Source organism: Taudactylus pleione, unplaced genomic scaffold (genome assembly GCF_031769625.1).
Source record: "Taudactylus pleione unplaced genomic scaffold, aTauple2 ptg000305l, whole genome shotgun sequence".
Classification (NCBI taxonomy): Eukaryota; Metazoa; Chordata; class Amphibia; order Anura; family Myobatrachidae; genus Taudactylus; species Taudactylus pleione.
Window position 1 is genome coordinate 1,527,792 of NW_028284706.1, and position 144,179 is coordinate 1,671,970.

Here is a 144,179-nt window from a genome sequence, read left to right on the forward strand (position 1 = left end):
CAGCATCGAGTGTCTGGTGATCTATCATCCGACACACCCCTCCATCAGGTTTTATATCCCCGGATACCCTCTGCACTATTGCTTCGAGTGATCGTTATTTTCCACGCACATGACCCAGTTAGATCGTCCTCTTTATGATAAAGGTTACCTGCGGTCATTTGATTAACATAATTTCTTTACACTTGGTGTATCTCGTTACATTGCGAACACGTTTGTTTAACTACCATTTATTCTACAATATCATCGATCTGTTTAGCTTATGTAATTACCTCTCCTACTTGACAGGTTTATCTTTAGCGTTCTCTATCACACCAGATGTAACTATCTATGCGGATTTCATCTGATTATTTAGGGACCAATTTATGTACGCTAGTATATTTATATATTTTGCTGGTATTATAAGGATATATTATTCACGTTAATCCAGTTTTATTGTGAATTATTTAATCGTATCCTGCTATAGTAGGGGATCATTGCATTAATAGGCAGTACACGTGTCAGCAGTTACGTGCTGCTCTTACTGAGATACCAATAGGAGTTAATGAAGAGGTCACTTGAGGTTATACTCTGATATTATTTACACTTACGCTGTATTTTATTTTATTCAATTTTCTACTCCTACATTTCACTACAACTATTTATCTCTTTGTGACAATCAAAATATAATTATATACACACAGTTACTTTGCTTTCTGACTAGTTGGCTCCATTACTTTATGATGTATTATATATGGTTATCTGTTACTCACAATGAGATATAAATAGGAAAATGTGGAGGTTATTTGTGGTTATACTCTGATATAACTAACATTGAAATACGCTGTATCCTATTGTAATTATTTACTTAACAATTTTCACACAGTTATTTATTATTTTTTTGTGACAACCAAGATATTTATTAAATGTCACACCTGATGCAATTGTCTGGATATAAACGAGCTGATTCAATGCTAACCATGCAGTGACAATCTGAGTGTGTTTTAGATGTTATTGTATGATATTGCAGTATTATTGACATACTTATGCCTATTTTTTGTCTGTCTTCATTATTGACAATGTTAGTGTTGCATTTCCACTGAGAGTTAATTTCATTTAGGTTAGACATAGAGCCGATTATTATTGTTCTTTTATTATTATCATATTTCACTATAACCCACATTTACTGTCACTTCTCTATTCCTCTATTAACTGACGGCTACCTCAAGTTAGTAGTTCTCTCATTAGGGGTCCAATTCTATACAGTAAGACCCTTAACAGCAGAAATGAATGCTTGAGTAACACTGCGGTTACACTGTTGTTTCCAAGGGCAACCTGCCTTTCCAGTAATCTCTCACTCCTCATAGATAGATCGTGGTCCAAGTGAGGAGAAGTAGAATGAGGTTTGGCAGTTTCTATGCCCGGACTTTTCTAAACCTAAATTAAAGATACTTTCACGCTATATATTAGGGGATTAACTGATACCTGTTTGATTATGCTATTTAAGCAAGGATGCATTTATGACATGCTTCATGGGATAAAAAGATGTCTGCATAATAACGCTATTTAAGCTTGATACTAATTGTCTTTTATTGTCTGTATATTTCGCTCTTTGTGATATATAGGAGGGTGTTTGATATTTATCGATATTGTGTATATTCATATTTTTATATGTTTAAATAATAATACACAGGATTTCTAGGATCTAAGGCCCTCATTCAGAGCCACTCGCTAGCGGCAGTACGCTCGTTCCGAGCGATGTTCGCACATCTGCGCATGCGTACGGTTTTTAGTACGCATGCGCGAACCAGTCAGTGCGGCCGAAAATCATTTGTACGCAATATAGCGAGTGCCTGCTATTTTGAGTGACAGAATGAGGCGTATGTGGGTGGTAACAGGGGAAGGTGCTTGAAAACGGGGAGTGGAGATCCGATCGCAGGCGTGCTTAAAGGTCAAAACGGGCGTTTTATGGGTGTGCATAATTAATATAGCAGCGTCAATGACCACGTCACTTGGTTTTTTTTAACTCAGAACTGCTCGCAAAATAGCGGTTGAAAAAACCAATCACAAGAATAGCGAGCAGTTCATATCCTGTTCGATGTACTCGATTAATCTAATAAATAGCGAACATGACGTATGGTGCGAGCGGCCAGGGGGCGTTTTTAAGAAATAAAAGAGCGTATGTTTTGCTCGCTCGTTCAGACTTAGAGGTGTGAACAGACTGCAATGTGCGAAAGGATCATTTGCATAGCCACCCCTTGTTTTTGAACGAACGAACGCAAATAGCGAACGGCTCTGAATGAGGGCCTAAGTGTATTAGATTTATTACTATTTTCTGACATTTTTTGTGATACTAATCTTGAGTGTTCTATAAAAAGTGAGTCTAATTATATTAATTAATTATTTACATTAAAAGTTATGTTTTACTTTATATAGGATTTACCAATACTTAGAGTGCTCACCAAACAGAGTTCCTTTTTCTTCTTTCCTTATACTTATGTACCTAACTCTAGTGAGCACCACCACTACCTGCAATTTCATATATACTTATTATTGATATAAATTATTCTGGGAATAGTGGCTTACTTATTCATATCTTTATTTAAATTGCCTGTGCGACATTTTTTCCAATTTTCCCTTTCCCTTTGTTTGATACTAACCATGGAACAGCCCCAACCAATCCTGAATCCAGCTTTCTTCGCCTCTACCAAATTATCTTCTATACCCCTGGTTGGGAAGACTTTCGTCGCTCCAGAACTCCGCAAAAGGTTGCTGCATTGGGCTCATGCTTCCCGGTTCTCTGGACACTTGGGTATGGATAAAACCCTTGAATTCATCCAGCAGTCCTACTGGTGGCCTTCGTTGAAAAAGGACATCAGGTCTTATGTATCGTCATGCATCAAATGTGCCCAACACAAAATACCTCGGCGGGTTCCACACGGTCAACTCCAGCCTCTCGCAATTCCATTTAAGCCATGGACTCACCTCTCTATGGATTTCATCTCTGATCTTCCTCCATCTCGAGGCAACAACACCATTTGGGTTATCGTGGATCGCTTTTCTAAAATGGCTCATTTTGTACCCCTTACTGGGCTTCCATCTGCACCTCTACTCGCCCAGAGTTTTATAAAAGAGATCTTCAAGCTCCACGGCCTTCCTCAAGAGATCATCTCCGACAGGGGAGTACAGTTTGTAGCGAAGTTCTGGAGGTCACTCTGCTCAGCCCTTCAAATAAAACTCAAATTTTCTACCGCTCTTCAACCCCAGACCAATGGTCAGACCGAAAGGGTCAATCAAGACCTGGAACAGTTCCTGCGCACTTTTGTCTCCTCCCAAGATGACTGGATTGAACTTCTTCCTTGGGCCGAATTTGCTCACAATAATCATTATCACACGTCCACCAACTCAACTCCTTTTTTTACAGTTTTTGGTTATCATCCTCGAATGCCAGATTTCCCTTTTCTTCCAACATTAGATGTGCCTGCGGCCAAGATGTCTCTTCAACGATTCTCCAACATCTGGGAAAAGGTTCGTTCCTCTCTGACTAAAACCTCAGCCCGGTACAAGAGATTTGCTGACCACCAAAGATGAGCGGTTCCCAATTTCCAACCTGGCTCTCTACCTGAAACCTAAGACTCCGAGTACCCTCAATGAAATTTGCCCCGCGGTACATTGGTCCATTCCCAATCGTCAAATTCTTGAATCCTGTGGCCTACAAGCTAAAACTTCCTCCATTCCTTCGCATTTCAAGCTCTTTCCATATTTCTCTTCTCAAACCACTGGTCTTAAACCGATTTCAGAAAGTCCTTCCCAAAGCTTCTAGTGTTCAAACACAGCAAGGAGAGGAGATCGAAGTTGACAGAATCTTAGATTCCCGTTGTCTATACAATCGTCTTCAATACCTCATTGACTGGAAAAATTATGGTCCGGAAGAACGAATTTGGATAAATGCCTCCGATGTCCATGCGCCTCGTCTGGTCAAAGCGTTCCATATGAAATTTCCTCACAAACCAAGGAAGTGTCCGGTGGCCACTCTTGAAGAAGGGGGTACTGTCACACGCTGCTCTGGAGACCCCAGAACCAGACCCCGCTGCTTACCTTTGCGGGCGCTGACCCGTGCGGTCTTCCTCCTCTCTCAGGGCAGTCTTCTCTGTTCTCCTCTGGAAGGTCCCGCTGCTGTGCTGCTTCCATGCCGGCTCCTGCTGATTGCTGGTCCCCGCTGGTTACTTCCAAGAAGCACTGTTCTCCGGTCTATGGGCGCGGCCAACTTGGATTGCCCATGTGACTCCACTACCACCAATGAGGAATCTTCTCCTTCTCTCTCAGCCTGTCAGCTTTCAGCGTCTACTATAAAAGGATCCCCAATGCTGACACAAGTTGCCAGTGCAACTAGTTTCTTAGTTTTGCTAAGTGAGCCTTTCCACTGTGCTCCAAAGCTGCTCCCTGCTATCCAGATTAGTATTCACCTTTATGGCTACCCAAGCCGCTCCACATACTCCCCCAGCTACCAACGTCTACCCACGGCTATCCAGCCACTCCACGTAGCCACTCAGCTACCAACGTCTACCCCCGGCTATCCAGCTGCTCCTCGTAGTCACCCAGCTACCAACGTCTACCCACGGTTATCCAGCCGCTCCACGTAGCCACTCAGCTACCAACGTCTACCCACGGCTATCCAGCCACTCCACATAGCCACTCAGCTACCAATGTCTACCCACGGCTATCCAGCCACTCCACGTAGCCACTCAGCTACCAACATCTACCCACGGCTATCCAGCTGCTCCACGTAGCCACCCAGCTACTAACGTCTACCCACGGCTATCCAGCTGCTCCACGTAGCTTCCCAGCTCCTAATGTCCACTCAAGGCTATCCAGTCTTTCCAAGTGGCTTCCAAGCTACCACGCTACTTCTACATTACTCAAACTCCCCATCAGTTCACTGCTCCCTCTCATGCGGAGGAACTTTATTAAGCCAAGTCTCCTCCAGTGAGCGTCTGCGCCAAGTAGTACATGTCCAGGGCCCAGTCCGGGAACACAGCCTCTAAATCCCACGATTGTGACACCTCTGTCATATTTGGAGTAAGGTTCATCAAAGCCTTCGGAAAGTATCTCTCCGCTCCAAAAATTCTACTGACAAGCATCAGAGGTCGTGTGGATTTAAGAAGGGCCACCAAAAACATTAAACTCCGCCAACCTACGCAGAAGTTGGGTCCTAGGTTTATTGGTCCGTTTCGTATCATTTCACAGGTGAACCCGGTATCCTTCAAACTTCAATTACCCAACTCTCTCCATATCATCAATATCTTCCACTGTTCCTTGCTCAAGCCGGTCTTCTGTTCAGCCAAGTTGAAACCTAGGTTCTCATCCAGGCCTGCTTCAGTTGTGGTCCACGGTCAACACGAGTTTGTAGTGGAGAAGATCTTGAACTCAGGGGTCATCTGCAGTTCTTGGTCCACTGGAAGGGCTATGGTCCCTGAAACTGCTCTACGTGCTCCCAGAAAATGTTTCTTTCAAGATTTTCCAGGCAAACCAGGTTCTGGGGGTTCTTCAACCCCGCGTCAAGGGGCGTACTGTTACAAGTTGCAGTTATGACTTGTCTCCCTCAAGCAGTTTACCCAGATTCTGGTTTTCCAGCAGTGGCTTCCATGCTGTCTCCAGCTCTCCAGCTTCTCCTACGGCTTCCTAGCCGCATCAATACTATCGTGCTGCCATTGGCTCTCAAAGCCGCAGCACCAACTATCAACTCTCTTCCATTGGCTTTTGCCACACCATAGGCACGCAAGCTGCATCATCTACTACTAACTGTCTACCATCAACTATTGCCGCACCATCGGAACATTTGCTGCATCATCGGCTCTCAAAGTTGCAGCATCCACTACCATCTATCTACCAGTAGCTATAGCTGCACCATCGGCACACAAGCCGCACCATTGGCTCTCAAAGCCACAGCATCTACTACCAACTATCTACCAGTGGCTACAGCTGTAGTATCAGCACATTTGCCTCAGCATCGGCTCTCAAAGCCACAAAACTCATAATCAGCTTTCTACCATTTGTCTCTTGCCGCACCATCAGCACAATAGCTGCACCTCTCTTAAATACACCATTGACTCTTCCTGTTCCAGCTCTTTAACTCATCGCAAGATTCCAACTGACACTCCTGTAAGCTGCTACTACTCCGAGCAGTAAGTCCAAGTGGCCGCCTAAGTACCGGTGAGCTACTACCTCTAAGGGAACAACGGGCGGTTGTTAGTGGTGGAAGACCTCGTAGAGTTCTAGATGGCTTACTAGGAGTGATCACTGGAATTTGAAACACATATGATGAAACTAATTTATTCTTCGATGAAAAACACCACCTACTGATTACAAAATCAGACTCTACAAATATTGAAAATCTTAATGAGAGCCTTCCTATGTTAGATACTGTAATTTAAAGTATTATATTTCAATGTGAAAGTGGCAAATTAATTAATGCTTCCAATTTAGTGAATTTACTGTATAACTGAGGGCAATTAGCAATTAAGTTAGCAATATGTGAGATTATGGGCCTGATTCAGGGCCTGCAAGCAATACCGATGGTTATGCAGTTAAGCATTTTTTTTCTTCAACTGCGAATGTACGAAAATTCCTAAAAACTTTTAAGGTGCATGCATTATATAGTGAACACCCAAAGGCGCTGTTGTGATGGAGAAGCATAGTATCAGAAATGTTGTGGAAGAGTGATGGGCGTTCCTGGGCAGTGGTTAGGAATGCCAGCAAAAATGATCTGCTTAATGGGCGTGTTATGGGAGTGTCGCAGACAGAGAAGGCCATGGTCAAACGGCGAAACTGCACCTGCCATAGGGCTGGTGTAAGTTTTGATGATGCGAGCGATGGTGGCGTATAAGGAAACACTAATCTATATTACTGCGTGTACAGAAGCTGGAACTGGGCATCTCAATCTTACACATTTGGCTGCACGGTTGAACACAAGGGAAGAGTTTGTAGCGGAATTGCATAAAGTTGCAGACAGCCGATCGCCAAAAGATGCCCACTGCGTGCCCTTCTGCGTCCACCTCTGAATCAGACCCTATATTTCCTACATGGTAAACATATCTAAAAAAATAGCTAATACCCTTTTTTTAAGCTGAACATAAAAGGTATTTAAGTAATTACTATTATGGAAGGGCTAATAGACCAAAGTCTGAGTTGAATTTATTACATCACACAGGCCATCTGCCGCAAATTCAGTGAAAACACCTGGTAGTACATGATAGTACACTATTATTATTATTAAATTTTATTTATAGGGCGCCACAAGTGGTCAACAGCACCCTATAAATAAAATGTCCACAGTAAAGGGTACACAGAACATTACATTACAATACAGTAACCAAAATATAAACAGAACACAAGTAACAGTTAGCAACACAATTCTCCATACACAATACAGCTCTGAAGGTGAAGGCTGTCATAGAAGTGCTAAAGAAGAAGGCTGTGAGACAGTGGGGAGGAGGACCCTGCTCCAAGGAGCTTACAACACTATGCTACTACCATCCTGAGATAGCGCTAACAGAACATGTAATGCAACAGGTAATACCTGAACAAACAGCACGCAAGGCTTTTGAAAAATCCTAAACGTTCATGGGCTTCTTAGAGCAGACACATTATATATATATATATATATATATCAGTGGCGTAACTAGGGTATTTGGAGCCCAGGGCAAACTTGAAAAGGGAGCCCCCCCCCCCATGTGCGTGCGCGGCAAAAAATGGGCGTGGTCACTTAAAAATGGGGCGTGTCAACATGACACACCCCTTTATTTTTTATATATATATATATATATATATACACATACGACAGGCTCAGTCCACGGCACTCAACCATCTGGGGTGCCCTTGGTATGTGACCACATCATCTACATAAAAAATATCATACAAACTCGGCACTCACATGCTTTTCAAACTGCAACTCCTTTGAACATAGGGAATGTTGGTTCCAAAATATTGCAATAATTTGTTAAGCTGGTCACCGCTTCACCAGGTGCTTATTAACTGATAGCCCTGGGTGTGGTCCTGTCTCTTTAAGGCAGGATCCAGTTTCATGTTTAGAATGTATGCAAGCTTGAGCCCAAGATGGCAGATCAAGTTCATTTATCTGAGAATCAGTGTAGGGACTGGCTAGATGGGAATGACCGTGAAGCGGTGGCCAGCTTAACAAATTATTGCAATATTTTGGAACCAACATTCCCTATGTTCAAAGGAGTTGCAGTTTGAAAAGCATGTGAGTGCCGAGTTTGTATGATATTTTATATATATATATATATGTGTGTATATATATATATATATATATATATATATATATATATATATATATATACAGTCCGGTCCATAAATATTGGGACATTGACAGAATTTTCATATTTTGTCCTCTATTCACCACCACAATGGCTTTGAAATGAAACAAGATGTGATTTAACTGCAGACTTTCAGATTTAATTTGAGGGTAATTACATCCAAATCAGGTGAACGGTGTAGGAATTACAATGGTTTCTATATGTGCCTCCCACTTTTTAAGGGGCCAAACTAAACAATCCTAAATCTAACTTTCACTTTTTAATACTTTGTTGCAAATCCTTTGCAGGCAATTACAGCCTGAAGTCTGGAACGCATAGACATCACCAGATGCTGGGTTTCATCCCTGGTGATGCTCTGCCAGGCCTCTACTGCGAATGTCTTCAGTTCTTGCTTGTTCTTGGGGCATTTTCCCTTCAGTTTTGTCTTCATCAAGTGAAATGCATGCTCAATCGGATTCAGGTCAGGGGATTGACTTGGCCATTGCATAACATTCCACTTTTTAGCCTTAAAAAACTCTTTGGTTGCTTTTGCAGTATGCTTCGGGTCATTGTCCATCTGCACTGTGAAGTGCTGTCCAATGAGTTCTGAAGCATTTGACTGAATATGAGCATATAATATTCCCCGAAACACTTCAGAATTCATTCTGCTGCTTTTGTCAGCAGTCACATCATTAATAAATACAAGGGAACCAGTTCCATTGGCAGCCATACATGCCCACGCCATGACACTACCACCACCATGCTTCACTGATGAGGTGGTATGTTTTGGATCATGAGCAGTTCCTTTCCTTCTCTTCTCTTCCCATCACTCTGGTACAAGTTGATCTTTGTCTCATCTGTCAATCGGATGTTGTTCCAGAACTGTAATGGCTTTTTTAGATGTTGTTTGGCAAACTCTAATCTGGTCTTCCTGTTTTTGTGGCTCACCAATGGTTTGCATCTTGTGTTGAACCCTCTATATTCACTCTTGTGAAGTCTTCTCTTGATTGTTGACTTTGACACATATACATCTACCTCCTGGAGAGTGTTCTTGATTTGGCCAACTGTTGTGAAGGGGTTTTTCTTCACCAGGGAAATAATTCTTTTGTCATCCACCACAGTTGTTTTCCGTGGTCTTCTGGGTCTTTTGGTGTTGCTGAGCTCTCTGGTGCGTTCTTTCTTTTTAAGAATGTTCCAAACAGTTGATTTGGCCACACCTAATGTTTTTGCTATCTCTCTGATGGGTTTGTTTTGATTTTTCAGCCTAATGATGGCTTGCTTCACTGATAGTGACAGCTCTTTGGATCTCATATTGAGAGTCGACAGCAACTGATTCCAAATGCAAATGTCACACCTAGAATCAACTCCAGACCTTTTACCTGCTTAATTGTTAATGAAATAACGAGGGAATAGCCCACACCTGTCCATGAAATAGCTTTTGAGTTGGTAGTCCCATTACTTTTGGCCCCTTAAAAAGTGGGAGGCACATATAGAAAACCATTGTAATTCCTACACCGTTCACCCGATTTGGATGTAATTACCCTCAAATTAAATCTGAAAGTCTGCAGTTAAAGCACATCTTGTTTGCTTCATTTCAAAACCATTGTGGTGGTGAATAGAGGCCAAAATCGGAAAATTCTGTCACTGTCCCAATATTGGACCTGACTGTATGTATATATATATATATATATGTGTGTGTATATATATATATATATATATATATATATATATACCGTGTTTCCCCGATAATAAGACACTGTCTTATTTTTTGGGGGGTCAAAAAAACACCATAGGGTTTATTTTCGGGGTAGGGCTTATTTTAATTAACATTGACAGCAATTTGTTGAATGCAGCCTGTGCCTCTCCCTCCCCCCCCCCGTTGTTGAATGCAGCCTGTGTCCTTCCAGCCCCCCCCTGTTGTTGAATACAGCCTGTGCCTCTCCAGCCCCCCCCCCCCCCCACGCTGGTGTTGAATGCAGCCTGTCCCTCTCCCTGTTGAATGCAGCCATTTCCCCACTTACCTTTACAATAAGAAGAATCCAGAGTCGATGTTCACCTTTAGAGTCGTGCCTTCCTCCATGATCCGCAGCTACTCCGTTCAGAGTCGCGCTGTGATGTCATGACGTCACGCGCGCTGACTCCAAAACAAGCTTTATTGAAAGCTTGTTTTGGAGTCTGACTAGGGTACTGTAAGCTGGTGGAGGAGCGGCCCGAGCGGGCCAGGCAGCCTCCTCCAGCTCTTTCATTTACGGTAGTATTTCATGCTGGGGCGGAGCTGGGGGCATATTAGTGTAGTGCAGGGACCGGGAAAAATGTTGACTTTATTAGGTCTTGCTTTCGGGGTAGGGCTTATTTTGGGCCATTCATCAAAAGTAAGGATAGGACTTATTTTCGGGGTAGGTCTAATTATCGGGGAAACACGGTATTTGTGTATGTGTATATATGTATATATGTGTATATATATATATATATATATACACATATACACAGGGCCGCCACTAGGGGGGGGCTGGAGGTGCACGTGTGCCGCTGCACCCGGCGCCAGTGTCCTCCATCCCGGCGCCGCAGGGAGGCTCCAAGCCGTACACCCACGGAGATTTTATTACCAGCGGGCGCTCGGCTCCATCCCTGCAGCGCCGCGGTAGCCAGAGGCTGGAGTTCTCTCCCAAACTCCAGCTTCCGGCTCTCCCCCCACGGTCACTATGGGAGAGACGTCATTACTATAAGGGTACTATAGGCGCATTACTATATGGGCACTACAGGGGTATTACTATGGGGACATTATCATATGGGCATTACTATAGGTGCACTGCTGAAGGGGACATTACTATTGGGGCACTGCTGCAGAGGGCATTACTATGGAGGTTGCCAAATTATTGTCTTGCCCCGGGTGACAAAAATCCTAGTTTCGGCCCTGATATATATATTATATATATATATATATATAAACAACAGCAAGTCAGTGCGCTATATACCATACCAATCCTTTTCAGATGTTCTTGTGGAACAACAAGTCCCAGAGTGGATTGCTAAAATGATGATCCAGTCTGCCAAGTTCAATTGAGTAGCACCGCTAGTCCACTTGCACAGAAACCAGATTTAGGTTGGCGTCTTCCCCATCTAAGTTACCCGAATCCAAAATGGGAGGCTGATGACGAAATGCATAGGGGCGTGGCCTGACATTAACTACGATTCCTGTATGAGAAGCTTGGTGTTCTTGCTGGTGGTATTTGTATAAACCTATATACTTGCGGTGGTTTATGACCGCCACCCTTGCTAAGCATGCCATTTCCTTTGTTTATTTTGATTGCTTAATAAATATTCCAACAGTTTATGCAGTATGTGGCGCCCCCTTTTTCTGTTCTGCTTTTAGAACATATTTATTTATCACAAGTATTTATATAGCGCACACATATTCAGCAGCGCTTTACAGAGAACATTTGGCCATTCACATCAGTCCTTGCCCCAGCGGAGCTTACATTCTATATTCCCTATCACATGCGCACACACATACACACTAGGGTTCATTTTTTCGGGGGAGCCAATCAAACCCATGGAGGAAACCCACGCAAGCACAGGGTGAATATACAAACTCCACACAAACATACACACTTGGGTGAAGCTAGACTTTCTGTCTCCTGAGGCAAAGACTCAGCTTGGCACCCCCACCTATTCCATAGTAGTCTCCCTTGGTTTGTTTGAATACAGACGTCCGCATTGTAGTAATCTAAGTTCCTAGCACATAACCAGAACTATTTCTGTTAATAGTGTAGAATATTAGACGACTGTGCTCTAAAAATAAACTAATACATCCCTAAATAGGTAAACTATGAATAGTTTATTAAAGTGTATAGGAGCTTATTTATCAAATAATATTTGCAGAACATTCCCCTGAAAACACCAATTTTTGGGAGCTACCCGCAAATATCCCTTGAATGTATGATGAAGGGACCGCAGCAGGTATCGGATATATCTGCTGCAGTCCTTCCATTTCCGACAGCAGCTGCAGCCCCATATGTTTTTATGGGGCTGTGAAGCTGTCAGATTTACCTTTCACATTTCGAAGCTTGGCCCCGATAGGATAACTGCATCTCCAGATGGCGTTATCCTATAGTAACCTATGGCCAAAAATTACCGGGAGAGGCCTGCTGCTGGCCGTGCATGTGTAGAACGGCCCCGGCTATAGAAGGGAAATTATTGTTTTTGCAATCATTTCCCTTCTTTACACATCACAGGGACAAGCTCCTTTTGGAGCCCCTGTCCCAGCATGTGATTTTTAGTACATTTGGGGGAAAATTCATTTCTTATTGTCGCAAATAGTGGTGATAAGAAATTCTTATTATTGGGTCTGAAACCTGATAATTAGTAAATATGCCCCATAGAAATAATTGTAAATCTTACAGGTAAATAAAAATTAGAAATGTATGTTGTGATGGCCTAATACTGGTATACAAATTACAAACTTACGAAACAATGACATATAACATTCATAATAAAATAGTCAAATAAAAAAAATGCAAAGATATAGTTAAAAAAGGGAAAAGTCCACACACACAGCCACTCAATAGGGTTCGATAGTGTTTAGAAGCTCCAGTAGAATCCTGTTGGTGCATTATACACTTCTCATAGGTCCCAAATACATACCTCCCAACTGTCCCGCTTTCAGCGGGACAGTCCCATTTTTCTGGGACTGTCCCGCTGTCCTGCCCGCGGGCCGCAGTGTCCTGCGGTGGGGGGGAAGTTGGGGAGAGCACACCCGCTGCTCTGCCTAGCAGAGCAGCGGGTGTGCAGAAGGTGAACAAATGCCGTGCGCATCGCACGGCATCTGTTCACTAGCGTAGGGAGAGCCTGGGGGGCTGCCCAGCATCTCTGAGACTGCTGGGCATGCCCCCTATAGTGACGAAAACGGGGGGAAGCCGCAAGGCTCCGCCCCGTTTTCATTTGGCCCCGCCCCCTTCTGGAAGCCTTGCCCCTTTTTCGGACGTGCGCGCCCTGTCCCTCCTTCCCATCTCCAAAAGTTGGGAGGTATGCAAATGTATATGTAAAGTGCTCTGTACAGTGGCCCTGATTCAGAGCCGGAAGCTCTGACAGAGCTATAGCGAGCAGCCAGGAAGATGGTCGCGATGGTCAAGACCATCGTGACCATCGGGCTTGCGACGAGACCCTGGTGGTAGGGTCTCGTTGCCGCAAGCCCTGGAGTGCTTTTGGCTCTAATAGAGCCGAAAGCACTCCCACTGACATCACTTGTGATGTCAGTGGGGCCGGCCCCAGATGGTAGGTGTTCCCATGGGAACGCCTCAGTCTGGGCAGCCACGCCCCTGCCCCGCCCACCAAAGGGGGCGTGCTGTCACTCAACATCGACAGCACGCCCCCTCTGGTACGAGAATCGGAGCGACAGTTTGCCCATCGCTATCCGGGTCTCACGCATACGCACGACTGAGCCGACTCCGGCATGCTCATGCACACTGAGCCTCCATCGATATGCGCTTGCAAGTGGGTCTGAATCAGGCCCTGTATTCTTAACCTATTTGCTCCGCTAATGCCAAATGCCTCCACTAGAGGGGGGACTACCTATTTATCATTATTGCACTGGAAATTAAGATAATGCAACATGGTGTTTACGAATTATGGGGAAACAATAACAGAAAGTTATGAACAGGGTGAAATAGCAGGATCGTACAAGGCTAATTGAAATCAAAATCAGATAACAGAACAGAATGTTATAGCGGAAACTAGAGAATGACGGATGTGACGTCAGACCTGGCATTTGAAGCCTCATTGGGTAACTGACAGTAATGGCGGAAGTGGCTGTGTTGCTGCTGCCCGTGATGGCGGAAGTGGTGGAAGAGAAGATGAAACCGGACCCGGAGAGAAGCCGTTATCCTCATTGCGTCGTATGGACACCAATCCCTGTGTTGACGTAAGGAAGGGTTCTGTATGGCTATAGACAGTATGACAACCTATAGAGGAACAGTTGGTACAGTGCTATCTGTAGCTGCATTTGTGTATGTGGATGTGTTTGTCTGACACACACTGTACATGACATCTTTATAGTAAATTCAAAGTGTATTTTGTTTCTATATAGGGGGATGAAGCTGCCTGCAGAATGTTTAATGAATGGTCAGTAAAGTCTGACGGTTGCAAAAAGTTCAGTGACATCTTTTTTTTTTTTCTTTTTTTTTTTTTACAGTCCGGTTAATTTATGTCACTGGTGTTCTGTGCATGGGAGAATGAGCACTGTCAGATTATTATTGGCAGTTTGCATTCTGTTGATTCCCGTTCTCTACAGTGACTGGATGAGCAGCACTGACAGCTAAGGTTCTGACAGTCAGCTCTGGGGTTTGGTGGGTTCTTCTTAGTACACAATTGAGAGCTCAGCACACTATTCATGGCACCAGATAGGCTCAGCTTTGTATTGCTGGCACCAGATAGGGTTACATTTATTATTATTTGTTCTGGAGAGAACTCTGCTTCATAGAGTTGGCATCAGACGTGGCTTATTACTCTGGCACCAGAGATGGCACAGCTTTATATAATTTGGGACCCGTCATGGCTTAGTATGTTACTCTTGATATAAAACATGTCTCAGTTTTCTGTAGTTGGCACCAACTATGGCTCAGAAGATTATACTTAACACCATCTTGGATCAATACTTGGTTCTGGATGTTGATCAGCATAATATCTTTAACAGCGGCTATGGCTGAGCACATGATACTGCTGTTATTTTTTAATATGGTAACCAGATATGTCTAGGCTTTTTTTTTTTACTGCTCTTAAGATATCAGATGACTGTTTACTATTTGTCAAAATTACTTTTTAATTTCTATTGTGACAACTGTGTATATTTTATACTTATATCTGTGCAGTGCTGCACCTCTGAATACACATAGCCCCTCTAAAATAGAGGAGCGTCCTTGCACCCTAGGGAATGCTTTTGGTCTACAGTGCTAATTGTGAAGTTTAACATTGTACAGCATTCCAACACTGGGCAATATGAAAGATGAGCTGTATCCCTAATCTACTTCCACTATGTTCAAATAAAATGACACATGATAACAAGTACATTTTATGTATGCTGCTCATACTCCTATCGTAGTCTTCCATGTCAGGGTAGTTTTTGTGAAGATTGCAGCCATTAGAACATAATATAAAAATAAATTAGGGCTGAAAAGAACCTACAGGTGCACCTAATAATGGAGGCACACATAATTTGACGTCAGGTATCATACTGGCCATTGATATTTTTTCTATTTTTATTCCTCAAAACTTCATACAAGTTTCTGGATTTAGGATAGACTTGTGTCTACCATAAACATATTTATCTCCTATTGTATCAACTTCTACCACATTTGCTGTAAGGTGAATGAGTTATTCTTCCTAATGTTTCCCCTAAACCTGCTAGAGCCCAGTGTATGTGCATGTTCTTTTATTGTAATACACATAGCCTGCCCTATATTGTTGGCTTATCCCATGGATCTATCACCCTTCCTGGCTTCAATACTAAGAATATGGAGGTAAAAAGACTTGTTAATGGCAATTTGTTCTCCTATCCAAGATGAAATTATGTGAATAAAGCATAAAGTGTAGCGGCCCATACACGGTACGATATGCCTGATTTAGATTAATCGTAATGACCAAGCCTATACATCGTGTGTGGTATTTGTACGATTACGATGACTGTGCGCATACCCGCCATCGTAAATCTTATGGAGAAGATTTCGACCTATCGTGTACGATGTGACACACATCGTATGCAGTTTAGCTTGATCTACGATTCGATGAACGATGTACGAGGTCTAGCAAAATCCCTGGTCACTCCCCCCCCTCCATTTTGTGAGAGACGAAGCATCGGTATCGTATGTACAATCGTACACCATTTGACCAAATCTTATAGAGAATTTCAAGGGAAATCGTACAACACATCTTAACGTTAGGAAATCGCACTATGGGCCTGATTCAGAGCCGCTCGTAAGCGGCCGCTCGTTCGTTCCGAGCGATGTTAGCCCAACTGCGCATGCGTACGTATCGTTATACGCATGCGCTAACCAGTCAGTGCGGCCGAAATTCATGTGCTCGCAAAATAGCGAATGCCTGCTATTTTGAGTGACAGAAAGAGGCGTATGTGGGTGGTAACAGGGGAAGGTGCTTGAAAATGGGGAGTGGAGATCCGATCGCAGGCGTGCTTAAAGGTCAAAACGGGCGTTTTATGGGTGTGCATATTTAAAACAGCAGCGTCATTGACCACGTCACTGGGTTATTTTATAGTCAGAACTGCTCGCAAGATTGCGGTAGCAAACACCAACCCCAAGAATAGCGAGCAGTTCATACCCTTGTCGATGTACTCGATTAATCTAATAAATAGCGGACATGACGTAGGATGCGAGCGGCCAGGGGGCGTATTTTTCCAAAAAACGAACGCAAGTTTTGTTCGCTCGTTCAGACATAGAGGCGTGAACAGACCGCAAACAGCGAACGGTTCATTTGAATAGCCACCCCTTGTTTTAGAACGAACGACCGCAAATAGCGAGTGGCTCTGAATGAGGGCCTATGTATGGCCGGCTTATCATTAATAAATATGACTGAATCTTGTATCTCTTTACTTAGTATGCTTGTTGACTTATTTGGTTACTTTGCTAGTTTGAGAGAATGAGAACTGCTTATAGTGCACACCGCTTATTTTTACATTTTATGTAATAAGCTTGTATAATTATTGCATGACCATAATACATCTTTGGAATTTAATTCTTCAGATGGCTGTTTCCATTCATTGGCCATATGGGAATCTGTACATCATCTGGTGTGATCCGAGATTTTGCCGGACCTTATTATGTGTCTGTGAGTAAACTATGGAATGCTGAAAGCCACTTACAGAGATCTTAAAGCTATCCAGGGTCTCCTATATATTTGTTTTGCAATTTAATGCAAAAGCTAATTGTTTTATGGAGCTAAATTCTTAATTCAAATACACACTTATAATGTAATTGGGAGAAAAAACATCCCCTCCAGGGTTAGTAGATATTTAAACCTCTAAACATGTTTTATTATAGCTCAGTTCAGTGACTGCAATGCCTTCATTCCAAGTATCATTAAGTATCCCGTTATACCATTTTCTTTATATTAACTCGGCCTTCTTGATCCCTTTTTACAGTTTCAATGGCTAAACATGAATCTAGACTGAAACCTGGATATAATACACTTTCATGCTTAAGACGTGTCCCTAAAATGCAGATGCTAATATTGATATCATATTTACAGGCAGCAAAGAAAACAAACTTTTAATTAAAGAACATCTTAATACATGCATACAATATCGTGGGAAATTAAAATGTGTGTCTGCCTCTTATATAAGACAGAATTCTATGGTTGTGTTAGTTTTGATTCTTATTTGATTAGATCATATTTTTTATTACCTTGCCATGCCATATATCTTCATTCTAGCACCATACACCTGTCACAACCCATGCAGTTCCGCTTTCCTGCCTGGGGTGTCACTCTCTGCTCTGTTGCTTCTAGGACACTCAGCTGATTCAACAAACTGCTGATATACAGACCAATGTGTGCTAGAAACACCAGAGCAGAGAGTGATACCCCAGGCAGGAAAGAGGAACTGCACGGGCAGTGACAGGAGCAGGGTGCTAGAATGAAGACTATATAAGCTTTTAATTGTTTATATTTGTAACCTGATAAGCCTCAAGTACCCCTGACAGATCATGATACTTAGAGTTACTATGACCCCCAAAATGCTTTTCTTAATTATGTGTAGTACAAGAGAAAGCATATGCTTACTATAGATTTATGTAACTATATCAATACATCCAATGTGAAATCCTTTTTTTTTTATTTACAGGAGGATTGCATGGCATTTGGGAAGCCAGTCAAGTAAGTGGCTTTCTTACAATTATACATCTTCCTTTTCAACTCCTTATTTCTCAATTACTTCTCTGTTTGTTCTGGTTCCTACTCTTTAGATATTGGCAGCTAGATCCTAACCTTGTTTATGGTAGTGGCACCAATCCTTGGGATACAGCAGTCCATGAAGCCTCTGAAGAATATAAACATCGAATGGTGGGTAGCTCTCTGCTCCCCCCCCCCCCCCCCCCTCCTGCTTATCTCTCTTTCAGAGTAGCTTACACTATACTGTTACTGTATTGTATTATGTAGTATGGTACTGTAATCCTATATCCCTCACTTAGGGGCCGGTGTAGCAAACCTTCTAAAGAGTAGTGAAGTTGCCCATAGAAACCAATCGGCTTCTACCTATCATTTTATAGACTGTACCTGATAGATGCTACCTAGTAGCTGATTGGTTGCTATAGGTAACTTCTCCAGTTGTCCACACTTTAGAAGGGTTAATAAATTTTCCATTTAATTACGTTCCACAGCATGTTTCAATGTCTCTAATTTTTTTCTCCCATATATGTGATGATCTTGATTTGTCACATATTTTCCTCCTATCCTTGTAGCATAACTTGTGCTGTGATAATTGTCATTCCCATGTGGCCATGGCACTGAACCTTATGAAATACAATAACACATCCTGGAATATGGTGAAACTCTGCTTCCTGAGCCTGGTTTACAGCCGATACGTCAGGTGAGTACCTGTCTTTCACTACTTATGTGTTTAAGTGTATGCCTATATCACTGTGTTATTGAACACCTTGTGTACTTCTAGTGTTGGAGCCTTCCTGAAAACCTGGCTTCCCTTCTTCCTGCTGGTAGGGGTAATTCTCACAGTCATTCTCACTTTACACTTGCTGTGACCTTTTCTGTGTGGACTTCCCAATGACTATCAGCCATCCTGACCATACCCCCACCAGAAATACAGGGTGTGATGGAACAGAATTATCTACCCACTTTCTACTTCCTTGAGACTCGCATGGCTCCTATATCTTGTTTCTTTAAACCAACTGGAAATTGCAGGAAATTTTATTTTACATTTTTGTGGTATTATTCGGATAAGCAGGTACTCTTACTAACAATCGTATAGAACTTAGACTCTTATGTAATATAGCCAAACAAATAATTGGTGTCAATCTCACTCATAAGCACAGTAACACGTACACAGTACGGTTGTAAACAAAATGCCATGCTTGTATATCATTGGTGTAGTCAGCTGATGTTGTGTGGGAGTGCATTCGTGTATGTATTCTGTGTTCCTCTACAGCAGTCCACGATTGTAAAGTATGGATTTAGTTGATCAGTGTGCCTAATATTTCAGAGCAGCTGAAAAACAATATTTTAATGTGTATATATAGATTTTTGAAATGCGAGAGGGGTGGATAGGAGGGTGCATTTTTAGAGGTGTTCCTTGAAGTGCGAGAAATGAGCAACCATTTTTATTGGCAAAAAGGACTTAAGTCTTCCATCGGCTCTGAGTTGGTTAATTTGGATCTAATACTATATTGATAATGGGCAAGGGCTGGCTGGCAACTTTTAGCCTGGGGGGCAAATGCATGCAGGTGGCCCTGGCAGAGGAGTAGCGTGTAGCCAGGGTGCCCGAAGCACGTGCGTGCTTAGGCGCCCCCCCCCCTCAAGTGTTCCAGGGAGGAGGCGGCTCCATATGGAATTAATGTAAAGTAAAAATAAAGATATGGGGCAGCCCCCTGTAGTGGTGCCCATATGCAGTGCCCCAGGAGAGGACCCCTTATGCAGGCCAGCAGTAGTGCCCCTAGTAGTGATCCTCCTATGCAGTGCCCCTTATACAGTGCCCCCAGTAGTGGTCCCCCCTGTGCAGTGCCCCTTGTGACCCCAGTAGTAAGCCCCTTATATAGTGCCCCCAGTAGTGGTACCCCTATGCAGTGCCCCCAGTAGTAGTCCCCCTCCTTGTAGCTTGTAGTGCCCCCAGTAGTAGTCCCCTCTTGTAGTGCCCCCAGTAGTAGTCCCCCCCCCTTGTGGTGCCCCCAGTAGTAGTCCCCCCCCCTTGTGGTGCCCCCAGTAGTAATCCCCCCTTGTAGTTCCCCCAGTAGTAGCCCACCTTGTAGTGCCCCTAGTAGTAGTCCCCCCCTCCCTTGTTGTGCCCCCAGTAGTAGTCCTCCCCCTCGTAATGCCCCCAGTAGTAATCGCCCTTGTAGTGCCCCCAGTAGTATCCCCCCCCAGTAGAGAGAAACATAATAAATAAAAAAAAAAAAAACACTTACCTGAAGCTCCTGGTCCCGCCGCTGCTATCAGCTCCTCCGTCCGTCCTCCCGGGCCGCTTTGCATGACGTCATGTCGTCTCTCCCATTGCCCACTGCGGGAGCCGGAAGATGGCTCCCGCAGTGGTGGCAGCAGCAGCCGATGAGAGTCTGACAGACTCTCATCAGATGCTGAAGCAATCACACAGCTGCCGCCGCTGGCGCCTGTGTGTTTGTCACTGTGTAGCGCTCATCGAACAACGTCCGGTCAGCGCTACACGCGTGGAACAGCTGTGACACAGACTGCCCGCGGCCCGCATGGACCTGCGGCCCAGGGGGAGCACATGGCACCCTGCCCCCCGGCCCAGCCCGCCACTGATAATGGGATACACTTTGCCCCTGCCAGTTACACATTGGAGAAGCTACAGGTGCTTGTCCCAGAGGGGTGTCTGTGGTTACACCAGTTGGGCTCCTTGTGTCCCCATGACTTAAATGTTTGCAATAAACTAATGTAGTGCATTTATTATGACATAATGTGTGTATGTGTATATATACAGATGTGTGCTCCTTGCGCGTTAAGCAGCCCTTCTAATCGCACCATGCTGTGGCGTGACTCTGTAGAGCTGATCGTTTTTTGTGCGGCTTTTTATCTTTAAATGTGTCTTATTCACACAGTGATGTGAATAGCTAGCACAGACAGCTTCTGCTGATTAAAATGATATGCAGCATGCCTATGTTCTCTGTGCGTCTGCGGGTGTATCTGCATGTGAAATGCTACATTGTTGCAGCCTCTGACACTAACGTAGCATTTCACATGCAGATACACCCGCATACGCTGCTTATGCTAGCTTAGGCTTCACTGTGTGAATAAGACGCATTTGAAAGTAAAAAGTCGCATGAAAGACGCACGGTGCTACCGAGGCGCATGGAGCTTCCGCGTTATGTGTGGCGTGACTTGAAGCGCATGGATGATAGATGTACATGGACACATCTGTATGTGTGCATATGTATTCCAGACTACTTCCGATTTAGATATACTATTTTATAATTCATGATTTTTCTGTAACAATATCTGTATTTTAATTAGTGTGTTTGTATGCTTTGCATGAGTGAAAAACTATTTGGCACTGCAAATATTCGTAATGTGTCCTTTTTTCCCCCTCTTACATAAAACTGTTTATATTGGGATTTGTAACAAACTTGCAATAAAATATCTGATTTTGATATACTGCTCCATAGGCATTTTGATTTTTCTTTGACTGGAATTGCTTTTCCCAAATGAGGGAGGTCCAAGATGTTCTCTTGCTGTTATTGCATTGGCTTCCAGGACACCTATTTCTGCTCATCCGGGATCAAATATTAAAGGATTTGTACTTACACTGCTACCCTATGTCTAACAATACTTGCTTTTTGGTGCTATCGACACTGAATTATTAGAGCATTCACTGTATTCATTCTTCAGACAGAGGATGCACAGACGGTGTGCTGCTTGAGATTCAGGCTTCTCCACACACCCAGGCACTTTTATAGTTTGTTGCGGAATCGCCCAAGAGCAAAGGGTATAATGTGCCTTGAAATGCATATGGCCGACCAATCAAGTGTAGGGGTGAAAACAAAGACGTTTTGCAGTATGCATTCTGTCTTTTAAATGAGATCTTGAATATATTATTGTTTTCATAAAAGAATAGTGATGCAAGACTCAAGCCAGCTCTATGATTGGCTGCGAGTGGCTAATAAATGTTAAACAACCTTCAAAGAGACCTCCTTCTTTCAGACTTCTATCCAGGGCCGGCCCACCCGTAACGCCGACTATGCATGTACGTAGAGCGCCAGCCAGCACAGGTCGCTTTGATTCACGCACCCTCCCACCGCCACACTCCTTCCCGCAGCAACCCCCGCCGCCACACTCCTTCTCAAAGGCCGCCACAGGGAAGCTCCGCTAGCCGGGCACCCGCTGAGATTTTATCAGCAGGCACCCGGCTCCCCGCAGCGGCAGCTGGAGCTCACTCCTGAGCTCTGGCTTCCGCCTCCCCCCGCGGGCACTATGGGAGAGACGCAATGACGTCTTTCCCATAGTTCCAAGGAGCGGCGGACGCAGGATCGGGGCTTAAGGTAAATATTCTGTTTTTTTTTTGTGTGTGTGCGCGCACGCGTGGCACTCTTACAGGGGGCACTATTACACGGGGCTTATTACTGGGGGCACTTTTCAGGGGGAATTACTACTGGGGGCAAGTTTACAGGGGGAATTACTACTGGGGGCAAGTTTACAGGGGGAATTACTACTGGGGGCAAGTTTACTGGGGGCAAGTTTACTGGGGCCTTACTACTGGGGGCACTATTACAGGGGCCTTACTACTGGGGGCACTATTACAGGGGCCTTACTACTGGGGGCACTTTTACAGGGGCCTTACTACTGGGGGCACTTTTACAGGGGGCATTACTACTTGGAGCAATTTTACAGGGGCACTACTACTGGGGGCATTACTATTGGGGGCATTATTACAGGGGCATTACTAATGGGGGCACAACTACTGGGGACACTATTACAGGGGCCTTACTACTGGGGGCACTATTACAGGGGCCTTACTACTGGGGGCATTTTTACAGTAGGCATTACTACTGGGGGAAATTTTACAGGGGCATTACTATTGGGGGCACTACTACTGGAGGCTAACTACTTGGGGCATTACTACTGGGGGCACTTTTACAGGAGGAATTACTACTGGGGATACTATTACAGGGGCTTACTACTGGGGGCATTTCTACTGGGGGCACTAATACAGGGAGCATTACTTTTGGGGGCACTATTACAGGCACTCTACCACTGGGGGCACTACTACAGGGGGCATTACTACTGGGGGCACTACAGAAGGGGTACCACTGCTGTGGGCATTTTGTGTAAGTGCCACTACTGCTGTAGACATTGTACAAGGGTCACTACTACTGTGGGTATTGTATTAGGGGCACTACTACTGTGGGCATTGTATTGGGGCACTAATTTTGGCATTGTGTAATAGGGGCACTACTGTGTGTTAGAAAATAAATAAGGGACACTACATGGTGAATCAGGGGCACTATGGGCCCGATTCAGACCCGCTCGCAAGCGGGTCGATGTTGCCCAAGTGCGCATGCGCACGACGGAGGCGGCTCCATCGTGCGCATGCGCGAGATCTGAATAACGACGGCCAAGCCGTCGTTATGGGTCTCGCACCAAAGGGGGCGTGCTGTCGATGGTGATTGACAGAACACCCCCTTTGGTGGGCGTGGCTGCCCAGACGGGGGCCTTCCAATGGGAACGCCTACCATCTGGGGCCGGCCCCACTGACATCACTAGTGATGTCAGTGGGAGTGCTTTTGGCTCTGATAGAGCCAAAAAGCACTCCAGGGCTTGCGGCAGCGAGACCCTACCACAAGGGTCTCGTCGCAAACCCGATGGTCGCGATGGTCAAGACTATCGCGACCATCATTTTGGCTGCTCGCTATAGCTGTGGGTGGTCACCCACAGCTATGCGAGCGGCCAGGAGGCCGCTCCAAAAAGGAGGAGGGACGGCTCTGATTCAGAGTGTCCGGCTCTGAATCAGGGCCTATGGCCCTGATTCAAGAGCCGCTCGTAAGCGGCCGCTCGTTCGTTCTGACCGATGTTCGCACATCTGCGCATGCGTACGGATTTTAATACGCATGCGTGAACCAGTCAGTGCGGCCGAAAATCGTTTGCTCGCTATATAGCGAATGCCTGCTATTTTGAGTGACAGAAGGAGGCGTATGTGGGTGGCAACAGGGGAAGGTGCTTGAAAACGGGGGTGTGGAATTAGATCGCAGGCGTGCTTAAAGGTCAAAACGGGCGTTTTAAGGGAGTGCATAATTAATACAGCAGCGTCATTGACCACGTCACTTGGTTTTTTTTTTTACTCCGAACTGCTCGCAAAATAGCGGTTGAAAAAACCAGCCACAAGAATAGCGAGCAGTTCATACGCTGTTCGATGTACTCGATTAATCTAATAAATAGCGGACATGACGTATGGTGCGAGCGGCAAGGGGGCGTATTTTTCAAAATTACAACCGCAAGTTTTGCTCGCTCGTTCAGACTTAGAGGCGTGAACAGACCGCAATTAGCGAACGGTTCATTTGAATAGCCACCCCTTGTTTTGGAACGAACGACCGCAAATAGCGAGCGGCTCTGAATGAGGGCCTATGTGCGGTGTAATATGAATTAGATTGTGCTACTGTGTGGTGTAGTTTGAATTGGGAATACTATTGTGTGACCACACCCATTTCTTTTGAGACCTTTCCTTTAGCATGCCTCCCAACCATCCCTATTTTGGCGACAAAGTGTCCCAGATGGGGGGGAAATGGTGAATCAATGCCATGCGCATGCATGATTGCATTTATTAACTGGAGAAAGGGACAGGGAGCATGCCCAGCAGCTCCAAGAGCACTGGGCATGTACCCAGCATGATTGGAATTATGGGGCGGCGCTCGTGATTATGGCTTTAACCATGAGACCACACACCTTTCCTTTGTCGGATGCACGCACCTTCGGCATGTGCAAATTCCGCCAGGGGGGCGCCAAAATGTATCTTCGCTTACCAAAAATATTACACTCAGGCCGACCCTGCTTCTATGAGAGGATCTTTGTTAAAAGTGCCGAGTGGCAGGCCCGCAGAGAGCGGGCCTTGTTACTGTAGGGGGGCATGGCCACCGCTCTACAAAGAAATACATATATGAAAAATAGTATGAGCACACTGCACAGAAGCAGATCCAGGGGGGAAAAGGTGATCAGTGCGATCGTTTCCTTCCTTCCTGCACATCATATGGACAGAAGAGGCTGCTACTGCTCAGTGGCAAGGGTGGGAATTTACCTACCCTTTAAATAACAATAAAATTGGAGCAATCAATTTATACCTTTATACTTTATCCTTTGTCAGCAAAGAAGGACTGCTTCATGCTCAACTTGCTGATGCCAATAAATGATACTGGAGAGTGAGTGACTCCATCTCCCCAACTCCCAACACCTTTAACCACTTAACTCACGAATTGTTTTTCCAAAAACCTCTCCAAAATTGTAGGTTTTTTTTTTTTTTTTTTTTTTTATGGCTGAATTAGGTCAACAACATTTTATCCAACATGATTTTATAAAAAAAATATTTTTTTTAAACACCGTATACCATAAAAATAGCATTTTTTATGGTAGACTGTAATGAAGGCAATTGACCGCTGTACCATCGATGGCCGAGGGCTTCAACCATCAATAGAAACCATTGATTATTTGAGACCACAGCCACCGATGTTTCCTTAACATCGGTTTGCAAACCATCAATGGTCGGCTATCCCAAGTATACTGTATAGTGGGCCTGATTCAGACCCGTTCGCTTGTAGCGAGCCGATGTTTGCAAAATCTGCGCATGCGTATAAGTCGCAGTGCGTGTGCGAGAACCAGTCCGTGCGATCGCCCCTTGTACACAGACGCCTCGCTAGAATGAGTGACAGGACGAGCCGTTTGTGGGTGGTGACGGGTTGGTCGAGGGAAACGGTGGTGTGGTGGTACGAACGCAGGCTTGTCAGTGCATCTTAATGCCGTTTCAGAGGCGTGCATAATTAAGGCGCAGCATCATAATACACGTCACATGGCTGAAATATTTTGGATGTGACGTCATGACGTGACCTGGTGTCATGACGTCACAGTCCAATAACTGCTGGTGTGGGAGTGGCTTTGCAGCCATTCTCTCACCGGCTGCTTCTCTTCCACAGCGCCGGAGCCCCCTACGGATGCCACTGGACTGTCCCACACCACTGCCGGACTCCCCCGCACTTCACCGCCGACCCCCCTCGCACCTCGTCGCGGATGCCGCTGGAACCCCGCACCCTGCCATGGATGCTGCTGGACCCCTTGCTGACAACGCTGGACCCCCACGCACCCGCGTCAGTTTTGTGTTTTGCCCCATGATGAAGGTGCTAGTCGGCACAATTGTGTTTTGCCCCATGATGAAGGTGCTAGTAGGCACCGAAACGGCCGTCGTGCTGTTCTAAACATGATGATCTGATTGCTGTTACATCTGACTCCAGGCCCATATCTGCTAAGTATCTGTTGCCATGCACACTGCACTTTTTTGATTTGTGACTGAAGAGCCTCATTGGAGTAATTTCTGTGAAAACATGCATCCTTCATAAATATTGTTATTTGGCACTTATCTCTGGAGTGCTGTTTTTTTCTGGTTTTCACTGGATCCACGCTATAATATATCTATATCTGTGTGTGTGTGTGTGTATGTATGTATTTATGTATGTATGTGTGTAATATATATATATATATATATATATATATATATATATGTGTGTATGTATATATATGTGCCCTTCTAATAAGGCTGCATCTAAAAAAACGGATTTAGCTGAGGCGCCATTTTTGAAATGGGCTCCGCTTCCGTACTCGGCAAAATGGCTGGCGGGGACTGGATCCTTTTCGGATCCAGGCCCGCCGTCGACACCCGAACAGGCGCCGGTCCCGCAGCTGTCGGGTGCCGATGACGGTGCGAGCCGTGATTGGCTTGCGGCGGCCATGTTTGATTTTCAAAGATGGCCGCTGCAAGCCAATCACAACTCGCAATGTCATTGGAGGCGGCAGCACCTCAAGAGGACCACAGAAGCCATGGGGAGGTGGCAGCCACCCCCAGGTGAAGACTCCAGAAGCCCTGGCGGGTGGGCGCCCGCCAGGCGGCGCCATAAGTTCTAGTGGGCGGCAGCCATGAAAAAGAGCTGACATAGGCTGTCGCCCACTAGGTGGAGACACCAGAAGCCCTAGGGGCGGCAACCCCGTAAAAGAGCTGCCGCCCACTAGGCCAAGACGCCGAAGCCCTAGTGGGTTGGCGCCCGCCAGGCGAAGACGCTGGAAGACCTAGTGGGAAGGAACAGCCGCAAAAAAGAGCTGACACAGGCTGCCGCCCACTAGGTGAAGACGCCAAAGCCCTGGTGGGTTGATGCCCGCCAGGCGACTACGTCAAAGCCCTGGCATTCGCCAGGCGAAAACGCTGAAGCCCTGGCAGGTTTTCGCCTGCCAGGCGAAGTCGCTTAAGCCCTGGGGGATTGGTGCCTGCCAGGTGAAGATGCTTAAGCCCTGGGGTAGTGGCGGCCACGTAAAAGAGCTTAAAGGCCTCCGTCCCCCAGGTGACCTGTTAAATAAAATATTCCAATATTAAATTTTATTGTGTTATTTTAATTTTTAATTTTTTTTATTACAGGTGGCAGTGGGCCCTATTGCCCAGCATGCTGGTGCTTGTGGTTTTCCAAGTACCAGCATGCAGGGAGGCATCCTGGAACCTATAGTTCACCTGCAAAAGAAAATATTCTTTAAAATGCACCACATCACACAATCAACCCGGCACCCACTGCCCAGGGGTGCTGGGGATAGCCCCAGGCTATCAGCCTAGGCCTGGGGTGCCCTGTGGAGAGGGACCCTTTATTGGGGGGGTCCAGCTCCTCAGGGATCCCCGGCCTGGACTGACTAGCGGTCAGGATTGATTCTGTGGCTGGGGGCCTGGTGAAAGGGCTCCTCTGGCTGTGGCATCAGCCCCCCATTAGAAATAGTCCGGTGCTGGTTCTGGAGAATACAGGGGGACCCTACTAATTTTTTTCCCCTGTATTTCCAGAACCAGGACCGGCTCAGAGCCCTGTGCAGGTTGCGCTAAATACGGGGGACCCCTACGTCATTTGTCCCCCGTATTTTGGCATCCAGGACAGGTTGTGAAAAGCCTGGTGCTGGTTGTGCTCAATACGGGGGACCCCTACGTTGTTTGTCCTCTGTATTTAGCACAACCAGTACTGGAGCTTCAAAGCCCGGTGCTGATTGTTTTCTGGGGAGCAGGGCTATGGTTTTTTTTTTTTTCTTTCTGTTTTACACATTCAATTTTTAACAGATGCGTAGATGGATCTCACTGCTGCATTTGTGCATCTGTGATTTAATTTTCCTAGCTGCATACGCACTATCAGTGAGCCCACTGATGCCCCCTTTGCACTGTACCGCTGCCACTGCTCTGCACCACCGCTGTTGCCGCTACCCACACGCCTACAGCCGTTTCGCACTATGCACCTCCCAAACCAGCCTCCTGTGTGCTGTCCCCTCTTCCACCTGCGTTAGTGTACCATTTTGTTGCCCCTCTCCCCTGCAGGTGGCCCAGTTTGCTAATCCAAACCCTGATAGTTAATACATTTTAAAAAAGCTTTGAAATTCCATAGCCAAAAAAACCCTACGGTTTCACATGTCCCATTAAGGCAGCTTAGACAGGATCTGAAAATTCACAAAACCTATTGATTTTCTGCCACTCAAATTTGAAAAAGCAATGAAATAACGATCATTAGGAATTGGGGAATATATACAGTCAGGTGCATAAATATTGGGACATTGACAGAATTTTCTTATTTTGGCCTCTATTCACCACCACAATGGCTTTGAAATGAAACAAACAAGATGTGCTTTAACTGCAGACTTTCAGATTTAATTTGAGGGTAATTACATCCAAATCAGGTGAACGGTGTAGGAATTACAACGGTTTCTATATGTGCCTCCCACTTTTTAAGGGGCCAAAAGTAATGGGACTATCAACTCAAAAGCTATTTCATGGACAGGTGTGGGCTATTCCCTCGTTATTTCATTATCAATTAAGCAGGTAAAAGGTCTGGAGTTGATTCTAGGTGTGACATTTGCATTTGGAATCTGTTGCTGTCGACTCTCAATATGAGATCCAAAGAGCTGTCACTATCAGTGAAGCAAGCCATCATTAGGCTGAAAAATCAAAACAAACCCATCAGAGAGAGAGCAAAAACATTAGGTGTGGCCAAATCAACTGTTTGAACATTCTTAAAAAGAAAGAACGCATCGGAGAGCACAGCAACACCAAAAGACTCGGAAGACCACGGAAAACAACTGTGGTGGATGACAGAAGAATTATTTCCCTTGATTGTTCACAACAGTTGGCCAAATCAAGTACACTCTCCAGGGGGTAGGTGTATATGTGTCAAAGTCAACAATCAAGAGAAGTCTTCAAAAGAGTGAATATAGAGGGTTCACCACAAGATGTAAACCATTGGTGAGCCTCAAAAACAGGAAGACCAGATTAGAGTTTGCCAAACAACATCTAAAAAAGCCATTACAGTTCTGGAACAGCATCCTATGGACAGATGAGACAAAGATCACATTGTACCAGAGTGATGGGAAGAGAAGAGTATGGAGAAAGAAAGGAACTGCTCATGATCCAAAACATACCACCTCATCAGTGAAGCATTGTGGTGGTAGTGTCATGGCGTGGGCATGTATGGCTGCAAATGGAACTGGTTCCCTTGTATTTATTGATGATGTGACTGCTGACAAAAGCGGCAGAATGAATTCTGAAGTGTTTCGGGCAATATATGCTCATATTCAGTCAAATGCTTCAGAACTCATTGGACAGCGCTTCACAGTGCAGATGGACAATGACCCGAAGCATACTGCAAAAGCAACCAAAGAGTTTTTTAAGGCTAAAAAGTGGAATATTATGCAATGGCCAAGTCAATCCCCTGACCTGAATCCGATTGAGCATGCATTTCACTTGATGAAGACAAAACTGAAGAGAAAATGCCCCAAGAACAAGCAGGAACTGAAGACATTTGCAGCAGAGGCCTGGCAGAGCATCACCAGGGATGAAACCCAGCGTCTGGTGATGTCTATGCATTCCAGACTTCAGGCTGTAATTGCCTGCAAAGGATTTGCAACAAAGTATTAAAAAGTGAAACTTAGATTTAGGATTGTTTAGTTTGTCCCATTACTTTTGGCCCCTTAAAAAGTGGGAGGCACATATAGAAACCGTTGCATTACTGGTGCTTGGCATATACTATACAATTATCTGTCAGATATCTGTCCAATCTGGCTTGTTGGAATGAAAACCTGGTAATGTATGGGAGCAAATGACTGTCTATCATATGGTCTTGAATACTGGAAAACGGACAAAAAACAGTTGTTCAAATTGGTTAAATTCATGTGTTTTAAGTTAACCAATTTGTCTGAATGATCATTTTTGTCTGTTTTCCAGTGTTTGTGAGCAAATGGTCGATTGTCATTTACTCCCATCCATTACCGGATTTTCATTCCAACCAGCCAGATTGGACAGATATCTGTGTAGTGTATGCCCAGCATTATTGTTTTCTTTTAAACAATTGTATCTGCTAATTCCAGGTCTTTCTGAAGCTCTCCACAAGTGGTACTTGGCTCTTGGACAACTCTTCTGATAATTCTTTTCACTCTTCTGTCAGAAATTTTGTGAGGAGCACCTGGTCGTGGCCGGTTTATGGTGAAATTATGTTTTTTCCACTTCTTGATTATGGCCCCAACAGTGCTCACTGGAACATTCAGGAGTTTAGAAATCCTTCTGTAACCAATGCCATCAGTATGTTTTGCAACAATAAGGTTACGAAGCTCTTTGCTTTTACCCATCATAAGATGTTTCTTGTATGACACCTTGGTAGTGAGACACCTTTTTTATAGATCATCAGTTGGGACTGAACCAGCTTCTATTAATTTGCATTGAAAAGGGACTTGGTTGCTTTCTAATTACTGATAGATTTCAGCTCTTGTCTTGGCTTTCCATGCCCTTTCACCTCCCTTTCTTCATGCGTTCAATACTTCTTCCCTGTGTCATTTCACATTATTACACATAACTTAATTTATGGATATCTATGGTTTGATTTCTCTGCATGTGACATTTGGTTAAAATTTCATTACAAATATATTACTGAGAAAAATGTTGATGTGTTCAACATTTATTTTACCCGCTATATACATATACAGTATATATATCATCATGCATCATGCACCCGCTGCACAGTGGCGGTGAAGAAGCCGGAGGAGGGCCAGGGGTAGATACAGCAGCGGCCGCCGGTTCTAGAGGAAGTCCCGGCTCCTAGTGGAGAGTGAGAAGGATGATGCTGGCTGTTGCAGGTACACAGCAGCAGCTGCGACTACCGTGAGCTGGGCTCCTGCTTCTAGGGGGGAGAAGGGTGATGCCGGCTGCCCGGGTACACAGCAGCAGCCACTGCTACCATGAGCCACGGCTGCTGCTTCTACTGAATGGGGAGAACAGTGAGGCCGGCTTCCCGATTACTGCTGGCCACAGTGATCGGGACTATGGATGTCACGGCTGCCATTGTAACCACGCTGGGAGGGGGGTGCCGCCCGGTGCCCGATCACTGTGGCGAGCAGTGATCGGGAAATAAAGGAGGGAGAGCCGAGGGTGCAGAGGGACCAGCAGATCCCTCTAATATAGACTTCTGTGAGAAGATTAGCTTTCCGCAGCCACCTACTGGGCATTTCTGAATAGCCCCATCAGCGCAGTCTGGTGTGGTCGCATCTGATGCGACCATGCCAGGCAAGTGGTTAAGGACTGTGTGTGGAGGAGTGGCTGCTGTAATGTACAGACCAGCATCGGTAAGATGAGGTTTGCTAACTAATAATACTGCTTGATAATGTATTTTTTTAATCTGTTCTTTACCAGTCTTATTTTTCTCTTTCTATGTTTTTCACCTACCTTCCTCCACTGTCTTCTCTACTTTTATCACACCACCTTTTTCTCTGTCATTTACATATAGCTCACTTGTGTCCCTCAGTTACTTGAGAATGTAAGCTCTTCTTCCCTTACTTATACTATCATTTACTCCTAACTCCCACGATTCCACCTATCACATGGTTGCTGACGCCCTGCTGCTGATTGAAGTGCTATGATCGCTAATGCAGCAATGTTTATAAACCATGTCCTTATCCTGCATTGTTTTGTACTCGTTAATACTGGTTTGCTTGTGTGTTCATTTGTTTATTTTGTAAGGTGCTGCAGAACACTTGTGGTGCCACATAAATAAAGGATAATAATAATTTGCATCTACACTTTATAGTGTCTTCCACACAGTTTCTCTGATACAAATACACATATAAAGAATTTAGGGCTTTATTCAGTATGGATCACAACTGCATAATCGCACACAATGCAGCTGTGAAAATATGCTAATACCTGCCACAGCCTCAGCCAGCATGGAGACGCCCACTGCTGCTTTCTCACATCCATAATTCCTAGCACTCCTGCGTATACATCGGTAACATCAAAGCACATCGGCCCGTCACGCACAATTACAGCAGAAATTGCAAGTCTCGTCGCACGCAGTGAGTCCTCAAGCCATGCAATCACAGTGGCTAATTTATGCATGCCCATGCAATGGCGTTCAAACGGACAGACGCGCCTGCTTTTCTCCAACCACTTCCCCATCACCACCCTCAAATGCTCACGGCCTTTCACTCATTCTGCGATGGATTCCTATGTGCAAACATAATCGCAGGGCGATTGCAGTACTGAACAATCGGCCGATCTGCGTACGTAGTTGCAATTGCATACGCTGCTGAGCCAAGCCCTTAATTAAGTATAAAGATAATTGTTTTAAAAATACAGGCTGGGCATTGAATGCTATAACAGAAAAGTATGGCGTGCTAATGATAATAAACTAGGAGCATATATTGCTTAAGCGGAGGTGTTTGGATCTCAAGATGTGTATGGCTTTGCATATGTATGGAAATACTCTTTTGCTTGCACTTTTTAATTTTGAGCCGTTTATGTCAGTTTTGCTACTTACTTTGTATTGACCCCTCTATATCAAAAACAAGACCATTAAATCACAACTTTTCAATAACAGGTTTGCAATATGCTCTTATACCATATTCTTTCAGCTCCTTGCTGTGTTTACGTGACATCATCAGAAGAATTCATAGATACTAGTTATGAAGCGAAAAAATTCTTAATACATTTCTCAGGATTCTGTGTAAACCGAATGGTTTTAAACATTCCATTTATTTTGAAGTACATAGAAAAATAGTGCAATACTGTCTTTGAAATAAGTAATACATTGTTGTAGTTGGTTGAGATCGAATTTTCTTTTAATCTTTAGGGGCATATTTATCACAATCTGGATTTTTAAAGTGGATGTAATAATAATTTTTTGAGTAAATTTGCATAAAGACGAATATCTTCACACAAATATATTAAAACTACTCATGCCAGGAGACGGCCTCCAATAAGTGCCCATCCTGGCAAAGAGCTGGAAGATGTGATAGGGTGCTGCTGTATTTATTATGCTAATGTGGCAGCACAAGAATAGATAAAGTGCAATGCCTAGCCTCATTTATAGTCAGCCTGCAATCAGTCTTCTTCAGTTCCTTATGTTTTTGTTCACACCTAACACAAATAAGGACATTTAGCTTATGTATGTACCTGGACAAGAATGTTATAATTCCTCGTACAAGGTAAAAATTATCATACATTTTTTATGCCATACTGAAATTATATATATCTAGAGAGAGATAAATAAAACAGAAAGTCATTCATAGTGTAATATGTCAATATGTTATTAAGAGAAGACATATATATAATATGGGTTTGTTATGGGATGCCGGCACTCAGGATCCCGATGCTGACATCTCGATTGGATTACCGACTCTGGTCGGTCAGTAAGTACCGTGACCCAGCCCCTAAACTTAACCTAAACCCCCCCCCCCCTCAGACTAACCCTAACAACTGCAGGCATACATTGGGGCAGACAAGTATGTTCTGAAAAATGTAAGGGCATATTCATCTGGGTCCATGGGTACTTAATGGGCTGTGAGACATGGAATCTCTGCTGTGCCTGATCTAGTATCCTTGCACATGTTCACAAAGTTCTGTAGACTTTACACCTTTAAGTATGTAAGTAAGTGATGCACTTTACACCCAGGAGACCTCCCTATTTATATGTCATAAATTGTCAAAAGTGATCATTTTAAATGAACTTGGAATGCCGACAGCTCATGTAGACACTGCAAAATGTGTACTATACTGACTCATCAGTTTGGAAGAAGTAGTGCAGGCCAGATCTGATGACTGCTTTTTAAACAGTATTTGGCCCTGTCTGCTGTGTACACACTCTAAGGGAAATGCTTTAAACATTCTAAAGAGGACAGGAGAAGTTGTCCATCAACTAGATATCATTTTATAGAATGTACTTAATAAATGCTACCTCAAAATGGATTTAGTTGCTATGGGCAACTTCTCCACCTGTACAATAACCAACAGACATGCAAGAATATTGTACTTTACACTAGATACATTGATGATTTGTTTAGTTGTGGTTTGGATCAGATATGGTGTTATCTGACCTTATTGAACTCCATGACAATAAGAATCTTCCAGTAAAGTTCACGTTCGAATAAGACAAATATGAGAGACATTGCGTTTATGTCACTATAGAGGGTCTCCCGCTGGCGGCCTGGGTACAGAGCTGCAGCGGCGGCTACCAGAGCCACTGCTGCTGCTCCTCCATTACACAGTGATCACCTAGTGATCACTGTAGTGCCAGAGCCGCAGCCAGAGGGTCTCCCGCTGGCGGCCTGGGTACAGAGCTGCAGCGGTGGCTACCAGAGCCGCGGCTGCTTGGGCCAGCGGTCCGATCACTGCTGGCCACAGTGATCGGTCACAGCAACAGCTGCGGCTACATGAGCCGTGGCTGCTGCTTCAATGACAGTGCGCCGGGAGGGGGTTGCTGACGGTGCCCGATCACTGTGGCCAGCAGTGATCAGGATACGCTGACAAGGCAAACATGCTTGCAGAGGGACCAGAAGATTAGCTTCCCACAGCCGCCTAGTGGGCATTTCTGACTGGTCGTATCAGATATGACCATGTCAGGGAAAGCCCAGCCTGGTGCGGTCGTATCTGATTCAACCGTGCCAGGCAAGTGGTTAAACATCAAGTATTATGCAATACTAAATTCATAGTATATCTTATAACCTATTCGTACGGGAAACCATACTGTTCCTTTAAAGAACAAATGACTGTTCATCGCTCAACTATCCCTGCTACCCTATCGAGTCACAGTGAACATCCAGTGGCTTGTCCTTTTTTGGAGGCAAGACACAACCTTGTCACTCTGTTATCGTATGATTGAACAGGTATCAGCTATGCCATGTGGTGGAGGCTGATCAAAGAAGCTACTACAATTAGAGTGATCTCCGAGAGCAGATGGATTCACCGGCTGGACTCATTGTCTCCAAGGGATCTTAATCAGTCCTTGGGACTTTCTTGTTTTCATTAAAGTGTTCCCTTGTTTATCATTGGTTTTATGGGAAGATAAAAATGAGCGCTGATGCTAAATAAGGGATCTAAATATGTTAAAATAGAAAGACTGAATAAAAGAAAAAGGGGACAGACAGAAGACCACATAAACATAGACACCACTGAAACCATATATAATGTTTAGGCTCCTTTAAAAGACACGTAAGGCAGGTCCAGGCAACCGTGCAGTGGTATGGTAAATCCAAAGCAAGCAAACCTAACTGTCCCTTCCCGAGTCTTCGGCTTCCAGTGCGGCCAGCATGTCCTTGCTCTGCCTATGCTGCACGGGAAGCCACACGATATGTTTGTGGGGTAGCAGCAGCTATGTGCGGCGGCCAGGAATGACCTCAGGGTCTGTGACGATCGTGACGGCTTGGTCTGCTGGTACTACGCTTTCCTTCCTCCACTCTGTTTGTAAAACCAACACATTTCGTACCTGCCTAGGTATTTTTTCAAGGATCATTCATAGAGTACCTAGGCAGGTACGAAACGCGTTGGTTTTACAAAGCGAGTGGAGGAAGGAAAGCGGAGTACAAGCGGACCAAGCCGTCACGATCGTCACAGACCCACTGACGTCATTCCTGGCCACCGCACATAGCTGCTGCTACCCCACAAATCGTGTGGCTTCCCGTGCAGCATAGGCAGAGTGAGGACATGCTGGCCACACTGGAAGCCGAATACACAAGTAGGGACAGTTAGGTTCACTTGCTTTGGACTTACCATACCACTGCATGTTTGCCTGGACCTGCCTTACATGTCTTTTAAAAGAGCCTAAACATTCTATATGGTTTCAGTGGTGTCTATGTTTGTTGTCTTCTGTCTGTCCCCTTTTTCTTTCTTTTATTCCGTTTTTCTATTTTAACATATTTAGATCCCTTATTTAGCATCAGCGCTCGTTTTTATCTTCCCTTAAACTTGACTACTTATAACTGAGCAGCTTTTTACACTAACAACCGAGTGCAGTTCATTTAAACATATTTTTAATCATTGGTTTTATGTTTCATTATTTTTATGTTTTCAGTAATGGCTTTGTGTTCAGGGTAGTATTATGTCATGATATTCTTCATATTTATTATTTACATTTTTTATAGTTTACTCATTTTGTCTTGGTGTTTTAATAATTTTTATTAGACTGCTCAGCATTACTATTTTTTACTTTTTATTTTCACATTTTTTTATAATTTATTACAGAATACATATTGTTTTATGTACTCAGGATCAGGGCAGAGATGCTTATTCTTTTAGTGTGCCTTCATCATATACTTTCTTTTTAAGGTTATCACAGCACGTTTACTAGCTTACTAGTTTTATGTCCATTTATTGTCTTTTTCTACTACAGGTTGAGTCTCCCATATCCAAAATGCTTGGGACCAGGGGTATTTTGGATATCGGAATATTCCGTATTTTGGAATAATTGCATATTATAATTAAATGTCTTGGATATGGGACCCATATATACACACAGAATGCATTTATGTGTTATATACACCTTATACACACAGCCTGCAGGTCATTTTAGACAATATTTTTTATAATTTTGTGCATCAAAAAAAGTTTGTGTACATACATGAAATTCATTTATGTTTCATTTACACCTTATGCACACAGCCTGAAGGTTATTTTATACAATCTTTTTAATAATTTTTGCCTTAGACAAAGTTTATGTACATTTAAACCATCAAAAATCAAAGGTTTCATTATCTCAGTCATGCTGAAAATATTCCGTATTTCGGAATATTCCGTATTTTGGAATATTTGGATATGGGAGACTCAACCTGTATAGTGTATACTCTCTGTAAATGCTTGGGATTTGTGGTTTTCTGGATAAGATTTTTATAATTTCAAATACCATCCCTAACACACATTAAATTACTGTAGTATTTCCTCACAATGGCGGGCGATTCATTTCAGTGCGATGTTGAATAGCTCTGGGAATGAGTTCCCAGAGCTATTCAATGTACCACGCTGTAAACTACAGACTAGAGGATTTCCACTCCCACCCTCCTGAGGTGCGAGCAGAAATCTGAATAAACTAGGGTTGTGATGCTGCTTTCCAGCTTAGCGTTACAGTATTGCCGTCGGCACTTAAGCCGGAGAATGCCGGTTACAGCGACTTAACACTTGGCTTAAGGTACGGTAACTGGCATCTCCTGGCTAAGTGCAGAGCACAGCGCAGTCAACTGATTAGCTCTTGGAACTCCTTCCCAGCATTATTTGAATCATGCTGAATTAAATCGCCCCCTAATGGCCAAGGTATTTTTCTCTAGGTTAGGCAGCATTGCGCCTCAGTGTCTCTAGAAGGAGGTTGATGGTAATTCCATCTGCATGTACACTAGTCTCACAAATATGTTCTATATTTTATTATTTCTGGTTTACAGAACCTTCTGGATAACAGGTTACAGATAATAGATCTACTGTATTATCTCTACTCTGAGTCACACTTGCTCCTCTTGTCTCAGCTCTGCCCTTTTGCTTCTGAGCTCAAGAGCAGGACCCTCCCTACTCTTTGTTTTCACGTTTGCTTTTATTTTGTCTGCTTGTATATTGCTGTTATAAATAGGCCCTTGTTATCCCACTGACAGTTGCTGCAGAGCACCAGTGTCTTACAAAATTGACATTTAGACAATACCTTTAATAAACTATTTAAATCTTACCAAAGTTAAAATAATTCTCCTCCCAATCTTCCATGTAGTGAAGTGTAGAACTGTCATATCTATTGAAATTTCCATTTCTACCTTAATATATGGTTAATATCACATTTAGTGTCTTGTTAATTTATACACCTTAGAGGAAATAAATAAATACATTTAATGAATGCTACAGTCAATGTAACTGTACGGACCATTTTAAACTCATGCAGGTATAAATAGATAATGGACCCTAGCCAGCTTCTGGAAGTTTGTGCACCCCATATATGTGCCAAGAGTTCCACAATATTAAAAAGTGGAATTTTAATGCTTTAATTTTGAGAAACAATACATTTGATATTAGTACTAAATTGAGACATCAGACATTAGCAATGAAAAATGTGAATAAACACGGAGGATACCAGCACTTGAGAGCTGTAAAGATTGACATACACAGAATGCTTCAGAGCACACGGTTATATGCTTACTGTCTCCGAGTTCAGTATAAGGACACCAGTGCAACAGTGGTAAGATTGCAAGTGAATCCAATAACTAAAAGCCCATTTGCAGTATGATACATTAAATGTTGCTGTTTCATGCTTCTGAACCAACATTGTGGCTACACTTACACTGCATGCGGGATGTACCTGAATCCCTAATGCTTCAAAAGTAGCACAACTGACAGTCACATATTAGCCAATTGCAATTGTAAAATGAAATATTTGATGTGTGGTTAGTGCCATAGTAAGTGTCAGACCATGTCTCTTTAATCCTGTATGGGAAGGTAATGCCTCCATAAACAGTACCTGTCTCACCACAATGCACGGAAATAAATAGACAGGGACGCCGAGATAGAGGGGGGGGGCGGGTACTAATTACCCAGGTCCGGGCTGCTGGAGGTGTCTGGCGCCTCCCCCATCCCTCTTAAATCACAGCAGCCTAGTACACGCTGTGTGCTGGGCTTCAGTGGGAGACTGCTGTGGCTGTTGCTCAGCAGCAGCGAGCAGTTTCCTATGCCTGTGGGGCGGAGCAATCATGCTGATCGTGCCCTCATCCCTGGCTTTGTGCCGGACTGAGGGGCTCACAACGCCCCCCTTTTCAGCGCGCAGCGACACTGCAAAAATTATTTTTTCAAAAATTCTAAGGGGGCGTGGGCATGCCTCCTACAATTAGGCCATGCCTCCATTCCCTGGGCCTGCCCGGGCTCACTACACCCCTGTATATAGATACACAGTGAATGAAGGGACATTTAGAAGTGGTGGTATGGAAAATGGATTTGGAATGTATTACAATTGTGGCAGTAGAATAAGTGGTGGTATTAGCGTGTTTGTAAGCCCACTTTGACCACTGTTTTCTGTTATTTAAATGGTGTGGTCATATGAGCATACTGTCAATATAGAAGAATAGCAGCACTCAAATCCAGTAAATATGATATACTGTAAGCTGCTGTGCAGAGATTGATAAAAATATATATACCTGCTCAAAGAGTCTATATGGAAATCATCTGCTCCAATGCAAAGTGTGATGAAGAAAAAACATATTCTTTATTGAAATAGTTACGTTAGTAATCCATAAAGTAAACACCATTCACCTAAAAAAAAACAAAAAACTATTAATTCTCTTAATCACCTCCTTCATTTAAGCATTTCTCACATCTGTCCATGAGCTTTAGGATCCATTTGTACTCGGCTGCCTCCAGTCCATTGAACTAGCTGCTGACTGTAAGCTTCAACTCATCATCACTTCCAAAACATTTTCCATCCAGGAACTCTTTGAGCTTGGTGAAAAGGTGAAAATTACTTGGAACAATTCCGGACTGTAGGGTCGATAATCAAAAACATCCCACTCAAAACTGTGACAAGTGATGGGCGTCCCAGTCGATCTTCGTCATGCACATTTGTTCATCCATCTTTGAACATTTCACACCTCTTTCTCATGTCACCACCTGCTATATTTTTCTAAGATGGTCCCTGAGGAAAACCTCTGTCAGTGAGATTGAAACGTTGGAATGAAACATGATCTGTTGGTAACGATTTCAAGTTTACAAGTCCTCTGAGTGTTGCTCATTCTTCAATTCATATATATATATATATATATATATATACATACAGCACACCCTGAATGCAAACAGTTATGTACTGTATGTATGCATATATATATATATATATATATATATATATCTCAAGATCTATTTAGCAGGAAAATCCAACTATATATTAAGCACTAGTCAGGCAGCTTATATTGACTAATGAAGTTGCAGTATACATGTCAATCCAGTAGTCGCTGCTTATGTTACTTGAAACCTTTCAGTGTTACTGTAGGTTACTTAGCCTTTATGCAGCTTGATCACGAGTTAGTAGACCCAAGCATCTTTTTGTGTTAACCCCTGCAGGAAAAACTGCAAATATTCTTTACAAAGACATTTTGTGATCAATGTCTACAATATAAATTATGCATCACAATATTAGATGCCACTACTGTCTTTGTAAAATTAGTTCCGCTGAGAAATAACAGACATCCACGCGAAGCTGCGGGCAAATGCTAGTTATTTTATAAATTAACAGAGAGAGCGAGAGTGAAAGAGAGATCAGTTTTTATAACACAATATTGATTTTGTCAAAGGTTTATTTTTCATTTACTTATTATTGTTAAGTTACTTTCAGAACAATTTGAGTCTACAGCTGCTATTTCATTTTACCTGGAGCTGAATAGGTCTGGCTGCTCCTATTCATTATTGTAATAATAATATTTGGTCTCTAGATTGTAAGTGATCCTATTCAAGACTTCTGTCCTTTGTCTCCTGTCTACACCTTATCCATCAAACTCATATGTATTTCTTCTGATTTTTGGCTATGATTTTTTTGTATGATTTATTGCTCTGACTGACCTAAAAAGTAATTGGTGATGAATAAATGCAAATATGTTTTCTGCAAATAACATGCCCATATATTTGTTTCATATGTATAAAAAACTAAAGTAAAACTAGTCCCTAATCTTCCATCAGCACATTTACTAATTGCTACCTGAGAATGTTTTTGGAGTCACAGTAATTCGGTTACACGTCATGTGTTGGAAATGGAGGAAGGGCTTGAGAATACAGGCAGCAGAGTCCATCTGGGAGAACATTTTGCCTTGGGACAAACCCAAATAACACGACAGGGGTGTAGCTTCAAGTGCAGGCAGAAACCTATCCCAGAGCTGTAAATTCTCTCTGAAACATTGTTAGGTGTCTTATTGGTTTATAAAAGTGTTCATTATATACACATATACATGTTATATGTGTCTATATACAATTTGTGGAATGTTAAATGACATGTGAAAGCAGTAGATAAAGTGTGCAAAAGTAAACCGTGGGTGTGGACTCGTCTTTATTTGTCTTTTATTTAACCCCTTAATGAAAACTCACAGTAATATTCATTATCTAACTCCATTTCACTTAACTAAAGTAATTTTTAACTGATTTATGCTCCCTACTATTTTTCACATTGATTTTCCTGTCTAGCTACAACTTTCTTTTTGTAGCATAATTAAATAAATTCTGTGTAATACATTAAAAATAAAAAAAAATATTAAATGTAGCTAAAAATTAACTCCCTGCCATAGTTACTTTACCACAGTGCTAAGTACAGATATCTGATGCCAGGATCCCTAATTAATACTTTCCGCCCAGTTCCCAGGAAGCTGACAGCTGGGCTTCCTAAATGGGGATGTTACTGTCATATTGGGCACACATCAATTTCCATCTGCTCAGCCCAAGGCCCTTTAGACATAAATGTACCAATGTTGGGAAGGGGTTAACAAAGATACATAGCATTCTGAAGCCAAGTTCCATTGCTAATGTCCTGCACATCTGCCAAGTAACATGGTATCATCACTCATCATGCGCACTATTGGCAAAGGGATATAAAAGTCTCTGATAATATAGTTGGGGAAGAGACAGGACAGAGTTGGGAATTCCACGGTGGGTGATAGCATGTGTCCTTATGTGGATAACTAGCAGCTATTAGTACTGTAGTTGTAGTAAATAAATTACTGTGAAACAGGTAGGCTTTTTTATTTTTGAAAGCCTTTGGGATGCTAAAATAGAGTTTGTGATCCCTAGAATAAACAGCAGCGTCCTTATAGGACGGGCTGTCTCAGTGGGATCTGCATAAGGGCTGGTACAATTTGAAATTTCCCAGTGTAGGTGCAAGTGGATACCCAATTGAGAGGTGGAGGTAAAGATATTGGTGAGTATACCCATGAAAAAGATGGGTGCCAAGTATACAGAGAGAGCCTCATAGTAATGCCAGTATACACACAGCAACATAATAACACAAAAGAGAAAAACATTTGCACACATCACTCATATAAAGATAACCCCCTATCTCTAAATTCACTGGGGGGTGCTGCCGAATGACACAATATACATTGAATTGCAAAGAAAAAAGAAGAAAAAGATGTGCATGTCGTACGGTGCACAATAATATTTAAAAATATAATTCTTTATTGGGTATACATTAAAATATCCCATTAGGGATTTAATTCAGCGAAATAGAGGGGATAAAAACTATTAAGTAGATAATGTGATCCGAAAAAGTAAGAAATTGTGAATAAAATAAAACAGTATCCTCACTGTGTGACCCTCTTTTTTTATTAAAATAAATTTATTTTGTGAAAATCTCAGTCATTTTGTCTTTGTCATAACTTTTTATTCACATTGTGGCATATGGTTGTGTATAATAATCTTTTATTACATAAGATCCCCACTTGTGAAATATATATTATTGATCACAGGGTTTTAGCAGTAATTTGCTTGATACTAATTAACATCATTATATATCCCTCTTGTGATCTGCAGTAATCACATTAATATTCACAGCGGGATCCCTATTATATAATCCTAATATTCAGGGATATCTGTCATCCTCATTATACAATCCCAGTTTATATGCGATTGATTTGCATGCTCAAAGTGTTATAACATTAAATCCATATACAGGTTGAGTCTCCCATATCCAAAATGCTTGGGACCAGGGGCATTTTGGATAACGGAATATTCCGTATTTTGGAATAATTGCATATCATAATGAAATATCTTGGGAATGGGACCCCAATATACACACAAATTGCATATATGTGTTATATGCACCTTATACACATAGCCTGCAGCTCATTTTATACAATATTTTCAATAATTTTGTGGCTCAAGCAAAGTTTGTGTACATACATGAAATAAATTTATGTTTCATTTACACCCTATACACACAGCCTGAAGGTAATTTTATACCATATTTTTAATAATTTGTGCCTTAGACAAAGTTTGTGTACATTGAACCATCAAAAATCAAAGGTTTTATTATTTCAGTCATGCCAAAATTATTCCGTAATTCGGAATATTTCGTATTTCGGAATATTTGGATATGGGAGACTCAACCTGTATTAAATATCAGGGTACTTATTACCATTGAGTGTAATTCCTGCTTATAAGGGTACTTATTTAACAGTCACATCAATGTTGTTCCCTGATACTAATGGGTATCATTATATTCACACAGGATTCCTGTCAGTGGGATCTGCATAAGGGCTGGTACAATTTGAAATTTCCCAGTGTAGGTGCAAGTGGATACCCAATTGAGAGGTGGAGGTAAAAATATACCCATGAAAAAGGTGGGTGCCAAGTATACAGAGAGAGCCTCATAGTAATGCCAGTATACACAGAGCAACACCCAGTTGTGGATAGTAGTTTAGCATATAAACGAAGAACCATTGCTGGGGCAGGTATCCAAATAGAGGCCAAAATCTAAATTCTAGAGGCTATTTTATGTTAACGTGTACTTTAAAAGCAACAATATAGTATACTTAGGGCCGTATTCAATTTGGAGCAAAAAGCCGTTTTCTCGTGTTTTTGGCGGAAACTTTTCGCCGATGACGTCATTTTCGCCTGTTTTGAGTTTCCTCCTTATTCAATTGGAAGACTTTTCGCCTAGGCGGAAAGTCAATGCAATGTAATAGGCGGAAAAGTTTTGCCTATGAATAGCAGGCGGAACAGTTATTTTCAACAAAAACACCTCCTGAATACTATTGAGCTCGTTTAAAAACACCAAATACCTTCAGCAAGCCAAATCAGGGGTAACCACAGTTAACCCCCATGTTGAAGCATCTTTTGGGGGGTGTCAGGCTAATTTCCCCAAATCTGACAGTAGTTTCCGCTTGTTTAAGTTTCGCCAGGTCCCTTTTTTTGCCTACTTTCAAATTGAATACGGCGATACTCGGGCACGCGCGCGATACTTTTCCGCCTGCAAAACAGGTGAAGTAGACGGAAAGTCCGGGGAGGCGAAAAAGTATCGCGGGTCCACTCTAATAGAATACGGGTCTTAGTCTATATATTGAATACTAAGGGCCTCATTTATCAACAGGTTTTATCATACACAACGAGTGATAAAACTCAGCTCCCAACTGTCATCTGTTTGAAAAATGACAGTTGGGAGCTGATTGGCCAGAGCACCATTATCGTACACAATGAGTTTTATCACTCGTTGTGAATGATAAAACTCATTGATAAATGAGGCCATAATTGTCACATCTTTGGAATAATTATCATGGATACTACTTTTGACTAATGGTTGCATCTGGGAATTTTACTCTGCACATTTGAAAAATAGAGAGGACCATAAACATAAACAACATTACATGATAACTGGACATGTTCACACAGTGGTGTTGTAAATCCTTAGTAAACCATAACAATGTATACTGTAGTATGCATAGAAAGAACAAATAAAAATATTCAGTAGATCGGAATTACAATTTGGAAACATGGTCAAGAAGTAAAACTTCAGAGAATTACAAATAAAAGTATTGTCTGTGCCTGGAAATGAGCACCTGGAAACTCTGCCGTACATTTAAAGTTAATAGCATTTTGTATTTGTAAGATGTGTGTCTGCCTGGTGGGTGGAGCGTTCTGCAGTGACTCAGTGCTATGCCTACTGTATGCACACACACATACCTGAGCCAATACACAAATTGCCTGTACACCTGGACAGGATCTGTGCAGTCGCACACAGGTAAGCGACATTAATGGTAATTCAGCAGCAAAGTTAGGGATAAATGCAGAACAGGCTGGATTTATAAAGGAGAACTTGTTATCAGATGTTGATTTCTGAAACCTATATTTTGGTAATGGAGACTATGATGGCCTGTTTGTCTTCACAATCATTAACATTACATCTGACATGTAAAGAGCACCAATTATATTATTAAAATCATGTTTGGCTTCTGTGGAACACAGACAGGGACATTCTTGATTGCTTATGGCTTTAGGGACCCTCTTCTGTGTATCTGACTGAGGCAATACCTTGTGTGTGTGTGAGTGTGTGATACTGGTAGCATGAGGGATCCCTTTTCCTGTTTATGTGACACGCTAACAGGTGGAAGGCATTTATCAGGGAGGGGGGGATATTGTGTCCTGCATATTTGTAACACATATATACTTTAATTAGTTGTTTTTGATGTAATCAGCTGAGACCCAGGTCTTCAGTGTGCACAACTTAAATTTGCCTAGTCTATCCCTAACCTGTTGTCAGACTTCTCTATCAAAATCATTGAATATATGCTTACTTGTGTGTGATCCTGCTGCTAATGTGTTTGCGTGTGTTCAGGACACAGATGGCAGGCAGAGAGCCTTCATCGAGTCAGTAGCCTAGCGTGAAATAATTTACATCCGCAATCAGTGGTTAGGTCTCTGTTTGTATTATTAATGTTTGCAAGTGATATATTGTACTAGATAAGGTCAATGTTGTCACATGGAGTAATACATCCAAAAGTTAAGGCAGCTGCAAATTCATCTAGTTGTATGTTTTGACTTCACTGTTGCTAGAGGCTCATACCATCCCCAGCTAATATCTCTTGTGTGAACTTAGGCTTCCTGCTTGCTACCGATCACCCAAGCTCAAGTTCATTTTTGAGAGCAGGTTCACACAAGGTTCAACTGATATGTCACTCAGAACTGTGTCTATCCTTGCTGTCACTTGTTTGCATCCTAATCATCTTTTATTTATGAGGAGCTATAAAAGTCCACAGCACTGGACAGTCAATAAAACAAATCACATATAAAAATAGAAGAACATACTAGTTTGACTAAGGAAATGCAATTGTGGGACAAAGGGCATGAAGGGCCCTTTCTTGAAAGTTTATAGTAACTGAGACAGTGATACTTTTGGATACATTTTCAAAATATAATACACACAAATAAGCCTGATTTTCCATGTATTACTATTGCCCTTTTAAAGCTAGCCCTCAAAGCAGTGGCTTTGAAAAAACGATCTTTAACAACTATGGGGTCTATTTACTAAGCAGTGTTAGGAGACAGAGTGAAAAGTGATAAGAAAGTGATAAGGTGCCAGCCAATCAGCTCCCAACTGTCATTTTTCAAACACAGCCTGCGAGATGACAGTTGGGAGCTGATTGGCTGGCACCGTATCACTTTCTTATCACTTTTCACTCTGTCTCCTAACACTGCTTAGTAAATAGACCCCTAAAACCTTTAAACTGTGCACACACTATACAATGTATTGTACAATATATAGTTCCGATGCTATTCGGAATAATATATCGCAGTGTCGTCACAAGGGAGGTGCGGGCCGCACCCGGCTGTCACCCGTCGAGGGGTTACACCAAGGTGCAGGCTCCTTCAGTGACAGGAGCCGGGTGCTGCACTGTAGCATTAAATGCAGCACTCGGCTCCTGTCACAGTGAGGGAGCCGGCACTGCCCTTACCCACACCTCCTGCAACCCCCCCACCCACCCCATTAATAAGTTTAACCACGAGCTGGGTTTGGCTCGCAAGGCCATGCCCCTTTCCCGAGGCCACACCCCATTTTGGCGGCGCGTGACAGCTCCGCGCGCATGGCAACCCTTCCCGCACCGGGTGTCACCGTGGGGAGGGATGCCACTGATATATCGTACACATCCTATAGTGTGTATGCCTGATCCATCATTCACCATATCGTCCTATCTGCTGTTCTGTTCAGCAGATGGGACGATGCAGTGAACAGTGCCATGCAGTTACATGCAGCATGTAATGATACATCGCACCGTTGTACACTGGATCGTGCAGTGTGTACAGCATGAGTGATATATCGTTACATCGCATCGCACTGTTGCTGGGTCGCACCATCATATGGTGTGTGCCCAGCTTTAGCGTGAAGCTTGGGGATGTAGTTATGAGACCGGCGGCTGCGATGCAGCCAGTCTCAATACCGACAGGGGAATCCTGACAAGGGATTTAAGATGGGCGCCAAAAATCCTGACGCCGAAACGCTGAAGGACGCCAGCCCGAACAAGGTAAGTCCGAGGCGCCCTTAGCATTAATCACGGGGGGAGGGTTAGGTTTAGGGAGCATGAGACGCCTATGAGACAGCCTTTTTTGCGTTCACTTCAGGCCACCTGGTTTACCTCACCAATTCTGATACCAGCGGTCCCGTATGCAACAGCACATTTGTACGTACAGTCAGGATAACACATGCATCATTTGGTTTTTATATATATATATATATATATATATATAATGCAACAGCATGGGAGAAAAGTTTTGGTTATGTCCACAATGAGAAAGAGTCTATTCTGGCTGATTTTAAAGGAGCTGCTGACATGGAAGCACAAGGGACTGGAGTGTGGAGGACAGGGCAGAGTGTGAAGAGGTAATATAAATGAGATCCTTTTGCACTGATTGAGGTTAGAGTTTGGACATCCAGGTGGAGATAACAGAGAAGCAGTTGAACACAGGTAATAAAAGAGATTGAGAGATCAGGGGAGAGAGGTAAATTTGGATGTCAGTTCTTTAACTATAGGTCAGGTCCTGTACATGTGAAAATGAATGACGCATTAACGGATCTATCCACATAATACTGACAGACATTGGGTTTTCAGAAATAAATGTCCAAGGCTTTCATTACACCCTATTCAAGGTGAGTATACTACATCATTTTGTAGGACCCAGTATTTGGTACACTGATCTGCACCATGGAGGCTTGTTATATTCCCCCACTGAATATGTGATGATCTGGAGTGAATTAACGACGGCGTTGGCGAGATGTACGTTGCACTCTGCAACCACCATAGGACCCCAGTGAAAATTGTGTCCAATGTTTACTACTCCCTTCTGAAGGTTGAGTGCACATCCGTTTCTTATGAGAAATAAGACATTTTTACGTTGTTACACGATGGGCTAAATGTAATAGAGTGCAGCGGCGCCGGCTCGCACTCTGTTACATTTAGCCCAATATTATTGTTTTTTTTTCACATATCTATGAATAAACGAGAATATTATGAGAAAGTTTTGATTGATTACGAATAAAATTTCTCTCGAGGGACCCTATTAAAAGGGTTCTGCTGTTCCTGGCTGCACACCTAAGGCTATCACTAGATCTTATAGGGAACTTGGCGCCCGTCACACGTACCTATATTCTACAGTAAGAGTGTGTTTGCACAAAAAGCATCCCATGCTAGCCACAAGATAGACTGTTATATTGTTGTTTTAAGTCAGATAACTTGCAGGTGTTCGGCCCCTAGTGCAAAGTATGAACTGATGATGGATTGGTGAATGCTGCTGATTAGCTGAATGGATCTGAATCCCTCCCACTTATGCTAATACTATTGTAATGTTGTTGTGATCTATTCACATTATTATTGTATAGAAGGAATAAATTGTATTCCTATTTCATCATTTAAAGTGTAAGTCGACGGATGTGTTTATTAGATTGAATTTTTTTTTAAACTTTAATTTTATCTTAGTGTAACTTCCTTTGACATGGTTAAGGTGACACTGTTCGGACAATTACTATATTGTACATGAGTTTTGTACTGTATATACCGTATAGCATTTACTACTACCACTGTGAAGCCTCGCCCTCTGGCATTAACCCATACTTACCTACTTTATTTCTCTCTTTTCCGGGAGAAGCAGATGATCACTGTGGATGGGGGAGCAGACTCTTCACATCATTATGCCCCCTAAATGTCCTGGCAACTTCAATAGAAAGTAGGATGTGGGAGGTTTACCCACTCTCTCGGGGGTGACGGAGGACTACCCAAAACTTTGGGAGTCTCTCGTACATTCTGGGAGAGTAGGCAAGTCTAACCAGGTGCATAGACTACTGTTCTCAGGAGTATAGGAAGCACATAGCCACCCATGCCAAATTGAGCACATTGTGCTTATAGGGATGCAATCATAACGTCAACACCACAATGTAAACAGTTATGATGTCAACATTGTAGAAATGTTGACAGACAACATGTCAACATCCTCAGAATGTTGACATGTTCGTAATGTCGAAATGTGAAATGTCGATATTTGGGTTAGGCACTAGGGGGTGGGGAAGAATACTCACCAGAACTGCTGCTCTGTTAGATGTCTGCATCTGAACTGCTGCATATGTGACCGCCATGACCCGAAAGGCACCGCTGCTGCCCGGGAGCAGGTAAGTCACCGCTAGACCACCAGGGACATTCTATCATGATGACATTACAGCCGTGTCTACATGAAGAATGTCGGCCTTATAGACCACACCCTGCATATATGACCAGTTCTGAAAGTTTGTCAGGTTAATGTCACTGGGATGTTATATTAGCAGCACTTCTTTCCTCTAAACCACAGATTCTCAAACTCGGTCCTCAGGACCCCACACAGTGCATGTTTTCCAGGTCTCTTCACAGAATCAAAAGTGAAATAATTGTAACCATCTGCGAATCTTTTAAAATATGTCTCAGTAATGAATACACTTGGCCCAAGGAGTCACGGTGCTGGTATATACAGAAGGCTAAGGCCCAAGGAGTCACAGTGTTTGTATACACAGAGGGCTAAGGCCCAAGGAGTCATGGTGCTTTGAATGTATGCCCAAGGAGTCACGGTGCTGGTATACACAGAGGCATTGGCGGATCCAGGGGGCGATAAGGGCGATCGCCCCCCATACAGAAAGCCCGAGGCCCTGTCCGCTTATACTGTCAGTGTCTGCTGCAAGCTTGCAGCACTAGTGATAACTCACACATTGCTGCTGCCGGCGTTCTGCTGGGCTGCCGGCTCAGCGTAGTCATGTCCCACGGGCCCCCCTCCCAACTCCTACTCAGTGGCGTCACTAGGGGGTGCGGCCCACAACGGGTGTCACAAATCCACGACGTCAGCTGCCTGCACACCCCCTTAACCCCCAGCACTATCGCCGACCCCTACACGCCGCCGCCGGGGCTTAGTCCATTCTCTCACCGCGGCCGGGGTCCAGAGACACACAGGCACAGAGCATCTCTCTGTGCCTGTGTGTGGCTCTGCCTGGATGCCGGCCATGGTGATGTCATCATGCACGCAGCACGCCGACTCCGCTAGTGGTTCTGGGAGGGAGCAGAAGAAGGAGGTGCGCGCCAGCCTGGACATAGTAAAGAGAGGTAAGTAGTACTGCACTGGGGAGGGGGCACAACATAAGGGGCATTACTGGGGGAGTTCTGGGGCCACTGCATAGGGGCACAGCATAAGGGGCACTACCGTCTGGGGCAGTGGTGTAACTAAGGGGGGGTCGAGCAGGGCGTGTTCCCTGGGTGCCGTAGGGCCAGCGGCATGGGGCACCGCCCTAGTTAGGCAGTGTAGCGCCGACCGCAGTGTGTGCGGTCAGCACTACACATTTACACAGGACCGGCGCTAGGCTTCCCTGCGCCGGTCCTGTCCTGCACAGCCGAACCCCTTCCCTCCCCCTGAGTGCTTACCCAATAGCGCCAGGAGGAGGGTGGGAGGCGGGTCAGGCTGTGCTAACACACACATCGCCGCCAGCGCGGCAGCGATGTGTGTGTTTACCAGCAGCCAATGAGAGTCAGACAGACTCTCTTTGGCTGCTGCTGCTGCACACGCATCACCACCGAGCGGCAGCAATGTGTGTGTGAATCAGCAGCCAATGAGAGTCAGACAGACCTCTCATTGACTGCTGCAGCACCCACTGCAAGAGCCGGGCTGGAGCTCACTCATGAGCTCCGTCTTGCGGCTCATGCAGTGGGTAATGGGAGAGACGTCATGACATCTCTCCCATAATGCTGAGCGCACCAGCCCGGGAGGACTGACGTGTGGCGGCGGTGGCGGGAAGAGCGGTATCCGGAGCCGGAGCGTGGATTCAGGTAAGTGTATTTTTTTTTAACGTGTCTGCACTACTGGGGGCACAACGGGGGAGGTGGTGACTACTACTGGTGGCACCATTACTGGGGGGGACCTCTACTGGGGGTGGGGCACTATTGGTGTCTACTACTGGGGGAGGCTACTACTGGGTGCACTTCATCGGGAGGGGGAACCTTTACTGGGGACTACTACTGGGGGGTGGACTACTACTGAAGGCAATAATAGGAAGGACCACTACAGAGGGCACTGTATAAGGGGCACTGGATAGGGGGGATCACTTCTGGGGGTCTGCATAAGGGGGACCACTACAGAGGGCACTGGTTAGGGGGGGACCACTATTGGGGGTACTAAATAGGGAGGACCACTACAGGGGGCACTGGATAGGGGGGGACTACTGCTGGGGGTACTGCATGGGGGGGACTTCTGCTGGGGGCACCACTATATAAGGGGCTTACTGCTAGGGCCACTGCACTGGGGGGACCACTACAGGGGGCACTGGATAAGGGGGATCAACTGCATAAGAGGGGTACCACTACTGAGGGCACTGCATTGTGGGGACTGCTACTGGGGGCACTTCATAGGGGGGACCACTACATGGGGCACTGCATTGGGGGGTACCACTACTGGGGGCACTGAATAAGGGGAACTAATGGGGGGCTGTACAAGGGGGACCACTACTGGGGGTACTGTATAAGGGACACTACTGTGGGCCTGCATAATAGGGACCACAACTGGGGACATTGCATACTGGGGGTACTGTATAAGGGGCACTACTGGGGTTAAGGTGCATATGGATAGGAATGTTCGGAGTGACGATAAAGAGGTGTGTGTCATGTTGACACGCCCCATTTTTAAGTGATTACGCCCATTTTTCACCACGCACGCACAAGGGGGGGCTCCATTTTCAAATTTGCCCTGGGCTCCAAATACCTAGTTATGCCACTGGTCTTGGGGCACTGCATAAGGGGAGCTCCTGGGGGTACTGTGTAAGGGGCACTACTGGGTGTACTGTATAAGGGGCACTGTATAAGGGCATTACTGGGAGCACTTCATTAGGGTGCTACTGGAGGTACTGTATAAGGGACACTACTGGGGGCACAGAATAAGGGGCTATAATACAGGGGGCATTGCATAATGGGCTGTAATACAATGGTCATTGCATAAAGGGGCATCGCACTACTAAAGGGGGAACTGCGTAATGGGCAGTACTACAGGGGGCATTGAATAAGGGGCACTACTACTGTGGGCATTGTATTCTTAAACCGCCCCCCTAAAAGTAAAGTCTGGATCCGCCACTGCACAGAGGGCTAAGGCCCAAGGAGTCACAGTGCTTTTAATTTATACACAGAGGGCTAAGGCCCAAGGAGTCACAGTGCTTTTAATTTATACACAGAGGGCTACAGCCCAAGGAGTCACATGCTTTTAATTTCTACACAGAGGGCTACTGCCCAAGGAGTCATGGTGCTTGTATACACAGAGGGCTAAGGCACAAGGAGTCATGGCAGGGGCATCTTTAGAGAGGAGGGGGCCCGTGTGCATCCCTCATCATGGGCCCCCTCCTCTCGTTCCGGTGGACAGCAGCCGACTGATGCGGCTGGCCGGCCACTGCACAATCAATAGACTCTGGGCAAAGAAATTTTTTTAAACTTTTTTAACTTTTTTTTGTACACACAGCCACTTGTGAGTCTCGACAGACCACTTTAATCCACAGAGTATAGCGCAGCATACATCAGCGTGCAGTGTGCCCCCTATACACAGTCACTTTGCCAGCACAGCCACTTGTAATTCTGGACACAGTCACTTTAATCAGCAGAGTATAGCGCAGCATACATCAGTATGCAGTGTGCCCCCATGCAGTTAACGATACTGGATCAGAACCTCTATACACTCCTTCCTATACCTTCTGATAACCTGCCTATACCTTCTGAGGATGACGCTAATTTGCATACGCAGTTATACAGTAAATAAAGACTTAGACCTGGAATCTGTGGTTCCAAAGCACAAGTATTATTCAAGTAATAGTGCAGACAGTTACACGAAATTGATCCAGACACAATTTAGGTGCAAAAGGAAATATACAGACCCGAGTACAGTATACATATGCAGCGCTTCCGGACCCGAAGATAGGCATCAGCAAGAGACCCCTCGTCATTCAGCATTCAGCACGAAGACTAAAATCCCAGCATTTGAGCACACATATTTATACCCCCCCAGAATAGACAGGACAATAGAGAAGTTTGTTGCTGATGTCATTGGTTCCCAGGGGAGAAGCATCTGTTACAGAGCATTTAACAGGCTGGTTCAAATAGACTCTCCCTGCCTCTAACAGCTGGGGGTCTTTCCCTTCCCACTGCCTGTAACATCCTAACAGTTAATACATTTTGTTGCTTGAAGTCATAACTCGAGAATGCATGATGCGATCTCCCCATCCGATAACACCGGAATACTGTGGAAAGAGTATGCATCAGTACGAAACCAAACACGGCTTGTTTAGCATGTATAAAACCTTAGTTATCATTAGTTTATTTCTCAGCATTTAAACTAACTGAACCAACTTAAATCATATACTTTAAAGCTTATTAAATATTATGTGTGAGTATTCGGGGTTTGATATAAGGACGCTAGTTAACTGGGGACAGATGCGTGCACATTTAGCTACTAAACAGTATTTTCATTCGGGGTCTTAAGCATAATGTGTGTATGTGAAATGGTGAAAGATGCAATCGCATGATGCTACTAATTGTGCATTCGCTACTGGGTGTCATGTTAGCAGCTCAATTGTGCGTAATGTGCATTGTTTATGCATGAGATTCCACACACACATATCATTCCTCACTCACAGTTTCAGACCGCAATGCAAATGTGACCTCCAGCTGTGAAGCTAGGCCATTCTGTCTGGGTGTGAAACTAAAACCTGTTTAGGATTCAGACAAATCCAATTGTGTAGATCAATGCCTGGATTATATAACAATTGCCAACAGGGATTCGCAATTTGTATGTAAAACTCTCACAGTTTCTGGTGCATTGTCTTTTCTATTTACTTTTGCGCATGAGGCTGTTCTCCTAGTTGCCCTTGGTAGATTATCAAAAACATTGCCATCTGTTCTTAGCTCGTGAGTTGCAACTTAAAGTGACGCTGATCGCAAAATGGCGTCTTGCAGATTCTTGTTTCTAAAATGGAGTCTAGCTGCCATTCGCAAGATGGCGTCGCGCACGCTTCAATTTTAAGCTGATCTTGTCTCAGCCAATTATCCAGCTTTGACACAGTCATTTTAGCAGCACAGCCACTTGTGAGTCTCTGCACACAGCCACTTAATCAGCAGAGCAGTGCGGAGCGTGGTAGTGAAATGGCGGCGTGTCCCGGTCTCTGCACCTTATGTAGAGGCGAACTATCGCGAAAATCCGACATCAGGAGGATGACGTTCGGCCTCACAGTGGGATCCGAATCAGATGGGAATACCCGAGCTGCGGATCCCCGCTGTTCGGAGTGGTTTGGATTCCACAGAATCCGAACTGCTAATCCCGAATTGTTATAGGTACAATAAAATTACCAGCCCCAAAACTTAACTTGATCCCGGTCTGTAACATCTTCAGGCTTCCGAGACTTATATTGTTTGTTACATTGCTATTACCTCCATAAATATCTAAAGATTGTTCGGCACTTCAGTGTGGTTGAATCAATGTAAATATGTACCAGTGATCTTTGTTACCTGCCTTGTCTTTGTGCCCTGCAAGTGGAAGGGAGCTGTAGGAGTAACCTGCCCAGAAAACATTCTGCATTTGTGTATAGCCTACTCTTGCTTTTATTAGTAGTATTAAGTACCTGTTTTATTACTGTGTTTGTTGCCAAGTGCAAAAGGCCTGGGAGTATGCTGGAATAATAATATTATTATTATTATTAATAATATAATAATAATATAATTAATGTGCAATGAGATTTATATTTCTTTTATAGGAAGCATCAGGGAACACTGTTTTAGATGACACAAGACTGGTACTGTTTAGGGAAGTCATAGAGTTAATACTTTATTACATATTTACACATCTATGTATTTGCTGGAAGTAGATGTTATAGGGCTATATCCACTTGTGGTCAGATTTTTAAAAAACTCCATGGAGCAGAGTTTCTGCTGCATCATAAGGATTTTCCTATCCAATTGCCGGGGGGAGAAAATTAGCCCCGTTAATTTCAATAGAATTACAACAGTTTTTTTGTTGCAGCCCCCAGGGCCGGTGCAAAAATGGGAAAAACCTTCCTCTGGCTATACCCAGCTGCTCCAAATGCCTCCCTGCCAGCCCCTCCTCTCTGGATATCCATGCTCTTCCCCTCCCCTGTCCTGAGCTCCACCCCAGCAGGTCAGAGCTGTATCTTTTCCGGGCTACAGGAAGGTAGCAGATGATGAGACGTCCAGTGCTGAGCAGGTGGAGGCAGCCACCTGCATCATCCTCATCAATCAGCTGCAATCCTACAAATTCAGGGGCAACCGGGTGAGGTTAGTGAGACAGCGCAGACAGGTTGCACACTGTGCTGGCAGGCAGAGGAGCTGTGAGTGACCCACAACTGATGCTACTAGTCCCACTTGTCCTTCAGTAGTCTGCACCATAAGCATAAGGGCTGTAACTAGGGTGGTGCGGCCGGTGCTGCTACACAGAGCGCAACAGCCATGAGGGCAGAGCCGCTGCTATATATATTAATAACGGTGCGGTGCGCGATGCTCGGCTCTTACACTAAAGTGCACCCTCTCTACCCAGTCCAGCAGCTTCGAGTCCTGACCCTAGGAACTGTGAGAGGAGAGACGCATGACGCATACATATACAGTATACCATGAGGGTGACTATGTAAATTAGGATATAAAGATGCCCTGGGAAGACATATAATTAATACTGACTGTGGGCATGATTCAGCAAGCAACGCACGCTAGCAGACGCACGCACCCGTCCGCTGCGAGAATATGCTAATCAAAGCATACGCACAGAGACCGCAACTCAAGATGCAGACGCCCAGCCCCATATTAAGCTGCCCATCTCCCTTTACTCCCAGCCAGATAGCGTAAACATCAGTAACATCGAGAACTATTTGGACAATAGTGGTTGACCTGACCTGCAGCAGGATTTTGTCCGCTTCCTGTGTACAGCTTATGGTATGGCTGCCTATGCTGCATCACTACCTTAATTATGCACGCCCCTATAATGGTGTCCCAGCGCACAGGCACGCCTGCGATCGCCCGACCACACCCCATCACCACCCACAAATGGCACTTCCTGTCAATCACTTTTCCCTGGGTCTGCGTATTCACTACGCTCGCTTTTGCAGACGCAGTGAGCGGTTTGCGCACTGCGACCCAGAGGCATGCACAGACTGCGACCATCGGCCGATTGCGGTTGTCTGCATCCATGCGTTCCAGAAGTTAACAATGTTAATATGACATGTGACATGGGTGAATGCACCAAAATTTAAATTCATGATAAGTAACCCTCTATCGTGACCCCCAGGGAGGTTTGCACTTCTTTAGTGTAAATTCCAGAAGTCGTAAGGCCCTATATCTATACACCTTAATCTACATACTAACAGAAAGAAATAAAGATTATATTGGGAAGTATTTGTTGTTTGGGCTCCATGGGGTGATCAACATATGCTATGTATGGGTTATCTACACAGGTCTCATAGGCTGTTGGCCACATATAGGTGTTGATTAAATACTATAATTTTCGCCTTAGTATTTGTTGTTTGGGCTCCATGGGGGGGATCAACATAGGCTATCCTCTATAGATTCATTTTCATGTGTATAATATTAGATGGATATCTAGGGGTAAATTTACTAAGATTCGAGATGCCAATCTCGGGTGAGTTTAGGACTGATTTTCAACTCGCAAATTTACTAAAGGCAAAGTCGGGTGAGTTAGAGAGAGATTTGTCTCTTCTCACTAGTAAAACTCGGGTGAGATAGCAATCTTGAATCAAATCACCATTGGGCCAACTCGGAAGTACTTTTCACCTAAAATATACATCTCTCAAATTGGTGAGATGACAGCAAACTCTCTGTCAAAATCACTTTTCCATCTCTCAACCTCCTGAGCTGTGATTTTGGCAGAAACATACACAAATCATTGTGATTTTGTATGTTTCTTGCTGTAAATAGCTAAAATTGGGTTAATTAAAAAAAAAAAAAGGACATAGAGTCCCCCCCAAAAGTATAACCAGCCCCGGACTTGTCAGCCTGTCACGGTACCTAAAATTATGGGGAACAAAACAAGTAGGGCTCCACTGTAATTTAGGAACCAGCACCAGGCTGCAGGGCCAGTCCTGGTTTTAAATATAGGGGGGGGAAAATTACGTAGGGGTCCCCCTATATTTAAAACCAGCACCGGACCCAAAACGACCGGCGTGTAATGCCACAGCCAGAAGACCCTATTACCAGGTCTCCAGGGCCAAAGCATTCTCACCCCAAGTCAGTCAGGCCAAGCCGGGGATCTCAGGGGAGATGGGGCCTCCCGAAAAAAGGGGTCCCCCCTCTCCCGAAACCCCAGGCTTGGTCTGAAGCCCGGGGCTCTTCCCCGCACCCCTGGGCTGTGGGTAATAAAGTGTTAAATTGAAGTAAACTATTATATTTTACAGTGGAACTACGGGTGCCAGCATGCCTGCCCTTTGGCACTTGTGGAACTACAAGTGCCAGCAGGCTGCGGACACCCATACCTCCACTGTAAAATAAATAGTTAAATAAAGACATAACACACACACCTTAGATAGTACAAGTTTAATACACACATACCTCAATCACACATACTTACCTGTACCAGCCGGTCGGTCCACTTGTCCCAAGTAGAAATCCGTGTGCATGGCCCTGCAAAAAAGATCCTATACTCACCTGCATCCTGGCGCTGCTCTCCGTAGCATCCACGATCTTGTTAAAACAAAAAAATGACTAACCTGAACCAAGCTGATCAGATGTAAGTATATGCTGGTACATATACTTACACCTCGCGATAGGTTCTCCTGGTTGTGGCATTACTCCCAAGGCTGGTTGAGCTTTTGGGGAGAGACCCTACGTAATTTTTTCTTAAATAATTTAACCTGTTTTTAGAGGTAAAAGATGCAAGCAGCTTACACATATCTCACTGATATGTGCAGGCTGCCTGCTTGGGAGAGTTAGACAGAGAGAAAACTCTGCAATCTCGGGTGAGTAACCAGCTTCACCATCAGCCAACTCAATTTGCCTCAAATTGCCTGTTGGTATATTTGTGAGAAGCATGGTGGTGGCAGCAATTTTCTTGGGGGGGGGCACCGATGCTGTTTCTCGCACAGGGCAACAAAATGTCTAGTTACAGCTCTGATAAGCGTCACTACTAACTTTGTGCAGCAGACTCCTGTCAGCATAGTTATACAAAGTTTTCTTGCAGTACAGGGTGTTAGATTTTTATTTCCTAAATTATCCATGGCTTTTTGCTGTAAAAATTACAACAACCATTATTTTTAAAATTGGATAGCGTGAGTATTGGGAGCGCACATGCCCGCGTTAATGAAAAAATGGTCGCTATAGCTGTGGTAATTTTTACTACAAGAATCGCGCACCTAATTGGATATGCCTCAAAGTTATTATAGGAGCTGAACAGTTTGTATGTCAGTGATGCAGAATGGACTTTTAAAAAAATATAGCAGCATTCAATGAGAGGCTTAAGTAGGATGTTCTGATTTGACATTGTAATGGCGAGGCAGTACCACTATCTCCATTGTTCTGCATTATCTCTAGATTCCTTTGGAGTAATTCATCAGATTGAATTCTGATACTATAAGAATATAGGTGGGAGAAAGGGATTATAAAATCATTATTTGCAGATGAAGTATTGCTCTAACGTCTTTTTAACCTTACTCTACTTCTAAATGTATTTCACAGCTTTTATTTCATATGTGCAATTATCAGGCTATAACATTAACTATACTAAAACAGACGTTCTACCCATCCCTATATTGAATTGTGATAAACAACATGTAGCCCAAAACTGTAAATTTAATTGGAAATACAAATATATATTATACAGTGACAAGAACACTGTAATAGTGTTTGAGGGGATGTATGTTTGTCCCAGGCTTCTGACCTGCAAGTTTTAAAAACCCTAGGAAAATGTTTATTGTTGTTTAAAAAGCTTGCTGAGCGCTTTTAGGGCTTTGGAAAAGCTGGTTAAGGGTTCCTGGGGTTATTGATGGAGAGTGAATGTGGGCACTGTCCATTAGGCCCATTTTGGGTCTTTAGGGCCTCTAGCCTAAAGCTGGCCACACACTAGACCAACTTACATCCAACCAGCCAACTTGTTGATTGTTTGGAATGAAAATCTGGTAACGTATGGGAGTAAATAATGATCAGCAATTTGCTCCTAAATGCCAGAAAACAGATGAAAATGGTAATTCAAACAAGTTTGTTAAATGTTTGATCTAAACTATTTGTTCAAACAACAGTTTTGGTCCATTTTCCACTGTTTGGGAGCAAATTGCTGATTGTATTCCTTACCAGATTTTAATTCCAACCAATCAACTAGTTGGCTGGTTGGACAGATAATCTTTAGATGTGTGGCCAGCTTTAGAGTAGGCGGATTACTACTTGCACCTGTATTTAGTATGTGGAAAAGCTGTCAGGCTGGACATCCACTCTCTCACTGCCTGGGGAAAGGGACTGCAGAGTCTCTGTGAGAGAAAACTTGCTATTTGGTACAAGTGAGCTTTACTTGCTGAAACTCCCAATGCTTTTTCAGTTGATAGTCGGGAAAAGATTTATGTTTAGTTAGTACCGGACAGGCAAGGTGTTTATTTTGAAGTTTGGTTTTATTTTTCAGCTTAATAAAACTGCCTGAGGTCAGTTGTACCTGAAACCTTGTACTTGTGTGTTCTCTTGGCTGCTGTTCACTACCATCTAACCCCTAATCCGGTTACAACATGGCGGCGAATGCAAGCATTTGATCTGTGCATATTGAGAGGAGCAGCAGCAGCAGCCTTCAGAAACATGCAGGAAGCAGATCTGTGTGTACTTGGAGAGAGGCCAGACTACAAATACAGCCCAAAGTATATTAGCAGGAGTGATACTCTGCAGATACTTTTTACAGCATAATACAGGTTGGGAGCTGCAGTGCCACACATACAAAGGCAAGTCCAAGTGGTTTTCAGTCTGCATTGTAGTGGTAACTGCTACAGTTAAAAGAGCCAGACTCGGTCTCTCCTTTTTTTTTTTTTAAACAATGTTGATACATGTCCTGAGTTACAGCGGCTACAAAGTTGCCAGTAAAACCTGGAGGAACTGATTGATCTTGGAGAGAGATAAACTGGTTGGAGATAAAGTAGCAACAAATCAGCTCCTAACTGCCAGTTTACAGGCTGTGTTTGAGAAATGACAGTTAGTAGCTGAATGGTTGGTACTTTATCTCTCTGCAAAAGTTAGGCCCTGATTCAGACCTGCTCGCTAGATGCGGCCGCTCGCTCCCTGTGTATGTAAATTCATCTAAGTGACGTCAAGGCAGCTGCTTGCACGTAAAGGCATAAGCACGCCCACCATGTCTTGGCGAGCGAGCACTTTGTGCTTACAGATGCCCACCAGCCTGTGTTTAGCCGCCCACTAGCGTACGTCATCTCAGGAATTATATACAACCATCAGTACATCGGGTTCCTTCGGATCTGTCCGCAGCGCTTTCGGTTGACTGTACCCTACCGCAAGCACTGCGAGCAGTTCAGTGTAAAATTCAACCAGGTGACATGTGCTATGACGCTGCCTGTAAATTATGCACACCTCTGAAACTGCGTTGAAACACTCTGGCACGCCTGCGTCCGCAACTCCACTCCCCCGTTACTACTGTCCTGCCCCTGTTCCCACCCACAAACGGCCTCTCCCGTCACTCATTCCACTGAGCTATCTTTGCAGGGCGTGCAAGCACATTCCGATCGTTCATACTAGTTTGCTCACACGCACTGCGAACTACCCGCATGCCCACATTAGCGAACATCGTCAGCAACGAGCGGCGGCTTGCTAGCGAGCAGGTCTGAATCAGGTCCTTAGTATATAGGCCCCTAAGGGGTCTATTTGCTAAGCAGTGTTAGGAAACAGAGTGAAAAGTGATAAGGTACCAGCCAATCAGCTCCCAACTGTCATTTTTCAAACACAGCCTTTGAGATGACAGTTGGGAGCGGATTGGCTGGTACCTTATCACTTTTCACTTTGTTTCCTAGCACTGCTTAGTAAATAGACCCATAAATCTCATGAAAACTTTCAGGAACAGCGTGGAACCTTGACTGAGTTTGTACAGCAGCTGGCAGCAGTGGCTAAAAATGTGTTCTCCAGCATAGCGACCAGCTACAGGTCATACGAGCTAGTCACTTTCTTAAAAAACTGGCTATGGGTGATGACGTGGAGGCATATCTGACCACCATTGAATGAACTGCAGAGTGTTAGAGTTGGCCTAAAGAACAGTGGGCCGGCCTGTTGGCACCTTTTCTTACCGTCCAACCTCAAAAAGCTTACTTCATTTTAAGCCCTGCAAATGCTTAGGACCAGTGGGAGCTCCAGAGGTGGGGCTGCAGCGCAGTCCAAACTTCAAATAGGGGAGCCAAACCAACTGCCAGTGAGTCCCGCCCAGGATATTTGGAAGGGCAGTTGGTGTGTCTCCCCTATCTGAATTTTGGACTGCGCTGCAGCCCCAGCTCTGGAGCCCCCACTGCTTATGACTATGGAAACCTAAAAACTGTATTCCTGAGTCGCCTGGTACTTACACTGTCGGTTTGAGGTCAATGAGTGCACCGCTGTATTTACTTCATAAACAAGCCTCCCCGCTCACAAATGCATGACCTTGTCCACCTGACTAAGAAATGGTCACAGCCCTAAAGTTTAATCAGTCCACAGATGGTTGAAAGAGTTGTCATGGACCATTATTTGAGGTTTCTGCTCATGATTTTGTGCAAATAGTGAGTCATGGGGACTGCAATTACAGTTAAAATCACATACTTTATTGGTTTGTAATTCAATTAATTCTTTATATCTTTATAAAAAAAAATTGGGAAATTACTGTGACTTCGGCCAGGCTTGTTGGAGGGCCCTGGCGGGGGCCAGCTCTTCCCTCCTCCCCCCTCCCTCTCTCTTACCTGTCAGCAGCCCAGCACATGCTGCTGTGTGCTGGGCTACGGTGGACGCACCCCCTGCAGCACTGCCAATTGATTTTTTTTTCTTTTCCTCTTAGGGGGTGTGACTACACCACCCGCCATTAGGCAACACACTGTTAAATAGTACTGGGCCCAGGCTTGCTCACTACGTCCCTGATTACAGTAGTTAGCAGCTGGTTGTTACTAGGGGTGTGCACCGGCCACTTTTCGTGTTTTGTGTTTTGGTTTTGGATCTGGATCTTTCTTCGTGTTTTGGATCTGGATTGGTTTTGCCAAAACCACCCTTCCTTGTTTTGGGTTCGGGGTTTTGTGTTTTGGATCTGTATTTTTTTTTAAAAAAGCATAAAAACAGCTAAAATCACAGAATGTGTGGGTTTTTCTGCTCCTATGCTATTATTAACCTCAATAACCTTAATTTCCACTCATTTCCAGTCTATTCTGAACACCTCACACCTCACAATAGTGTTTTTATGTCCAAAAGGTTGCACCGAGGTAGCTGGATGACTATGCTAAGAGATACGAGTGGGCGGCACAAACACGTGGCCCATCTAGGAGTGACACTGCAGTGGCAGACAGGATGGCAGTTTGAAAAACTAGGCCCCAAACAGTACATACTGCAAAGAAAAAAAAGAGGTGCAAGATGGAATTGTCCTTGGGCCCTCCCACCCACCCTTATGTTGTATAAATAGGACATGCACACTTTAACAAACCAATCATTTCAGCGCCAGGGTCTGCCACATGACTGTGGCTGAAATGATTGGTTCGTTTGGGCCCCCACAAAACAAGCTGGCAATTAATCTGTCCCTGCACAAACTGGCTCTACGGAGGCAAGATGTCGTCCTCATCCTCCTCATCCACCGATTCCTCACCCTCTTCAGTGTTGTGTACATCCTCATCCTCACAGAGTATTCATTCGTCCCCGCTGGAATCCACAACCACAGGTCCCTCTGTACGTTCAGGAGGCTGGTCTCCCTGGAAGAGTTGATAATTCATTTTATGAACATCATCTTCTCCACATTTTGTGGAAGCAACCTCCTACGCCTTTCGCTGACAAGGTTCCCGGCTGCACTAAACACTCTTTCGGAGTACACACTGGAGGGGGGGCAACTCAGGTAAAATAGAGCCAGTTTGTACAGGGACCTCCAAATTGCTTCTTTTTCCTGCCAGTACAGGTACGGACTGTCTGACATGCCTACTTGGATGTTGTCACCGATGTAATCCTTTAACAGACAGGCGCACGCTTGTTGCTGCTGCTTTAAGGATGCAGGTGCGGCTACAGCCCACACAATTCACAAAGACAGAAAAAAAATAAGAATATTTTTATTGTTTGTGGAGCGCACTTTGAGGGTTACACCACCCTTTAACAGACAGACGCACGCTTGTTGCTGCTGCTTTGAGGATTCAAGTGCGGCTACAGCCCACACAATTCACAAAGACAGAAAAAAAATAAGAAGTTTTTTATTGTTTGTGGAGCGCACTTTGAGGGTTACACCACCCTTTAACAGATAGACGCATGCTTGTCGCTGCTGCTTTAAGGATGCAGGTGTGGCTACAGCCCATGCATTTCACAAAGACAGAAAAAAAAATAAGAATTTTTTATTGTTTGTGGAGCGCACTTTGAGGGTTACACCACCCTTTAACAGACAGACGCACGCTTGTCGCTGCTGCTTTGAGAATGCAGGTGGAATCTAGACGGGATTTGGAACCGGGGACACACTACCTCCATCAATTGTCTAAATCCCACTGCACTAATGGCGGACCCACGTCTAACACCAACATAGCAGTCAAGGCCTCAGTTATACGTTTTGCTTCAGGATGACTGCTGTCGTACTTCATCCTCATCGCTAGGGACTGTTGGAGGGTCAATTGTTTAGTAAAAGTAGTGGTGTTCCTACTTCCTCTCTGGGATGATGAACGACTCCCAGCAGCAGCAACAGCACTAGGAGGAAGTGGTTCTTGATCTTTCCCTATTTTATTTTTATCAGAGAAAGTTTGGTCCTCCATTTATGTTATATTGATATATACGTGCAGCTAAAGCGCACACAAACACAGAAAATATTTTTTTATTTTTGCTGGAGAGTAGTGCACTTTGTGGGTTACACCACCCTTTAAGAAATGAGCCAGCCAGCTCTTTACTTATGGGACACAGGCGCACGCTTGGCGCTGCTCCTTTGTTGATGCACGTGCAGCCACAGTGCACACAATTCACAAACACAGAAAATATTTTTTTATTTGGTGTGGAGTGTACTTTGGGGGTTACAGCAGCCTTTAACGGTCAAGCCAGCCGGCTCTTTACTTATGACACAGGCGCACGCTTGGCACTACTTTGTTGATGCACGTGCGGCTACTGCGCACACAATTCACAAACACAGAAAATATTTTTTTATTTGGTTTGGACTGGAGTGTACTTTGGGGGTTACAGCACCCTTTAACGGTCAAGCCAGCCGGCCCATTACTTATGACACAGGCGCACGCTTGGCACTACTTTGTTGATGCACGTGCGGCTACTGCGCACACAATTCACAAACACAGAAAATATTTTGTTATTTGGTTTGGAGTGTACTTTGGGGGTTACAGCACCCTTTAACGGTCAAGCCAGCCGGCCCTTTACTTATAACAGACAGGCGCACGCTTGTTGCTGCTGCTTTAAGGATGCAGGTGCGGCTACAGCCCACACAATTCACAAAGACAGAAAAAAAATAAGAATATTTTTATTGTTTGTGGAGCGCACTTTGAGGGTTACACCACCCTTTAACAGACAGACGCACGCTTGTTGCTGCTGCTTTGAGGATTCAAGTGCGGCTACAGCCCACACAATTCACAAAGACAGAAAAAAAATAAGAAGTTTTTTATTGTTTGTGGAGCGCACTTTGAGGGTTACACCACCCTTTAACAGATAGACGCACGCTTGTCGCTGCTGCTTTAAGGATGCAGGTGTGGCTACAGCCCATGCATTTCACAAAGACAGAAAAAAAAATAAGAATTTTTTATTGTTTGTGGAGCGCACTTTGAGGGTTACACCACCCTTTAACAGACAGACGCACGCTTGTCGCTGCTGCTTTGAGAATGCAGGTGGAATCTAGACGGGATTTGGAACCGGGGACACACTACCTCCATCAATTGTCTAAATCCCACTGCACTAATGGCGGACCCACGTCTAACACCAACATAGCAGTCAAGGCCTCAGTTATACGTTTTGCTTCAGGATGACTGCTGTCGTACTTCATCCTCATCGCTAGGGACTGTTGGAGGGTCAATTGTTTAGTAAAAGTAGTGGTGTTCCTACTTCCTCTCTGGGATGATGAACGACTCCCAGCAGCAGCAACAGCACTAGGAGGAAGTGGTTCTTGATCTTTCCCTATTTTATTTTTATCAGAGAAAGTTTGGTCCTCCATTTATGTTATATTGATATATACGTGCAGCTAAAGCGCACACAAACACAGAAAATATTTTTTTATTTTTGCTGGAGAGTAGTGCACTTTGTGGGTTACACCACCCTTTAAGAAATGAGCCAGCCAGCTCTTTACTTATGGGACACAGGCGCACGCTTGGCGCTGCTCCTTTGTTGATGCACGTGCAGCCACAGTGCACACAATTCACAAACACAGAAAATATTTTTTTATTTGGTTTGGAGTGTACTTTGGGGGTTACAGCAGCCTTTAACGGTCAAGCCAGCCGGCTCTTTACTTATGACACAGGCGCACGCTTGGCACTACTTTGTTGATGCACGTGCGGCTACTGCGCACACAATTCACAAACACAGAAAATATTTTTTTATTTGGTTTGGACTGGAGTGTACTTTGGGGGTTACAGCACCCTTTAACGGTCAAGCCAGCCGGCCCATTACTTATGACACAGGCGCACGCTTGGCACTACTTTGTTGATGCACGTGCGGCTACTGCGCACACAATTCACAAACACAGAAAATATTTTGTTATTTGGTTTGGAGTGTACTTTGGGGGTTACAGCACCCTTTAACGGTCAAGCCAGCCGGCCCTTTACTTATGACACAGGCGCACGCTTGGCACTACTTTGTTGATGCACGTGCGGCTACTGCGCACATAATTCACAAACACAGAAAATAATTTTTTTTTTGGTTTGGACTGGAGTGTACTTTGGGGGTTACAGCACCCTTTAACGGTCAAGCCAGCCGGCCCTTTACTTATGACACAGGCGCACGCTTGGCACTACTTTGTTGATGCACGTGCGGCTACTGCGCACACAATTCACAAGCACACAAAAAATATTATTTTTTTAGCACTTGGGGGGAGCACCCCTGATGGACAGAGCATCCCCTGGACAACACTACAGCACCCCTTTAGGACTGGGACTCTGCACAGGACTTTGGAGTGGACACAGCCCCTATGGAGAACTGACTGCACAACACAGTCCAGCCAGCCCCTATGGACTTTGAAGTAGTGGACACAGCCCCTATTAAAAACAGCAGCACAGCACAACACAGCCAGCCCCTATGGACTTTGAAGTAGTGGACACAGCCCCTATGGACAACAGCAGCACAGCACAGCACAGCACAGCACAACACTACTCTGCACTACACTACACTACACTACACAGCCCAGCCAGCCCTAACTCCCACCCTCCCTCTTCACTGTCCACAGCCGAGTGAGAAAATGGCGCCAACGCGGGTACCTTATATAGGATCCAAAACCCACGAGACCCGGAAGGCGGAATGATGACGTTTTGCCTCGATTTCAGATCCGAGTCAGGCGGGAAAAGTCGAGCCTGACTCGGATCTGCCTCGGATCGGGGGGGCTCGGGGGGGTTCGGATTTCAGAAATCCGAACCCGCTCACCCCTAGTTGTTACTATGCAGCAGTACTGCTTACTGTTAGAATGAATGCTAAATCCTCACTCCCTGAATTGTTATTTAGTTGCACTTTAAATGAATTATGTTAGCAACATTGGAACTTTCCCACATACATATCTGATTTCAAACTCTTTTCTAATGTGAATACTTCAATTAATAGCTCCACTCAGTAAATCACTGTTTAATCAGCAGTTAGTTACAACAATATGTATATGTAAATTGGCTTTTTTTTTTGGTTGGGTCACTGTATCTGTTCAGCACTCTCACAACAAAGTGGTTTGTTGTTATTGACCAGTGGTTTTGAGGTCTCTGTCCATGGTTTTGCACATATGGGCAAATTGGTACAGATGGTGGAGTGGCAGCAGCAGAACTACTGACTGCTCTGCAGAACCCCCTAGATCTTACATGTCTTAGGTGTGGTATGTCAGGGCAGGTTGTTGCCAATTGTCCAGTTTCTCAAGAACCCTTGCAATGTGATGCTGCCTCTGAATGTAGAACATCTTTCTTTGCCAGGTTAGCCTGTACTGTTTTACCTCTGGCAGAGCCAGAAAATAAATGTGTATTATAATTGTTATGGAAGGCAACTGGATAGAGGCATTGTTAGACTGAGGAAGTTTAATTACTGTGGGAAAGCTGGGTTAGTAAACTCAAAATTTTAGCGAACAACTGTTGGTGAAACCTGCAGAAATGGTGACAACGACATTATCTCACTGCTGAAGTGAATATTGAGGCCTCTAGTGGTTCAGCTATTGTTAAGGTAGAATTGGTCCATTCCTTGGTGCATGAGGCTATGATAGGGAGAGATTTTCCCCATGTTTGGAATTGATGGGAATCCCGTATGGTCACAGGTGTGAACGGAATGCAGTTGTTTGACAGTGCTGATGGTCTGCTGGCTGTGGGTATGTTCTCTGAACTCCCAGAGCCGTTTCCTTTTGCTATTATGGCTGGGGAAGTAGCGAATGATGAGGTGTAGCCAGAACTTTGTGGGCCCGATTGCAACATTTTGAAGGTGCCCCTGTCCCAATGCTCCTACAGAAACACCCATCCGCAGCTGTTTTTTTGCCCCATAATAATTCCCTAGTTCATATTCTGAACAATAGTAGTGCCCTAGTTAATTTTATGCCTCATAGTAGTGGCCTAGTTTATTTCCTGAACCATAATAGTGCCCTAGTTTACATTAAATCTCATTGTAGGGTTGCCAGTACACATTATGCCACACAGTACCTCCCAATTCACATTATGACATACAGTTTCAACAGTTCATATTATGCCACATTTCAGTGTTCCCAGTTCATATTCTGCCACACTATAGTGCCCCCAGTTCATATTACGCCAAATTAGTGTCCTCCATTGCAAATTATTCCATATTAATATTGTGTCATATTGTGCCCCAGTATATATTATGTGACATTACAGTGCCCTCCAGTTCATATTTTACTACATTACAATGAGCAGGTCAGATTATGCCACATTACAGTGCCCCTTTACTATTATAACATTCACTACACACAACTCTCACTGAAAATGGAATGTCTCCCCATTCAGACTGGGCATGGGCCAGACCGAATTGCTTAGCAGGCAAATCCAGGATGCAACTACAGTATATACCCGGGGTCTGGTGCCCCCTAAGCCTCTGGGCTTAATATCAGTGGTACCCCCTCCCCCAATATAGCTACGCCTAAACTTTCTGTATTATAGAGTGTTATTGTTGGGAGACCAGTTACTACTAAGGTGGCATATTATTTGGAAAAGGGAACTCCCCTAAGTGTGTAAGTGCCAGGATGGTCGAGATCTGTGCTCGAAATGGGAATGTAGAAATGGGGGTATGGAAAATTGAATAGAACAGCCAGGGGCTGCCTCAGGCCCGCAGTGGCTTTCTGGATTTTGATTATATGAGATCAATCTCCGGGTGCCCAGCAAGTACAGGTCAGTCGGGTAAGAGTCTTGGTACCATTTGTAATAGCAATGTTTCTTTAGAATTGGTGCCTTAGGGAAGATTACTGCCCCCAAGTCTTTTCCTTGTAATCTTATCAGTAATCTTATCATTTGTGGATAATCTCCAGCCACTTCCCCCAGTTCTATTCAGCCTCATCCCCCATTGTCTCTTCAGCTTCATTACCCCATTGTCTCTCCAGCTGCAGCCCCCTTTTTTCTCTCCAGCTCCAGCCAGTCCCCTTCTGTCACTCCAGCTCCCTTCTGTCTCTTCAGCTCCAGCCCCAGCATCCCTCCAGTTCCAGCCTACAGACACTTACCGTCTTCTTCTGTGTCTTTTGGATGCTCCTTTGCACTGCAGTTCCTCTGCCTTCGGTGGTATGGCATGACGTCATGACATCAAGTGTGGTAAGCCGCAATAAACAAAAAATAACTTTAATGCACCGTTGCAGGAAAATTCATTGACTGCGGCTGCCATCTTCCCGGATCACGTACATGCCTGCATCCTACTAATCCCTGCCTGGAAGTTGCGGTATGTCATACCACCGTATACTGCCCTACTTCAAGCACTGGTCGAGATAATGCACATTAAGTGCCCTTCACTATCCACTGGCTCTACTTTTATTTTTGCAATGCAGGTTGCAGTTGTCTGGTGATCATTCCAGTAGTACCCATTAAGGGGTCACATAATGTGAAAAAAGGGAACATTCACTTTCAAGTAAGAGTGTTCTTGATCTTATTGAAGTCAATATGGTGGAAATATTCCCGCATCTATAGACATAATGATTTCTGTACTGCAGGGGTGGCCAGACTTTTGGACTTGGTGATCTATTTATAAAGCTAAATACCTTTCATGATCTACTGAGCCCAAACAGGGGACATGGCATGCAAAAAGGGGATGTGACCTCACAGCAAGGGGCATGGGGTCTGTCCTGCCGAAATCTCACATAGTATCCCCAATTCAAATGACACCACACAGTAGCACAATCTTATTCACATTACACTGCATTAGTGCCCCTGATTCACATTACACCACATAGTTGTGTCCCTTTTTCACGTTATGACACAGAGTAGTACCCCTTATACACAATACCCACAGTAGTGCCCTTTATACACACAATGCCCACACTAGTTCCCCTTATACAATGTCTACTGTAGTAGTGCCCCTTATGTAATGCCCACTGTAGTAGTGCCCTTATGCAGTGCCCACTGCAGTAGTGCCCCTTATGCAGTGCCCCAGAAGTAGTGTCCCTTATGCAGTGTCCCTAGCAGTAGTGCCCCTTATCCAGTGTCCCCAGTAGTAGTGCCCCTTATGCAGTGCCTACCAGAGATTAACTGTTCAGGGGTCACATCTTTGAAAGTGGTGACCCTTCTTTTAAATGAGTCTGTGGGTGCCAGGATGGGTCAGCACTTTTAATGTACTTACCCCCTAGTTCCTGGCTTGTGAAAATGTATGCAGTGTTTTGACTGGACGGGACCGAGCTTAATGACATCATTGCATTCCCAGTGCAATAACGTATTCAAGCTCCACTCACTTCTGGATGTATGTTTGCTCCTGCATTTCAGCCCCTGTTGTACTTAGAATGAGTCACATTCATCTTTAGCACTGCAGGAGTTCTTTTTTATATTTTGATGATGTTTTCTAATATATTGCTACCATAATTTGCTATAGATCAACTATGGCTGATGTCCTAGTAGCTGAAAGAAAGCATGTGATTGGTCAGCAGAACAAGTTGCTTCATACTAGATGCTACTAACAGCAGCTATGGACTGATCAGTATAGGTAGGTTCAGTAAGTCAGAAGCTCTGGACCTGAATCGAAGGTGGATGCCACCCCGACTGCGAGTTTTTGCAGAGTCGTAACGGTGATAATATGCAAATGCTAATTTCAGCCTTCCCCTTGTATATTAGTGTGTGCCGGAATGTGCAAGTCCTGAGATGCCCACTTGCAATGCCCGTGAACAGTGCAACTCCGCTGTTGGTTCCAAACACTCCACCATCGGCGCACCATAGCATTCTACCAGCTTATGGCAGGTGCAGCGTTTCCTTCTGAAATTCCACTAAACATGGCCTCTGTGGCTGCAGCTGTGCATCTGGGAATGCAGCCACGTGTATTGATACACCCAGAACACTCCAACAACACATTCACCTTATGGCACCTCCCAGTCACCACCAAAGAACACCCAGCCCAGGGCTGTAACTAGGGTAGTGCGGCCAATGCCACCGCACAGAGTGCAACTCCCTGAGGGCAGAACACCGGCTGCCCACCTCATTCCTCTCTCTCTGACAGCGATGGATGCCCGCTGCTTACAGTGTGATGCATTGCACCCAGCTCTGTAAAGCACAGCCACAGAGAGCAGCTGCAGCCTCCCCCATTCAGGTGACTCACTATGTGGAATGGGGGGCAGGGAAAGCACTATATGGAATGGGGCAGAGAAACCACTATGTGGTATGGGGGACAGGGAAAGTACTATGTGGAATGGGGGGCAGTGAAAGCAGTATGTGGAATGGGGGCAGTGAAAGCACTATGTGGAATGGGATAAGCACTTTGTGGAATGGGGGCTGGGAAAAGCACTATGTGGAATGGGGGGGAAGGGAAAGCACTATGTGGAATGGGATAAGCACTATGTGGAATGGGGGACAGGGAAAGCAATATGTGGAATGGGGGCAGGGAAAGCACTATGTGGAATGTGGGGCAGGGAAAGCACTATGTGGAATGGGGGCAGGGAAAGCACTATGTGGAATGGGATAAGCACTTTGTGGAATGGGGGACAGGGAAAGCATTATGTGGGTTGGAGGCAGGGAAAGCACTATGTTGAATGGGGGCAGGGAAAGCACTATGTGGAATGGGATAAGCACTATGTGGAATGGTGGCGGGGAAAGCACTATGTGAAATTGGGGGCAGGGAAAACACTATGTGGAATGGGAATAGTAAAGCAGTATGTGGAATGGAGGCAGGGAAAGCACTTTGTGGAATGGGGGGCAGGGAAAGCACTATGTGGAATGGGGGGCAGGGAAAGCACTATGTGGATTGGGGAGCAGGGAAAGCACTCTATGGAATGGGGCAGGGAAACCACTATGTGGTATGGGGGGCAGGGAAAGCACTATGTGGAATGGGATAAGCACTATGTGGAATGGTGGCGGGGAAAGCACTATGTGAAATTGGGGGCAGGGAAAACACTATGTGGAATGGGAATAGTAAAGCAGTATGTGGAATGGAGGCAGGGAAAGCACTTTGTGGAATGGGGGGGCAGGGAAAGCACTATGTGGAATGGGGGGGTCAGGGAAAGCACTATGTGGATTGGGGAGCAGGGAAAGCACTATATGGAATGGGGCAGGGAAACCACTATGTGGTATGGGGGGCAGGGAAAGCACTATGTGGAATGGGGTCAGTGAAAGCACTATGTGGTATGGTGGGCAGTGAAAGCACTCTGTGAAATGGGGGGCAGTAAAAGCACTATGTGGAATGGGATAAGCACTATGTGGAATGGGGTGCAGGGAAAGCAATATGTGGATTGGGGAGCAGTGAAAGTACTATGTGGAATGGGGGGCAGGGAAAGCACTATGTTTGAGGGGCAGGGAAAGCACTATGTGGAATGGGGGGCAGGGAAAGCACTATGTGGAATAGGATAAGCACTATGTGGAATGGGGGGGCATGGAAAGAACTATGTGGAATGGGGGGCAGGGAAAGCACTATGTGGAATGGGATAAGCACTAAGTGGAATGGGGGCAGGGAAAGCACTATGTGGAATGGGATAAGCACTATGTGGAATGGGGGCAAGGAAAGCACTATGTGGAAAGGGATAAGCACTATGTGAAATGGGGGCAGGGAAAGCACTATGTGGAATGGGGAGCAGGGAAACCACTATGTGGAATGGGGGGCAGGGAAAGCAGTATGTGGAATGTGGGCAGGGAAAGCACTATATGTAAAGGGATAAGCACTATGTGGAATGAGGGGCAGGGAAAGTGCTATGTGTAATGGGGGCAGGGAAAGCACTATGTGGAATGGGGGCAGGGCAAGCACTATGTGGAATGGGGGGCAGGAAAAGCACTGTGTGGAATGGGATAAGCACTATGTGCAATGGGATAAGCACTATGTGCAATGGGGGGCAGGAAAGCACTATGTGGAATGGGGGAAGGGAAATCATTATGTGGAATGGGGGTTAGGGAAAGCACTATGTGGAACGGGGGGCAGGGAAAGCACTATGTGGAACGGGGGGCAGGGAAAGCACTATGTGGAATTAGGGGCAGGGAAAGCGCTATGTGTAATGGGGGCAGGGAAAGCACTTTGTGGAATGGGGGCAGGGCAAGCACTATGTGGAATGGGGGGCAGGGAAAGCACTATGTGGAATAGTTTAAGCACTATGTGGAATGGGGACGGAAAAGCATTATGTGGAATGGGATAAGCACTATGGAATGGGGGGCAGGGAATGCACTATGTAGAATGGGATAAGCACTATGTGCAATGGGGGTCAGGGAAAGCAGTATGTGGAATGGGATAAGCACTATGCGCAATGGGTGGCAGGGAAAGCACTATGTGGAATGGGGGCAGGGAAAGCACTATGTGGATTGGGGGTTAGGGAGAGCACTATGTGGAATGAGGGGCAGGGAAAGCACTATGTGGAATGGGGGCAGGGAAAGCACTATGTGGAATGGGGGCAGGGAAAGCACTATGTGGAATGGGGGCAGGGAAATCACTATATGGAATGGGGGCAGGGAAAGCACTATATGGAATGGGGACAGGGAAAGCACTATATGGGATGGGGGCAGGGAAAGCACTATGTGGAATGGGGGGCAGAGAAAGCACTATGTGGAATAGGATAAGCAGTATGTGGAATGGGGGCAGGGAAAGCACTATATTGAATGAGGGGCAGGGAATGCACTATGTGTAATGGGGGCAGGGAAAGCACTATGTGGAATGGGGACAGGGCAAGCACTATGTTGAATGGGGGGCAGGGAAAGCACTGTGCAATGGTGGGCAGGGAAATCACTAAGTGGAATAGTTTAAGCACTATGTGGAATGGGGACAGGGAAACCATTATGTGGAATGGGATAAGCACTGTGGAATGAGGGGCAGGGAAAACACTATGTAGAATGGGATAAGCACTATGTGCAATGGGGGGCAGGGAAAGCACTATGTGGAATGGGATAAGCACTATGTGCAATGGGGGGCAGGGAAAGCACTATGTGGAACGGTGGCAGGGAAAGCATTATGTGGAATGGGGGTTAGGGAAAGCACTATGTGGAATGAGGGGCAGGGAATGCGCTATGTGTAATGGGGGCAGGGAAAGCACTATGTGGAATGGGGGCAGGGCAAGCACTATGTTGAATGGGGGGCAGGGAAAGCACTGTGCAATGGTGGGCAGGGAAATCACTATGTGGAATAGTTTAAGCACTATGTGGAATGGGGACAGGGAAACCATTATGTGGAATGGGATAAGCACTGTGGAATGAGGGGCAGGGAAAACACTATGTAGAATGGGATAAGCACTATGTGCAATGGGGGGCAGGGAAAGCACTATGTGGAATGGGATAAGCACTATGTGCAATGGGGGGCAGGGAAAGCACTATGTGGAACGGTGGCAGGGAAAGCATTATGTGGAATGGGGGTTAGGGAAAGCACTATGTGGAATGAGGGGCAGGGAAAGCACTATGTGGAATGGGGGCAGGGAAAGAAAGCACTATGTGGAATGGGGATATGGAAAGCATTATATAGAAAGGGATAAGCACTATGTGGAATGGGGGGCAGGGAAAGCACTATTTGGAATGGGGGTTAGGGAAAGCACTATGTGGAATGAGGGGCAGGGAAAGCACTATGTGGAATGGGGGCAGGGAAAGAAAGCACTATGTGGAATGGGGATATGGAAAGCATTATATAGAAAGGGATAAGCACTATGTGGAATGGGGGGCAGGGAAAGCACTATTTGGAATGGGGGACAGGGAAAGCACTATGTGGAATGGGGCAGGGAAATCACTATATGGAATGGGGGTAGGGAAAGCACTATGTGGAATGGGGGCAGGGAAAGCACTATATGGAATGGGGGCAGGGAAAGCACTATGTGGAATGGGGGGCAGGGAAAGCACTATGTGGAATAGGATAAGCACTCTGTGGAATGAGGGGCAGGGAAAGCACTATGTGGAATAGGTTAAGCACTCTGTGGAATGGGGGGCAGGGAAAGCACTATGTGGAATGGGATAAGCACTACGTGGAATGGGGGGCATAGAAAGCACTATGTGGAATGGGGGTCAGGGAAAGCACTATGTGGAATGGTGGGCTGAGAAAGCACTATGTGGAATGCGATAAGAACTATGTGGAATGGAGGCAGGGAAAATACTATGTGGAATGGGGGGCAGGGAAAGCAGTATGTGGAATGGGATAAGCACTATGTGGAATGGGGGGCAGGGAAAGCACTATGTGGAATGGGATAATCACTATGTGGAATGTGGGGCAGGGAAAGCACTATGTGGAATGCTACTCCTAGTGTGTGAGTCACTCACTGTAAGTGATTGATTGGGTTGTGCTACCTGTCCCTGACAATGATTATGGTCATGTAGTTTGGAAGCCGACGGTCTAAATCCGGACCACCGGCTTCCAGACGTTCTAATCTCGGCGTGGTACATCTAATCTAAATCTAGACGCCTGTCATTAACCAGACGCTGGAAGACCGACGCCCGGAATCCCGATCGAAGTGATGCCGGGCGCGGACAGCCGCTGGGGGGATGGTTAGTTTTAGGGCTCCCGGGGGAGACTTAGGGTTAGGCACGCCCCTGGGAGGTTAGGGTTAGGCTAGGGGGAGGGAGGGTTAGGCACCCCCGGGGGCAGGTTAGGGTTAGGCACCCCCCCGGGGGACACCTACGGAGCACCCAGCTTGTTGAGCCAGACGGAGCCCGCCCAGCCGCCAGGCCAGTTGCAGCGGTTCCCGCTACCACACTCAGTCACAGCCACGCCAGTTTGGTGTGCCTGGTCCCTGCTCTACAGGGATCCGGGTACACTTCAGACACAGGCCGGACAATACCCGCACAGTGTGAGTAGTGGTTATGCTATACAGGTGATTACAGTCCTCCGATAATTGGATTTTCCTTTTGGCTACATTGTTCCCACATTCCAGCTGACATTCTGTTATCCCAGTGGACATCTAAACCTTGTCTGTGGACAATATAGTCATTCAATGCACCTCGGAATGGTCTATTGGTATTTCTTCTCCATCTGAATATATACCGTGCCAGTATAGAGATATATATTTTATATATTTTACATTTATTTATGCTGTCATGTTTTAATTTTTCTTATTGCAATAAATGTTTGCATTATTAGTGTGGTCTATTGGTTAAACCAGCACTCTACTCCACCCTTTTCAGTGAAACTTAGTGAGCCTAATTAATGTACATGTTGGTGCATCCATGTACTTGTAAATTTCCCATGGGCCCACAAATGTTTAGTTATTCCCCTTTAAATCCCTTTATGCCCTTCATTGGGATGTTCAGAGTTTGAGATACATTTATAATCTCCTCAACAAGAAGTGAGGGAATTGACCAAACCATACATCCTTGCAATTATTATTGTTCAATTCCAAGGGGCCTATGTATCAAGCGGTTTTTTTACATAAAATTATGCAGAAACTGAAATGTCTACATAATTGTATGTAGTGTAGCTATGTACTAAAAGAACAATGCAGGAGATTTAACAGAAATCTCCAGCAAAGTGCTAATTAGCGCTGCAGATTGCAGTCCTCATTATTATAAATGGGGACTATGATCTGACCCCTATGTAATTAGGCCCTCATTCAGACCCGCTCGCAAGCGCTATGCTCTCACAAGCGGGTCGATGGTGGGGCCCTGTGTACACGCCGCGCGTAAGCCCCGTAGCGAGTGGGAAATTCACTCGCTCCGGGGCTCGCTACAAACGGGGCGGCTGTCGATGTTGATCGACAGCTCGTCCCATTTTGTATTGGACAAACGGAGGCGTTCCTGAAGGAACGCCTGCAGTTTGTGGGCGGCCCTACTGACATCAAAAGAGGCCGGTTTAAAAAAAAAAAAAAGCGGCCGCCCTCTGAATGAGGTCCTTAGCCCCTTTAGTTTACACCATCTTCAGATAGTGTAAACTACTGTAAGCCTATGGGGGCTCTTTCGATCTCTCCCCCGCAGCTGCCGGCTGCTCCGGAAGCTGACACTGTGCGCATTGCGCAGTGTCAGCTTCCCCCGGGTAAGTCTTTCACTTCTGTGAAAGACTTCCACAATTTCCTGGGGATATAACTCTCAGGGACAGCAGTTACCGAAAACGCTGTCCCTGCGAGTTCCCCTTGGTACATAGCGAGGATAATTTCATTAAGAAATGAAAATATCCCCTGCGAGTTGGACCGATAATAATCACGGCAGTACCGCAATTATTAGTACATAGACCCCCTCAATATTATTTATCCTTTTATACAGATGTGCAAGTAACAATTACCTTAGTTGAAGTCTACAAGCTTAACTACATGTTATATATCTGCCACATGCAGCACTAAGCAGAACTACTGCTATGTCAACAGTTGTAAAAGAAACAAGCTTGTCGTGCAAGTGATATTAAGGTGCCCAAGCTCTCTAGTGCGGTGTGAGGGTGCTCCTCTGCCATATCGGATAATCAAAGGTTCTACCAATGACCTAGGAAAAACGACTACTGCATGGAGTACTAAGCTAGCAACGCAGTATGCACTTACAAAGAGGAATTCTCCTAGCCTTATTTACATGTAACAAGACCCGTGAGATAATGTTCCTCTTTACGCTGTGTAAAGGTAGTGGATGTCACCATATTACTTTTCTCTAAGTCATTGTTTTCTTTTTGGGTGGGGTGCATTAAGGTTTCAATGACTGCTCAGAGCCGCAGTGCACACCCCAGTTCACAGGTAACTCCCAAGCCCCATTACCCCTGTGTCACTGGTGATATTTAAAGACCCACTAGCCTAAAATACAAGATGATTTTATATGAAAAGAGATCTTTTTAGTAGTCGCGTATATATTTTTAAATACTCCTCTATCATGTAAAACTTGATGCATTGATATATATGACTGCAACATTTTCCTTTGTTATGAAGCAGCTGTCTTGTAGCACAGTTTTGGAGAAATAATATAATTGACATTAATGTTAAGTAATACTGAACAGCTAGGAAACAAGGGTGATCCCAAGGTGGTAACTATTATAGCATAGATTTCATCTCATGTATGCTAGTGTGACATACTTGCCTACTTTTGAAAAAGCATTTCAGGGAGATTGTGAAAGTAACACCTATGAGCGCGTGTTACAGTGGGCGTGTGCTGCTACATGTGAGAGGTGTGTCATAATACTAACTTACATCCAAATGTAAATGAACCCCAAAGCAGTTAGTAAGATCTACTTGTTGAGGAAATCACACTGATACTTTTTAAAAAAAATGTATGTAGCCATAGGGATCATTGTGCCTTATACCCAATGCAGGGAAATAATATTAATGATCCCATTTGAATGTGTATATATCTCTGGGTTTTTATATAACAGCTACAAAATGCGGGTAAGATGCAATCCGGGAGATTTCTAGGCTTTTCAGGGAGTCAGGGAGATTGCTGCTATTTCAGGGAGTTGCAAGTATGTAGTGTATGTAGACACTATGCCTAATGTGCCAAATGTAGAGTGGTGTACTCTTCAAAAGGAAGTTATTATTTACACTAAATCTACCAGCAAGGAAAAAACATTTATTTTACACTTATAGCATAGAAACAACATACCTCCCCATAATCGGAGCCTTATGTCAATGTATTAGCTCTAACAAACATTGGGATTAATAGTCCATTAAAATAGTTTTCCTGAACCCGTATTTTCCAGATGTCTACTTTTTACCACTTCCTGATACGATGTTTGTGGTATATGAGTTACACATACATCCTTTGTATACACCTCTAAACAACAGCAACCAGCTTACACAATGACTTAGGGGTGATTCTGAGTCAGACGCATCTGTTAAAATTGAGGCATCACCTAAGTTTGAACCAACTGTACCTACATCTGAATTAGAAAGTGTGGTGTGTGTATGAGCAGCACCATGCATCCGAAGCTGCAAGCAGGTGCGTCCTTGTCGCATCTTGTGTAAAGGGAGACTAAAGTGAAGAAGGCGTTTCTGGATGACGACAGGGTGATGAGTATCAAGATGTACAGAGCGGCTGTGTCTGATGGGAGTCGTGGTCGTGCATTATGACTTCTGTGCTTCTTAGGTGTTCGGACGCAGTTGGAATGTCTGCTTCTAATGGATCTCATGCACCCAGCATGGGACTGCTGCAAGTCCAGATACTAATGATGACAGCTGAAGCACGGATCCAAAAAAACCTATGGGTGGTGCGACCAGGACACAGGAAGTTAGACATAGGCTCACATATCTCAGTGCGGAATCGGTATGATTTACCGCCAGACCCCTGGCCGGCGGTTCAAATACCGACAGCTGCTGGCCGAACCGGATGAAAATCCCGATCGTCCCCAGGTAAGTATTCACTAACCTATTCCCCCACCCTAACCCTAACCCTCCTTTAGGGTGCCTAACCCTAACCTTCCCCCCCAGTGCCTAACCCTAATCCCCCCTCTGTGCCTAAACCTAACCCCCCCCAATTCAGGCCCTTAGTGCGTAGTATATAAACAGTACTGATTTATTATATCACTGTTCCATACATGTTTGCATATTGTGTTAATGTGTATGAATGATGCAAGTTGTATGCACGCTGTGTGACATATTAATTTCCTTCTGTGACTTTTGTTTGCACCCCAAGGGCACATTTTATGTATGTATTATATGAGTTTACCCAGATTCACTTCATATAATTGTGTTCATTTTGTTTGTGTCTAAAGCATTCTATATGAAGCATGTGAGTATTAGGCAGTTAGAAAGATGTTGTGAACTAATGAGCTGATGCAGAGGTGAATGAACGTCTGTATGCAGAGAGCATTCTATGCATATTTTCACACTATACTGTACGTTCTCCGGAATTAAAGCAAACGGAACTATGGACAATGCAGAAACATACGCATTTCAGTCACTTTTACCCTTGTGACTGAAGGGGTGTAACAGGGCTATCTATAACAGAGCACTCTCATGTAGGCAAACTTGAGAGAGCGGGACTGGACACATTTTCGTGTAGCGTTGAATGGAAGCGTAAATAGACCTGTCTCTAGGTGAATCTTTTGCACCAAGAATAGGTGATTTAATTAAGTAAATATATACTGCTGGTTACTGGCATATTATTCTATGCCTAATGTGCCATACAAATACAATGCATATTCATTTCTGTCTTATGCTTTTCTCTAGCTACCAAGTGGTTATCCTGAAGGTCATCTCATAGACTTCACCTGGTATACTTGTGACTTGTGCCCCTATCTAGTGGGGGGTACCAATGTGGGCAAAGCATGCACATGGACGAGAACGGGGACCTTCTGGATCTCAGTTTCTTGACAGGGGAGGAGCAAAGAGTCATAATTCAGGTTCTAGAGCGCGACACAGAACTAAAGGAGAAAGATGAACAGCGCGTGCGGTGAGTGATAAAGAACTGCTTATTTTTCCAAATATTTTCATGGCTGTGCCGTGTGGCAATGATGGTGTTAAAAACTGAGGGCCTGATTCAGAGCAGCTCGTAAGCGGCCGCTCGTTCGCTCCGAGCGATGTTCGCACAACTGCGCATGCGTACGGCTCGTAAAACGCATGCGCGAACCAGTCAGTGCGGTCGAAATTCATGTGCTTGCAAAATAGCAAGTGCCTTCTAATTTGAGTGACAGAATGAGGCGTTTGTGGGTGGTAACAGGGGAAGGTGCTTGAAAACGGGGAGTGGAGATCCGAACGCAGGCGTGCCAAAAGGTCAAAACGGGTGTTTTAAGGGTGTGCATAATTAACAAAACAGCGTCATCGACCACGTCACTTGGTTGTTTCTTAGCCTGAACTGTTCGCATGATTGTGGTAGGAAAATCCAACCACAAGCACCGCGAGCAGTTCATACGCCTTTCAATGTACTCGATTAATCAAATAAATAGCGGATATGACGTAGGATGCGAGCGACCAGGGGGCGTTTTTTACAAAATAGCGAGCACATGTTTCGTTCGCTCGTTCAGACATAGAGGTGTCAACAGACCGCAAAGAGCGAGCGCTCTATTTAAATATCCAGCCCCTTTTTTCTGACCGACCGTTCGCAAATAGCGTCCGGCTCTGAATCAGGCCCTGAACTCTTATGAAATTTCTATTGAACAGGGTTACACTGAACAGCAGTTTCTCAATAGATCCCTTATGCAGTGTTCTCATTCTATTCAGCTTTAAATTATTCATATGAAAAGCCCATTATTTTTCATTATTTTTGTTACAGATCATGCAGTATATTAAAGTCATATAATTATACAGTGCATTCGGAAAGTATTCACAACGCTTCACTTTTTCCACATTTTGTTATGTTACAGCCTTATTCCAAAATGGAATAAATTCATTTTTGTCCTCAAAATTCTACACACAATACCTCATAATGACCACGTGTAAAAAAAATTATTGAGATTTTTGAAAATGTAATAAAAAAAAAAAAACTAAGAAATCACATGTACATAAGTATTCACAGCCTTTGCTCAATACTTTGTTGATGCATCTTTGGCAGCAATTACAGCCTCAAGTCTTTTTGAATATGATGCCACAAGCTTGGCACACCTATCTTTGGGCAGTTTCGCCCATTCCTCTTTGCAGCACCTCTCAAGCTCTATCAGGTTGGATGGGAAGCGTCAGTGCACAGCCATTTTCAGATCTCTCCAGAGATGTTCAATTGGATTCAAGTCTGGGCTCTGGCTGGGCCACTCAAGGACATTCACAGAGTTGTCCTGAAGCCACTCCTTTGATATCTTGGCTGTGTGCTTAGGGTCGTTGTCCTGCTGAAAGATGAACCGTCGCCCCAGTCTGAGGTCAATAGCGCACTGGAGCAATTGAGACTGACGCCTAACTCTAGGAAGAGTCCTGGTGGTTCCGAACTTTTTCCATTTACAGATGATGGAGGCCACTGTGCTCATTGGGACCTTCAAAGTAGCAGATATTTTTCTGTACCCTTCCCCAGATTTGTGCCTCGAGACAATACTGTCTCGAAGGTCTACAGACAATTTCTTGGACTTCATGCTTGGTTTGTGCACTGTCAAGTGTGGGACCTTATATAGACAGGTGTATGCCTTTCAAAATCATGTCCAATCAACTGAATTTACCACAGGGGGACTCCAATTAAGCTGTAGGAACATCTCAAGGATGATCAGTGGAAACAGGATGCACCTGAGCTCAATTTTGCGCTTCATGGCAAAGGCTGTGAATACTTATGTACATGTGATTTCTTAGTGTTTTTTTCTTACTAAATTTGCAAAAATCTCAAAAAAACTTTTTACACGTTGTCTTTATGGGGTATTGTGTGTAGAATTTTGAGGACAAAAACCAATTTATTCCATTTTGGAATAAGTTAGTAATATAACAAAATGTGGAAAAAGTGACGCGCTGTGTACTTCTAATACTGTTACATTTATGCGAATATAAGACATAACCTTGTTAGGTTAATAGAACCATTTGTGTGGGCACTGGGTAAAGCAACTTCACATAATTTTGGGGGGCATGGCCTAATGGTATTTGCTGCGCTGCCAAGAGCAAATTCATCCCCCCCCCCACCACCCCCGCAGAGCCAGGGGCGACTGCTGCTGGTCACTGGCAGCAGTCTCCCTGGACCCACTGCAACCGCTGAGCTAGAGTGGGACCACAGGCTTCTGACATGGGCTGCTGCCGATGACAGGTAAGAGGAGAAGGCAGACAGTGGAACCATGCCTCTCCATCAAGCCCGGGTAAGTAGTACCCATCCCGCCCCTCCCCCCTCAGCGCTCTTGTACACAGTTATAATTATTGCAGTCTACAAACCACAACAAATGTGGATTTGTAGCACATTATTTTGTTTATAAATTACTTTATTTAGCCACTTTTTTTTTGTTATGTGTCATATTTCTACATTTTAATGTTTGTGTTACAATGTTCAGCTATAAATGTATTTTCTTCGATGGTGCAGAAGGCATCCAATCGAATGTGTTGATTTTATGTCTGATTTTGTACAAACAAATGCAAAGTTGGACAGTTATTCACTAATGCTGTGTACACACGGAACGATATGAATGATAATGATATCGATCATCGTTAAATTGTTCATATCGTTTATTTTTATGCTGCCAACGACCAAACATGCGTGTTCCCACATGATGATAACAATATCATTAATCGTCCATGCATGCAGGCCAACCTGGATGATATCTATCAGTGGCTGCAGGAGGAATGGTCGTTGGTCGTGGGTGATATTGTTGGTGTGTGGATGAATGATATCATTTAACCAACACACCAGGAATTTCAAGGGAGATCGTTCAGCGATATCGATTGCTGAACAGATCGTCCCATGTGTATGTAGCATAAGTGCCTGATTTCCTGCACCTCAAAGCATTTATAAAACAAAATTTATTTTGTAGGTTTATAAAACTCCATAACCACTCCTTAAATCAGGAACACCACTTTCAGCCAAATGTGCAATGTCCAACCATTGACGATCATTCAAATGTCTTGTCCTGTAATACATATTTTTGTTACATTTGTCCAAAATGTGAGGCACATTACTGTGGCTAGCTCGCTTTTAGCACGTAATGCCTCAATAAGTCTTAAGGCCTGTCAGTAAGGATCGCAAGTGCGAATGCAATAACAATTACGCACACTGGGCCTGATTCAGACCCGCTCAGCGCTTGCGTGTGAGTAGATGTTAGGCCACTGCGCATGCGCACGCCGGTGCCGGCTCCGACGTGCGCATGCGGGAGACCTGGCTAGCGACGAGCGCTCCGTCGCTCCGGGTCTCACACGAAAAGGGGGTGGCTGTCGATTTTGATCTACAACTCACACCGTTTTGGAGGCGTGGTGTGGGTGGCTTCACAAATGGAGGCGTTCCCATGCGAACGCCTGCCATTTATGAGCGGCCCCACTGACATCACCAGTGATGTCAGTGAGAGAGCTTCCGGCTCTATTAGAGCCAGAAGTTCTCTGGGGCTTGCGACCACGAGACCCTACCACAAGGGTCTCGTTGCAAGCCCGATGGTCTTGACCATCGCGACCATCATCCTGGCCGCTCGCAATAGCTGTGGGTGGTCACCCACAGCTATGCGTCCGGCTCTGAATCAGGGCCACAGTTCCATTGCGATAGTATGCTAATCCATTGCGACCGCTATGCCGCCGCAGCACAACATAAGGACGCTCGCTTTACCTTACACACATCCGTAATGTTTAACAAGACTGCGAAACCATCGGTACAATCGAGTACCATTGCAGTCTCATGCACACTTGCACAAGCCCTGACCTTACTCAGAAATTGCTAACTTCATCGCACACTATGAGTCCACAGGCTGCATATGGCATCGCAGTGGATAATATATGCACGCCCCTGCAACGACGTTGAAATGTACTGGCATGCCTGCGTTCAACCGACAACCCCCCAGTCACCACCCACAAATTGCACTTCCTGTCAATCACTCTGCAAAGGGTCTGCGTGGTCACTGCGATCGTAGTCCCAATTGCAGTCTCCAGTTTGTGCACGCACACTGCGATGCATACGCATGCGCAAAACACAACAATCTGCCAATTGCGTGCGTAATCACGGTTGCGATCGGTAATTAATCAGGCCCTCAAAACGTCCAGATCCTTCCAACACAAGGAGCAAAACATTGCTTCCAAATATGTATATATATATTCCCTTTAGAGAATGGTCAAAATATTTAATCAACACATTATTATTTCTGCACTTCCCTTTGGTTTACATCATGAGAAGTATAAGTATCACCACAGGACTTGCTAAATAGGCTCCGATACCCAGGCAGTGGTTCTACCTATCGTCTGTACCTTCAGGGTTAGAAGAATTGGACATATATGTTGTTGGGTTCCATAGGGGGTGAACCAGCGCAGTAAGATGCCACGTCCAAGGAGCACAATTGTAATATTCATGCACAGGAAGATAAGTCATAGGAAATTCTCTCTTTAGCAACCATAGAGTGTTTGCTCAATAGTGGAAATGCAGTTTTTATGGTATTTTTTTTCCTTGCACTACAGTAATACAGCTTTACATGATGCAATATTCTGTCAGGACTGCTCTGATGATATGACAGGATCAGATCAGGTCAGCAACATTTAGACTTGATGCACTCAGAGCTACAATAGATCAATCCATGGAATCAGTGATGGATATTGTAATTGAGAAAGTTATTATTTTGTATTCAGGTTCGGAGTTCTTGCAGATTGCACATTGATAGAAGTACACACAGTAAACAGGATTAAAAGCTCAGGCAGAACTCTCTGAGTAGCTTGAACCTACAGGCCTCATATTTTTAGTGGACCGTTCAATATTTGATGTTGAATTAGTAGTGTATTTAATTGCTGCTATTTACTAGTTATAGACCTGAATTAAAATGCCTTAGGTCCTGTGGAGAAACTACTGGCATTCAATTAACATAAAGTGATGGGCATATTAGTAAGCCCAAAATTATGGCCAAACCCATGCAAACTGAATTTTTGAGCTATTGAGCTGCGGTCCCCCACTTTATGCTTTAAAATAGGTTTCTATGGTGACTGTCAAACACCAAAAAGCTTAGCCAATTGTAGTCTATGGAGTACATCTACACATTTGTTCTCAAAGAGAATCAGGCCCTTGTGATGAATTAATTGTTTGCTATGCATGTCATAAAGTGGGACTGCAGGTCAATACAGATAAACTGCATCATGTTGACTTCTGCTCAGTATGCAGTACCTGAACCTTGGAACATCTAGGACAGTCTCCACATTGTGGGTGTTTTCATCCGGAGCCTCTTATGTTGTTATTTAATAGGTACTGTATGTTATTCAGGATCACCTTTAATAGCAAATTAAATTTTTAGTGTTACACCCACCATTGCGATTTTTTTTACGGAGTTGCAGCGTCAGTGATAAGCAAATGCTAGTTTCAGCCTTTCCCTTGTGTTTGACCATGTGTAGGAATGTGCAAGCCCTGAGACGCCCACTTTCAATGTCTGTGGACAGCATCTCCGCCGGGGCTTCTGAACACTCCACCATCGGCGCACCATCGTGTTTGCTATCGCCTATGGCTGGCGCAGTGTCTCCTCCTGTACACCGGCTAAACATAGCCTCTGTGGTTGCAGCTCTGCATTTGGGAACGCGTCCACTATCACACCTGTGAAATTCCCATAACACGCCCAAGAGACGCCCATTTTCTCATACCTCTCAGACAGCACCCAGGAACACCCATGGTTTTGCCTCGTCGTAGGAACACAACAGCAGACTCCATGTACACTCAGAGGTACACATGCGCCATAGGGGTTTACAGGACTTTGCGCACATGAGCAGTAGCAAATTATTGCTCAATTGTGCAATTATCGGCTATGCGTCCACTTCTGTATCAGGCCCATAGGGTCATATTTTATGGGGTGGAGGGTAATGTAAAACATTTTAAATCTGGTCTTTACATTTTCATTGTTGGTAAATATAGTAAATAAATAAAAGATATACCCCTTACTGTTGTTGCAGGAAGCTACGGTCATCTCTTTCAGATCCTCGGGCACTGAAACGATTTTCTGGGGATTGGTTCAATGATGTGAGGTCAACACGCCCTTGGGGTCAAGTAGGTGGGGTTGATATTGTGAGGGCATCAATCAGGAGGAAGAAGAAGACCAGAGGTAGGTGATAGTTCTCATACCTATTATCGCTTTCTTCCACTGGGGCCCTTTCAGAGATGCACACAAGCTGGCCAAAGTGACATCTGCATTGTGTGCAGAGAAGTAAATCCATATATTCACCCACATGCAGAGTTGTACACACGTATGTGACTGCACTGCCTCTATCCATATGCTTGTTCAAATAACCTTTACATTGTACAAGAGATTGGTCTGAAATCAATCCTACATGTGACTGCCCCAATGCCGTCTTTTACTCCCATGCAGATACAGGCAAAGCTGCTAGTGACATGTTAACGACTCTCCTGTAGATGTGTGCGCTTTACTATGGGGCATGGGCAGTGAAAACAAAATCTGTATACAAAACAAACTTTTCTTTAACTTTGAATTGGCCCCACTGTGTTTAAGAACTAACCATACCGTAAGATAGATGAATAAAGAGATTACATCACTGTACTAACTTGTTTTAAAAGGTGAATGGGACCAAAATTGGGGTCTGGATGAATCAGAGCTAAACGGGGATTATGACAGTGAGGATACTGAAGAGGATGAAACTGTAAAGCCTGTAACAAGGTAAAACATGAATTGAGATTACAGTTAGATGCCACGGGAAGGAGCAGGACAGAATGCTGTGCTAATGACACATTCTGAGGTTATTTAGCTGTACATTACATACAGTAACAATGCACAATTTAGTTATAAATGTGCTAATAATATTAACAATGTATATGCAAAGCAATACAAGGCTAAACATAATACCTGCTGTCTTTATGTAATTTGTAACAGGTTATCCAGCAAACCTCCCCCACAACAATCCCATGATGACGTACAGGTATGTGAATACACCTTGCCGAATATTACATTGATTCCTGCCCACTTCACATACAGTATACCGTGTTAGGCATGGGTTTGGGATCCCTGCAGTCAGAACCCCGACGCTGGCATCCCAATAGGGTTAGAATACCAACACTTTGTTGTTCGGTATGCTAACCCTCCCCCTTTTCTTACCCTAACCCTCACTCCCCGGTGCCTGACCCTAACCTCCCCCACTAGTGCCTAAACCTAACCTCCACCTTCCTATATCCTAAACCTAACCCTCTCCCCTTAGTGCCTAACCCTCCCCCTAGTGCCTCCCCCTAACCCCGGTACTTACCTTCTCGATTCCAGAGATCGGGATGCAGGTGCCGGGATTCTGACAGGTGTCATTTTAGAGAAACCATAATATCTCCTTTTTCAGGGACAAAAAGGGTACTTGGTACGTGTCCTTGTGTCCCTACATTAAACATGGTGGCAGTGCGAGGCTAATCTTTGTCTCTGATTCAATACTAATAATACATAGCATCCATTAACATTATGGTCCATTCCCTTTGAATAAATACATAAAAAACAAATATTACCTTTTAACTTTATTTTAATAATGTTTTCCTATATAGGGCTGTATTCAATTAGCGTCGAAAAGCCATTTTAGGCGAAAAAGTATCGCTGATGATGTCATTTCGCCAGTGGAAACTTATCTCCGTATTCAATTGTGGAGGCTTTTCGCCGGTGCGGAAACTCAATGCATTGTAACTTACGAAAAAGTTTCGCCTATGAATAGCTGTCGAAAAAAAGTGCAGAATTGGGGTTTTTGGGTGCAAAGTTGCGGGAACCTCCCTGCAGCCTTGGGACAGCCCCCCAAAGGTAAACTGTGTCAAAAAAAGTTAAAAAAATACTTAACACCCCAAAAAAGCAATTTCCTTTTGGGAGAGAATAATACCAAAGTTGGGGGACAAACTTTAAAATTAGCGAAATAGACTCCAGGGGGGTCCCCAAGTATGCCCCAGGTATTTTTAAGTTTGCAGGTGCTTGTGGCAGGTGGATTTTTTACGTTTTTTAAAACTTCACTTTAGCAACTTTAAAATATGCTAGCACCCATTTCGTGTACCCCCAAATTTGCTGGGACTACTTATTTTTGGGAAAAAACACTGCTAAATGCTATTCTTAACCACTTCTGCAAAGATGCTAATTAGCAGCTATTGAGAGCATTTAAGTACCCCAAATACCTTCAGCAAGCCTATTCAGGGATGTCTATAGTGATCCCCAATGTCAGTGCATCTTTTGGGGGGTGCCTGGCTGATTTACCCAAATCTGATAGCACTTTTCGCCAGGTCCGAATTCGCACAGCTTTCAGTAAAATGCTGCACAATGTATATTGGATGCATACTGTATTCCTTTTCCTTTATCTGCCTCCTGATAAAAAGATTGCTAAGGACACTCTACTGGAGAACGAGCTGCCCAGAGTCAGATTAGCACTCATATAAAGAGATAATTAAAAATAATAATAAATAGTTTTTGTTTCAGGTCTAATTAGAGCTGATAGCTCAAGAGAGCCAGATTAAGAGAAGACACCAGAGTTAAGATATATAAATAAGCCATTTAAGGACATAGGGCAGTATTCAATTAGTCTTGCACCCGTGAAACTTTTTCGCATGCCGGACTTTTTGCCTACATCGCGTGTTTTGCATGCGGAAAAGTGTCAGGTGCGCTTCCGCTATTTGGCGTATTCAGTTAGAAAGGACGTGGAAACAGCACCCGGCGAAACTGAAACAGGCGAAAAGTCCTGTCAAAAATAAGGACCCCTTAAAAGATGCACTAACATTAGGGATCACTATAGATGCCCCCGGTTAGCCCTAATGAAGGTATTTGGGATACTTAAGTTGTGACAATTAGTGCATTAACACAAGTGATGAAGAATAGCATTAAGCAGTATTTTCAGATATTCTCAGGAGATGATGGACAGGAACCGCTATCTAAATCAGACTCTGGCGACCCCATCGGGGGTTAGTAGAATAGAATTTACACCTAAAGTTGTAGATTCGGATATCTCTTCTGGAGCTAACGAAACAGATGCCACGCATGGGTCTACAGAATCAAACGCCCCCTCTGGGGCGACAGACTGGAGTCCTTTACTGGGACAAGCAGTCAAAAGTCCTTTACTGGGACGAGCAGTTGAAAGTCCTTTACTGGAACACGATGTTGAAAGTCCTTTACTGGGACGAGCAGTCGAAAATTCCTTACTGGGACAAGCCAAGAAAAAGGGCCATTCAAAGTGTGCTGTGGCCATATGGGGACAACTCCAAGCTACCGGTGCTGTAACCCAATTCCATGGGTACACATGGGAAAATACTAAATGAAACAAAAGACTAGAAATAAACGAAAAAGCTTCCAAACATCTCCTGCCTCTCTTGCAGGTATTACATAAAAAAAAAACTGAGTTACAGGTGGAAATGAGAGGGTTTAAGAGGGAGGGAAGTTTCTGCCTCAGTAGAATAAACTCTTTAGTGCTTTGTCCTCAGCCTCCCCACCAAACCAATTGTTTCCAGTGTCCCCCAGATCAAACAAAATGAATAATTATACATGCCTACTCTCCCGGATTGTTTGGGAGACTCCCAAATTTCAATGAGTTCCTACGGATCTCCTAGTAACCATTCTATCTGTAAACTGTTATCACACAATAGTGAGAATGAAAGTTGTGCCTGTGCAGTACTTCTTCTGACTGTTGGAGATATCAGTGTATACATAACGTCATCCTCAGGCAGTAATCCAGCTCCTTATCCCTTTGCCTAGTCCAGGCTTATTTACTAATCTTGCACGTGAATTAACATGGTCCTCTTCAAATATGTTTACATTATTTTCAGTGGCTGGGGGCTCATTTCCCCCCCGAGTCACTGCTAACTTGGCTACAAAGTGTTGGTGATCAAAACCAAGGGCCACAGTCAAATCAATTCTGGAGATACCATCAATAGTGCCTCTGACGTGCTGTTCTGCAGTTGCTATAATTTTGCTTATGGACCACTGTTGCTGTGGTACAAAGGCTGGCTAAATTAGCAGATATTAAGGCTGATTCTGAGTGGATGCAGCAGCGTCTATGTATGCATCTGTGCCACAGTCGCGCCTGTGATTAACCACTACAAGCCCTTTCCTGGTGTAGAGCTGTGCGCCTGAATGTGCTGACTGAGACGCCCACTGTCAGCATGTTTAGATGCTCATCGGTTGTGCCGTTAAAAGTTGCACCAGCCCCATGCTAGGTGCATATTATACGTCAGAGTATGGCCACCAATATGTGTATCACATATAACAAGTACTTCGGCAACATGCCCACGACACTCCCATAATATGGCCATAAGACGAACCATCTCTGTGCGTAGCCATCTCCCTGTCACCATCTAGGAATGCCCATTACATTTACAATACATTCCCAGAATGTGCCTCTTAATCTGTCCTGCGGCTCTGTAAATACGCACTGTGTGACAATTTCTCTGTGAGACGCATGTACAGTTGAAAAACATCACTCAGCTATGTGAATATTGGCGTTACGTCTGAATCAGAATCAGGCCTCCTACTTATAGCATGTGCTCAGACCTGACAGGCTTTGTGGTTAATGTCAGCTTCTCCTCTCCTCTGTAGGGTGATTACAGTTCTTCTAAAGAGGAAGAGGAAAGTGACACGCCAGGTTAGTAACTATACTTTATTCCATCCATCCTGTCACTCTGGTTCAGTCTTAAGTCTTATAAGTAAATTTACTAAGCTCCGTGTTTGCCCGAGAGAATAAATCATTAGTTAACCCAAGCGCTGAGCAAAAATAGACAATGACCAGCAGCTGCTGAGAGATGGCTGCTACCACCTTAAAAAAAGAAAATTCCAAAGAGAAATATATACAAGGGTGTTAAGGTGCGTTAACCGGCATTCTCTGACAAAGTGCCGGGTGCGTGGCTGTTAGCGCCGCGCTAAGCAGAAAAATAGCTGCGCGCCCCGCACTTTGGTCGGAAGAAGAAATCCTTGGCGCGCCCAAACAGTGCGGTGAATTGAATAGCTGCGGTAGCTCCCTCCCGCGGCTATTCAATATCGCGTTGAATTGATTTCCCCCCTAAGAGACCAAAAAACGAATAATAAAAAAAATTTAATTTAGGAAATAAATAAAAATGGAGACAATAAAATAACAAATACTATATGACCCAAAGAAAAAGTAAAAAATATAATAAATTAAGAATATATATTTTTTTTAAAATAAGTCACACCCATTTAGATAAAAAACACTTCATAGATAGAAGAAGCACAGAAGACTTTAACGAAAACAGACTTGCAACAAAGTGTGGTAATTGTTGTTACTATAGTGTCTTATATTAGCTGCAGCTGGATAGTTGTTATGATGACTCTCCCTTAAGCTGGGCATACACGTCCAGATAAAATGCTTGTCAGACCGACAGACATTTTATCTGGCAGCCTGCCAGCCGCATATGTTCGCGGCTTACACTGAGAGATTTCTCACAGTGTATCAGCCCGACACCTGCGCTCCACCCCCGGGGGAGGAGACATTTCCCTGTTCCTTCCATGAGAAGGAACACAGGAAATGTCTGTCTGTCGGCAGCGGCTGGGCATACACTGCCAGATGTGGCCGACATTGTACTCATACATATCACAATGGACGGGCATGCTGGACAATCTGGCTTGCCCGACCAAGCGATATTTAACCCTCGGTCGCCCGCGCACACACTACAATTATCGGGGTGATCCTCAAATTTCGGGCGGGTGGCCCCCATTATTGTAGCGTGTATGGCCAGCATTAGAGATCGATAATTAGTTTCAATCACATCAATTCCTGTAGTTATGCTGATTGAAATAATATAAATGTCTCTAGTCTCACGATTTCTTAAAAATTAGTTTCCTGGTTAGGAATATTTATTTTGAGAGCTGGAGATGAAATCACTCGAGTGCTGAGAATACTAAATGAAATAACAACCAACAAATAGGTGAATCATTCAGCATATGCTCCGTGAAATAAAAATAAATTTACTACGCACTTTGTTTATTTCACATTTACCAGATTGTAACATTTTATTACATACTAAACACACTCACACATATCTTCTCCCTAGTGAATGATCCCCTTCTCCAGTAGTAATCCCAGGGTTTCCCTAAATTTAAAAAAAAAAAAACTCACCTACCTCCTGGCGCAGGTCAGTCTCCAGTAGAGTCCCAGCCTTGGCAAAATAACAAACCGATTAGCCTGGACCACGGACACTGTAGAGATGTATGTGTATTTCCACATACATCTCTACCTTGGTAAATGATGGAGACCGGATGGTTTCCGTGATTTACGGGGGTTGCCTGTCAATCAGCGGCCGCTCTAGAGTAAGCGGCCGCTGATTGACTGTGAGCCGCGTGGCTGTTGATGAACAGCCATACGGCTCACAGCCAATCAGCGGCCAGTTACTCTATATCAGCCTCTGGGCCTGATTCAGACCCAGTCGCAAGCGCTGAGCGCTCGCAACCGGGTCGATGGTGGCCCAGAGCACATGCGCACGACGGAGCCGGCTCCGTCGTGCGCATGCGCGAGCCCCGGATAGCAACGGGCACTCCGTCGCTCCGGGTCTCGCAATAAGGGGGACGAGCTGTCGATGTTGAGTGACAGCTCGCCCCCTTTGGTGGGTGGGCCGGGTGGGTGGCTGCGCAAACAGAGGCATTCCCATGAGAACACCTGTCGTTTGAGGGTGGCCCCACTGACATCACAAGTGATGTCAGTGGAGAGCTTCCGGCTCTGTTAGAGCCAAAAGCTCTCTGGGGCATGTGGCCACGAGACCCTACCACAAGGGTCTCGTCGCAAGCCCGATGGTCTTGACCATCGCAACCATCATCATGGCCACTCGCTGTAGCTGTGGGTGGCCACCCACAGCTATGCGAGCGGCCAGGAGGCCGTTCTAAAAAAAAAAAAAACCCGGCCCTGATTCAGAGCGAGCGCTCTGTCAGAGCGACCAGTTCTGAATCAGGGCCATCTATTTGGCTGGTAGCCCGGCAAATGACATAACCCATGTAGGATCGGTCATTTACCGGGGCATGTGGAAACACATACATCTATACAGTGTCCTAGGGGTCTGTGGTAATCAGTTTATTTTACCAACGCCAGGACTCTATTGGAGTACCAACCTGCACCAGGAGGTAGGTGAGTATTTATATATATATATATATATATATATATATATTTTAGGACAACTCTGGGATTTCTACTGGACAAGGGGAATCACAGAAGGTGATTATGTATGGGTGTGTTTAGTATGTAACAAAAATTTACTATCTACGGTGTGTGTGTACTGTCATTATTTTACTATTTTATTTACAGTGGCAGTATGGCCGCCGGCCTCCTACTGGCACTTGTAGTTCCACAAATGCCAAAGAACAGGCACCCTGGCACCTGTAGTCCCACTGTAAAAAACAATATTAGACATCTATTATTCCCACCCAGGGGTGCAGGAATGAAACCCGGACTTCAGCTTAGACCTGGGGTGCTTAGGAGAGGGGGACCCCTTTATTGGGGAGGGTCCCCGCCTCCCCTGAGAACCCCAGCCTGGGCTGACTAGCTTGGGGTTGTTAATGCTTAGGCTCGGGTGAATCAGTGAAAGGGTCCCCTGGCTGTGGCATTACACCTTGGCTAGTTTGAGTCCAGTGCTGGTTTTAATAATACGGGGACCCCCACTCCATTTTTTTCTACGTATTTTTAAAAACAGGACTGTCTCACAGAGCCCAGTGCTGGTTCCTAAAATATGGGGCAACCCTACACGTTTTGTCCCCCTTATCTTTAGAGCCCGGACTGGTTATGCTTTGGGGGGGGGGGGGGGGCCCACGTTTTTTTTTTATTTAACCCTTTCTTTGATTTAATACACAAAAGCAGCCTGCACATATCTCACTGATATGTGCAGGCTGCTTGTTCAGGATTGTTAGGCTAGGGAAACACAGGGATTAAACACTGGTAGGAAAGATCACGTATACCATCGAAAAACATGATCCTGACATACTAGGGAGCTTAGCAAATTCACAAATTTCTTTTATAAAAAAACCTCTGTGTTTGATTGTTCCTACCCGTGTTTAAGCTCGGACAAACACGGCAAAACACGGAGCTTAGTAAATTTACCCCTTACACTCATATTTTTAATTTTAGTAATTTTGATGTTGAATCCTAAACTCTGGCTAACAGTGCCTTACTTTTGTCACACTCAGGGCCTGATCCAGCAGTGTATGCTAGTGCACTGCTGAATGCAGATTCCCGGGAATCTGTGCAGGAGCGTGACCCATTCTGCACATGTGCAGAATAGGTCTGCGATTCCGAACACAGACTGGCAGCAGACTATGATTGATTGACAGTCTGCTGCCATTTGTGGACCGGGAGGGGGCGGTGATGGCCTCTGTTTCCCGTGTCGCCGCCATTGGATTAGAGGGAAGAGGCCAGGCTGACGGAGATTTACTGGCCTCTTTTGCTCATCTGCGGCAGCCGACTTGCCGGCCGATGTTCTCGCAGATTATCCGATGCTGTTTTATACAACACCACTCGGATAAGTAATGCATGTAGGAAGCGCGATGCCTCCTGCTGCATTACCATAATTGCAAGAACAGAATTGCAAAGCTGCTTGCATGCAGCTTTGCAATTCCGTCCTAAGATGATTCAGGCTTAGTTCAGCAACACATAAGCTTCCTTCTGAAGGCAAAAAACAATGTATTTTGGCCCTCATTCAGAGCCGCTCGTTAGCGGCAGTACGCTCGTTCCGAGCGATGTTTGCACATCTGCGCATGCGTACGGTTTTTAGTACGCATGCGCGAACCAGTCAGTGCGGCCATAAATCGTTTGTACGCTATATAGCGAGTGCCTGCTATTTTGAGTGACAGAATGAGGCGTATGTGGGTGGTAACAGGGGAAGGTGCTTGAAAATGGGGAGTGGAGATCCGAACGCAGGCGTGCTTAAAGGTCAAAACGGGCGTATTATGGGTGTGCATAATTAATACAGCAGCGTCATTGACCACGTCACTGGGTTATTTTATAGCCAGAACTGCTCGCAAATTTGTGGTAGCAAACACCAACCACAAGAATAGCGAGCAGTTCATACTCTGGTCGATGTACTCGATTAATCTAATAAATAGCGGACATGACGTATGGTGCGTGCGGCCAGGGGGCGTTTTTAACAAATAAACGAGCGTATGTTTTGCACGCTCGTTCAGACTTAGAGGTGTGAACAGACTGCAATTTGCGAACGGATCATTTGAATAGCCACCCCTTGTTTTTGAACGAACGACCGCAAATAGCGAACGGCTCTGAATGAGGGCCCTTGTATGCATATTTGCACATTCTGTTTAAACAGCTCCTTTCTTTAGGTGCATTATTATGGGCTAATGGAGGAAAGAGTCTGATACTGAAACACAATAAACAGTCACTTACTTCTACTATATGATTGCAAGGCTTTTGTAATTTTGTCTTTACATGTTTTCCCCATGCACCACTAGACCTTATTGCTGTCCATCGTCGCATCCCTAGTTTTGGAGAAATGGAGATGGAAGAGATAAACTTATCACCAGTCGCTCTTGCAGGAGAGGTGAGGAGACAGCATTTGTTGGACCTTCCATATAACACAAATGGTACTATATAAAAAAGGGTTTTTGGGAACCTGCGCTTCACTCTATGCAGCTATACGTATCTAGGGGGTTTTCTCTATGAAGATCCCAGTGGAAATGTGAATAAAAACAAAAGGGAAGACACACAAGCGCAAAAACTAGAGTTGTAGAAAATAAGGTAAGTTCCGGATAAAGTAAGAAGACCTGTCTTGTGATTTGTGATGATTTTGACCAAGTAGAAACGGAACACCATCAGATAGAAAGAAGAAATTACAATAGAGATTGTTCTGATAATTACAAACCAAGAAGACTGAGTTTCCGAAATCATGATGGGGAATTCCCCAAGAAACCTTGGACAAGGTATAATGGACATAATAGAACATATAGAGATAGAAAGTTTTCTAGACCACAAAACTATAATAGACGCCATCATAGGAGTCCCTCCAGGGAATCCTTTTATTTTAAGGATGAATGGCATATCAACGACAAAAGAAGAGGAAGCCCCCTTCCAATCAGAAATAGATTTCAATCAATGAATGAGAAGAATTTTTTAGGCATGAGCAGGAGGAGAAACAATTGGAATTAAAGAAGGGAGCTTACACTAAAATATCCACACGGGGTTGTCGAGGGGGGAAAAATAGTAAATCGCAAAAAAATAAACCAAAAATAAAACCCTGTACCAGGGATGATGTAGATACAGAACATTAAAAGGATACTAAAATATTCAATTTGAGTAAACATAAACTCACGGAAGAAAAACATTCCATCCTAATTAAAGGGCTTAAATTTTCCCCTAGCAACAAATTGAATAAGTTTGACACATACCTTGACTTACAAAAATTTGTACGTAAGAAGTATTTTTTAAATAATAAGGTAGAAGGTATTAGTAATAGAGACATTTTTAAACCCAAATCCATTTTTAATCCAACTTTTAATCATGGTTGTTTTATTGACAGTTTTTTAAAAGCAGTCAGTACTGGTCTAGAAGAAATCAATATAAAAAATGTACCCCACAAGAGAGATAACCTCACCCAAAAAGAAAAAAAGGCAATGAAAGATTTGGGGAGTAATCCAGAGATAACGATAAAACCAGCCGATAAAGGAGGGAGTATCATGGTAATGGATACTACAAATTATGATAATGAAATTATGAGACAACTTAATGACCCAGAAACATATAAGGTTTTAAAATACAATCCCAGTGAAGAAATTGAGAAGAACCTACAAACTCTTTTATTTATATATAAAACTCTTGTAACCCTTTCAGATAACGAGATAGAATATATGATCAATCCTTCACCTGCAATACCAGTCTTTTATATCCTTCCCAAAATACACAAGGATGTTAATAACCCGCCTGGATGACCAATTGTAGCCAGAACAGATTCCATTACAGCGGATCTCTCACATTTTGTAGATCATCTATAACCAGAGGTTCAGAAATTAAAATCATATATAAAAGATACCTTGGATATATTAAATAAAAGTAATGGGCTAAAATGGGAGGATGATTGTATATTAGTCACTGCTGACGTTAAAAGTCTGTATACAATCATAGAACACACTAATGGTTTAGAAGCAATTAATAATTTCCTGAGAGAAGGAAAAATACAAGAAGACAAGATTAAATTTCTTGTGGAGGGTATAGATTTTATTCTCCAAAACAATTTTTTCTGGTATGCAGGGAAATATTATATACAAACTAGAGGGACCGCTATGGGCACCCGTTTTACACCCTCGTACACTAACCTGTTTATGGTTCTTTGGGAGGAAACTGTAATTTGGAACAACAACCCTTATTTGAAAAATGTCATTCATTGGTATAGATACATTGACGACATTTGGTTTCTATGGAAAGGGGAGGAAGCCCAACTGGAGAATTTTAAAACTAATTGAAATAATAATACATTCAATATAGAACTCACTTACTATTCAAGTAATACTGAAGTTCTTTTTCTAGATTTGGCTTTCTATATAGAAATGAATACATTACAAACACGCAATTTTTGTAAACCAACTGATTGCAATGCCTATATAGACATGAAAAGCAATCACCATCCCACTTGGTTGAAAAACATTCCTAAGAGCAAAGTTAGGCGTATACGAAGAAATTGTTCGGATCTTAAAGTATTTGAAGAACAAGTGAAAACATATAAAAAGAGATTTGTTTCAAAAGGATACTCACAAAAAGAAATAGACGATCAAATACAAGATATGACTATTCAAAATAGAGAAGACCTTTTAAAACCAAGGGTTCGTCAGGACAAAGTCTCTGACGATTTTTCACTACCTTCTATCACCTCTTTTAACGTACATCATAGGGAAGTAGAAAAAATCGTCAGAAAACACTGGAATCTCCTAACCAGAGATCCTGTTCTGAAACAAGTCATACCTTCCAGACCAAAATTTATTTATAGGAAGGCACCTAATATTAGGAATATGATCATCAAGAGTGCTATCCCACCAAAAAGAACAGGCAGAATTAAGACTAAAGGTTTCCACCGGTGTGGAACCTGCCTGGTACATTCACGAGACAAAATACAAAAGTGGAGGTTTTTAATTCTATAAAAACTGGTCAAACTCATAAAATATCAGATTTTATTACTTGTAATAATAAAAATTGTGTGTATTTAATAGAATATACATGCAACCTTCAATATATTGGACATACCACCTGGTCACTGAAGGACAGATGGGCGGAACACATGAGGAATATAAAGAAGGGCTTCGATAAACACTCTTTATCATCCCACTTCAAAGAAAAACATAATTGCTCTACCAATGGCATAAAACAAATTATCGGGATAAAACAAGTGGGTGGTCATTGGAGAAAGAACAGATATTTGGAAACATGTTTAGCACGTACAGAAATTAAGTATATTTTTGATTTAAAGACCCTCATACCAAATGGACTTAACATAGATTTTGAGCTGAAATGGTTTTTATAAGGTATCGTGTTTTATGGGTTTTATAGAATTTGAGGTATTTTTTTAGAATATTTTTAGATCCTTTTATTCAGAATTTATAATATTTCTTAAATGTTTATTTATTGATGGTCTACTTTTAGACTGTTGGATTTACTACACCTTTGAACACCTCTACCCTAATTTTTTTTTTTTTTGGCTTTTATCTATACTGGTTTTGAACCTTTACCACTCAGTAAGGGCATTCTCTAACATGTGTCCCTTATTAAATATGGTGTTAGAAACTATCCTATCTAGACTGGAAGTGATGTGGATAGACTTCCTTTGAAAACATCCGGAATAATCTGACTAATGCCAGAGAATAGGGATTTAAACATCTTCCCAATAATGCTGGATGATAGGACGTCTGCGTGTCACTGCCAGACCGGAAGTGACGCTTGTGTGTGGAAGTAATCTTCCTCGTCTACCCCTAAGGCAGTATCTAGAAACAACATGGAGCGGAGTGTTCTCTTATCAGCACTCTGTGGTGTTTCGTGCTGAGGAGAAAAATACTCCGCTTTGACTCTTTAGTGTATGTATCCCGGTCCGGTCAGAAGTGACGCATATGTGTCACCACCGGACCGGAAGTGAGGATGGTTTGCGTTCCACTACAACGAGGGACTCCGTTAAATTAAAATCTGTACAATTTTAAATGCGATTTTTGTTTTTTATGTTTCAGTATGTATATTGGATGTTGTGTTTATCTTTGTATAAGGATTTATGTGTATAAAATGGGGATTAAGTATCCATTTTGCAAACAACCAATGAGGAATACAAGGAGGGTATAAATAGGATCATAGTTCACCAGTGAATTACACCTTGAAAAATACTCATTAGCAGTTGAAACGCATTGGTTTTGGAATAAGGCTGAGACCTAGAAGGTTGGGATTGTGACCAGGCGCTTCTAAACAGTGGAAGGACAGTGGACTCCTGATCCCAGGAAGTATTGGACTTCCAACTAAGTGTTTTTAGGTGTAGAGCGTTTACACCCACACCATCTGGTATCCCTTTTATTTTATCAAATGTCTGGTGTTTTTTAAAGTTATTTTTCATGTGATATTTTAATTGAATCCAATATAAAATGGTAATACACTATGGTGGACCCTCTCTTTCTATCTTCCATGTTTCAACATATGTCTTATGGGAGATCTGAAGACTGATCCACGATCAATAACCTTTGGAATTATATTATACCCTCCTCTATTAAGGATTTTTTGAATATGAACTATTGTTTTTGAACTATTTCTATTGGACATTATTTTATCCGGAACTTAACTTATTTTCTGCAACTCTAGTTTTTGCGCTTGTGTGTCTTCCCTTTTGTTTTTATTCACAAATGGTACTGTCCAGTGGTTTACATTTATGTTTTTCAGGAAAATCATAATGAAGATGACTTGGCTATCATGAAGCGCTCTGGAGGAAAAGGACATAGGAGTCTCAATAACAGTCCATCGGTACCAACTCTGGGTAATAAATCTGTAAGAAAAATTAATTTATTTTCACTATTTTGTTTCTCATATTATAGTGATATGCAGCTTCATAATGTTGTTACACAATATGTTCCACATGGGACGACTGGAACCCAATGAGTTGTACTGCCAATGCTCACTGTTACCCAAGAACGATTTAGTTATATTTCTGGTCAGTTTGAGGCCCAAACTGTGGGGTCTGGGGCATGGACTCTTTGCAGTTGTTGTACTTGTGGGGTGTTCATTTGATGAATAATATAAAATTACATTGACTTTTTAAGATCAATATATCTAGCACAAATGTTTCCAAATCTGAAGTATTAGTAATTCCTAGTAGTTACATCCAATCTGAAATCACAATAGTTAGAATGTTAATTTCCCAGGTGTTGGAGAGGAGGTGCTCCATGAATAATTTTTTTTCCTGCAGTTGCTCCTTATATGGACTATGGGCCTGATTCATAGCCACTTGCTAGATGCGATTGCTCGCACGATGTGTATGCAAATTGCGTAAGCAGTGCTATCTCACAGCAATGCATTAGAACGCCCAGTACTTCTTAAAGAGCGATCACATAGTGTATGCAGGCACCCACTAGCCTGTTTTGAGATGCCCACTTGTACACGTCATGTCCAGGAAGTGTATGCAACCATCGGTACATCGGATGCTAGTGCAGCACTTGAGGTTCACCATACCCTGCCGCAAGCACTGCGAGCACTTCAGTGTCAAAACAAGCCAGGTGACGTGTACTATGATGCTGTCTTATAATTATGCACCCCTCTAAAACGCTGTTGAGATGCTCAGGCACGCCTGCGTTTGCACCTCCACTTCCCCGTTTTGAATGGCCAGCCCCTGTGACCACCTACAAACGGCTTCTGCTGTCACTCACTCTGCTGGACTGTCTATGTGCAATGAGCGAATGAATTGTGATAATTCGCTATGGTATGCGCACAGCGATGTATGCGCACAATGCATACACGTATACATATACTGCGTACCATCGACAGCAGCGAGAGTATGCATCTTAGCGAGCAGGTCTGAATCAAGCCCTATATACATATGTATTGTTGTATCTCATAAACAGTAGCTGCTATGGTCCTGTAGGAAAGAATATTACAATTTTAGTTTGTAGTTTTGCACTGTATTTCGACTTTTTAGTGCAAAATTCATTATGTTTCACAATGTCAGTGTGTTGTTTGCACTTGAATGTTGCTACACTTTATAATACACAATACCTTGTACATTTAGTCAACTAAATTGTAGAACAATGGTCGATTGCTGTAAGTGCTTTGATACATATTTAAAATTACTGACAGTATTTTGTCTCACTGTGTATTACTGGTGTTAATTACTGCAGTCACCCAACTCCAAATGTCATGTCATCTTTATGATATTACCATTCTTTATCTATTAATGATTGTCATTGTTTAAGGCAGAGGTTCCCAAACACGTTCCTCAAGGCTCCCCAACAGTTCATGTTTTACCGATATCCATGGTTGAGCATAGGTGGTTAAATCAAATTGACTAAGGTACTACTTGAGTCACCTGTGGTCAAGCATGGATATCCTTAGAACCTGGACTTTTGGGGTGCCTTGAGGAAGAGTTTTGGAACCTCTGGTTTAAGGTGATAGTCACTCCCTATTATCAAATTCATTCTTCCTTTTACAGCTCTCAGGCAGTATGATGAGCCTGTTCAGTGCAGGGGATTTCCGTTCACTAGATGTCCAGGGCTGGATACAGTTTTCTCTTCAGTATGATGCACCCAAGAAGGAGCTGAGAGTCCTGATTATACAGTGCAGGGACCTAACAGCAGCACATAACCAGACTTCTAACCCGTGAGTGTTAGCGAGTGGAGAGCAATAGCTGGGAGGAAGTACAGAATGCTATGGGGAGGGGAAGCATATTATGTCACAAATGATGGTTCACTTAAATTCAGTATTATTATTACCAGAAGATGGATATTTACCTTCAGTTTTCTTCTCCACCACCCCAGGTACGTAAAGTGTTATTTACTCCCTGACAAATCTGTACAAGGGAAGAGGAAAACAAAGGTGAAAAAAAAGACTCTGGATCCTCTCTTCAATGAAACTCTGAAGGTTGGTATAACTATGGTGTTACCCCAGTCTACCTTATTACATCATGACAGCCATAAGGGAGTCCTAGAGACATGAAGACATTGTAATGTCCAGTAACTGACATGAAATATTATATTCCATACCATGGTAGATAAACTATTGAGCACTCATCCATTTGCCGAGGAGCAGGAGTAGGATTTTGGGTGAATTTTGATTATGTCTTCCATAATTTTGAAACAAAAAAATCTCAATCTTTAGGTGCTACATGTAAGCTTGAGGGTCATACTTCTACTAAATGTGTTTGCCCACATATGCCAGTAGCCTGAATTCTGGGAAACACAAACCATGACACACTGAACTTCCTTACTTGTACAATAATTCTAAGGCGGGAATGAATGAAACCTTCTAAATAGTGAATAAGTTGACAAATGAAAAAATTTCCCATAATACCCAATCAGATTTTAGCTTGCATGTATCAAGTACATTCTATAAAATGATAGGTAGAAGCTATAGCCAACCCTCTGGTCCACTTATCCACCCTTTAAATGATTTGATACATCTCCCTCATATGCTATACTAACTTCTGACAACCAAGTTTTCTGTAATGTAACATGTACGTAGTTTGGGGGTATCTTTAATTCTGTCTCTTCCTTCATGATAGTACAAGCTTGAGAGATCAGAGTTACAAAGCCGTTTCCTAAACCTGTCCGTGTGGCATCGGGGATCACTAGCAAAAAACATTTTCTTGGGAGAGGTAGAACTGGATCTTGCAAATTGGGACTGGAGCCAAACTCAACCAGCCTGGCACAACCTTCAGCCACGGGTGAGTCTCATCATGACCTTTCCCGCAGCCAAACCCTAACCCTCCCCTCCTGCAGCCTAACCCTAACCCCCCGCGCGCAGCCTGACCCTAATCCTCCCCTCCCGCAGCCTAACCGTAACCCTCCTCCTAGTGCCTAACCTTAATCCTAACCTAACCCTAATACTCACTGTCAGGATTCCGGCGCTGGGATTCTGTCCGCCGGCATTGTCTTATGAGATGAGATATTCCTTTTGGTGCAGAGTACACATCCTATATACATTTGTATATCCTTCACTGGTGCATTTTCACACAAATGTCCTATACTGAGATTTTTCTGTCAGTTGTCTTATATGTTTTGTACTAATCACTATAGAATATCTGTCAGTAACAATTTTGTTTTAATTAAAATGTTATTTTCTATAAAATATCATATACAAATATCACTTGCTTATCTCAATGCTCTGGTTATCCATTCATCATCATACACCTCATAATTCATGATGTCCAACAGGGATTTTCACTATGGTACATTCATTTGCTAAACATTACTTCACGTACCTAATTTAATAAGTCCTTCAATCATTTCTGCTATTAGTGTTTCTCCATAAGTACTCTGCCCCACAGCATCTCTCCACCTCTTGCTTCATCTTACATCATCTCTTCCTCTGTGTTATAGTGTGTTTGACCTGAGCCAAATAGCCCGGGGCCCAGTGCAATATGTAGCCAACTATATCATGACAATGTTCACAGCAAAATATTTCATGAGAATCATGTGGTGATGTTGTGGAAGGAGTGGCCACTTGAATCTTGTGGTTATATTAGTGAGGACATGGTTGTTGTATATGGAAGATGCAGTGTCATTATGTGATGAGGAGAATGGAAGTAAGCAGGTAGTCACTCGCTGAGGCTTTGCTAGTTGAAAAAGCAGAGTCCCCCCAACAGCACAGAATAGTAATGTGAGGCTTCTGACAAACTAATGCCAGAAAACTGTGTGGCCTACTACACCTCCATGCGAAGCATAGTTCATACTTCCAAAGTGTTTCTATTCTATTCCAAGCATTCCTCTTATTTGCACTATTCCTTTCCGACTGGTAATGAGCCTTTAGTGTAAAGATAATGCCTAACAGCAAACTCACTACTCTATATTCCCTATTGCTTCTATACTCTTCTACCACTATTTATATAGAATACCATGAATACATTTATTTGTCTATGCTGTTGTGGTAAAAGGATTATCCAAGGTCCTGATGTTACCTTTTTATGTTGTGTCAGGAGGAAGTGATTCTGGTCCCAGTTCTTCTCTTCAAAAATACTGTTGTTGCTTCCCCCTTTCACACCACAGCAGAGAAGCAAGGATTTCTCCCCCAGATACAGGCAGTAATCAGACCAGGATATGTGCCAAAAGAAATTAGTGTTTATTTCTAAAGACTCCACCATGAAGACTAAGGTGGGGCACATATCTTAAAGAGTTGTTAAATTTGCTGATTACTGTACTTAAAACTATGATTTTACAAATCATTTATGGTTCAATAGACTGAAAGTCAACTATCATGCAATCTCTTATCTTAATTAACTATAGACCCATAAAATATTTTCTTAAGAGTTCCTATTACCAGATCTATATATCACTCTTGCAAACCTAATGACACATTAAATATCTATCAGAAACTTCTAACAGTCCTGTCACACTGTTCCTGTAGAGATGAGGTTGTGCCTTACTACCTACCTAAGGTTTCCTATTATCTCACTATTAATTGTCCATAGTGCTTATGAACGAAGAAGCACTTCCTGGAGGTCTTGAATATTGGTATACCTGGGTTGCATTAGATCTTTGTGTGCAAAAGTTGCAACCTCTACACTGAGTGATGCAGCACTAATAAATAGCTAGTCACGTCCATGCAACTGTAGCGTGTGCAGAAAAGTACAAACATGCTTTTATTTCACTCAGAGGAGAACTTAGTGGAGGTTCAGATTTCCCTCCTAAAGGTGGATAAAGGTCACACTGAAACACTTGAGAATGTTTGCGGCACCACAAGTCTCAGCAATACTCTGATCTCTTTCAGCTTGTCTTACAAGGGCTGGTAACAACATGTCTTGGGAACACTTGGAAGGCTACCGTGTTTCCCCGATAATAAGACACTGTCTTATTTTTTTTTTTTGGTAAAAAAACTCCATAGGGCTTATTTTCAGGGTAGGGCTTATTTTAATTAAAATTGACAGCAATTTCAATAAACAGGTAAGTGTGAACAAAAAAATCTACCTTTATTCAAAAATGGTCATGTCATCTTCTTCAACAACATCATCATAAGTGTCCATGCCCTCAGTCCTGCTTTACAATTCTTTACTTTTATTTTTTTTCCTCTTTTTCTATACTCTCCTCCGCGGCACTGCTGTAATGACTCTGCCACACACGCCCGCTGCCGCGCGCTCACTGTGAGAGAGTGAGACGCTGCAGCTGTGATTAGATGCCACTGTTAAATGTTTAACAGCGGCATCCATTTCATGCGGGGGGCGGAGCTGGGGGCATTTTAGTGTAGCGCAGGGACCGGACAAATAGGGGATTTTGTTAGGGCTTATTTTCGGGGTAGGGCTTATTTTGGACCGTTTTTCAAAAGTAAGGGTAGGGCTTATTTTCACGGTAGGTCTTATTATCGGGGAAACACGATAGTGGCAGCTGGTTATGGGAAAGCTATGTGCTTGTCTGGTTTGGTGTGTTTGTCTTTAGAGAGTTGTTTGCTAACCCCAGCTGGTCTTTAAACAATCTGTACAGGTCTCAGGGACCCCACTATCACCACCCTGGCACTAACTCTTAGTGATAGTCTCCTTTCCACTATTAGCCTGCTGAACAGCTGGTATGTGGCTTTATTCCTCCGCTCTTTGTGACTTTTATCGTATTCCATCTCCACCAGCCACTCTCTGTGTTGGGCCTCTCCTCTGGGTCAGAGCTCCTCTCACCCCGGGTCTCTCTGCGCTCCCACCCGCCCCCTTTTTTTAAGGTTTTTGGCTACAACTCTTCCACTTGTGGTGTCCCAGCATCTTCTCCCTTGATGCACACTTCTGACGGCTGCAGAGCATTCTGGGCTGCGTAGTGCTCAAACAGCTGCAGCTCCTTGCACCAAATTGCAGGCTGTGAAGGGGTGTAATTTAAAGTGACACCTTCACATTTACAGGGTATCACATGTATATACTATCCTCTGTAATCTAGCTAACATACTGGAGACCTTCCCTGATCTGTGATGTCTCCCACAGACTCCACTTTCACCAGACTTTTTGTATAGTCGAGGAAGGCTCAATTTGGCTGTCAAATTCAACCCCCAGGGTGCGGATGGTAAGTTTTCCTTTTTTGTTTCTTCGTGTTTTTTATTTAGTATTTTCATGCTTACATAGTGTATGACAGTCCCATCTTATCCCTCTCTTCATTAACCCAAATAGGTATACAGTAAGTCGGTGCCTTTTCCATCACCTGCATTGATTGTGTTAACACTGTAACACTCTCTCCTTTCTGGCAGGTTTAGGGCTTCCACCAACTGGAGAGCTCCACATTTGGGTGAAGGAGGCTCAGCAGCTGGTTCCCCATAAAGCTGGGAATGTCAGTTCTTACGTGAAATGGTAATATTTTTTAAACTTCATTTTGAGCTTTTGTCCTTTTCATTTCTTTTGTTACTTCTAGTTCCTTCATATATCTCAAATCCCTAATAAGTGTTACTCCTATTGTCCTCTACATCTTTATATGTGACGCACCTTTATTACCTTTCCTAACACCTGTCTTGCCTCTATTTAGCTGTGTTCTCCCAGATGACAGTCCATCCAGTATTCAGCGCACACGAGTGATCCCACGCAGCTTACGGCCTATATACAATCACACTATGGTATATGATGGTTTCCGCATAGAGGACCTGACTGAAGCTTGTGTGGAATTCAGAGTCTGGGATCAGGGAGCTATGTCTAGTCGACCAATGGGAGGAATTCGTCTCAGTACTGGTCGAGGTAAAATCCACCAGTCTCCATTCTGTCCTTCTGTCTTTTAGACATTAATAGATTTGTCTATATGAGTTATTTTATTTTATAATGATGCTTTTAGAAACATTAGATAAGCTCAAACAAATGTAAACACTCAGACAATAATTTCAGGAGTGTCATATTAAGCAACGTTTTGAATTACAAAAATGAGTGTACAATTTAATGATAAAAACATAAAGTATATAAGATGCAGAAATACTTTATAGGGTTTGCAATATTTCACCTCAGCAAATGAATACTATATCAGTGCAGCAGTAGATGTACATTACAGCAGAATTAAAGATGAGTGCTTTGATTCCTCCCAAATTTTACATTCAAATTAATTAACAAACCAATCACAAATAAACAGCCACAATCACATTGACCATAACCTTATAAAGATAATATATAGCCAGTTAAATACTCATTCTTTCTGGTTATACAGTATAAAAAATAAACATCTCTCTCTTGACTTGTCTCCAGGATTTTCAATTATTCTGCTTAATAGCACATCACTGACTCAATTCCATTAGGGGTGATGTGCTGACGCTGACAATGCCACTCTTCATTGACCTTAAATCAAGCTGATTTTTTATTCTAAATTGAGCATTTCAGTTTGCAGGCCCCTTAGGGGTGTGTATCAAGCAGCATAACAAAGTGCATTTCTACACTTTTATACACCCAGCACACTCATGTTTTTAGGGTCCTTCATCCTACCCCCATAGGTACAGGCCGGTTGGCCATCAGCTCATCCACTATGCCTCATCAGCCTTGTCCCCCGTCTCTCCAGCCTCATCCCGCCTATGTCACTCTGCCCTATTTCCCACCTGTGTGTCTCTCCAGCCTTTATCCCCCCTGTGTCTCTCCAGCTTCATCTACTTTGTATCTCTCAAGCCTCATCCCTGCCTTGTCCTCCAGGACCATCCCCACTGTGTCTCTCCTGCCCCATCCTTGTGTCTTTAGCACCATCGGCTGATCTCCTTTGTCACTCAAACACATATCCCCTGTGTCTCTCATCCTCACCCCACCTGTTTCTCTCAGGTTCATCACCCAATGTGTCTCTCAGCCTCACCCCTCAAAATTCTCAGCTGCATCCCCCTCTGTGTCTCTAAGCTTCATCCCCTCTGTGTCTCTCAGCCTAATTCCTCCTCTGCGTCTTTCAGCCTTATCCCCGTGTCTCTCAACCTCATTTCACCTTTGTCTTTCAGTCTCATACCCCTGTGTCTTTCAACCTCATAGCCCCGTGACTCTCAGCCTCATTCCCCCATGTCTCTCAGCCTCCTCCTCCTCTGTGTTTCCTAGCCTCCTCCTACCTGTGTCTCTCAGCCTCATGCACTTGTTTCTCTCAGCCTCATTCCCCTCTGTAACTCTCACCTCATCCCCCATGTGTCTCTCAGCATCATTCCTCCACCCTGTGTCTCTCAGCTCCATCCCCATGTGTCTCTTACCATCCCCCTGTGTCCCTCCAGAACATCACCCTATGTCTTCCCAGCCCCATGTCTGCAGCACCATCTCTCCTGTGTCTCTGCATCTCCACCTCACCCCGCGTGCCCCGTGTCTTTCCCTCTTCAGCCCATACTTAACTTCTGCTGTCTGCTCCTCTTTGCGTTTATCTGGCATCTAGCAGCACAACGTAATGACATCATGCATGCTTTGCCGTAAAAATAAAATAACTGCATTGCAAAGGCCACCAGGCTCCCTATTTCTGTCTGCATCCTGAAATTTTGCAGTGGCACAGTCAAGCGACAGCAACCTGACTGGTCTGTGGGGCAGTTGAATTTGACTCCTGAGATTCCTGAGGGGCCGGGCCCCCTCGGAATCTTGGGGACTGGTACATGAGTCCCCCTTACACTTGCACATGAATGGTCCTAACTCTTAACCTATAGTAACTCTTAAAGCACAAAGGCCACTAGTGTCAGATGTGCCTAAAAATAGTGCTACAAATTTTACATGAGATGCATAATTACAATGAGCAAACATACTTGTGTTCAACTATAAGTAAGCCCCTAAAACTGAGCAGGTTTTTGAAATTCCAACTGTAACTGTGACATTCCATTTTGTTGCTTTCTGAAAACTAGCTACCTTCAAAAATATCTACTTTCTAAACCTCTACAAAAAGTTCTGAAGAATTGGACTTTGCTGAAATTATTTTAATATGCATTTATATTCCATCAGTTTTCTTTTTTAGTGTATATTCTAGATAACAAATAACCTCTCTTTTTAAACATTGTAGCCATGCTTAAGATCTTCTCCAGTTATCAGTATTAGTCTTAGGTGGGGTGATTTTTTTTAATATTTTATCAAACTCTATTTCAATATTGCAGGGTGCAGTTATAATGTTCCGGTCAGCTGGATGGATTCTACAGAACAGGAAAAGACATTCTGGGAGACGGTGATAAAAAATCCAGGAGAATGGACAGATGTGACACTGCCATTAAGACAGAATCTGACCCCACGCTGATTTCCAGAAGGGCCAAAGAACTCAGATGAGATCCAGCTCTGTACCCAGTAGACAAATCGTGCCCAATATGGCTTTTGCAGATATTAATCTATGCAATGGACTATATTTTGAACAAAATTTTCATTTTACAATACTAGATTACCCAGAAATGATGTAACTCCATCAAGTCAACTAAATATCTCTGCTAATGTCCAAGACAGAATGAATAACTCACACTTTGATCACAGACACTGCACATGTAAAAAAGAAAAAGAAACTATTAAAAGAAGACTGAATCACAACGTAGGGCCGTATTCAATTAGTTTTGCGTCCGCTGAAAAGTTTCGCCTGCCCGACTTTCCACCGACATCGTGTGTTTTGGAGGCGCAAACTTATCGTGTGCGCCGCCTCTACTCACCGTATTCAATTCCAAACCACTCGAAAACGGCAAGCGGCGAAGTCCGAACAGGCAGAAAGTGCTATCAGAATAGGGGAAATCAGCCTGAACCCCCCGAAAGGATACACTAACATTGGGGATCAACGTAGATGTATCCGAATAGTCCTAATAAAACTTTTTGGGATACTTAAGTTGTTTCAGTAGCTCCTTATTAGCGTCTTTGCAAAAGTGGTGAAGAATGGCATAAAGCAGTATTTTTTGGTGAAAATAAGTAGTCCTATCAAATTTGGGATACTTGAAATTGGGTGCTAGCATATTTTATGTCTCTAAAGTGTACTTTTCAAAAACGTGAAAAACCACCCTCATACATGCACCTGCAACCCCAAAAACACTTGGCCCCTCTTTACAGCACCCCAAGAAGTCTATTTCGACAGTTTTTATGCTTGTCCCCCTACTTTTTCACCCCCAAAATGAAAGTACTTTTTTGGGGTGTTCTTAATTTTTTTCAGGATTTTGTGACACAGTTTCCTTTGGGGGTTGTCCCAAGGGTTCTGAGTGGTTTCCTCACGTTTGCACCCCAAAATAAAAATGTTGCACTTCTTTTCACCTGCTATTCTTAGGTGAATCTTTATTGCCCATTGCATTGACTTTCCGCGTAGATGAGAACCGGCTGGAATTGAATTTGGAGATAAGTTGCACCTATTCGAAAAGCCCCAATCCGCGATACTTTTCCGTGGAAAACGGCTTTTTGCTTCTAATTGAATACGGCCCTTAATGAGGAAGATGCATCAAACCTTTTAGAGAGCTAAAGTGGAGAGAGATACTGCCATTTTACAGGCTGTATTTGAAAAATGATAGGAGCTGATTGGTTGGTACTGTATCTCTCTCTAATGTTTGCTACATCTCCCTCAATAAGAGATGTGCACTTTTATATACATCTGTTTTAGGAATATTCAAAAATGTGAAGACTTAATTATTTATGTGGCTAGATAAAATAGATAGACATAGTTATAGAAAGCAGCTAGAGGAGTAACATTGGTATTACACAGCATTATAAAACCCCTTTGTTTTTGCAGCCATAAAAATGAATGTGGCTTCAAGAAACTGGTTTACAAACACATTAGATACATTGATTTTATATCCTATTTTATAATCACAGTTTTGTAAAGTGTTTTATAATCACAGTGAGCCATCATTCTATATAAAATGCTTATCTTGCAAATAATCCAGATTGTGTTAGAATGAAAAATAATTTCTTTGTATAAATGTATAGACAACAGTGAGAAGTGTGAAAAGCCGATGTATAATTGTTCCATTCTACCCCAGCAATTTGAAAATCAGATTAAAAACATAAAATTGGATGTAGATCTGCGTAGAGTGGTTTATAGATAAAACTGAGCTATTAAGAAACAACTGGGTTCCGTATATGTGTTAGATAATTACAATGTCAACCTTCAGCATGTCAACACTGATGTTATGTCAACATTGTTAGATAATCAACATAATGGTTTCTTCTTATTCTGTCTCTAACGCTAACCCTAATGGCAACCTTAACCGTAATCCTGAAAGGCCTGGAAATATTGGCATTATGTTTTTTTATTAGTTTTGCAGACCTCTACAAAAATGTGATTTCACTTGGAAATGTAAGATTGAAATGTTCCTATTTTTACAGACAGGTCCACGCCATTTCTACATCATATAAACACTTGAATTTTTTGTCCGTTGCCATGGTTGGTGTAATGGTTAGCATTACTGCCTCACAGCACTGAGGTCAAGGGTTTAATTGTCACCACAGCACTAATTGTGTGGAGTCTATATATTTTCCCCAGGTTTGCGTGGGTTTCCTCAGAGGAAAGCGGTATGATTTACCGCCGGACACCTGCCTGGCGGTTGGAAACCCGACACCAGGAGGCCGGCAGAGGAGGAAATCCCGATCGTCGTGCGTAACCCTAAGTCCCCCCCCGGGAACCCTAAACCTAACCCTCCCCCCCCCGCGGCTGTCCACAGCGGCACTGGGCATCCCTTCGATTGCGAAGTCGTGCATCGGTCTCCCAGCATAGGTAAAATGAAAGGCGTCTAGATTTGGACGCCTGTCATTTATCCCTCGCCGGGTTTAAGCAGTTAGGAAGCCAGCTGTTGGGATTAGGTCCACCGGTTTCCCTACTGCATACCCCTTAGGGTACTCCGGTTTCCTCCCTCACTGCAAAAATATATTAGTAGGTTAATTGGCTCCTAACAAAAATTATCCCTAGTGTATAAGTGTGTGTGCATGTGTTAGGGAATATAGACAGTAAGCTCCACAGGGGCAGGGACATATGTGAATGGCCAAAATAGAGCGCTATAAAGCGCTGCAGAATATGTGTGCACTATATAAATACTTTTAATAAATAAATAACAACTATGAGAGGACAGAAATCAGGTCTGGTTCTATACTTTTAATGGGGATCATTTTGCACCTTTTAGCTGAGCTTTAAATCAAGCAGTATATTAGAAGAAAAACTGAAATGTTTTAGATTAATGATTGTGATGGTTTATACATCTTAGGATGTTGATGTGTGATGTTTACATTTTTCTATAATGAACCTCTTTGCAGGCTCTCCGCAGACTTGGGAACACATCTTGTTTGCTAACGCATCTCCAGGGAGCACAAATTAAGACTACACCTTGAAATGCTCTGTGAGGATCAGATAGGTGCATTGATGCAAAGCCAATTCCATTTGTAATGTGCATTCTATTCAAATTGAAATAAGGTCCATTGGCAACAAGAAATCAGTAGCTGAATAGAAAAAAAAGACCTAATTCACTGGCAAATAATTGATCATGTTTAACCCAAATATTAAATGTATGGTATATTTAAATTTTTGATAGCACAAAAATGAATAAATCACCAAATTGATACACATATTTTACCAATAGTACTGAAATCAGTATAAATACATATTCTAAATATAATGTCTAATGTTGGATGTTGAAGTTACTGAATGGAAAATCAGACCAGACTGCAAGTTAAGCGTACAGTTTATGGAGAAAAAGCAGGGCCCACAGGATGATCCCACTGACATCATCATACGTCGCATGTCACCAGGCATGTTTCAAAAAATTACTGGTTACTGAGTTACTCAACTACATCACACTTACTAATTATTGTTTGCAAAGAGTAACTATTACCTGTGGCAGTTCTAGAGGCGCGCTGTCAGGGCCATCGTCTGGGACGCTGCGGCCTGAGAGCACGGGCGCAGTCACCCTGTCGGTACTATTCTTGCCCTCCATCATATTTACAAGATCGGTGAAGTCAGTGCATTGCAGTTGCAGTGAGCCTTACCACCAGAGCCAGTGAGGACAAGCCAGGCAGCCAGCAAAGTATGTTTTGAAAATAAAAAATGTATATCCAGGCTCTCTCTCTCTCTCTCTCTCTCTCTCTTCCTCTCCCTCCTCCTCTTCCTCTCTCTCCCTCCCTACCACCTCTCTATCACTCTCTCTCTCAGGCAAAGGACGTCCCCCATGGAAAATGTCCATCCCACTCGGCAAACTGTGCAACACAATTAGTATTTATTTTGTTTTTATTTTTGCAGCCATGGCCACGCCCCCAATCACACCACGACCCCTGAGCTCAGGGCATCAAAGGAAACTTTTGCCTTGCGCTCCGCAAAGGCTAGAAACAGCCCTGGTTATTACCACACATTGTATCGGAGCCTGGATGTTGATAGGCTGTGCATGACTGTCAATCAGAGGCCTGTTCCCATGGTAGTGGCCGTTGATTGGCTGGAGGGACTCCCAAGTGCAGGAACACATGTGGCTCCTGTCACTTTCATCAACAGTACTATATGTACAACATGTACATATATAACGCTGCTTTGTCTGGCCGGTACGGGTTGCGGTTTATGTTCTTAACCAAAAATGCTACTGGAGAAGAGGACCGATCTCCACCTGGGATGCTAATGGAAAATGGGAGCGAACGGCACAAGGGACAAGGTAAGTATGGAGTAGTTCTCCAAGTACTGGCATGAGGGGGAAGCTTCCTGGTTATCTGTAGTCCTAATGTAAAAGACAATATTACTTAAATATATTCTTTACACCTATGAACCCCGCACCAATTGTCCAGGTGTGCGGGGGATAGCCACGGGCTTTAGCCCTGGCCTGGGGTACACTGGAGAGGGGGTCCCTTTATTGGGGGGTCCCCACCTCTCCTGGAATCCCCGGCCTTTTAGAACCAGGGCCAGATCCAAGAGCCCAGTGCTGATTCATTAAATATGGGGGACCCCTACACATTTAATTCCACATATTTTTTGAACAAGGGCCAGCTCAAAGTACACAGGGCTGGTTATGCTTGGGAAAAGGGACCACACATATTTTTTTCAATTTTGTTTTAACCATTTACTGACTTTATTACACTTAGAAGCATGCACAGATCACACTGATCTGTATATGTTTCTGCTAAACAAGCAGCTCAGGAGGTGGCCTATTTCAAACTTTTGTTTTGGCCAGAGTTTGATTAGTTAACTCCAGTGTTTGTAATCCCAAATCTTGGTAAATCCCTGGGTTTCACACCGTTAATTGAGGTCCTGTGTCTCCGGTACCAAATTCCATCTCATTTCATTATAACCAAAATGCAATTCCTCATCTGTACAAGGAAGTTAAAAAAAAACAATTATTGGCTTACAAAATGGTAACGTACCCACTGTCCACCTAACTGCAGATATGTGGACAACTGGTAGCAGGCAAACTAAAGATTACATGACTGTGACAGCTCACTGGGTGGGTGATTCGTCATTAGCAGCAGTATCTAACAAACAATGCCAGCTCATTCAGAGGCAGGCTACTATGTGTAGCACTGGCTTCACTAAAAGGCATACCGCTGAAAACCTCTTAGAAAAACTATGGGATGTCAAAGCAAAATGGCTTACCCAACTTGGATTCTCCTCAGGATTTGTGACTTCTGACAATGCCACCAATACTGTGAGAGCATAACAGAATTCCAACACGTCCCATGTTTTGCTCACACAATCAACTTGGTGGTTCGGGGTTTTATTTAAAAATGACAGGGGTGTGCAGGGGATGCTGTCTGTGGCCCGAAAAATGTCAGCACATTTTCACCACAGCATGCAGGAGTTTGGGATCACACAGACAATTTCGTGTATTACATGAAAACTAACTTTTATTTATCAAATGAGTTGCAAAATGAATAGAACATATAGTCAAGACATTGGCAAGGTTAGAAATAATGATTTTTATTTGAAATAATAAGAATTTTGTTTTTCATCAAAGAATGCTCCTTTTGCAGCAATTACAGCATTGCAGACCCTTGGCATTCTAGCTGTTAATTTCTTGAGGTAATCTGAAGAAATTTCACCCCACGCTTCCTGAAGCACCTCCCACAAGTTGGATTGGCTTGATGGGCACTTCTTGCGTACCATACTGTCAAGCTGCTCCCACAACAGCTCAATGGGGTTGAGATCTGGTGACTGCGCTGGCCACGCCATTATAGACAGATTACCAGCTGCCTGCTTCTTCCCGAAATAGTTCTTGCATAGTTTGGAGGTATGCTTTGGGTCATTGTCCTGTTGGAGTAGGAAACTGGCTCCAATCAAGCGCTGTCCACAGTTTATGGCATGGCGTTGCAAAATGGAGTGATAGCCTTCCTTATTTAAAATCCCTTTTACCTTGTACAAATCTCCCACTTACCAGCACAAAAGCAGCCCCAGACCATCACATTACCTCCACCATGCTTGACAGATGGCGTCAGGCATTCTTTCAGCATCTTTTCACTTGTTCTGCGTCTCACAAATGTTCTTCTGTGTGATCCAAACACCTCAAACTTTGATTCGTCTGTCCATAACACTTTTTACCAATCTTCCTCTGTCCAATGTCTGTGTTCTTTTGCCCATATTAATCTTTTCCTTTTGTTGGCCAGTGTCAGATATGGCTTATTCTTTGCCACTCTGCCTAGAAGGCCAGCATCCTGGAGTCACCTCTTCACTATAGACGTTGACACTGGCGTTTTGCGGGTACCATTTAATGAAGCTGCCAGTTGAGGACTTGTGAGGCGTCTATTTCTCAAACTAGAGACTCTAATGTACTTGTCTTCTTGCACATTTGTGCACCGGGGCCTCCCACTTCTCTTTCTACTCTGGTTAGAGCCTGTTTGTGCTGTTCTCTGAAGGGAGTAGTACACACCGTTGTAGAAAATGTTCAGTTTCTTGGCAATTACTTGCATGGAATAGCCTTAATTTCTAAGAACAAGAATAGACTGTCGAGTTTCACATGAAAGTTCTCTATTTCTGGCCATTTGGAGAGTATAATTGAACCCACAAATGTGATGCTCCAGATACTCAACTAGCTCAAAGGAAGGCCAGTTTTATAGCTTCTCTAATGAGCAAACCCATTTTCAGCTGTGCTAACATAATTGCACAAGAGATTTCAAGGGTTTTCTAATCATCAATTAGTCTTCTAATGCGCTTAGTTGCTGGAAATGGGCCTCTATACACCTATAGCATGTGGATATTCCTTTAAAAACCAGACGTTTGAAGCTAGTCTAGTCATTTACCACATTAACAATGTATAGAGTGTATTTCTCATTAATTTAATGTTATCTTCATTGAAAAAAACAGTGCTTTACTTTCAAAAATAAGGAAATTTCTAAGTGACCCCAAACTTTTGAACGGCAGTGTGTATATATATATATATATATATATATATATATATATATATATACACACAAGCGGGTCAATAGTGCCCAAGTGCGCACGACGGAGGCGGCTCCGTCGTGCGCATGCGCGAGACCCGAATAACGACAGCCAAGCCGTAGTTAAGGGTCTTGCACCAAAGGGGGCGTGCTGTCGATGGTGATTGACAGCACGCCCCCTTTGGTGGGCGTGCCAGGGGCGTGGCTGCCCAGATGGAGGTGTTCCCATGGGAATGCCTACCGTCTGGGTCCGGCCCCACTGACATCACTAGTGATGTCAGTGGGAGTGCTTTTGGCTCTGATAGAGCCAAAAGCACTCCTGGGCTTGCGGCAGCGAAACCCTACCGCAGGGTCTCGTCGCAAGCCCGATGGTCGCAATGGTCTTGACCATCGCGACCATCATTTTGGCCGCTCGCTATAGCTGTGGGTGGTCACCCACAGCTATGCGAGCGGCCAGGAGGCCGCTCCAAAAGGTAGGAGGGATGGCCCTGATTCAGAGCGAGCACTCTGTCAGAGCGTCCGGCTCTGAATCAGGGCCACTGTTCTACTCGGAACCCCAAAAGTGATCCGAGCTGAGACTCAATTGATTCAGAACCCCAAGGCTCTGGTGTGTTCGGTTTTTAGGAAAACCGAACTACAAATCTCTTTTAGGAACATTCCAAATGTTTTATTAGAAACAATGTGCTAAAAAGAACATACACACTAAAATAAACATCAAAAAAGAAAATGGCCACTCAAATATACAAAATGACAGCAAACCAAAAAAAAACAAAAAAAACACTTGCACTTATCAACAACCTAAAGAACGCCCTGGAGGTACGCATGTGTGTATGCGTGCATGCATATAACCAGCAAAGGAACTTACTGCGTGTGTTTATGCCCCGCAAGTGGGCCAGAAGATCCTGGGTCCGACGCCTCAGATCAGACCACCGCCGCTCCAGCTGGACAAAGGTGCGGTGACAGCCTATGCGGCAGAGTCGCCTCCGCATATGCCCGCACCTTAGTGGCATTCCAAGTAAATAGGGACACAGGCCCCAGTTGACGGTCCATGACCTGCACTAGAATACGCAGCTCCCTGCGACTGAAGCTTGCGGCTCTCATGATGGCAAAGGCAAATAATACTGTGTGCATACTTTATATAAACTCTGGTGATATCTGATTGGCTGTCCCCATAATAATGGCTGCTTATGACAAGGCAGTAGTTAATTTTTTTATTCGGAATGGGATTGAAATGCCGGTGGCTATTTCCAATCCTGACAGCATCTGGCCGAAGGGAGGAAATCCCGACAGAGGCAGGTAAATAACCTAACCCTCCCCTCTTCCTCTCCTAACCCTCCCTTAGGGGTGCCTAACTCTAACCTCCCCCCTAGTGCCTAACCCTAACCTCCCCCCTCCCTGTACCCTAAACCTAACCCTCCCTTAGGGGTGCCTAACTCTAACCTCCCCCCTAGTGCCTAACCCTAACCTCTCCCCAGGGGTGCCTAAATCTAACCCCCCTCCCTGCACCCTAAACCTAACCCTCCCGGGGGGTGCCTAACTCTAACCTCGCCCCTAGTGCCTAACCCTAACCTCTCCCCAGGGGTGACTAAATCTAACCCCCCCTCCCTGCACCCTAAACCTAACCGTCCCGGGGGGTGCCTAACCCTAACCTCCCCCCCAGTGGTGCCTAACCCTAACCCCCCTTCCCCTAGCCTAACCCTAAACCTAACTGTGGGGGTACCTAACCCTAAGACCCCCCGGGGTGCCCTAAACCTAACCCCACCATGGCTAAGAGGATGGGTGGCCAGGACTTACCTCGTTCGGGCCCATTTCATCCTGGATTCCGGCGTTGGGATTATAATAGGCAACGGTATCTCAACGCCTATCATATATCCCTAGCCGGCATTCTCCCGTCGGGATTGTGACCGTCGGCCACAACATAACTACATACCATTTTTTTCTAGTTACAGATAACTCCATAAGTAATTACAATCACCACACAGCAGGTGTCTTACCTAGTGCCTGACAAGACAGTAGTTATTGTTTTATTCTAGTTACAGTTAACTCCAAATATAATTACAATCACCACACAGAAGATGTCTTACCCACTGCCAGATCAGTCATACGCATGTGCGGCATAATGGAGATCTGATGGAAAGTGGGTCTAACTTGGAAGGATGGTTTTCTAGGCATATGTTAATTTTGGATATGCGCATATTGATTGTGTATGTAAGCGGGCGCTTTTCCATGCGTTCACTTATGCCTATAATTAGCATTAGCTGGTTTTAGAACTTTGGCAGTCATGAGGAAGAGTGTTAATCTGTGGATGACTGCTATTCAATGGTACACAATTTTTTGGAAGAATTTTGAAGGGAAGTGTCAGATGAAAATCTGCATTTGGACACACTTGCAGATGTGGATGGTGATACTGTGGCTGTGGTTACACCAGATGTTCCACCTTCACCTCCTCCAAACACATCACCTTCAAATATGTCTGCTACAACGGCAGATGATGATTTAGCATCATCAGATGGCAAGATACAAGATCTAAGTGTTAGTGGGATGGTAACTAATATGTTTATACAAGAGCACTTATCAGATTCTATAGTGGGACCAATGTTCCACTTATAGCTCATGGACAGATCTGGCTTGAAATTTGCAACAAAATAAATTCTTAGCACTTCCAGGATTATACAACAACATACCTGCGGAAAAGGTAAGAATTTTAAACAACAATATAACACCCAAAGAAAACAAATAGTTTCATACCTGTAAATTTAAAAAATAAGTTTTTTGTTCTAATTTTAATATAATAAAAAATATGTGTTGTTATAGATGTTAGATAGTCAACTTTTAACATACAAAGAAAATAATTTTAATAATTCTCCCCAAAAAAACAACTATTAGATTGGGTGATCTTCGCAGCCGACTACGGACAAAGATAAAACCTGGATCAAGCACCAAAAAGGGCCAGGGGGTCCCCTCCCTGAGATCTAGCAATTAAACCAAAAGGATTTAAAACTTTTGGTTACCTTGGAACGGAGGTTGTTGGCAGATGCAGACCTATTACATCTGGTGTTGCCTGCCAAAGATGCACCACATGCTGTGTCTGGTAAATTTTTTTAAAGCCCTGTCTCTGTATCTGTCTCTTTAGGTGTCAATTCCAATATATATATATATTTTTTTAAATGTTGAGTCTGAAAGGCTGCAGTCGGATGGGGGGGGCACAACCTCCATCATCTGTGTCACCCCCATCCACCACTGCCCCCCTTGCCCAAGTCATTGATGTGCTTAGGGTGGCAGTGGACCGACAGACTGCAGCCATTGAGGACATGCACAAAACAATCCAGACCAACATGGGGTAGCAAACGTCTGTTCTAAGGGGAATCAACCAAGATCTCATGAAGATAAAAGATCAACTTCCTGGCCCAAGTGAGTGCTCGAAGGAGGTGGACCAGTGCCCTGCCCTGGCAGGAACCAGCTATGGCCAGGGTACACAACAGTCCACCCGGATCCAGGATTTTTCTTCTTCTGAGTCGGCTGCGAAGCGTCAGTGCCCAGAAAGATTTTTGTTGCAAATTTCAAACCAGATCTTCCATGAAATTTGGGAACTTTTGGCTACTAATTTATCCGAATACTTGAATAAGTTTGAGGATAGATAAGCACCTTGTTTAGTGATGGAATATTGCTAGTTCACCAGGGGTTAAAGGAAAGGAAGGGGCATAGCCAGGATTGTGTCCATCAAAAATAATAGCCTATGGCAATGGCAGCAATAAAGGGCAGGGTCCCTACTATTCATTATAAATAGTCTGGGAGAGGAGTCATCTTCCTCTTTTCCAGTTCTGGAACCAGGCTGGGCTGAGTATCACCTTGTAGTGCTATTTCTCTGCAATTCATCTGTCCCACTGTCTTTTTTACAGCTGCTGCTTCCCCTCCCTCCCTCCATCTCCAGCCAACTTCTCCCCCTGTGTCCTTACATCCCATTGCTTTTTCCCAGCAACCCCTTTTCCACCCAATCCCCCCTGCTTCTGCCCCCGGCATCCCCTCTTCACCTTCTTCAGCTCCTGCTGTCCGGCTCCCTCACCATGCCGCTTACTCGAGCGGCCGGAACCCTCGCCACCGCAGCCGCTGCCCCAGATGCAGCGTGTGCCAGACAGCAGAGCGTGATGCCACGCCAGCCTCCTCTCTCAGCGCCAGCCCTCCGTCCTCTCTCCACTCGCCGCCTACATCATAGGGGGCTCCGCAAGCTCACGGAAGAGGAAGTCTGGAAGAGGAGCCATCTTCCTCTTTTCCAGTTCTGGAACCCCACTCACCCACCTGTCTAAGCTGGTTTTGTATGCAATTCTTGTTTAATTTGTTGGACTGCGCAATTTTCATGTTTTCCTTCCAATAGGTGGAGGTGCAGCCTGGCGGGAAGCAGTGCTCCTAGGTGGCCTATTATAGCGTAAGAGTGCCTGGGTAGCATTTTCCTTTTGATAGCGGCAAGTTGGTCATTCTCCTTAGGGGGGGACCGGGCCACCATCTTAGGGAGGGGTCAAGGCTGTGCCAATTAAGGGAGAATGGTTCTGCCTCAGACCAGTTTGCGCTGGGCGGGGATCCGCCTCTTCTTATTTATCAAATATATTTGAGACCTGAGAGCACTGCTTTTTTTACTGCCACCATCTTTCTAATTACAATTTGATCAATAAATATCAGCTGTATTCTCTTTTAATTCCACATAGGTGTCCGTGTGGTTATTTCTAGTTAGTAGTTTAAGTGAGTTAATTAGCATAATGTAAGATTCAAACAACGGGTGACTTATTAAATCTGGTTATTGCCTCTGTAATGCATATCCATCCTGCTAATACTCAGAACTTGTATCTTGTCATTATATGACTTGTGTGTTTAAGTTGTGGCAGACACATTAGGAGGTGATTTTGTTTACGGAGGAAGGACATTTGGTGATGACACAGTTGTCACAGATCTGCAAGCGTGTACCCCTTCCAAATTCTTCCAAAAAAACGTGATCTGAAATTGTCCCTTTTTTCCCCCTGTATTATTATTATCATTTACTGTGTTTGTTTGTGAACTCTTAATTTGTTGATATTATTTTTGGTTTTTAGTGATAATGAATAGTTCCTAACTTAAGAAAAAAATTATATGTTTGTGATGGTTATTTTAACCCCCCCCCCTTAAAAACAAAAACAAATATGCATTACTAACAATTTTGACAAATTAAGAGTTGCCCTATAGCTGCTGTGGAACTACACATCCAAGCATGGCCTGCCACAATATTGCTATTATTAAGGCATGTAATTACTCTGGAACAGCATGCTGGGATGTGCAGTTCCACAGCAGTAGGAGAGGAGCACAATAAGACAAACACATTTGTTTCAAACAACTACTCCTGAGTTTTCAATTACAGTCTTGTATTGCACAATTTGTAATGTTTTTATACAAGGAACATGATGTAAACTTTTAGAGCACTGATATTTATTTGCAAAATGTAAACACATCACATTATGGCCTCTATTTATTAACATTATTTTTACTAAAATAAAGTGAATAAGGGTGTTTTCACACCCTTTTCACATTATATTAGTATCACCTATGTTTCCTAAAGGGCAATTGGAGTAGAATTCATAAAATTATACTCCAAACCCTAATTATCACATATTTTTAGTAATCAGATCGCATTTCCCATAATTGTAATGGGAAATGCGATCTGCCTGGGATTTACTAAAAATATATTATGAAAAAATATAGAGGGAAGCCCTGTGATAATAACGCCAGCTAGAGGTGTTGTTATCCAGGGTCTCCCCCGGTTACCAGACTCCTGCTCTGCTCTAACAGGATGACCACCCACCCTGTCACCACCCACAAATGGTACTTCCTGTCAATCACTAGGTGATAGGTCTGCGTGCTGTCTGCGCTCGCATTCCCTTTCTCTGTCATCCACTAGGGGACACTGGAGTTGTTTACGCTGGGGTATAGAGGCATGGATAACTGGAGCTGGCACTTTAAATAATTTAGAAGTGTGAAGCTCCTCCCTCTCTATTCCCCACCAGCCCTCAGTTTAGAAAATGTGCCTAAGGAGCTGGTCACTACATGCTGTGCTTCAGCAATACACTTAGATTATTTTATTTTAATTTATTTTTTTAAGCATACTTTTACACTATATTGGTACCCTTCGCCACCTCTCTAAAGGTGGGGTCCGGGTAACCTGGCGCCCTGTTCTACAGGAAGGAGTGCATAGGGCTTAATCAAAAGCCACTAACAGCTCCTTATCGCCACACAGCACTCTTACAAGCAAGAAGAAAGAGTGCTGTTCAATACTGTTGGCAGAGCCTTCCAGGGGAGGGCAGTGAGTATATCAGCTGCGCAACTCCCGTCTCCAGCCCAACTGCCGACGCTGACTACAAAGGGAGGACAGCGTTACAGCGCTGCTCCATTTCATATGTCCACCTCCCCTCTCACTGCTGACACGAGGCATAGCGCTCCTTAACAGTGGGGCTTGCACAGGGGGAGGTGTAAGTGCCTGCGCGAGTCAGCGCGACAGCCATTATCTGAGCTCATAGAGCATGAAGATGGGGGGCAGAGCCTAACAGCGCAGACTCTCTGTCTCTATAAGCGTGGCAGCGGCTGTTAGAACAGCCTGACTGCCGTTTATACTGTGCCTGTATCTCTCAAATTAGAAGAGCATGCAGCACTGCTATAGAAGGCTAATTCTCCTAGATACATCCCAGGAGGCTGTGAGTAAAGCACTGGAGGGTGTACATTGTGCAGGGAATCAATTCTGTTGGAAGGGAGTGGTGTGACCTCCTCTATTTCCCTAATTACCTTCTGTATTCTGTATCTGTACTGTCCCTCTGTGTGGGTGACTGTGTTTAAATGTCTAAAAGGCTTCTCAAAAGATGTTTGTCAAGTCTAAATGTAACAACAAAAACTAAGCCGCATGCCACTAGGTCCACGTTATGTGATGCTTGTTTAGTAACATCCACCTATGGCTATTACTGCCTCACCTGCTCCTCCATGGGTCGCTGACATGGTAGGAGTTATGACGGACTTAACATCCAAATTGGCTGAGGCACAGACTCAACCTTCCTGGGTGGCTGGGTTAACTAAGTCTCTAGACACCCTGGTACAGGTCATGGGTACAGCCATATCTGCACCCTCCACTTCCTACCAAAAACCGTCTCTAAAGCATCCACTAATGACTGTTCTTCAGTCAGACGAGTCAGACGAGGAATTCCACGCAACAGAGGATACCGGAGAAGGTGAATTGGAGGAAGTTTTAAACAATGACCCCTCAAGTCTTAGAGTCCACCTCTTCCGGTGTGGAATCTTTATTTTTGGCGGTCAGAAAGATTCTTAATTTACCCAAGGACATAATTCCTGCATCCCAGGAGTGTGAATTATTTGACAGGCTCCAAATTCCACGTCGGTTTCCGTCTAGCTATCCGTTTTCGTCATCTATGATAAAAAAGTGAGAAACACCTCCTCCTGTAGATGCGTCTGTCTCCCATCTCTCTAAAATGACAGCACTTACAGTACTGGGTGCTACAGTTCTGAAAGACCCTTCGGATTATAAGTTGGAGACAACACTAAGGCTCAACTACCCTTGTAGTTACCGCCTGGGTTAACAAGACTGTGGTTTGCTGGGTTGACCAGTTGATTACAACTTGGGGACTTCCAGAGCAGAGTTATGTCTACTAGCAGAACACATCCGTGAGTCTGCAATTTACCTGGGAGAAGCTTCTAAGGATTTCAGTCATATCAGTGTTCGCATATCCGTTTCTGCTATTTTGGGCCGCACAGTCCTCTGGTTGCGCGCTTTGCAAGCGGACGCTGAATCCTAGCGTGCAGTGGAGTATTTACCATTCACTGGTGACATGCTTTTTGGTCCAGAATTGGAGGGGTAAGTCTTTCTTCCTTCCTTCCTTCAACTGCTCTGGATCCCAGAAGATCTTACAATGGACCTTCATTTCATTCCTCTCATGCACCACATTCTTTTCCTGGTAGAGCCAGAGGTGCTCCCACGCAAGCTAAAAGCAGAGGTAGAGGTCACCCACACACAGTTGCATGTCGACAGGTACCAAAACCTGCTGAGAAACAGGTGGCATGATGGTCTTCTGTCCCACCTGGGGTCTCCTGCGGTGGGAGCCCGCTTGAATAAAATAATTTGTACAGGTTTGGAACCAGACCACTTCAGAACCGTGGATTCGCAGACTAATTTCCCTGGGGTACTGAATAGACTTCGAAGTTCCCCCTCCATCTCAGTTCTTCACTGCGAGTCTGCCAATACCTACAGACAAGGCCAGTATTCTACAGGAGACTATCCAGTCTCTACTAGTATCATCTGTGCTAGTTCCGGTTCCGGAGCACCAAAGAGATATGGGGTTTTACTCAAACCTTTTTTTTTTGTAGTGCCCAAACCGGATGGCTCAGTCAGGCCCATCTTAAGCCTGAAGTCCTTAAACCTGTACCTGAAGATGTATCATTTCAAAATGAAGTCTCTGCAGTCCATCATTGTGAGCTTTGAACCAGGGGAGTTGCCACTATCCCTGGATATCAAGGATGCCTATCTCCATGTTCCCATTTGGGAACCGCATCAAGCCTTCCTGCGTTTTGCCATACTACACAATCACTAACAATTTTGAGTTTTGCCGTTCGGGTTATACTCAGTTCTCCGCATTTTCACCAAGATTATGTCAGTCATGATTGCTCTCCTTCGGTCATTTATCCTGGTTGTGGACAACTGGGAGCAGATTACCCAAATCGCCAGGATATCCATCCCGGGGAATGGAAGCTTCATTCAGACGTGTTCCACGTGCTGATATGTCGATGGGGGGTGTCCTCAGATGGACCTCATGGCGTCACGATTGAATCATCAGCTTCCAGTATACGTTCAAGAACGCGGGATCTGCAGTTGGCGCTCTGACAGTTCCATGTACCTACGACTTTGTTTACCTGTTTCTGCCGATTCCACTTCGTCCTCGTCTATTAAAAAGGATAAAATATGAGTCGGCCTCAGTCATTCTCGTGGCTCCGAACTGGCCATGGAGAAGTTGGTACTCGGACCTTCGGTCCCTATTGAATGAAGACCCCTTGGCCACTTCTTCTTCGCCGGATTTTGTCCACCCCAACTTAGCGCTACTGCGTTTAACGGGGTAGCTCTTGAAACCGATTTCTTACATTTTAGAGGCATCTCAGACTCGGTTAGTCCCACCATGCTATGTGCCAGCTAGCAGTTTTGGCTGCGCATTATCATTGCATCTGGCGTTCTTATATCTCATGGTGTTCCAGTTGGAGTCTTCAGTCTAGGACATTTCGGTTGTCCTGTTTTTAGTTTTTTCTCCAGGCGGTATTACATTCTGGCCTTCGCCTTGGAACTTTAAAAGTGCAGGTTTCGGCCCTTTACATTTTCTTTCAACAAATTCATGAGGTGCAGACATTTATTCTGGTGGTCTTGTGTGTGCAGCCTCCTTCTGTGCTTCCAAAAGCTTACTGGGATTTGAACTTGGTACTTCTGTTTCTTCAGTCTTCCGTGTTTGAACCTCTGGAGGAGATAGATATTAAGTATTTGTCTTGGAAGACGGTCCTCGTCCTCGCTTTGGCTTCGGCTCGAAGAGTCTCGGAGTTGAGGGCTCTGTCCTGTAAGCCTCCTTATCTTGTGTTTAATGATGATGGGGTGGAACTCAAGACGGTAGCCGCTTTTCCTTCATAAGGTGGTGTCGGTTTTCCAGATGAACTAACCTATTGTGGTGCCTTCTTTCGTAGAGGTTTCAGATGTTTCTTCTACCCTGGATGTTGTTCAAGCTCTTCATTTTTATGTTTCTCGGACGGCGTCCCTCCGCAAGTCGGAGACTCTTTTTGTCCTCTATGATGCTGTTCGGAGGGGTTGGCCAGTTTCCAAACAGATGTTGGCTCATTGGATTGAACTGACTGCGTCAGGCTTATTTCAGCAATGATCGTCAGCCTCCTCGGTCCATTTCAGCTCATCCAAACGTTCTGTGGGTGTGTGGTGGGTGGCTGGTAGGAGTGCCTCCACTTTGCATTTGTGCCATGCGGGCACTTGGTCATCTGTTCACACGTTTGTGAATTTTTGCAGATTTGATATGTTAGCGGCTTCAGCATCAAGTTTTGGCTACCTTGTTCTGCAGGTCCCTCAGAGCGCTCCCGCCCATGGGGAAAACTTTGAGACGTCCCCAGCGTAAGCACCTCCAGGGTCCCCTAGTGGATGAAAGAGAAAATGGGACTTTGGTACTTACCGGTAAATACTTTTCTCTGATTCCACAGGGGACACTGGACACCCCCTCCTCAGTGCACTTGGCCTGCCGGTTCGTTGGTTCGTATGTTGTATGGTTTGTTGCTGTGTGATGTTCTCCCCTTTTCTCTCCTGTTGTTCTCCATCTCCTCTCGGTGTTCATTTTCTAAACTGAGGGCTGGTGGGGAATAGAGGGGGAGGAGCTTCACACTTCTAAATTATTTAAAGTGCCAGCTCAAGTTATCCATGCCTCTATACCCCAGCATAAGCACCTCCAGTGTCCCCTGTGGAATTGGAGAAAAGGATTTACCAGTAAGTACCAAAAATAAAAAAGACTACTAACAAGCGCTAGTGGCACTAATAATCCTCATGTGATACAATTCCTGATGTCACTTGATTATAGCTCACTGGTCTTCTGCTGTTTAGATTGTGAGGGGTATGGCCTCACAAGAAAACATACACAATAGTCAAAAAGATAAACAGCACTGACCTCAGATAGCATATAAACAATATTTAATTGTACATAAAATATGATAAAATGACAATAACATAAAACAGTTAGCTTTAAAAATAAGCACACTGAATTCACAGCTAATAAGAATAGATAGCAGCACCAGTGACACTGTTAATACATAGCACCATTCATTTAGTACCAATTAGAACTCTTCCTCTGTATACAGATATATCGGTCTTTAGGCACACAGTCCGGCAAACATGAATTATTAACCCGTTGTAGAGGTAAGTATGATTGTGAAAAAACTGATATTGCTCTCAATAAAATGGAACATGATCAAGGGCTATTATCTATTCCCAAACGAATATCATCAATGGTGCCAATGAGCCGAATTCCGTTGGTGGTGGTGCTAGACCAATAGTTATGTCACTTTCCTAAATGGATATCGGTCATACAGTGGGGGTCATTCAGTCCCGCTCGTGAGCGCAGGACGCTCGCAAGCTGGTCGATGTTCCCCCACTGTGCATGCGCGAAACCCGGCGAGTGACGGGCTCTCCGTCGCTCTGGGTCTTGCACCAAAGGAGGCGTGCTGTCGTGCTGTCCCATGGGAACGCCTACCGTCTGAAGCCGACTCCACTGACATCACTAGTGATGTCAGTGGGATTGATTTTGGCTCTGATAGAGCCAAAATCACTCCTGGGCTTGCGGCAGCGAGACCCTAGCGCAGGGTCTCGTCGCAAGCCCGATGGTCGCGATGGTCAAGACCATCGCGACCATCATCATGGACGCTCGCATATGCTGTGGGTGGTCACCCACAGCTATGCGAGCGGCCAGGAGGCCGCTCCATTTTCATGGAGGAGGGCACTGATTCAAAGCGAGCGCTCTGGTCGGAGCGTTCGGCTCTGAATCAGGCCCAGTATTCCCAGGCTAAATAGCCTTCCACGTCAGTGATATTGAGTCTCTGGCTGTGCACGGCTCTTACAATTGCAAGTTCAGTGTGAGTACTCATGACTCACGTGGACACCGCTGCGCTGGCAGTGGTGACATAAATGACCGGTCGTGTCTCCAAGATACTCGTAGCACTCTCCATGCTTCCTCTGTCTCTGTGCCCTCCTGACGTGGTGCTGTGCACCAGATCTGATTCCACACTTCCCAGGTGTGTGACACCACACTCCCATATGGGGCTGGCAACGGACAGCTGATGTCCGGACACGTGACTGGACACGTGACTGTGCGTCACTGGGACTTGGAAACCCAAGGTCCCGGGGATCGAGATGATAGGGTAGGAGAGTGCGAGCAGGTCTTCACATGAAGTAAGTAGAATCACCATGCAAAACATATTTAAATCAACAAATAAAAAACATTAGTCAATACTCAAATCACATATTATATTATATTGTTAGAGTCCAACCTCTCACCAGACATTAGATTCTCCACAGATAATGGTAGAGAGAGGACTCATTCAGTTACATTCAAAGAGCACATCTCAAAGCTTACCCCTTGAAATACATATATAACACCCCAATATGCAAATTAGTATATTCCATTTATAAATACATGAATACAATTGAACCCAAAAAATAGAATCAAGGGATTCTGGGCCTGATTCAGAGCCGCTCGTAAGCGGCTGCTCGTTCGCTCTGAGCGATGTTCGCACAACTGCGCATGCTTATGGGTCGTAATGCGCATGCGCAAACCAGTTATTGCGGTTGGAAATCGTGCGCTTGCAAAACAGCGAGGGGCTGCTAATTTGATTGACAGAATGTACCGTTTGTGGGTGGTAACAGGGGAAAGTGCTTGAAAACGGGGGAGTGGAGATCCGAACGCAGGCATGCCTAACGGTCAAAAGGGCGTTTAATGGGAGTGCATAATTAGTAAAGGAGCGTCATTGACCACATCACTTGGTTGTCTTTTAGCCTGAACTGCTCGCGGTAGGAAAAAGCTACCACAAGCACTGCAAGCAGTTCAGATGCCTTTCGATGTTCCCGATTAATCTAATAAATACCAGAGATGACGTGTGATGCAAATGGCAAAGGGGCGTCATTACAAAATAGCGAGCGCATTTTTAGTTCGCTTGCTCAGACATAGAGGAGTCAACAAACCGCAAAGAGCCAGCACTCAATTTAAATAGCCGGCCCCTTTTTTGGAACGACCGTCCGCAAATACCGTCCGGGTCTGAATTAGGCCCTCTATTAGTATCTACAGAACCAAATCTGTTATTACTGGTACCATCTACATGTACCGGAACAAGAGGACAGAAAAACAGAGAGAGAAAAAGGAGAAAAAAAAATTAGAAAAACACACATGACACGTGACACTATGTCATTATGTTGCTAAGACTGAATACTGAATAGACATCACAGCATACATACAAGGATTCCTGTATCTATGGGTATAGGGTAATATTGCTAATCATTTAATAAATCACACTTCCAATTTATCATAACACTAGTCTCTCAAATAATTCATATCCCCAAACTGATATTAAATCAGGAAACTATTCATACAATACCCACTCTAATGTGTGATGGATATTCTATGAGTGATGCTGTGATGCTGACACTCTAAATATCTCTGATGTAAAGGATGAGGGTAGGGGAGAGGGAAGGGGAGGAAAATCTTAGAAATACAGTAAGCCTACAAGGAATCTTGCTACAATTGATGGCATAACTCGGGTCTATCAGAATATCACTCTTGAACCTACAGGGACCTAGAGTGTCCATATTCACTACCCTAATGACCTCCCCTGCCTGACCTCAATCTATAACTGATCTTCTGGACCTCGACCTGGCTCATATTATATTCCATTCAATTAATATTATCATTCAATCCCCCAGGGACTAAAGTTTCCAGTCTATAGATCCAAAACGCCTCTTTCCTACATAGGGCCCGAAATCTGTCTCCTCCTCTCACTGTTGGTTTCATTTGTTCTACAACATACCAAGATCCCATTTTCGCAGCACCCCTGGTTCGCACACATGCACTGCATCTTATATGCATGCGCAGAGTGCAAACATCGGCCGAGTGCGTGTGAACGCAGCATTGCATTGCTTACTGAATCATGCCCACTGTTCACTGTATTTTTCAGACAAAATACAGTGACAGTGCCTCCACGCATACTACAAACCCATGCCCACCCCTCCTCAACCCCAGCGAATGCCACCCCCATGACCCAACTTGACCATCCCCCCTCTCCTCCAACTGACACTTACCTGGGTGATCAGTGAGCTCTCTCCTCCGGTCAGCTGGTTGCCAGGGCTCGTGGTCTGTGACCCTGGTCAGCTGTGCTGTAAATTAAGATGTTGGTTTATAGCACAGTTGACCAGAGTCACAGTGCAGGAGGCCAGGTGACCAGTTAACCAGAGGAGAGAGATCACCGATCAGAGGACCCTCGGCTGCAGGTAAGTGTCTCAGGTATTTTTTTTCAACACTATTATTTTTAACAGTAATCAGTTTGTGGTCTATTTAGACCACAAAGCTGATCACAGGGGGCCGGCTCTCGACTCTGTTCTGCCTGTCAGGGGGAATCCAGCTTAACACCAGATGGCGATGTTATAGCAGGTCTCCAACCCAGTATTTTTTCACAATTCCCCCTTAGTAAATTTCAGGCAGATTGCATTTCCCATTGCAAGTATGGGGAATGCGATTTGCTTGCTAAATAAATGAGAATGAAAGGGCTTGGAGTAGTTTTTAACGTACACTACTCTAATTGCCCTTTAATTGTGAAACTAAATAATGTGAAAAGGATGTGAAAACACCTTTTTTCACATGATTTTACTAAAAAAAAGATTGATAAATAGAGATGATATAGGGCCTGATTCAGCAAGAATTGCAATTGCAAAGCTACACGCCTGTCAATCAGACAGAGGCATTCAAGGGCTTGCGTGCGTCTTAGCAGGATGCAAATTCCAGATAATCGGGAATCTGCGTTCAGCAGTGCACATGTATGACTGCTAAATCAGGCCCAGAGTCACTTTAACAGATGACCTACAGTAAATCTATATAGACAGGTTTATCATTGGAAAATCCACAAAAGAAGAACTGTACCCCTCATGTAATTAATAAACTGGGGAGATGCCAAAAGCTCAAACATAATTTGAGAACAGATACTAATGAGCTTATTCCATGCATACAGAAGAGGGTGGTTCTGTCACCCACAACAAAATATTGTATCTATGCCCTATCAACATACCCTGACACTTAGAGGGTGCACAGCTTCTTCAGAAGGCCCTAGTATTCACAGCAGGGTGTGACTATGACCCATATATGGTTCTGACCACAGCTGGGTTAAGACTATGGACAATTAAAACAGGGGGACCTCAAGTGGCGTATCTGTCATGGCTTCCGAGTGTGTGGTGCACACGGGTCCATCTAGGACTAACCACTGTGCCTTTTGCATGGTGCATGGTGTAATGATACTGGATTAGAACCTCTATACACTCCTTCCTATACCTTCTAATATCCTGCCTATGCCTTCTAAGGATGATGCTAATTTGCGTACGCAGTTTATACAGTAAATAAAGACTCCAGACTTGGAAAGTGTGGTTCCGAAGCACAAAGTATTATACAAGTAAAAGTGCAGTCAGTTACACGTTATTGATCCATACACAATTCGGCGCAAAGGAATTATACAGACCCAAGTACAGTATACATACACAGCGCTTCCGGACCGGATGTTAGGCATCAGCAAGAAACCCTTCGTCAATCAGCATTCAGCACGAAGACCCAGTGTTGGAGCACACATATTTATACCCCCCAGAAATAGACAACACAATAGAGAAGTTTGTTGCTGATGCCATTGGTCCTCAAGGGGGATGCATCTGTTACAGAGCATTTAACAGGCTGGTTCAAATAGACACAACCCAGCTTCCAACAACAACTGAGGGTCTCTGGTTTCCCACCCCATGCAACATTCTAACAGTTGTTCATATAATATACATATAATAATATACACTTTATCCAGAGCACCCAAACTACGTAAAGTCATGAAATGGGCTTTTGGTGAATCGCCGTAACTTATGGCGATGGTCACAGATGCAATCGCATGATGCTAATAGTATTATCGCCACATGTACCAATGTGTGAGTTTATCTAAAATGGTGCTTAGGCGGCCATTCGCAAAATGGTGTCTTGCGGCCAGTTGCAAGATGGTGTCGCTGCGATTCAATTTTAAACTGATCTTGTCTCAGCCAATAATCCAGCTTCGACAGGTGTTCCAGCTTCCTATGCTTCTTTCGTGGAGTCAAAGAGCCGTATTCAATTTGAGCCGAGTTGCGATACTTTTTCGCGGCCCGGACTTTCCACCTATTTCACCTGTTTTGTAGGTGGAAAAGTATCGCGGCCGTGCCGGCTTTACCCCGTATTCAATATGGAAGTACGCGAAAACGGGACCCGGTGAAACTTGAACAGGCGGAAAGTACTGTCAGTTTTGGGGAAATCAGCCTGACACCCCCCAAAAGTTGCTCTGACATGGGGGTTCCTTATGGTACTTCCCGATTTGGCTTGCTGAAGGTATTTGGTGTTTTTAAATGGGCTCAATAGCTGCTAATTAGTGTTTTCATACACGTGATGCAGAATAGTATTTAGGAGTTTTTTTCTCCAGAAAATAAGTTATCCCAGCAAATTTGGGTACTTGAAAATGGGTGTCAGCATATTTAAATGTTGCTAAAGTGAAGTAATGTTTTAGGGTGTCCTTAAGTTTTTTTTAACATTTTTGACACAGTTTACCTTTGGGGGACTGTCTGAAGGCTGCAGGGGGGTTCCCGCAATGTTGCACCCCAAAACCTGCACTTTTTTCTGCCTCCCATTCATAGGTGAAACTTTTCCGCATCTTACATTGCATTGGGAAAGTCTTTCAAATTGAATACGGGGTAAAAGCAAACAGGCGAAAATTACATCACTGGCGAAAAGTTTCTGCCAAAAACACGCGGAAACGGACATTTCGCCTCAAATTGAATACGACCCTTAATCTTGTTAGTGATGTATTCAGAAAGATGGAACAAGAGCTGAACTGGGTGGAGTCTTAGAGGAAGGGGGCAGAGTCTTAAGAGAGGAAGGAGAAAGGAGAAAAATAGATCATGCCGAGACTGAGGAAAGGGGGCCAGTGACAAGTACAGGGGTGTTGGCCATGGCTTATGCAAACTGTGGCTGCCACCAGTGTTCAGTAACATAAGGACAACAGAGACATACTTATTATTGTGCTGGTAGCCCCAGTACCATCCCCTCAGGTGCTGGCACCCTAGGCAGCTGCCAAATGGTAGTGCTGGCCCTATACACTGTCCATATTAATGCTAATTCAGTCTGTGTAGTTACCAGGAACCAGTGCCTCTTTGATGTTACTTGTTACTGGTAAATTAACTGCCTTCACATGAATATACAGTGGTTAGCTTTACTGCCTCACAGCGCTGGGGTCATGGGTTATACTTTGAAAGGGCTCTATATGTGTGTGTGTGGTTTATATGTTCTACCTATGTTTGTGTAGTTTCCTCCAGGTGCCTCGTCTTCCTCCCACAGTCCAAAAACCTACTATATATTAGTGTGTTTGTTGGGTGGGAAATGTAGACCGTACTATCCCCAGGGCTTAAGCACGTCTTGCTTTAAGAGAAAGGCATCTTGCTAAGCGTGAAGACCTCAAGTTCTAAAGGTCTTGTCATCTCTCTGTGGGTACTGACCTACCATAAACCTTATGAAAAGAATACCGTAAAATAAGGATACACTAAAATTCAATTGTGAAATGTAATGAATTGAAACCACTAAAATCACAAATGATGTTTATGTAATTGGTAAGATGTTTATTTAATAGGTGGCCGATGGTGTTAGTGGACAATGCAGCAAGGTGACAGCCCCGGCCCAAGCGGATCTCTTCATCACCTTCTAGGGGCACATTCCAGATGGGTGTCAGAATGTGCGCTACAACGAGTTGAAGTCTTGATCTAAAGGGAGTTGAATTAAAGTTTCAGATCATCAATTCATAGGAAGAATTAATCATTTATGTTTTAACAATAGTTAGAATACTCTAAAAATAACAACAATGGCAGGGAAATTGTACCCAGAATACAATTCCCGAAATAATTTTTACGAAAAAAAAAAATTTAATTACAAAGTTTAAGCAATCAGAGTTTTTTTTAACCCCAACTCTTAAATTGTAATCCAATGGGATAGTGTTATACAGTATAAGGAATCCACAGGAAAATATTTTTAATTTGTCATCCAATCCTATACTAGCCACTATACACTAATGATGGCTAAACACTAGTCATCAGATTATGAAACTGTTTTGTACAACAGATACATAATTGAGTATCTGCTCTATATGCTAGCCACCAGATTGGGGTCGCTTAGTATACAGGTCACCAGATTGGATTCCTTATACATGCAGATCATCTCCACCTTGGGATAACTTGTTTGAACACAGGATTTTTTTTTTCAAAATTGAGAACATATTTTTTGCTTTGCTGAGATGACAAGAGAACAGGACTGAGGACTAGTGAGCTCATCACTACATCTGGAGGTTCTCATGAGTATTTGGGACCCTGGCCCTGATTCAAAGCCGGACGCTCTGACAGAGCGCTCGCTCTGAATCAGGGCGTCTTTTTTTTTTATGGAGCGGCCACCCACAGCTAATGCGAGTGGCCAGGATGATGGTCGCGATGGTCAAGACCATCACGACCATCGGGCTTGCGATGAGACCCTTTTGGTAGAGTCTCGTGGCCGCAAGCCCCAGAGAGCTTTCGGCTCAAACAGAGCCGAAAGCTATCTAACTGACATCACTTGTGATGTCAGTGGGGCCGCCCCCAAATGGTAGGCATTCTCATGGGAACGCCTCCATCTGGGCAGCCACCCCCCCCGGCCCACCCACCAAAGGGGGCGTACTGTCACTCAACATTGAGTGACACTGTTGGTGATTTATTCAAAATTCAAGGCACACTTAACCAGCATGGTTACCACAGCATTCTGCAGCGCCATGCCATCCCATCTGGTTTGCGCTTACTGGGACCATCATTTGTTTTTCAACAAGACAATGACCCCAAACACACCTCCAGGCTATGTAAGGGCTACTTGACCAAGAAGGAAAGTGATGGAGTGCTGCGACCTGGCCTCCATAATCACCTGACCTAAACCCAATTGAGCTGGTTTGGGATGAGTTGGAACGCAGAGTGAAGAAACAGCAGCCAACAAGTGCTCAGCACCTCTGGGAGCTCCTTCAAGACTGTTGGAAAACCATTCTAGGAGACTACCTCATGAAGCTGATTGAGAGAATGCCAACAATGAGCAAAGTTGTCATCCAAGCAAAAGGAGGCTACTTTGAGGAATCTAAAATACAAAACATATTTTGATATGTTTAACACTTTTTTGCTTACAACTTAATTCCATATGTGTTCTTTCATAGTTTTGATATCTTCAGTATTAATCTACTATGTTGAAAGTAATTTAAATAAACAAAAACCATTGAATGAGAAGGTGTGTCCAAACTTTTGACTGGTACTGAGATATATATATATATATATATATATATATACACTGTATATAAAAACAGATCTTAGCATATGAAATATGTTAGAGTTATGGTGAAATTAAGATCCTAAATAGAAATATATATATATATATATATATATATGGAAGAGAAGGGGTACCTTTGGTGCACTACAATATTGAATATTAATTGAATAGAAGAAATTTCCACCACTTAGGGGGATTTATTGCAATATTAGCTGTTGGTCAAACACAACCCTCTAGTTAGTCTTCAAATCACCATAAGTTTATGTTTTGGGTATTGTTCATAAAATAAAAGCCCTATAGTAGCCCATAATTCTTATACCTAAATATTTTAATCTTGGTATATCAACAGAGGTAAAAATATAAACAATTTACAATACAAATAAATACATAAATAGCATAAAACAACTTTTAGTAAACCTGCCCCAGTACAAAGGATAGATGTTGTTATCTGCCACCTACACCTTTACAGGTGTGAGCTCTTAGGTGGACTTCTTATGTGGTAGGTGCAGGTTTTTCAAATCGATGACCCTACGCGTTTTGTCCACCTACGGAACTTCATAAGGGGGGAAAAACTCTAAAAAAAAAACAACATATGGTGATAAATACAATTGCATATTTACAGTGTATAACAGATATATCCATAATTATGTACTTGTAATCAATTTTGATTAATATTTATACAGCATGAAGACAGAAGAGAAGGTTCAAATAACAGAAGTTTATCCAATCAGAGGTTTAACAATGGCTACTAATGACAGACACATAATAAAAGTACATACCAAAAATGGAACTGGTCTTAACAAACACTTGATGATATGGAACTGGTTAGAACACTCAGTAGTATAAGCTTATTTTCTGTCCCTTGATAGGGAGAAATTACTAGAAAGGCTTTTAAAAGCCTAATAGGAGTTGCAGAAAAATTAATATTAAATTATAAAATTTGGTATTTTTTTCAATATACTGCAGTCACATGTCACAAAAAACATAAGAATAAAATTCATGATAAATTCAGTATATACCAGATGGGTCTTATAACCCTTATATTGTAGTGATTGGGTCTGAATACCCCTCAATAATATAAGTTTATTTTCTGTCCTTTAGTTGGGAAAGGCCCAAAAAATGGCTCTCAAAAGTTTATAGAAAAGTAGAATATTAATTCTACTTTATAAGGGCTCCTGTTAATTTTAAATATATTTATTAGGAAAAGAGGATTAGTACATACCAAGTAGTTCTTATAAAGATTTTACTGGATTTTCACCTCTGAACATTGCCAACACTTTAATTCCCTTATTATGGGATAATTGAATTCCATGTTTTCCAATTATATAGAATCCTATGTCCACTTTTTGCACACTCATGTCCAATGAAGGAGGAAGTGATGTCAGGATAAGGGAGTATAACTACACAGCTCTGAGATCTCCCAGCATTTACTGCTAACAGAGGGAGACATACACTTCATTGGACTGAATAGAGTGAGTAAAAGCCTTTTTGCTAGCCCTTGTTAAAGCTAATTTTTTGGAAAATCTAATTGTAAACTATGGCTATATGGACTACACAAGCCTCTGTTAAATACTATCTTTTATAAACTCTGTTATATACTATTTTAATTATGGATATGGAAACTATGCAGCATTATGTATGAATTCTCCTGTATAAGTAACAAAGATACTGGGTCTATGATTGGAAATGTGAAGAACACATTCTAATTATGTGTATAACATTTATGTGTACAAACATATTAACATGCATTATAATTATATGGTTTCTAAAGATCTATTATGGGCTATACACACACACCTACAGTATAGTCACTGTATTTTATATATGTATATGTATGTTTATATATGTATGTGTTGATAATGGATAAATACTTTTGAGTTATTATCACTGCCCCTTAGAGAAAACCAATGAACCCACTAAGAGAGGAATTTCATCCATATTATATTATATTGTCCTCCTCCATATTAGGTTTTACCACTTGCTTGGCACTGGGTCTCATCATTTTTACACACTGGGAGTATATGATGCATCTTCATATTTAAATTGCTATTAAGGAATCTAGTATGTATCCTTCTCATCAAATAAATAGGGATGTTTATGTTGTCATTTGAATAAATGTACTTATAATAACAAAGGTACAATACTGTCCATTATACACTAGGTTACATTTATTGGTTGAGAAACATCCATCTAATCGTTCCAGTAAAATCTTTATAAGAACTACTTGGTATGTACTAATCCTCTTTTCCTAATAAATATATTTAAAATTAACAGGAGCCCTTATAAAGTAGAATTAATATTCTACTTTTCTATAAACTTTTGAGAGCCATTTTTTGGGCCTTTCCCAACTAAGGGACAGAAAATAAACTTATATTATTGAGGGGTATTCACACCCAATCACTACAATATAAGGGTTATAAGAACCATCTGGTATATACTGAATTTATCATGAATTTTATTCTTATGTTTTTTGTGACATGTGACTGCAGTATATTTAAAATAAATACCAAATTTTATAATGTAATATTAATTTTTCTGCACCTTCTATTAGGCTTTTAAAAGCCTTTCTAGGAATTTCTCCCTATCAAGTGACAGAAAATAAGCTTATACTACTGAGTGTTCTAACCAGTTCCATATCATCAAGTGTTTGTTCAGACCAGTTCCATTTTTGGTATGTACTTTTATTATGTATCTGTCATCAGTAGCCATTGTTAAACCTTTGATTGGATAAACTTCTGTTATTTGAACCTTCTCTTCTGTCTTCATGCTGTATAAATATTAATCAAAATTGATTACAAGTACATAATTATGAATATATCTGTTATACACTGTAAATATGCAATTGTATTTATCACCATATGTTTTATTTTTTTAAAGTGTTTACCCCTGATGAAGTCCCGTAGGTGGATGAAATGCGTAGGGTCATCGCTTTGAAAAACCTGCACCTACCACATAACAAGTCCACCTAACAGCTCACACCTGTAAAGGTGTAGGTGGCATATAACAACATCTATCCTTTGTACTGGGGCAGGTTTACTAAAAGTTGTTTTATGCTATTTATGTATTTATTTGTATTGTAAATTGTTTATATTTTTACCTCTGTTGATATACCAAGAATAAAATATTTAGGTATAAGAATTATGGGCTACCATAGGGCTTTTATTTTATGAACAATATCCAAAACATAAACTTATGGTGATTTGAAGACTAACTAGAGGGTTGTGTTTGACCAACAGCTAATATTGCAATAAATCCCCCTAAGTGGTGGAAATTTCTTCTATTCAATTAATATTCAATGTTGTAGCGCACCAAAGGTACCTTCTCTTGCATTTCTATTTTTAAGTCCTCTACTAGCAGAGGTCCACCTAGCTGAACCAGTGTACGCGCGATATAAGGGGAGGTGTGTGTGTGTGTGTGTGTGTGTCAAAGGGCCATGTCTGGGCATCATGCAGCCTGTGAGGGGCGTAGGGCCTCCGTTCAACTCTCGCTGCACAGAGTTTGATCAGTGAGGCATGTGGGAGACTTAACTGTTTGGGAGTGGACTTGAAATATATATTTATTTTACTTTTTTTTTATATTGTAGGTCTGTTTTTTGGTTTTTTTACCAGAAAGGATTCCATCCTGCCTAGTATTCACCAAAATGAACTCGTTTTAGTAAATTAGTCAAAAAGAAAGAGAGCCATGCTCGTGAAAGCTTAAATTCACAAGGGAAAAATTTAAGTGGTGGCACAAGGAGGTGACATGAAGAGGGTAAGTATATAGGGAGGATGTAGGAAGGGTAACAAGGGCAGTATTAATAATCTAGAAATAAAGGAGCACATTTTACTACAAGGATGGCTTAATTCTCAAAAATGATAATGAATGACTAGATATATTATATATTATTGGAATTTAGCTGTTTTTACAGGTTTATATGGAGAATCTTTATTCTTATGTTCGCATTTGTTAGTTTTATTACTTTTATTAATTTCACAATTATAATGAACTATGGCCCTGATTCAGGGCCGTCCCTTCTCCTTTTTGGAGCGGCCTCCTGGCCGCTCGCATAGCTGTGGGTGACCACCCACAGCTATAGCGAGCAGCCAAAATGATGGTCGCGATGGTCAAGACCATTGGGCCTGCGACGAGACCCTGCGGTAGGGTCTCGCTGCCGCAAGCCCTGGAGTGCTTTTTGGCTCTATCAGAGCCAAAAGCACTCCCACTGACATCACTAGTGATGTCAGTGGGGCTGGCCCCAGACGGTAGGCTTTCCCATGGGAACGCCACCGTCTTGGCAGCCACACCCCCGGCATGCCCACCAAAGGGGGTGTGCTGTCAATCACCATCGACAGCACGCCCCCTTTGGTGCGAGACCCATAACGACGGCTTGGCCGTTGTTTTTCGGGTCTCGTGCATGCACATGACGGAGACGCCTCCGTCGTGCGCATGCACACTTGGGCAACATCGACCTGCTTGCGAGCGCTCAGCGCTCGTGAGTGGGTCTGAATCAGGCCCTATGTTCCCGCGAGATTATTTCCATTACAAGAAACTTATTTTTTCCTTTCTCCAAATTGTGTATTCTATAGGGGGTTCCTGACCTCAAGGATTTTAGAGCTGTTGTGATCCCCTGTCCTCAATTCCTCGCCTTTTGATCGCCCTGTATGGTAATAATGCCAAGCCGTCTTTTTAAAAAAAAATTATTATTATTTATGTTTATTCTGGTTGTGACTAATGGCACTCATTCTTTATATCATTCTATCTTGTACCTGTACCCCCCACCCTTATTGTTTACCTTTTCCCCTTTTTTTGTACCCCATGTTCTTTTTTCTGAAAAACCTATAAAGACTATGATTTAATAAAAAAATTACATTGCTATGACAAAGGGATGTATAAATACTAGGACAATAGGAAAATTTAGTAGCCACAATAACACTTAAAGCACTTGCCTCAGGTATTGCCAGGTGTTTTCTCGGCATAGGGACCACAGGGGCAATTTATGCAGCACACCCCTAAAAAGAGAAAACAGACACCATTGTACCTAAATGGCTCCAGGAGAACATCAGTTATATAACCTTCCTAGGCTGATTCACTTCAGTGGGACATTGTTCTTAGCATTTTATACTCATCAGTTATTCTATATTATTATACAAAAAAATAGATATGACAGTGACATTTTAAGTAAAATGTAATATGCTATATTGTACTGAGATGCAAAAATAGGTATGATTAGTATTTGAATGGGATCCATAACTATATATAATGGTATATGATTAACATTTAAATAGAATTAGCTAAAATATTCTATTTGTATTTATAAATTACACTATTTGTCATTATGTTAAATTTCTATCCATAAATCACATTGTTACATATTGTTCAGGTGATATCTGCACAAAGTACGTACGTGCATCTCATAAACGCAATGTCCCTGGAACTGAGCCTGTTGTCCTTCCAGTCTGGTCCTATGGAAAAGAATATAGAAATAGTACAGTTATTATTGTGTATGGTATATGTTTTGCTTCAGTTAGTCAATGGATTATAGTTTGTAAGTATAAAGCACTATTAGTTACTTTTGTTCCCAGGTCAGTTACTTCCTTTGCCTTATCTGCAATCTAGTCCTGTGCAATAGACACTATTCCATTATAGCATACCCCAAGGCAGCCTTTTTTTTAAAACTTTTTTGAAAATATATTTTCTATTAACCACTGAAGGTTTTTATTTTTATGGTCACAAAATGTACCATAGATAAAATATTGGACAACTTTAAAAAACAGTATATATACACACCTTCCAAGCATGGTAACTTTTGGGGCAACTACAATTTGTATGGCTGCGATAAGCTGTGATGCAGATTGTTAGTCCACAACTATGATAAACAGAACCCTCTAACTTTTAATTGCATGGTACAAGAATACATAGAGGACGAGTCTCAGCTGTGCATTGATTTTTCTGGCGCCCTCAGGGATCTTGTGGGCCAGACTCACATGGTGCGCCTTCACCTGCAGGAGGAAGGGTGGACAGCAGAGAGGACCTCATTCAGAGCCGGTCGCACAGAGCGTGCGGTCGGTCTAAATGAGGGGAAGACCTCTTGAATTTTCAAGATGTCCTCCTTTGCGGTGGTAAGACTGTGGGTTAACACCCACAGCCTTACGACTGCCTAAGGTGATGGTCGCGATGATCTTGACCATCGGGGCTTACAACGAGACCCTAGGGTAGGGTCTCCCTGGTCGTAAGCCCCGGAGAGCTTTCGGCTCTGTCTGAGCCGGAAGCTCTCCACTGACATCACTAGTGATGTCAGTGGGGCCACCCCCAAACGGTAGGCGTTCCCATGGGAAAGCCCCCATTTGGGCTGCCACCCCCCCGGCCCGCCTTCCAAACGGGGCGAGCTATCAATCAACATCGACAGCTCGCCCCCTTTGGATCGAGACCCGCTACGACCGGCGCTGTCGGTCATAGCGGGCCTCACGCATGCGCACGATGGCGCCATCGTGAGCATGCTCTGTGGGGGGCCATTGGCCCGGTCCAAGCACATCGGCGCTAACGACCGGGTCTGAATGACCCCTAGAGTCACTGACACTGGCACACTCAGAGTACACAGGGAGACAAGAGAATATGGAGTAGTAACAAGAATGACCAGGATACAATGGTGGAGTATTCTCCAAAGAGGTGGAACAAAGAGTATATAATGATAAAGTTTAAACAATCACAGTTTCACACCCTGCACCCATATGCTTTAATACTTACTCCTCTGAAGTCCCGCATCAGGCTGTAGCACTGGACAAGACACCTGAAAACTGGCCACCATGGCTATTTTTCCGGCATTTTATGTATGCGCACTATGGGAATCACAGGGAAATTGTTGGGCGCAATATTTTTCCGGTGACCTGCGCACACTCTAGTGCCCGGAGTCTGCAGGTGCAGCATTGAGCACTGCTGGTTGCCAGAGAGAGAGGAGGGGGCCTGGACAGAGGCCACACACGGGTCCCCTCCTCTCTAGCAATGCCCCTGCTGAAAGCACTTACCTCAGGTATTGCCATGTGTTTTCTAGGCATAGGAACCATGGCCTCGGGTACTGCCAGGTGTTTTCTTGGCTTAGGGACCACAACCTCAGGTACTGCCAGGAGTCTCAGCTGTACATTGATTTTTCTGGCACCCTCAGGGATTTTGTGGGCCAGACTCACATGGTGCGCCATCACCTGCAGAAAGAAGGGTGGACAGCAGAGAGTCACTGACACTGGCACACTCAGAGTACACAGCGAGACAAGAGAATATGGAGTAGTAACAAGAATGACCAGGATACAATGGTGGAGTATTCCACAAAGAGGTGGTACAAAGAGTATATAATGATAAAGTTTAAACAATCACAGTTTCACACCCTGCACCCATATGCTTTAATACTTACCCCTCTGAGGTCTCGCATCTGGCTGTAGCACTGGACAAAACACCTGAAAAATGGCCACCACGGTTATTTTTCCGACATTTTACGCATGCGCACTAAGGAAGTCATGGGGAAAATGGAGGGCGCAACATTTTTCTGGTGACCTGCACACATTCTAGTGCCTGGGGTCTACAGGTGCAGCACTCAGCACTGCTGGCCACCGGAAAGAGAGGAGGGGGCCCGGACAGAGACCACACACAGGATCCCCTCCTCTCTAAAAAGTCCACGCTGAAAGCACTTACCTCAGGTACTGCCAGGCGTTTTCTAGGCATAGGAACCATGGCCTCAGGTACTGCCAGGTATTTTCTAGGCATAGGAACCAAGGCCTTAGGTACTGACAGGTGTTTTCTTGGCTTAGGGACCACAACCTCAGGTACTGCCAGGAGTCTCAGCTGTACATTGATTTTTCTGGTGCCCC

The 144,179-nt window shown here is 43.7% G+C and overlaps 2 protein-coding genes across 3 annotated transcripts; both read left to right on the plus strand.

Moving 5' to 3' along the window:
- Positions 1-14,086: 14,086 nt before the first annotated feature.
- Positions 14,087-21,628, plus strand: TMEM222 (transmembrane protein 222). Its single transcript, XM_088442124.1, has 6 exons — positions 14,087-14,211; positions 17,042-17,126; positions 18,139-18,170; positions 18,260-18,356; positions 18,755-18,882; positions 18,964-21,628. Exons 1-6 carry the CDS (start codon positions 14,087-14,089, stop codon positions 19,049-19,051), a joined length of 555 nt encoding a protein of 184 aa, XP_088298250.1. The 3' UTR covers positions 19,052-21,628.
- A 23,536-nt stretch (positions 21,629-45,164) lies between these two features.
- On the plus strand, positions 45,165-111,840 carry SYTL1 (synaptotagmin like 1). 2 transcript variants are annotated; one of them, XM_088442182.1, is made up of 15 exons: positions 45,165-45,223; positions 80,506-80,728; positions 86,785-86,933; positions 87,404-87,503; positions 87,717-87,762; positions 91,377-91,422; positions 96,237-96,325; positions 100,681-100,785; positions 102,440-102,606; positions 102,765-102,867; positions 103,508-103,669; positions 106,898-106,976; positions 107,158-107,257; positions 107,430-107,635; positions 109,972-111,840. In XM_088442182.1, exons 2-15 carry the CDS (start codon positions 80,604-80,606, stop codon positions 110,106-110,108), a joined length of 1,614 nt encoding a protein of 537 aa, XP_088298308.1. In that variant the 5' UTR covers positions 45,165-45,223; positions 80,506-80,603; the 3' UTR covers positions 110,109-111,840. The 2 variants fall into 2 exon arrangements, with proteins under 2 accessions (XP_088298308.1, XP_088298309.1); XM_088442183.1 differs by lacking the exon at positions 45,165-45,223 and adding an exon at positions 59,975-60,007.
- The last annotated feature ends 32,339 nt before the right edge of the window (positions 111,841-144,179 follow it).

What these genes read in the sequence shown, in the direction of transcription:
- TMEM222 (XM_088442124.1), top strand. Translation starts at nt 14,087, where the DNA reads ATGGCGGAAGTGGCTGTGTTGCTGCTGCCCGTGATGGCGGAAGTGGTG. An exon ending in ACACCAATCCCTGTGTTGAC is followed by an intron (nt 14,212 to 17,041) that starts GTAAGGAAGGGT and finishes TTAATTCTTCAG; the next exon opens with ATGGCTGTTTCCATTCATTG. An exon ending in GCATTTGGGAAGCCAGTCAA is followed by an intron (nt 18,171 to 18,259) that starts GTAAGTGGCTTT and finishes CCTACTCTTTAG; the next exon opens with ATATTGGCAGCTAGATCCTA.
- SYTL1 (XM_088442182.1), top strand. Translation starts at nt 80,604, where the DNA reads ATGCACATGGACGAGAACGGGGACCTTCTGGATCTCAGTTTCTTGACA. An exon ending in AGAGGAAAGTGACACGCCAG is followed by an intron (nt 91,423 to 96,236) that starts GTTAGTAACTAT and finishes ATGCACCACTAG; the next exon opens with ACCTTATTGCTGTCCATCGT. An exon ending in TCGTCTCAGTACTGGTCGAG is followed by an intron (nt 107,636 to 109,971) that starts GTAAAATCCACC and finishes TCAATATTGCAG; the next exon opens with GGTGCAGTTATAATGTTCCG.